Source organism: Pongo abelii, chromosome X, assembly GCF_028885655.2.
Source record: "Pongo abelii isolate AG06213 chromosome X, NHGRI_mPonAbe1-v2.0_pri, whole genome shotgun sequence".
Classification (NCBI taxonomy): domain Eukaryota; kingdom Metazoa; phylum Chordata; class Mammalia; order Primates; family Hominidae; genus Pongo; species Pongo abelii.
Genome location: NC_072008.2, coordinates 137,241,864 through 137,386,042, shown reverse-complemented (window position 1 = coordinate 137,386,042; position 144,179 = coordinate 137,241,864). Strand labels below are relative to the sequence as shown.

Here is a 144,179-nt window from a genome sequence, read left to right as displayed (position 1 = left end):
CAGAGATAATCTATCACTATAGGAGAGAGGAACAGTGACCATGCACTTAGCCCCAGTGGCACCTAACGCCAACCATTGTGCAATCTGGTCCTTTGCTCAGACATGTCTGCTCAATAAGTCCTTGTAGAATTCACAGTCAGTTTTGCAGCTGCATTACCTTTGCCCCAAGCATGGTTAGAGGAATCAGCAGGTGACGATCAGCCAGGAGCTACATAATTTCTGAGGGATTTGGTCATTCTTTGGTTTCTCTTTCACAGGATACAAGTGATGCCTTCAAATTTGAGCTCAGTTTCTTATGGTCGTTTAGGAGCATGAGGGTTGCTGCAATAACCTACCAGTGAAATGATGATCAAGATCTTGGAAAGTGCTCTACTGGTCAAGCAGAATAGTGAGTATTGGTGACTTCTGCTGTCTCAGAAATAATGTCACAAATACTGAAAGGGGGGGAACTGTCTGTGAAGATGGAATGAGTTAACGTTTTTGCCCTATTGTTACCTCATTTTCAATAATTCCTTGGGCATGATTTGGAAAAAGGGGAGAGAGTGATATATAATTCCATAGTATGGATTTTTTTTTCTAAGAGTTTGTAGTCCTGTTTCAGTAAAGAGCATCTCTTGACGACACCCATTTTCTTTCTCCCTCACTTATTCATTCCTTCAATAAATATTCTCAAGCACCTTTTGCAGACTAGACTTTTACTTTTTTCCCTTTGTTCCTTTTATTTCTGAATTTTTTTTACCTTCTTTCCCCACCCTCCCCTTTTCCTTCAGCATTTACGTTTTCAATGTTGTACCTGGAAAATGGTGATAATATTTGAGAAGTTATTTAAAGTAAGAATGTAGATGAGAGGAGAATTTTGTGGATTTGTGTGTTTTGTGTGGTATTATTTTATCCATATCATCCAGTTTTCTCTTATTTTCTTGCTTAAAGCATGTCTAAAGAACTTTTAACTACTTAAGGATAATTCTCAGCTTGTGCCAGTGGAAAATTCACCCATGGTGACTGACTTCATCCTTCTCGGCATGACAGATAACTCTCAGCTTGAAGTCCTGCTATTTGGAGTCTTTCTTATTGCTTATATCATCACTGTGTTGGAGAATCTAGGCCTCGTGGTTCTGATCAGAGTCAGCTCCCGCCTCCACACCCCATGTACTTTTTCCTCTCTAATCAGTCCTTCCTTGATGTCTGTTTCTCTTCCATTACAATTCCACAGAATTTAGCAAATTTGTTTTCTAAGCTGCAGTATGTTTCTTTCCTTTTCCCGTATAACTTAAATGAGCTTGTTTGTAATCTTTGCCTCTGCTGAATGCAATTTTTTAACTTCCATGGCCTATGACTGCTTTACTGCCATCTGTCACCCACTGTTCTACCACATTACCATGTCAAGAGGCCATTGTCTTTTCTTGGTAGCAGGATGCTACCTTGGTGGGTTAGTTAAGATGGTCACTGTGACAACTTCCATCACACAACTATCGTTTTGTCAACGATGTGTCCTCCCTGCCTTCTTCTGTGACATTCCCTCATTGTTGGTACTGGTTTGCTCAGATCCTTGGATCACCTCCCGATCTTGGTGGTTGGCTGTGGGGGATTCACCTTGGTCACCTCCGTTGTGGTGATCCTTGTCTCGTACATGTCTTCCCTCATGACTACCCTAGGAATTCCCTTAGCTTCTGGAAAACAGAGAGCCTTCTCCACCTGTGCCTCCCACTTGACTGCTGTTAGCCTGTACTATGAAACAACTGTGTACACTTACTTGCCCACCTCGCGGCATGGATCCGGCGCAGGAAATCAGATTGTCTCAGTATTTTATACAATGGTGAGCCCCATGTTAAATCCTCTCATCTATAGTTTGAGAAATGAGGAAGTGAAAGTTGCCCTATGAAAAACATTGAGACACAGTCCTTAATCTTCCATTGAGTGTCTCAAAAATGCAAAATATTCTGTGAAGACTTGCTCACAGTTTTATTCACAGTGTTTTCCTTGCCTGCAAATGAAGTCTTCTTAAGAAAAACTGAATTACTCTAACTAATTGTTTAAAAGTAGTTGTCTAGATAAACAGCAACACAGTAGGCGGGAATTATATAAACAAAATAATATATATTTTATAAAACAATTGTCTGATAAGAAATATTTAGGAGGGAAATATGTATGTGGGTATAAATATGTCAGTTTGAGTGGTAAGCCTGTGTGATAACCCTCGTCATGAGTTAAAATAATTCCAAGATAACAAGGTTAGGAAACTATATAATTTGACTATAAGTTATAGAAGAGAACATGGATGACAACTGGGATGCAAATAACTTTGCTGTACCATGTATGTCCTTATATTGAGGATTTACTTAGTGCTCCAAAGACTGAATTAAGTTCAGTACATATCTGTCATAAAGATTCAGGACACGTCTAAATGTTTCTATTCCAAATGCTCTACTACCACTGCACTGTGAGACTGAAAAATGTAAGCATATACGTGAATTCTCGTGTGCAATTATTGAGATTTGTAGGGGTAAATCTTAAATAGGGTGATAGCTAAATAATAGATTGGGCTCACTAATTAGAGTTTGCAAATCCTTTGTAAAGAACAATGAATCATTGGTTTGTAGGAACTCCAGGCCGGAATTGCAGCTATAATTTTTCTATATGCAAATTCTGAGTGGACCAGGGCCAAGTCCGTTGCTATTCTTAAATATACTTCTAACATACAATGCAAGTGTAAATAAAACCTCAATTAATTCATTAGTCCATGGCTAACTCACTCTCAGAATGTGTAAGGTTGCATGAAATTCCTGGATATTGCTATTTTGTGTAAATATATTGAACAACAAGATATTCTTAAAAGCTTACAGTCCTATATATGAATAATACAAAACCTTAAGCTCTTTTATAAATGAGAAAACTAATGCCTAAAGAAGAGAAGGTGACCAAAATCAAACAACTAGTTGGAGAGAAATAATCAAATTGGTCAAGCTACAAGGAAAAGCAGAAAGTAGCATTTATCTGTATCTAAGTTAGTGCCTAATCTTTATCTAGGGATCTTTGAGTCCTAAGAATAGTTTCTCTTCTGCCTCTACTACTCCCAGAAACTGTATAGCCTTCGTAGCCATCTTCCAAAAAACGCTAAACCCTAGTTTTGAGTGTGGCAGTGCGGTTTACTTGGTAGCCATGTGAAACCCAGTTCCCTTAGAGCTTCAGATCCTTATATCCAACTACCAGTTGGAACCTGCAATTGGTAGTTTCTCAGGCACTTCAAATTTAATATCTCAAAAATTGAACCCTTCTAAACCTGATGTTCTTCTTTCCTTGTCCCCTACCTAAGTGAATGGCACCATCCAATTTTTTGAGCCCTAAACCTGAGTCAATCCTTAACACTTCCTTTCCCTCCACTCGCTACATTCAGTCAATCACCAAATCCTGTCAATTCTCTCTCGCAAATGCCTCCACCATCACTGGCACACTCTTTTTTTTTTTTTTTTTTTTTTTTTTTTTTTTTACCAGGATTAGCTAAATGGTCCTTTAACCCTTCTCCTTGAATCCATCCCGGATTTTGTGAAATCTACTTTCACACAACAACCACAGAGGTTTAAATGTAAATCCGACCACATCAGCCTTCTTCTATCCTCCAAATTGCTTAAAATTTCCACGTCTCTCTTTGCCTATAAGATAAATTTGAAACTCGTAAATCTGACATGTAAATCTCTCCATGCCCTGTTTGTCTAAGTTCTATTCATTTTCTAAATCCAAATTTAAATCCTATCTTCGTTTCTAGGTAGCTTTTCCTGACATTTCAGAGGAAAGTGAGTGTGCATATTCTGTTCTCCCATTGCACTTTGCATGCCTTTGTAGCATTATGACGCTTGCCCTTCTTATGAAATTCTTTGTGAAATTTTCTGATATTCTGTTTTGACTGCCTAGATTGAAACCCTTTAAGTGGATAGAGCCATTTTGTTTTTGTTTTTGTTTTTTTGGCTCCCACCTAGGTCCCACACAGGGCCTGGTTATCTGGTAATGGTTCAAAAAAATTAGCAGAATTGAAATCCACTCACAGCTAACCGTCCTTATTCATCCATTTTCTCCACCAGGCATGGTTATAGCTTGTTGTGCAATGGAGGAAAGGTAGAAAATCTTACCTCCTGGGACACCAGCTTCTAGTTGGTCCTCATAGTTTGGCAGATGTTTCTTGCTGACACTGTCACTCCAAAATAAGGAGCCTGAACCTCTTTTTGTTCATTGCTTTTACCTTCCAGCTCAATACTACCCAAGTCAATCCCTTGTCCTCCCTGGATTTCTGCTCTTCTCTGGTCACTGTCTTAAGGACGTGGCAGATTTTTTCCTGGAATAAAAGTGCATTCGTTTCCTTTATGAGGTTCATGATTAGAAACTCTCAGAATCTGAAGTCAGAGGTGAAAGGGCCCATAGTGAGAATTTAGACTGATGGATTTTAATTTTTTAAGCATTGGAATGATTTTTTAAAAAGAATTTTAAATACAGAATAAAAATTTACAAAACATGAAAGTGGAAGATGTTTGGCTGAAGAAAGTATGGGTCACCCATAGCCTAGTACTCACTTCTCTATCCCTGATGCACCTCTACAGTAACTCAAGGACAGTTTGAAAACACTAGAGTAGTCAAATCTGCTTTTTTTCACAAATGAGAAAACAGCATCCCCAAGGAAAGGCACCATTCTGGAGATCACTCAGCTAGTCAGTGGCAGAGGCAGAATTAGCATTCAGATTTCCTGATTCACGACCTTAGAATACTGTCTACTACACCCCTTTCATGTTGTGTGATCCTTAACATGCTGGGAGGGTGAACAAAATGGGCCTTATCAGATTGAATTGCAGACACTGATTTAGCATCTATCTCTTTGGCTAGTAGAAGTGTCCCCCACCCTCCAAACAGCCCTAGAAATACCAGAGACAACTACAGCCTCATCAGCCTTCACCATTTCTATATGGGAATTGGTAGATCTCAGAGGATAGCAAAATTCTTTAGTAATAGAGTGTCCTTATAGGCAGGACTAGCTACATAATTTGTAGGCCCAATGCAAAATGTAAATGTGAAGCTCCATGTTCAAAAAAACAGGAAGAAGTGCCATTAAAGGTGCTCAAATATAAAGCTTTGTTTTTCTCTCTTCTGAAGTCTCTCTCTCAACCTGCCATGCTGTTTTTGTTATTTAGTGTCACACCTGCACAGGCACAGGGATATTTGTGGAGCAAGTGCATAACTTCATAAGTGGGCAGTGACTCTGCCCAGTGACTCGCAGCCCATGTGCATGACTCACTCGTTACTGGATTCTTCCTTACATCAGCTTCTGCACAGATAGGTGCATCGTGCTCTGTTCAGCATGGAGGAAGTGAAACCAGGTATATCCAATTCCCATGGGCAGGCTGCCCCAACCCACTGTGGTCAGGCAACCACGAAGAGTACTACAACTTCTGCACAGTATGCACTAGGTGTCTGGATTGGAGTGGGCAATAGGCTCTGCTGGATAACCTGCCAAATGCACCATGGCACTGCTCACTTGGGGCCAGATTGCTGTTATCATGTCCAACTGTGAGATTTTGCAGGGTATGTGTGTATGACCCCAGTCCTCCTTGTGCCCTGGCTCAGTTCCCTTGTGTGGAGGGTTATAGCTATTACTGGGCAGGATAGAGAAGGGGAGGCTGGATGGGGTCCTGGGTACTAAGGAAGAAGCGAGTGACAGCTAAAAACCTACCCCAGGGAAGTGGAGAGGTGGTGAAAAGTGGGACTGTGTGTTATCAGATATTCCAAACTCCCAGAGAATACTCGATTGTCCCATTGGATTTTGCATTTCACTTACACTAATATTCAAATTATTTAAAATTTCAAGACAGTGACATTAAACTTTAAGTGCAGAGCACTCCTAAGCTCAAGGTCTTGTACAATCACATGCTCATGAAGCCAGCCCTGCTCACAGAGAGGGGTTTCTTTTATCTTTGTCAGGCAGTATAGTGTAGTGGTTAGGAGTACAAGCTCTAGAATCAGACTGCCAGACTTTGAAACCCATTTCCCTTACTTCCAAATTCTGTGATGTTAGACAAGTTACTTAACCTTTTTATCTCTCAGTTTTCTTGTTTGTAAAATAAGAATAATAAGATTACTCACTTCTTAAATTTGCTGCGAGGTTTAAATGCGATGATGCATTCACATTGGTCAGAATAGTACCCAGACATTGCACACACTCAATAACTGTTTCATGTTATCATTTATAGCTTGCCAGATTCAACATTTTTTAGATGTCCAATGCAGGTATCAGGTTTTATTTACTCTGGATCTCCTGAAGACCTGTGTTCCAAATGGTATTTACCCAGCTTCTACAGCGTATAACCAGACTTGGTCTCCAGTGGCCTCTCAGGCTCCAGTGGCCTCTCAGGCTTAAGGGGAACTCCACTAGATCTGTACAAACAAAGCAAACCCAGTCAGGTTTCTCTGGTAGAGTTTTTTCCTTCACAGGCTCAGCACTCATCCAAGTCAGTGTTTGGCCTCACTATGCTAGGTCTCAAGACCACCAAATTCAGCCTCAGGGACAACACACTCACTTCTGCTGCTTGACCAACTGGTTCTTAGGAGAGCGATATCCTATTGTCTCATAAATAGTGGTCCCTGGTCATTTGGCTACTGGAAACAGCTATGTAGGTGAATCTCTGGGGTCTCTACCTCAGTCCTGCTGCACCAGTGCCAGCTCTTAAAGGCATAGACATTCTAGGGGACTTGGAGTCAGAACAAGATTTTTAACGAGCGGAGCCTAATCTAGGCCTTTAGGAGGGTAACAAGGCCTCTTGAAGTGAGAGGATGAGGGAGTGTGGGCAATGGGTGAGGGAGGTGAGGGACGAGGACTCTATGAGACATGTCAGCAACTCTGTCCCCTCAGGTGTTACAAGAGGATAAATACTGACCCCTCTCTCCATCTGCTGGTGACAGTAGCAGGAGAAGCTGAGCTTTGCTTTCCAGGGAGCTCTCAGCACATCTGCATGGTCTCCTCTGTCCCCCAGCACACACTCAGGGTGAGCTCAGTCAGCTTCCCTAGTTGGCAGGGGGCGGGGGCGGGGGGGCTGCTCCAGCAATTCTGGGCTGGGCATCCCTCCCTGGTGCTGCTCTGGGTGGTGGTGCTCAGAGCAGCATCTGGTCCTGGGCTCTCTGATAGAAGGACCCTGCCGAGACAGTCCCTAGGCTGGATCCGGGGACCTGAGCAAATGAGCAGGTATTGGGGGAAAGGATAGTTTGGGGGGCCCAGTGGCAAGATGCTATAACCCCAAAGGCAGGGCAGCAGAGTCAACTGGCTGTGTGGTCCCCAGCTTCTGTCCAAGGCAAGGACATCCCAGAGACTCTTTGGCCTAAAGCTGACACTTCTGTCAACCCATTGGGATTCTTGGAGGTATCCAGTCAGCAGCATCTGATTCAGGGAGGAATGTTCGAGACTGGCCTCCTGGGTAGTGACTGGCCTGCTGGCCAAGCCCCCATGAGTCAGGGAAATTGGCTGGCGTAAACCTGGCATCCTTGCAAGGGCCCTGGAGCTCGGAACTGGCTGAGGTCTACCTCACACTGCAAGAGTGAAGATCTAAGGGTAGAGTTCTGGGACCCAGGGCACTAAGCAAGAGCAGTAGGGAGAGATATCAGGCTTCTGAGGAGTAAGGAGCCATGTTCTATGATTCTGAAAACATGACGAGGATGAGATTTAGTAGAAAACGGAAATAACCAAGTCCATCAACAAACATTTTCTGCGTGCACATCGTGTGCACTGATTTATTCTTGGGTGTATAGCAGTACAGGAAAGAGAGTGGGGAGGGGGTGGGAGATGCCAAAGGAAATAGGAGACATGGCTCTTTGTCTTGGGGAGCATAAAATAAGGGCCCCAGAAGAGAAAATGTTTAAGCACTTGAAGAAAAAGCAAAATAGAAGTTGGTTTTACTTGAAAAGTGATATGTAAAATGATTCTTTCAAACTCAGTAAGTTTCCACTTCCATTTTAATTTTAGAGATAGGTTCCTACTTTAAAAAGTAACCTCAATTCATAACAATAAAGGTGTTAATTTCTCTTCAGTAAGAATTGTCACCTTTTCCACACATGCTGGTTGACCTTGATAACTAATTGAATTATCTAAAATTACCTTTTCCTGACTATAAAAGAATTACACACTCATTATTGAGAAATTGGAAAATATGGAGAAGGAAGGGGAACATATAAATTGATCAATCTTGGCACCTAGAGACAATCACTGTTAGCACTTTGGTGTCTTTTTAATCTTCCTTTTAAAATATATTCATGGGGTGTGTGTAAATGTGTCTGTAACAGAATAATAATGTAATACTGTTTTTTTCCCTGCTCTTTTCACTTAAAATATATCTGAAAAAATATGCACATCAATAAGCATTTTTCCCCTTGAGTTTAATGATTGTGTAATACAACAATGTATGGATGAACCCTGATGACTAATTGTTAACAAAGAACTTTGAAAAGACTGATAGGAAGAACACATAGCTGACAACAGCTTCTATCAATATGCTCAAGCAAGAGTGAAATACACAATTTGGAATTTGACTGCATTTTATTAAACACAGAAATAAAAACATAGGCTAAATGACATTACTGGGAAGATTTGCCTTCTATGATCAAACCTCTTGTAAACACAAAGGCTTTAAATGAAACTTCAGTTTGAACAGGCGGACAAGAGAAATGACTGGAATTCTGAAAGATTTTACCAGACATTTGTCCTCAGATTATGCAGTGGAACATGCAGACTACCTTGGCATGGGCACTGAAACCAGCCTATCTCAACCCAGTAAGTGTGTACCCTAAGGATGGGAGTCAAGGGGAATCAGGCAAACACCCTGAGTCTATAGCACAGGCTGAGAGCACTCAGGTGGGAGGTGAGGGGTAGAAGGACATGTACATGATCTGGAGCAGAGGGCCAACTGACAATGTTAAGAATAATGAATCTTTATGGATATGGTACCGTGGGAACTAAAGGCTTCCAAGTCACAGAGGAGAAGAAAGCAGACCAACTTGACCAAAGGAAGAATATCACAGAAGAAGTGATCAGTAGTGGAAGTTGCAGAACAGATTTGTAAAGACACTGGAACTGATGACCCTTTTGATGCTTGGAAAATAGGTTAGACAGGACCCTGGCCATGGGAACTGAAAGTGGGAGAAATCTAAGCAGGACAGAGAGGTAAATGGGGAGTGAACTTAATAAGCATGGTGGTCCAGTTGCCTTACTATAGTGATAGCATAAAGGAGAAGGAGCAGCCCAAAAGAAAAAGATAAAAAGAAAGGTAAATCTGAGGAGGATTATTCATCTCTAGAATGAACTTTACCATAACACTGGAATTCCCTCCCACAGTTACCAAATGACAACTAAGGCAAAACTTCTAAGATGCAAACTCAGGGACCTGATAGATATTCTGGCTCAGTCCCCTCTTTCAAGGTGCTGAAGATTTTAGTTCCTAATACTCTGAGTTGTCACAAAATCAGGATAGGCACTTTGCAGTTATCCCAAGGGCAAAACCAATTCACATCATCTAAAATTCATTTAAAGCCATGTTTAATTAACATAACATTTAATTCTACTTTAATTACTTTTAAGAACCCACATATTGCTTCAGGGAATTAATAAAATTGACAAAATTAGCATGTCACAACATGAAGCATGTTGGGAATCATTAGTCTAAACCATCTGGATAGATAACTGTCTCCTTTGTACTTGATTATTGTCCACATTGAAAACCCTAATTATACCCACCTTCTCTTCCACCTACCTCCAGTAGATATTCTTTTGAGAGCTGGGAGGTCTTTTGTTTGTCCATCAATGTTCACTTATCTTTAAATTCAGCCTCTGATCAATCCAAAGGCAAGAGAGTCTCAGTTTCCTCATATAAAACCTAAAGGTAATCATAGTTTCTTTCTCTCTAGGTTATTGTGGAAACTCAATAATATTATTTATGCAATTGGTATTAATGAAAAAATTGTCATTACTAGTAGAACTTATGCCTGGGGGAGATGCCGGGCAGTATGTCTTCATTTAAATAATGGAAAAAACAGAATGCGATAAGGATAATGACCACTAACAGGAGACAGCTTTGGGAGGCTTTGCAACTCCATTTTATGAAAAAGACTAGTGGATAGTAGAATTAGAATTATTCTTAACTAAAGGGTATGATCTCCACATCCATACTCACAAGACACAAACATCACCTGTAATTCCTTACAACATCCATTGAGCGTGTGGTGTCCTGGTCCCAGGCTGCAGAAAAACCAACAAGACATCTTCAAAACCATAGAGCCCATGTGGGTGGGAAAGGCTAAACAGGGGGATGCAGAACCTTGGGAATGAGATATCGCTACTTCTTTGAATGTGATTGGAAGTGATAAATGGCATGGTGGTGGCAGATGAACATAGACTCAATTCGGGGTAAAGGAAGAGCCATCCTCTTCAAGGATCAGATATGACTTCCAATGTTCAGTGCCTGAAGTTGGGACTTTGTTATTTCTGCTTCAACAGAGAAAGGATAATTTTGGTAGCTTTCAGTCTCATTAAGTGCTTTCCTATCCTCTTCCTCTAACTCACTTTTCCCTCATTTCCATTTTTAAAATTTCTCATAGAGAAATATAATATAGTGGGAAGAGCAGGGGCTCTAAATCTAGGCAGGCTTAATATCTAAACTACTTGAAGTTTCGGTTGCTATGAATCCATGAGCCTTCCAATCCTTTGTCCGTTTCCTTGTCTCTGACCTGGTTCCCTAATTACTTCTCTTTCTCATGATCCTCTTTGGTTTCTAGGTTCCTGTCATCTCCATTAAGAATCAGCTTATTGGCCGGGCGCAGTGGCTCACGCCTGTAATCCCAGCACTTTGGGAGGCCAAGGCGGGCAGATCACGAGGTCAGGAGATCGAGACCATCCTGGCTAACACAGTGAAACCCCGTCTCTACTAAAAATACAAAAAATTAGCTGGACGAGGTGGCGGGTGCCTGTAGTCCCAGCTATGCGGGAGGCTGAGGCAGGAGAATGGCGTGAACCCTGGGGGGCGGAGCCTGCAGTGAGCCGAGATCACGCCACTGCACTCCAGCCTGGGTGAAAGAGTGAGACTCCGTCTCAAAAAAAAAAAAAAAGAATCAGCTTATTAGCAAGAATGTGGAGAAACTGGAAAGTTCAATTTCCCATTGTGGAAGTGCAAAATGGTATATCCACTGTATAAAACAGACAGTCCCTCAAAAGGTTAAACATGGTTAAAATGTGACCTAGCATTTCCTTTCTGGTGTATATAGCAAAGAAAAAATGGAAATATATGTCCACACAAAAATTTGTACAATAATTTTCACAGAAACATTATTTACAATAGCCCAAAGTTGAAAAGAACCCAACATGTTTATCCATGTCCATCAATGGATGAATGGATAAACACACTGTGGTACATCCATACAATGGAATATTATTCAATCATGTAAAGGAATGACATACTGATACATGCTGCATGTATGAGTCCATTCTTGCATTGCTATAAAGAACTACCTGAGACTGGGTAATTTATAAAGAAAAGATGTTTAATTGACTCACAGTTCTGCAGGCTGTACAGGAAACATGGCTGGGGTGGCCTCAGGAAATTTACAATCATGGTGCAAAGTGAAGGGGAAGCAGGCACATCCTACACGGCAGAAGCAGGAAGAAGAGAGAGCCAAGGGGGAGGTGCTACACACCATTAAACAACCAGATCTCATGAGAACTCACTCACTATCACAAGAACAGCAAGGAGGAAATCCACCCTCATAATCCAATTATATCCCACCAGGCCCCTCCTCCAACATTGGAGATTATAATTCAACATGAGATTTGGGTGAGGATACAAATCCAAACCATATCTAGGAATGAAGTACTGATACGTCCTGCAACATAGATGAATCCTGAAAATACCATACCAAATTGAAAAAGCCATATAGAAAAGGCTGCATATTGTATAACTCTATACTTACGTGAAATGTCCAGAATAGGTAAATCTATAAAGACAGAAAGTAGATTAGTGCCTGCCAGGTGCTAGGGCAGGGAGAGAATTGGAAGTGACTGATTATGGATACAGGGCTTGCCTTTGGGATGGTGAAAATGTTCTAAAACTAAATTGTGGTGATGGTTGCACAGTTCTGTAAATACATTAAAAATCTATATGTTAAATGGGTGTTATGTTAAATAGGTAAAATCTATACGTTAAATGGCTGTATACGCTACATGGGTGAATTTTATGGCATGTGAATTTTATCTCAATAAATCTATTAAAGGAAAAAGAATTGTCACATCATCACTGTTAGCAATCAATGGCAATGTGAATTGAGTCACTATGACTGCATTAATATTTAAGGTTTCCCTTAAGAGTATGGTTGGACAAACATGCCAGAAGAATGGCTACCTAAACAAAATTACTTTCGTGATTTTAAGCAGGAAAAAGTCTGTTAAGTTTGGACGTCCAGATATATATGAATTCAGAGGCTGCACTCCTAACTCGTTATGCTCTCACTTCTAACTTTTATATGCACAATTATCAAATAAATAATTAGATTTCCTTAAAAAGCAATCTATATAATTTGCTACAAAACAGAAAATGAAAAAAAAAAAAACAACTCACAGAATGGGAGAAAAAACTTGAATATCATATGTCTGATAAGGCTCTTATAAATATCCAAAATATATAAAGGTATATGAGGTATATTACTTCACACTCACTAGAATGGTTATAATCAGACATACAATAACAAGTGCTGGCAAGGAGTTGGAGGAAACAGAACTCTCACACATTACTGGTGAGCATGTAAAATGGTTCAACCACTTCGGAAAATAGCCTGACTGTCCCTCAAAAGGTTCAACAGAATTTCCATGTGGACCAGCAATTCTCCTCCTAGGTATATATCTAAAATAATTCAGTACATAGATATACACATAAACGTGTACATAAATGCTCATAGCAGCATTATTCATAGTAACCAAAAGGCAAAAATGACTCAAATGTCCATCAACTGATGAATGGATAACCAAAATATGGCATATCCATACAATGGAATATTATTTGGCAATAAAAAATGAAGTACTGCTACGTGCTACAACATGAATAAACCTTGAATCATTATGCTATGTAAAAGAAGCCAGACACAAAAGACCACATGTTGTATCAATCCACTTATATGAAATGTTCAGAATAGGTAAATCCATAGAGAGAGAAGGTATATTAGTGGTTGCCATGGGCTAGGGAAGAAGGGATTAGGAGTGACTGCTAAAGGATGTAAGATTTGGGGAAGGATGTTAAAAAATCTTAAAATTGATTGTGGTAATGGTTGCACAACTGTGTTAATATACTAAAAACCATTAACTTGCACAATATAAACAGCCAGGTTTGATCGAAATATGTAATCTTTCTCAAAAAGGCTGTTATCTAAGAAAATAATCAATCAATCTAGCTCTGACTAAGTGTCATTATAAGTAGTGTTATTTTAGGAGCCATAGAATCGTTCTCTGGGACTGATACTTCTAACCAGAAGGAAATAATGGAATATTTGCTTCATAGAAGCAAGATCTACCCCTAAACAAACTCTCTCTGCTTCTTAAGTGATACAAGGTAAAATTCTAAATTATGTTTAAATACCACATTCATGTAAGAAAACGTTTTAAAATGGCAGTAAACAGTCAGACTCCACATCTTGATTGGAGTGGCAAGGATTTGTGAACATGTTTTCAATCCACCACGTCAAATATTTTTTGTTTAATGACTGCATGATATTTCATAGCATAAATGCACAATAATTGAATCAGTCTCCTATTGATGGACATTTAGGTTATAGTCCATCTTTTGCTACTACAACAATGTACAATAAATATCCTTTTGTATAAGTATTTTAAAATATGTGTAGGTATATCTGTAGTGTAAATTCATCAAACTGGAGTTGCTGGACCAAATAAAATGTGATTTCAGAGAGTTTACAGCTCCATCAACAATATATGAGGGTATTTTCTCATATTTTTATTATATTATCATAAATTAATATATTATCAAACCTCTTAATCTTAACATTTGGAGTATTTAAAGACATGTTCAGTGTTCTGTGAACTATTGCTCATTTTCTTTTGCCCATTTTTTGAATAGGCTGTTGGTCATTTTTCCTGTTGACTGCTAGGGACTTTCCATATGTTAAGAAATTTAGTCTTTGTAATAGGTGTTGCAGATATTCCCCCCCACCAAAGTTTTATATTTTAAACATTGATTATAGTAGAGTTTCTTTTTCTATGAAGAGTCTTCAAAGTTTTCGAAGAATAAATTTTTGTTTATTGATTTTCTGTATTGTTTTTCTGTTGTCAACCCTATTGACTTCTGCTCTTACCTTTATTATTTCCATCCTCATGCTTGCTTTGGATTTATTTTGCTCTTCTTTTTCTTGTTTCTTGAGGTGGGAGTTTAAGTTATTGATTGGAGACTATTTCCTCTTGGCTAAAATAAAAAATTACTACTGTAAATTTCCTGCTTATCACTGCATTAGCTGCATCCCAAAAATTTTGATACATTGTATTTTCATTTCATTTACTTCAATGCATTTATTTACTTCCCTTGAGGCTTTCTTTTGGCTGATGAATTACTTAGAAAGATGTTGTTTAGTTTCCAATCTGTTTTGAAAATTTGCTGTTATTTTTTCTGTATTCCATTGTGGTAAGAGAGCATATACTGTATGGTTTCAGTTTTTAAAAATTTGTTGATATTTGTTTTATGGTCCAGGAGATGGTCTATCTTGGTGAATGTTCCATGAGTGCTTGAAAAGAATGTGTATTCTGCTGTTGTTAGGTGGAATACTCTATAAATATCAATTAGATAAAATTGATAGTACCATTCAGATCATCTATATTTTTACTGATTTTCTGCCTGCTTGCTCTATCAGTTACTGGCAGGGGTGTTGAAATCTCCAGATACAATTGTGGACTTGACTATTTCTCCTTTCTATTCTATAGTTTTTGCTGCACACATTTTGTATCTCTGTTATTTGGTGTATGTAGATGTAATATTGTTACATTTTTCTTGTGAATTGACTGTTTTATCATTATGCAATGTCCCTCTCTGTCACTGGTAATTTTCTTTGCTCTGAGGCTATATTAACATAGCTTTTCCTGATTTCTTTTGATTAATCTTTGCATGGTTTAATATTTTCTGTCCTTTTGCGTGCAACCTACCTATACTACTACAAGAGAAGTGAGTGTCTTTTAAACAGCATGTAACTGAGGATTTAAAAAAACCTGCTAGTACTTTGGGAGGCTGAGGAAGGCGGATAACTCAAGGCTAGGAGCTCAAGACCAGCCTGGCCAACACGGTGAAACCCCGTCTCTACAAAAAAAAAAAAAAAAAAAAAAAAAAAATTAGCCAGGTGTGGTGGCATGTACCTGTAATCCCAGCTGCTCAGGAGGATGAGGCAGCAGAATCACTTGAACCCAGGAGGCAGAGGTTGCAGTGAGCTGAGATCAGGCCACCACACTCCAGCCTGGGTGACAGAGTGAGACTCCATCTCAATAAAATAAAATAAAATAAAATAAAATAAAATAAAATAAAATAAAATAAAAATCCACTAGCAAATCTCTTTAAATTAGTGTATTTATACAATTTATGTTGAATGTAATTATTGCTGTGTTAGGGCTTAATTACGCTATTTTACTGTTGGTTTTCTGTTTGTTCTCTCTGTGTTTTGTTTCTCTATGTTCTTTTTCCTGACTTCCTTTGTGTTTATTTAACTTTTTACTCTTTTTTTAGAATTCAATTTTTATTTATCTGTAGTATTTTTATCCCTTCTTGGCCTTTTGGCTAAGATCAAGTGTAGTATGTGTAGTGTTTCTAAGTATATCTCTTTGTATAACTTCCTCACTAGTTGCATTAGTTATTACATTATATATACATAACTTATGTAATTATACTTGTGCCAGTATTTTACCTGTTCAAGTGATGTATAGAAAATTTACCTCTCTTCACATATTTTATCCTCCTTCATATAATATATAATTGTATTAAATATTTTCTCCACCACAAACACATTAGAGAGTGTTCAATTATATTTATCCATATATTCCCTCTTTTTGTTCTTTCTTCCTTCCTGATAGTCCAAGATTTAAAAAAATTCATTCTATTGTTTTTAGAGAACTTCTTTAGCCATTCTTTAGGGTAGGTCTGGTAAAAAAAAAATCTCTTAGGTTTTCTTCATTTGAGAAGGTATTGATTTCTCTTTCTTTCTTGATGTTTTTACTATATATAGATTATTGAGCTGACAGTTCTTTTCTCTCAGCACTTGAAAAATATTGTGCCACTTTCTTGCACCTTCCGTGGTTTCTAATGAGGAACTCACTTTAGTTCTAATTGGTATTCCCCTATAGATAAGGTGTCATTTTTCTCTAGTGGCTTTTTAACTTTTTTCTTTGACTTTGGTTTCCTGAAGTTTAATTATGATGTGCACCTTTGAATTTATCTTTTTTCGGGTGTGCTCAACTTCTTGAATCTGTTGGTTTGTGTCTTCTGCCACATTTGGGAAATTCTTTTAAAATTTTTATTATATATTATATAATTTACAGAAAGGGATGGGGTCTTGCTATGTTGATCAGGCTCATCTCAAACTCCAGGCCTCAACTGATCTTCCTGCAAAGTCTCCCAATGTGCAGGAATTACAGGTATCAGCCACTACATTGGGCCCAAATTTGGGAAATTCTTGGCCATTATATATTCAATCTTTTTCCTTTTTACCTAAAACTTCAAACTTTTTAAGTTTTCCCCACTCTTCTGAGATTCTAATGACCAGAATGCTAGTTTTTTTTTTTTTTTATAGTGCCGTATGTCCCTGGACTCTTTTCATTTTTCCCCTGTTATTCAAAGTGAGTAAATTCTATTGTTCTATATTCAAGTTTAATGATTTCTTCCTCAGTCCTGTCTATTCTGCTGCGAGCCCATTAATTCATTTTTTAAAATCAGCTATTGTATTGTTCAGTTCTAATATGTCCATGAGCTGTTTCTTATATCTTTAATTTTTGCTGAGAATTTCTATTCCTTTGATGAGACTTTCTACTTTTTTATTTGTTTCGTGTGTTTGTAATTTTCTGTTGAAACATTATTATAATGTATGATGATGATAAGTCCCTATAAGATAATTATATATCTGTCGACATTGGGTTGGTATTGTTGATTTGATTGTCTTACTTTTTGCAAGTTGAGATTTTTCTAGTTCTTGGTATAATTTTTTGTTGAAATCTGGATATTTCAGTTGTTATGATATTCTTGATTTTATTTAAATTTTATGTTTTAACTGACTTCCTCTGACATCTGCTAGGTTAGGGTGGAAGTTCAGGTTTTCATTTGGTCTTTATTGACATAGGGTAGTATGTAGAAGAGATCCTCATTACTGCTCCCTATGTGGCCAATATTATCATTACGTCTCATTATTGCCAACAGTGGTGGAAGTCTCTACTTCCCACTGGCCTATGACATCACCCTGACAAGGATGTCAGGGCACCTTGTTTTAGTGCGGGGAAGGTGCAAGTCTAAGTTCTTCATTTGGTCTTTGCTCCAGGAGCGGGAATGGGTCAAACATTTTCTGTGGTATGTGGTCAGAGAGTGCTTATTGTCTAAAAGTTTTCTTTTTTAGCTAGAGAGAATAGGCTTTACTTACCACTTCTTTTTTTGGTAGTGGCCTTTGATGATTTTATATTTACAATGTCTTTGTTACCTGTATTGGAAATAAGAAGCAAAAAGAATACCCAAGGAACTCACCACAATGCCATTCCTTGGTCCTGAGGTCTCTTATCTTGTCTGCCTTTTTCTTTTTACCTTTCTGTCTTCTTGTGGTTGTTTCATATATATTCTCCAGGGATTTTATCTGTACTTTGCAGGAGAAATAGGAAACAATACATACATTCCATTTTTCCAGAAGAAGTATATACATATTTGAATAATTAATTTATCTGTCTTTTCTTCTATGGCTTCTGGGTTTGTGTCATACTTAGAAAGTTCTCCACTCTGGAATTGAAGACAAGATACCCCATGCTGGCTTTTAATACTTTGTTTTCATTTTTAACTCACACCTTTGATCCACTTCAAATTTATTTTGGCGTATGGAGTGAGATTGGGAGCCAACTTTATTTTTTCCATTGGAAAATCCATTTGTCTCGGCAATGTTTGTTGATAAAGCCATCTATTATTTTTCTTACTTATTTTAAGTGCCATCTTTTTCATATACCGAATTCTAACATGACTTGGGTCTCTTTTTGGCTCTCTATTTTGTCTCATTGATCTCATGAAACAGTGTCATTGAGATTTGTTTTACCTTTACCTTATTATACATGAAATGTTGTATTTCATTATTGTTTCATTATTTTTTTTTGTAGAAAGGCCTTGGTTGTGTTCTTCAGGTTTTTTCCAGAGAAATTTTTAAATAAGCTTGATTAATTTTTTAAAAATGTTACCTGTTTTATTTGGATCATATTAATATTATAATTAAATTTTAAGTATATCTTTCCATTTACTTAAATGTAGTTTTATGACACAACCTGATGTTTTAAATATTTTTCATGTGGGCCCTGTACATTTCTCAGTAGCTTTATTCCTAGAGTTCATTTTTTTGGTGTTTGCTGTTACAGTTGCAACTGTAAATGTAATGTCTTTTTTCATGACATCTAAAAGATGTATTTATGTAGCAACACATGCATTTTTAAATTTTTATCTTTATGTCATCCATCTTACTAATTTCTGCTATCCTTTAAAGAACTAAATATACCAGCCTGGGCAACATAGCAAGACCCTATCTCCACAAAAAAATTAAAAAATTAGCCAATTGTAGTGGTATGCGCCTGTGGTCCCAGCTACTCGGGAGGCTGAGGTGGGAGAATCACTTGAGCCTGGGGGGTCAAGGCTGCAATGAGCTGTGATTGCACCACTGCACTCCAGCTTGATTGACAGAGTGAGATCCTGTCTAAAAAAAAGGAAGAATTAAATATATATGTAAGCCTATATCTTACACAAATAAACTATACATTTTGATTAATTTCTTATTTTTTTTGTTCTTTAGAGACAAGGTTTCATTCTGTCACCCAGGCTGGAGTGCAGTGGCACGGTCATGTCTCACTGAAGCCTTGAACTCTTAAGCTCCAGTGATCCTTCAGCCTCAGCCTCCAAAGTAGCTGCAACTACAGGCACCCAACTAATTTTTAATATTTTTTAAGAGATGGGGTCCTGAGTTTCTGGTATTTCAAGCATTAGCCACTGCATTCAGCTTATTTGGATTAATTTTGAATGATATTAAAATCTTAATATTAAAATGATAATCACCTTTTGTGCTAGGAAAATATTTATAGTAATCATTTTTTCTACTTACAGTATATTTATTTCAATGATTTTCTTAGGTCTAAATTACAACATTGTGTGGTGAGGCTTTTTATATAATTTATTTTGAAATATTGCAACCTTATTAAAAATTGAAAAAACAATAAAAAATTCACATATTATTTTACTCATATTAGACAATTGCTAGCATTTTAGCATATTTGCTCTCTCTTTTCCTCCCTCTCTCTCCACACCCACCCACACACACACACAACTCTTTTAAAATGAGTACTACTGCTCTTTAAAAAACAAACAAACAAACAAAACCACTACTCGCTTAAAAATATTCTTTTTAAAAACTAATTGAATTGAGAGCAAGGTTCAGACATTATGCCCAACCGCCCCAAAATATGCCACTGTGTGCTTCCCAAAAGCAAGGACATTATCTTTCATAGTCACAAATAGAAATATCCAAATCAGCAAATAAACATTGATACAGCACTATGACCCAACCCAAAGACTTTATTCAAATTTTTCCAAGTATCCCAACCATGTCTCTTTCTATTCTGTGGTCCAGGATCCAATCCAGAGTCACGTGTTGCATTTAATTTTCATGTATTTTTAGTCTCCTAAAGTCTAGAACATTTCCTCAGTCTTTCCTTGACTTTCATGATCTTGACAGTATATCGCTTCTCGGCCTTTTGGCTAAGATCAAGTGTAGTATCATGATCTTGACAGTATAAAGAGTACACGTCTTTCATTTTGTATGATGTCCCTCAACCCTTGTTTATTTGGTAACTACTCCTGTCCAAACTCAGGTCATGTATTCCTGGCAAGAAGACTGTAGTAATGATGCCGTACTGTAAGCAGAGTAATGCGTCAAGGGGGGTATTATGACAACTCTGTTCCACCAGTGATGATGATAATGTTCATTACCTGAGCAAGGTGGTGTCTGCCATGTTTCCCCAACAAGGAGTCACATTTTTTCTCCTTGTAATTGTTATGTATTTTGTAAGGAGATCCTCTGAGTCTATTCTACTATTCTGTTCTTCAAACACCCACTCACCTGCCTTAGCATTCATTGATGATCGCTGCTTAAATCAACCACTACTATGGTCATTCTTAAGTGGTGATGTTTATCTTTATATCATTCCTTCTACATTCATTAATTAACATTCTACTCTAAAGAAGTTTCACGTCCTCATTTTCTTTTTATTTCTTTCATTTTGAAATTTCGGTATGGACTCATGGATGGATTCCTGTATTATTCACTTGATTGTTATCCTTTACTAACATTATTTATTTTGACACTAAAATTATCCTATATTTGGATATAGGAGCTAGTGAGAGACCTTTCAGACCTGCTCCAGTGTTCTTTACACACATCTGTATCATTCTTTGATTTCCTCCTTACTTTCAAAAACAACAACATTTTCCAGGATCATGTACTTTCCCTGCTCCAGTTCTAGAATCAATCATTTTACAAGGATCCCTGAGTCCTTTTAGAGGGGGTGATATTTAGAACCCAAGATCTGTTCACTTAGTGGCCTCTAACAGACATAGGAAATATGTGTTTGTATATGTGTGTGAGTACACAACACATTCACGCTGCACACATATCTATATTTCTGTGTGTGTGTGTGTATGTGTGTAAAGCATGAATACATATCGATAATTCCAATTAAAATCCCAAACACCAGGAATCTTTCTAGCCTTTTCCCTCCCCACGTTTGTAAATCACTTTCTGACAGCGAGAAAGCTAGCTCCTATTATTCTCAATATATTTAATAATATGTTCAATACTCTTGTATATAATCAATCTCCTGACTACATTAGTGACCTCCTCAGCTAATGGACCTATTGCCATTTCCTCAGCCCGTTGCCTCCTCACTTTGCCACCTTCTAAATCTATTACACCACCAACTCCAAGAGAAGAGGAAGGAAAAAGAAGAGAATTTTCTTACTGTTTTTAATAATTTACATATATTTCTTCTGTTGCTTTAAGGTAAACAATTATATCATCTATGAAAAATGAAAATTTTAACTACTTTCCAATGTTGATGGCGTTTTTTAAAATCCTTATCTATTTGTACTGGGAAATGCCCCCAAATAATGTTAAATAATAGAGATGATAGTGGATATCCTTGCCTTATTTCAGACTTTAATAGTAATACTTCTAGTATCTTGCCATTTAGCAGGATGCTAGTATTTTCCTTCCTCACTTTCTGTTTCTTTTTCAATCTTTCTCAGTTTATTTTGTCTTGTTAGTAATAGCTTCCATTTACTAATCAAGCATTACCATTTAATTTCATAAAATGAATACTGTTGTTTATGGAAATGATTATAAACTTTTTCCATGTTTAATTGTGTTAATGGATTTCCTAATATTGAAATCTCTTTGACTTTCTGGTATAAAACCCGCTTTCTTGGTGTATTTTTCTTTTAATTAGTTGATGAGTTCTGTTTGCTAACATCTAATTTGGTACTTTTGCATTAATGTTAATAATTGAGAATTGGGTATAGTTTTGTCAGTTTTTGGTATCTGTTTGGAAGCTTTTCTTCTTTCTCTATGCTCTGAAATAGATTAAATAGCATTAAAGTACTCTGTTCCTTTAAAATCTAATAGAATTGAAGACTTGTAGTTTCAGCTCCAATATTCAAAGAGCTTGAAAGTCATCACTTCCTAATAGACTTAAAATTGTTCCCAGTAATAACAGTAACAATGTATTGGGTGATTTTAGCATATTTCTATACACTAGTATTGAATTATTCAAAGAGGAAATTAAGAAAACAATTTCATTTACGATAGCATCAAAAAGAATAAAATACTTAGGAATCAATTTAACCAAGAAAACACAAGGCTTGCCTGCTGAAAACTACATAACACTGCTGAAATAAATTAAAGAAGACCAAATAAATGGGAGACACCTGGTTCAAGAATTGGCCGACTACATATTGTTAACAATACTACCTAAAAAAAATATAGTTTTAATGCTGTCTCAAACCTAATCTCAATGCCCTGTTATTGTTTTGTTTTATTTTTGCAGAAATGGAGAAGCTGATTCTAAAATTAATATGGGATTGCAAGGGTGACAAAATAGACAAAACAATCTTGAGAAAGAAAACAAAGTTGGAACATTCATACTACCTGATTTTACAACTTACTTAAAGTTACAGTAATCAAAAGAGTGTGATATTGGCCTAAGGACAGAAATATAGACCAATGGAAGAGAATTGAGAGCACAGAAATAAACACTCACATCTATATCAATTTATATTTGACAAGGGTTTCAAGACCATTGAATGGAAATAGAACAATTGTCTTCAACAAAAAGTGCTGGAAAACTGAAATATCCACATGCAAAAGAATGAGGTTTGACCCTTAACTTTAATCTCATACAAACATTAACTCAAAATGAACCAAAGACCTAAATTTAAGAGCTAAAACTATAAAACTTTTAGAAGCAAATGGGGAAATCTGCATGACCTGGGATTTGTCAATGGTTTCTTTTAGTATCCTCCAGTAGAAGGAATCAGGACTCCTTGAAGAAACTGCTGATTCTAGGACCAAGGCAGGAATTATATAAAATGAGACTGAAGCATCTTGCAGTGTCAGAAAATAGGAAAGTGCTTTTAAAAATCCCTACAAAAATGGGTATATGTCAAGGGGACATGGGAGCCAACTAAAAGAGCTCTGAATGGGTAAAGCCAGAATATTTTTTGCTGTTGTTGAATCAATAACCAATACCACATGTTAGTTTGTTAATGAAACATCCCCAAGGGTCTTTCATTGGAAGGGCTCTTCCTCCCTGTTTTAGGCCTTTGTACATTTTTAATTCCACATGTGTTACAGATTTATCAATTTCTGCCTTTCACTGTACTTACATAATTTATGTTTCCTTTTAAATTAATTAACTTTTAATTGACAAATAAAAACTGTACATATTTGTTATATACAACATTATGTTTTGAAATATGTATAAATTGTGGAATGACTAAATTGAACTAATTAACGTATATACTATCTCACATACTTATCATTATTTTGTGGTGAGAACACTCAAAATCTACTGTCCCAGTGACTTTCAAGAATCTGGTACTTGTTATTGACTATAGTTAACATGCTGTACAATAGATCTCTTGAACTAACTCCTCCTGTTAACTGGAATTTTGTATCATTTTACCAACATTTCTCTAACCCACTCCTTCCTCAAGAAACAATTTGGGCCTGGTGCTTTCAGAGGAGAATTTGTCTTCAACAATTTTCTCAATTTCTTATTTGGTAATTGGTTTGATTATATTGTCTATGTGTTCTGGGAGTCAGTTTGGTACTTTCTATTGTCAAAAAGTTGAAAATTCCAGGTTTTCAAGCTTGTTTGTAAGAAGTACAATAGGATTTTGAGACATGCAAGCAGCACCAGTCCCATAAGCTCCCAACTCAGTACCTGTACCTTTTCCTGCTCCTCCAGCTAGGACAACTAAATCCCCCATCTGCAAGCTCTGCCTCAGTTTCTCCACTCCAGACTTGCTTCTCTCTCTAGTCCCCTCATTATAAGTTGGTCTTACTGTATGGGGTCCCCAAGTCCCTATATTAACTTCCTATCAACATCCCCTCCTTCCTTAGCAATATATCAGTACCCGGGATTAAGCTGGATTTTTCTGTCTTCTGCTGGATTTGCTTTCCTGGACCTTGCAGAACTGGAGCTTCAAACAGACACCCGCATCCTCAATGCTAACTAATTTTATTATCCAGAGCAAATTCATGCCCTACTCTGGTTTCAACCTGTTTGCTAGACCTCCTCTTTGCCACCTGTTTTATTTGCTACCAGGGAATCATCCTTTGGAGTCTTCTCCATGTCCCTCCAATTGTAAGTGGCACCCAGTGGAATTATGAAACATGGCAGTCACCATCCCTTTCCTTTTCAGGAATCCTTTCTGGCACTCAAGAGTTTTCAATTCAATCCTGATGAATGAATCATTATTTGATACCAGCCTAAGTGAAGACTCTGCCTGGTGACTTTTGCAAGGTAAAAGGGAGAATTATTTTCATCCACAAATTTCTCCCCTTTCTATTTCCGCCTTTGAAATGAATTTTTGATTCCAGGGTTCCATACTAGGTAGGGGTTTCTTGGGGCTTACATGCACAAATTTTCCCTTCAACAGAAGGTGCCTTAAAGCAACTAGCAACAGAGAAGAGCAATTTAAAAAAATACTGCTAAAGCACAGAAGCTAAAGCAGATTGATTTCAGTTTCCAAGCTGCCCTCTGCAGCTGACCACCAATATATCTGCCTGTTCAGGGATGCTTGAAGGGATTTAGCATTTTGTTTGGGCTTTTGTAGCAAGAATTCTGAGATCATTGCCTTAATAGAAGACACACACCCAGGGGAGCAACTACAAACTGCTTTAGCAAAAGAATCTCTATGAACTGTTTTCTGAAAGAGAGAGCATCACTTTCAAAGCACAGTACTTTTACAACAGAAAACTTTGCAAATGTTTTAAACAGTTCTTTTTTAAATGTTACCAATCCCCCAGGTGGTTTCTGGCTGCAACATGGGAATATTTGGGATCAGTGAGATGGAAGAGATTTTTCTGGCTACTAGGGTTCCTGAGAAAGGTGATGGGGGTTGAAATAGCTGCCTGGTGGGTGGTGGTTTCTATATTCTATAAAGAGTGGGGAGGGCTGGCCAGGCAGGTATTAGATAAGCACGTACTGGGGTTTTGTGAAGGGGATTCCTGCTCCAGGTAACCATTTGTATTGATTGATTTTTGGGAGCCCTTTAAAAGCACACAATTCTTTTTTTTTTTTTTTTTTTTTTTGAGATGGAATCTCAGTCTGTCTCCCAGGCTGCTGGGCTTGCTGCAAACTTTGCCTCCTGGGTTCAAGCAATTCTCCTGCCTCAGCCTCCCGAGTAGCTGGGATTACAGGCATGCGCCACCATGCCCAGCTAATTTTTGTATTTTTAGTAGAGACGAGGTTTTGCCATGTTGGCCAGGCTGGCCTCGAATCCCTGACCTCAGGTGGTCCACCCGCCTCAGCCTCCCAAACAATTTTTGCTTTTATGTTACATGAATTCAAAAGGAGGAGAAAATCAATGAGGGCTGACAACACTGGGAAACTTCTTAGAGGAGGTGGAAATGGAAGTGCTGGGACAAAATCCAGTCTGGGGTCTTGTCTGCCGATTTGCTGAATCAAAACAAACTGTAGGGATTTCATTAAGATACAGATTCCCAAGCCTTACTCCTTCATTCTCTAACCTTTGTAATCTAGGAGGAACCTAAAAGATTCACTTTGAAATCTGTGTAGTCACTAGGAGCTTGGTTCCTTGACAGAAAACCTGGGACACAGCACGAAGGCCCCAGGTGCTCATTGGCTATCCCAGAGATGAGTTAGAGGTGGAGTCTTGGCATTAGCAGGAAACTGTGGGGCAAAGGAGAGTGATGTGGAGGTGGGGAATAATGGGTGGGTAAACATCTGTGCCTCAAGTGGAGCTGCATCTATCCATGATAGAATAAAAGGCTTGTGAATTTTGGGGAGTATTTTTAGGGTCTTGTTACCCAAATATCGGTGCAACAGCCCCAAATGCATGCCAGTGAGCTTGGTGAAACCTGCCCACAAGATGTGCTATCAAACTTGCTTTTATCTGAATCACAGATGGCTTGATTCACCAGAACATTTTAGGCTCAGCACTTGCCGCCATATCTCTGGCATTGATGGGTGTCGTTGCTGTACTAATTCCTAGGGCAGGGCAGCGCTGATTAGGGTTTGCCAGACTTGTAGACCTGTATTTTGGCCTACCTGTTGCTTTCATAGCTTTGGATGCTCAGAGTGGAAGGTACTTAACCAAGTAGGCATTTGGATATATGAGTCTAAAGCCAAGATTTCAGTGTCGCTATGGTGAAGTTGGGTAATCTCCTTATAGAATTACTGCATGAAAAGACAAGGGTACCAGGTTGCTGCTGAATTTTATTGTGTCCTCTTGTCCTTCTGGTCAGAACCTCCTTGGGATTTTCTTCCTCACCCTTTCATGGCCCTCTGTCATGCAGAAGGGAGGTTTTGAGTTCGTATACAGCTCTTTCAACAGCATGAGTCAGTAGGGACAGAGTTAATCCCACCTGCCCTGGTCTCTAAATATTATTTTATATGCTTCCTGTAGGCTTGGTGCTCTCACCTCCCGCTGTTAATCAGAAGTTTTATTATTGCCTCGCTTAGCCAATCTGCAAAGCACTCACTCCCTCTTCCCCAGACACGCATCAGTGTCTCTAGCCCAGGGCTTCTCACGAAGCTGGTGCTCAGCTGTTGAATAATGTCATGACTTCAGTGCTGCAGTGACCACTTGTAAAGGCCGTGTTTTCATTTTCTCAGAAAAACAAACTGCAATTTAGGTACACTATCACTAGGTGGAACTAGTCTGTTAGAGCAACTTAAGTCCAAGTTTGAGCTCTGGCTATGTTGCAGATAAATAAGTGCACTGTTCAGACTTTTTCTAGAATCATAAATAAATCCCTTTATTAAAACTGTTGAACTCCAATTTAGACAGCAGAGTAGATAATTCTTTTAAATGCAACGAGCACCCCAGGTAGAGTCTGTTACCTTTCTTTATTGATCTCTTCATTTCCCTTCATCATTTCAACTGGAATCTTAACTTAGCATCAAGAGTCTCTTCAGTACTTTTCATTCAGCCTTGGAGCTACTTTGACGTCAAAGCCCCTCAGATGCGTATCTCTCAATGCTAGCAAAGCCTGAAGTGTAGGTCTCAGCCACAGGCAGTCTATTCACCTTGCCTCGACTGTTTGAGCTAATTATAGAGAACAACCTCTTTGCCCACTAAGGAAGAGAAATAGGCTTCACAGAAGTGTGATGGTGCTGAAAGTGTACAAGCTACTCCCTCCCTTAGTCACTTTTCTTCAAATCAGAAAATATACTTTCTTACTTGACACCTTCTAGATTCCCTCCTCCCATCAGCTCTCTGAACTCGCTGGGGGCTGCTGGCTTAATTTCCACAATAGCTGCAGTTAATTAGTATCCCAGGGTAACTGACTTCCCTTAGCAACAGAAGTAACAATGGCTTCGGCTCACAAATTACCTTAGCTATGGTTTTCTTCCTCTGGTAAAACATATTTAATACTCAAACACAGGTTTTGAACAGCAAATTAATCTGATGTCTACTCATCAGCAAATATTTATTAAGCTCCTACTGTGTGCAAGTCAGAGAACTAACCACTGAGTATAGAGAGTTGAATTTGCTATGGTCCTTTCTCGTGAGGAACCAAAAAATGAATTGGGAAAAGAAGATATGAAATCAAGTAAGTCTACATGATAGCATTAAATGCAGGGCTTGGTTTGAAGACTTGGAAGTTGTCTGAGGAGAGTGAAGGTCTTTGGGGCTGGGTGAGGTGAGTCTTGAACTTGACAGCCCAACTCTGGAGTCTGACAGATTTTAATTCAAATCCTAACTTTGGCACTAGCTGTGTGATCTTCAGCAAGTTACTTAAACTTTATGAGCTTCAGTTTCCTTTCCTATAAACAGGGAAGACTAAAGTTCATTTCAAAAGGCTTATGTGAGGGTTAAAAATTACATAAAACACCTAGCATATTGCTGTGTCAGTAATTACCCCTTTCATCATTGGTAACTCAGTGTCAAAGAAGGCTCGATAGGCTTTATCTAGCTGAAGGAGAAGGGAATAGAGTTTGCATTTGGAAGGTAGTGCCAAGGGAAACTGAGACAGGCTAGGAAGGAAAGGCAGAAAAATCAACTTACACTGAGAGGCTGGGAATAGTGGGGACATTGTATTGGAAAGGTAGCTGAGATTTTTGTCATAGGAACTCTCAGTTAAAATGTCATGGCTGGAAGGGACCTTTAAAAATAATCTGGTGGTCCAAGCTTTTCATTTGACTGATGACACGACTTTTCTTTCATGGATCCTAAGTTTCCTCCTAAGATTTCTCTTCTAATTGTGAAGTAGAGTTTTACTTTTAAATCAAATGTAAAAGTTAATATTCATCTTCTCCATATTATTCATGGTTTTAAACTTCCCTCACGTTTCCTCTCAACAGAGCTTTAGTGTATATCCAGCTATTGGTATGCAGACAACTATACCCTTTTGAGAAACATTAGCAGAGAAAAAGAGTTCTTGACTGGGTCTGGGCCATGAAACTGACTGGATAAAAGTGGGAGAAGAAGAGATGTTGAAGGAGGAGTTTGCTGTTTTCTCAGTCTCCTGAGAAATTCCGGGTTTGGATGCTTCCTAAGGCCATTCCCACTCTCCCCTATCTAAACCAGAGAGAATGATTGCTTGTCCTTATCACATAATCCTTGCTTTCACTGTAAATGATGATAAATAATAATCTCTACACTTGCATTTGCATACAGCACTGCTTGCTTTTTCAAAGAACACTCAAGTCTGTTCTCACATTTGCTTCTCACACCAGGCTTGGAGATATTTGAGGCATCTCCTCCCCCCAAACTCTGTTGGACAGATCAGGAAAATGAGGTCCAGCAAACTGAAATGACTTGCTCCAGAACTCACAGACAATTAATGACTAGAACCCAGGTCTTCTAACTTCCTACCAATTATTGGGAGGAGAGCCCATAGAGGAGAAAAGGACAAGGGATGATCTATGGAACATTCAAACTCCTGTCTCTAGTTGCCTTTTTCTGGTTGTTTCTTGGATATCACGCACTCTCACCAGCAGCCCTCCTACTCTTACAGATTATCAACACCTGTCCCAAAATCCTGGGGCCAGCCATGGTGCTTGGGCTTTTTTTCCCCACATCTAACCATTCCACAGCATATAACAAATCCTTGACAAATTTCCAGTGGAAAAAAATAGCAGAAACCATACACCCTCCATCTGTGAATTGATGTGACCAAGAACAGGCTTATTTCAAAGGGTGCACCATAGAATAGTCATAAGACTCAACCCTACCAAGACTAGCTGGTGTTTATCCCGCCCATAGGCAGTTAAAAGGATTTTATTTGCTTCTTACTGTTTCCAACAAGAAGGCAAACATTATTATTACAATTCAGTAAATTTCCATAAGGAACCCCATTGATACATGTTGTATATTTTGGGTTCTTTTGTTTCATACTGAGCATACTAACATTATATCAATATTATATTTATCTAGCATTCTCCCATATTCATAGAAATAGAGAACTCATCAGCCTTTAAAAAGAACTCAGATGCACACAAAATTTCACCCTCTAGAAAAGCATCAATGAAAATGATTTTGCAAATATATGTACTTTTCAATATGTAAGTATCTACAAAAAAATGATAATAATTAAATACCTGTAAAGTGCCATGCACTTTACCTGTATATCTCATTTAATTCTCACAACAACCCTATGAAGTAAGAATTACTATGCCCATTTTATAGATGAACTAACTAGGAGTCAAAGACATTGAGCCACTTACCACACATTTACAGCACAGAGCTACAAAGATCTGTGACTTGAATCCAGGTTTTCTAACTCCAGAGCCAAAGCTTTTCTTAATATGCCGCAGGAGCAAGCACAGGAACTTGCTCCAAAAGTCAAGTTAATTTTTAGGAAAGAATTAGGTAAGCAAATATTCATGAATTAGAGAACGTCTTTAATTTCGGATCCAAATCACTTGGTCACTTAAAAATAAAAGACAATAAATCATAAGGGATTCTACTTGACTTATTATCTAAAGTGATTAATAAGAATGACATTTCCCCACCAATCCCAAATGAAAAAATCAATTTGGGAAGTTTCCCAATAATTTAAACTTGAAACACTAATCTGAAAAAGAAAATCTATATATCAAGTCTTCATAGTATGGCACAAATAAAACAGAATCTTAATTTCCAATTTCTATTAAACTGATTTTTCTTTTAAACTGGAGCCAGAAAGCCAAAAAGCCTTCAAATCAATTGAGCCTCTTGCATTTTATTTAAGAGGTTTCATTTTTCAAACCAAAGCTGGGAAGACAAAACAAGCTCATTTAATTCACACCCCAGAATTGTAATTTCTCTGTTCAAGTCAATGTCTAAGTGCCTGTATTAAGGGCTTCCCACTGACCATAATGTGTTAATTCATCATTGCACACAATTTTCCTTTGTACTTTTAAGCTACTCTTCATTTTCCCCTTGGTTAGGGTTGCCTATACAACAGAGGACACCCAGTAAAACATAAATTTCAGATAAACAACAAATAGTCTTTACATAAGCATGCCCCCTGCAATAATTGAGACATACTTATACTCCCAAAATTATTTATCTGAAATTCACATTTAACTAGACATCTTGTATTTTTATTTGCTAAATCTGGCAATCCTATTCTTGATTCATTGTGGGTATTCGCAGGATTTCACCTCTGAAGTATTATATTTTTCAAATACATTATTTGTATGTTTTGTGGTGTGTGTGTGTGTGTGTGTGCGCGCGCATGCCTTTCAGAATGGAGGTTCTGGAGCATCTCTCACTCTTGAGACCACAGCTATCTATCACTTTGGTTATCAATGTGTCCTCTATCATATATATAATTATGTATTATGTTATATATATATACATAATTTAGTGTGAGACTAGCCAGGACCATTTTGAAAACGAAAAGTCAGTGGTGGGAGGTGGGACGGAGTGTGTTGGGAGAAACTTTACCCACCACGTATTAAAAGGTATTATAAATCTATACTGATTTAAAAAGTTTGGTTTTAGTATGGTGAGTAGATAAATTAACACCATAGAATAGAGATTACCCAATTCTTTACCCCAAAATAAGTTCTAGAAATATAAAGAAGTCAAATGGAAAATGCAATTGTAAAGACACCAAGGGAAAGCATGGAATAATTATATGTAGTCTTGAAGTGAAAATGATTTTTTCTAAGGAAGATGCAAAATCCAGGAAGTAAAAAGAAAAATTCCATAAATCTAGCTACATATAATTTTCAAAACTTTTTTCATGTAGAAAATATAATAAATGCAGTCAAAAAGCAATTTAGGGGAACATCTTCAATTTATCTCACTCAGGGTGGACTAAGTTATTTAATATATAAAAATCTCTTGCAAATCAATAGAAAAAAAGCAAAATCATGAATAGAAAAATGAGTAAAGGCTATAAATGGACATTTCACTGAAAAACAGCCATACAAGTTAATAAACACACAGAAAAAGAGGCTTAACCTCACTGATGATTAAAGCAATGCAAATTAAAGCAATAATGAAACATCATTTCCCTTCATTATATTGAAAAAGATTAAAAGCTAGTATTGATGGGGATAGAGAGATGGGCATTTCATAACTTGTAGATGGGATTATAAATTGGTGCAACCTCTTTGGAGGGCACGATTTTGCACTATCTTTTAATATGAAAAATGTATTTATCCTTGACTAAGTAATTCTCATTCTAGAAATGTATATTATGAAAATACTTGCACAGTATGCAAATATATACAAGTATAAGGGTGTCCATTGCAGTATTATTTGTGTTAATGAAAAATGGGACTAAGGTAAATGTCTATTATAAGAGATAGGATAAAAAATTTAGTGCATATTCATATATTGAAATAATATTAAGTCAATTAAAAAATAAAACTGATCTACATGTGTGGAAATAAAATTATTTCCCAATTTAATTTGTTGAAATTTTTAAAAGACTCACAATGGTGTGCAGGTGTATGCCCTTTTTTTAATAAGGAAAGATGCATATATGTACATATGTTTGTATGTGCGGAAGTAGACTGGCTTTTTTATACCCTTTTGTACTCTGAAGTTTTCTGTATGAATTGCATGTATTACTTTTTCAATAAAAAACCTAATCTATAAAAGATACCTATTTTGGGTCTTTTTTAAAGCTTGCTAAACTCATCTCTCATTTCTTCTCTTGTTCTTATCTCTAGATCTATTTCCCAGTTATCACTGTTGTGACAGTGGGGCCCCGCAGGGAGCTGATGTTAACTGGTGGCTTGCTCCCTTTCATAACACATCCCGGCAATCAGCAATTCAATTTCCTTGTACCAGAAAGGCCCTCAGTTGATGTTCGCATCCAAGAATGTAACTTCCTCCAACCCGAACATCTTAGGGGGAAGAATATATCCCTCCAACAGTGAAGTTTAGGACATTTTGCACTTCTTCGATGGTAGCAAACTCCCACACCCACAGTTCATGGGTTCTTTTCTGACTTTCCAGCAGATGCCACTCTCCTCAGTGCCTTTCTCCAAGTTCTTATCCCTTTCTAGAATGCCCTTCCTTGCCTAGTTGGTGCTTCAAATTTTACCCATCTCTTAAGACTCAAGTCAAGTCTCACTTTTCTTCCAAGTTGACTTTCATGATTACTTCAACCTTATTCAGAACACCGTTTTTTTCTTTCTCTTTCTGTCTTACTTTCATAAAAATATATTAGACATTCTAAATAATACTTTCATTACAACATTTTTCTTACATGTAACTAACACAACACAGGAATTAAGCATATGATGTTATACAAATAACACTGGTTTTAGAGTCAAACAGAACAGGTTGCAAATTTTTTTCCAACTCTTACAGACCTTTAGGCAAATTGATTAAATCTTCTGCATCTCAATTTCTACATGTTGAAACTGGATAACAGCGTCTACCATATAGGGCTATTATTGATACTAAATGTAAAGTGACTTGCACCATACCTCATACATTATAGATGAACAACTCTTAACCTAGGAGTGCCCCCTTCTCTGATCCAACCCCTTTACTATTATTGAGAAAAGAACAACAAAAACTTCTAGTTAATAAAGCCCAGAATGAAATATAATGTGCGTATTGTAGATATTTTTCTTTATTTTTGCCCACTTTTTTGTGGCTTTCTTATTCCTTCTCCTTTTCTTATCTCAAAATCTATTCATTCTCTGCCTCTGCCACTTATCATCTGTGTGATCTTGGGTTAATTAATGAAATTTTTAGAGCCTCAGTTTTCTATCCTAAAATTGGGTTGATAATGTTGTTCTTGTAACAGGTGTTGGGAAGTTTACATGGGATTATGTATGTGAATGTGTAAAGTGTAAAGTAGTAAAGTGCTATAACAATTTGAAGTGTTCTTATTAAATGCTCATGTAGAATGAGATTTTAAAGTGAACAAAAGCCTTTGGAGTCCCAATGATTTATTTTGCAGCTCAGATTGATGTGTCATTTTTAGTTGGTTCACAAGCCATACTTCCAGCTGTCATCCATCAACACTTTGGCCACAGCCTGTTCTTGGCTGCCTGTCTGTATAGAATTAGTTATTCTTCTTAGCACAGCCTAGTTTTCTCTAGACAAAATCCCTTCTTCCCAAGGACAGATATCTCACCGAGTATTCAACTGACAGACCTCTTCTTTTGAATCTGCCTTGCTCTTTCTTGCCCATTTTTTGGTCTTAGAGATGCTAAAACATTTTTAAAAAATTCATTAATCTACTTAGTCCACAAATATGTATTGGGCACCTACTGTTTGCCGGTTCTGTTGGCTAAGTTTTGGGGATACAGAGGTAAATAATGTACATTCCCAGCCCTCAGACTTCACAGTTGAGTAGGGGAGAGATGCATAAACAGATGTTTATGATTCATTTTGTGTGATAAGGATAATAATAAAAATGTTGACAAGCTAAGGAAACAGTAAGTTCAGGAAAACTTCCTGAAGGAGGTGTCATTCAAATTTTAAAGGATGTGTAATATTTTGATAGGCAGATAAGGAAGATAAGGATATTCCATACAGAAAATACAAGATATGAAAAGGTACAAAGTTGTGAAGCAGCACTGGGTGTAGCAAGATTATGAAGAGTTATGGAAGGAGTGTTAGGAGATGAAGTCCAGGCCAGTTTATGGAAGTCACTGTAGCTATGCTAATAGGTGTGGGTACAGGGAATGACAAGAGAGTAAGTGTTTCAAAAAAGAGAGAGGTGTAATCAGTCCATGGCAGTGGTTGTCAACCCTCACCATGCATAAGAATTACCTGGGGATCCTCAGAAATATGATGTTCAGGGCCTACCCATGAGACTCTTACATAACCAATTTGTGTTAAAGCAAATACTTTGGCTTTTTAAAATTGTCCTATGGCATTCTTAAGGTGAATCCAGGGTTAAGAAAATGAGGCGCTGTGGCTCACACCTGTAATCCCAGCACCTTGGGAGGCCAAGGCGGGTGGATCACCTGAGGTCAGGAATTCGAGACCAGCCTGGTCAACACGGTGAAACCCCATCTCTACTAAAAGTACAAAAATTAGTCGGGCGTGGTGATGTGTGCCTGGACTCCCAGCTACTTGGGAGGCTGAGGTGGGAGGATTGCTTGAACTCAGTAGGCGGAGTTTGTAATGAGCCAGGAATGCGCCGCTGCACTCCAGCCTGGGCGACAGAGTAAGACTCCATCTCAAAGAAAAAAAAAAGAAAAAGAAAATGAGTGTAGAGTTTCCAACAGATAACTTTGATGATACTATGAATGATGCATTGAAGTTCCAGAAAGGGCAAGGCTAGAGGTAAGCAGACAAAAAGGTGGTGACATGTTAAAAAAATCAACTGTTACCTTCCCCAAACACATCATTAGCTTCATAAAGACTGGGACTATATTTCATAATTTTTCAGTGTTGGGCTTATAACTGTAGTAGGTACTCAATAAAAACTTTCTACTAGATTGATAACCAATAAACACTAACCACTTACCACTGGTATGTTTTTTTGCTCTGTTTCCCTTGCTCCACTCACTTGGATACTGCTAAGCGTGATTTCATGTCTCCTTCCTAGAATCCATTGGTGTATACAAGAGCCATAGTATATTTTTAAATGTCACACCTCCAGTAAATAGGAATATATATATATTCCTATATATATAAATTATATATAATATAATATAATATATAATATAATATATAATCTATATAATATATAAATATATATATCTATATATCTATATATATATCTACATATATCTATATATAGATATATATATAGAGAGAGAGAGGTGAGGGAAGAGAAAGCAAGAAAGCAACATGGTAAAATGTTTATAAAGAGTGACTCTAGGTAGAGGGTATATGGGCATTATTGCACTTCTCCATAGGTTTGAAAATTTTTAACATAAAATGTTGATAATGCCACTGAACTGTATAATTTAAAATGGTAAATTTTAAGTTATACGTATTTTCCCACAATAAAAAATTTGGAAATACAGATTATGTGGATGACATGGACAAATGAGCAAATGGGCTGATGACCCAAAGCTGGGTATGAAAAGAGAGGAACACATGGATGGGAAAGGAAAAGGTGGATAATAGAATCATCATTCTAAAGAATATCAGCATAATAGAATGATCATTCTAAAGAATATCAGCATACTGGTATGATGAGTGGAAATGAACAATTTCTTAGTCTTGCTTAAAGGCTTAGAACATCAACTGCACATGTAGAGGTTGGTTTGTCATGCCAGCAATCGGTGTGAAAATGCCCTGGGGTTTTTCACTTACTCTGAGCCTGGTGTAAGGCAAGGGCGTGACACAGTTGCTAAATAAAGCTATACAAGTTGAGCTATCAGCAATAGACTCTGAATGTCCAAAACAATAGACATTTGGGTCTAACAGTTTGTCGTGCAGGTCAAGCCATACTTGGAACACTGCATTCACCGAAAGAGGAGAACTTACTGACAACTGAGTCAACAAGATGGGGAAAGTTTAAGAAGTCATCCAATTTTAGACATGGGAGAGAATGTTGTGTCTAATTACTTGTCTGCATGAGAAGGATTGCTCAGAAAGTGAGAAGCAGGTGCATAGGTAAATAATCTGTCTGTTACCCAGAAAACAAGAAGCTGAGTTAAAGGCTGAATAATCCATAGGGTTCTCAAGAACTAGACCCAAAGGGTTAACAGTGCAAAATTCCCAAAATCCCAAAAGCCTGGCCAGCAGCTGTGAGGCAGGCCCACTGCAGCTGCTGCTCAGAGCTTGGCCCCACAGCCCTCTTCTCACTCCTTTTGCCACTGTCTGCCAAAGTCAGGGTAGGGCCCTGAGAAGCTTGAGAAGACAAGACAGAAAAGGAACATGAAAATTCCCTTCAAAATCTATAGGGCTAAGTGGCAATTATTGCTAGGCCCAGTTTACAGATGGGGAAACTAAGGCTTAGAACTGGACAAAAGTCACATTGCTAAGGAATGGCAGAAATGAAATTGAAACAGTATGTAAATCTGTTATGTGTCAATAAAAATATGTAAGAATATAAAACTATGAATCCAGGTCATCATTCCTTTATGAGTTTATGTAATATTTATTGAGATCTACTTATGGTAAGCACCAGAGCTACAAAGATGAATAATACACAGTCCTTGCCCTAAAGATGCTTATAAATACCTTGAAACAGTGCAGTCAGGGTTAAAATAGGGGTCTTCACATTATGTTACATACTTATGTGGTAAAGAACTGTATTTTAACTGGCGCTGAAGTATAGGACATATGGAGAGAATGATGGGAAGTACATCTGGAAAATTGATTTGGGCCCAGATTTTGTTGGTCTGACTGTGCTATGCCAAATTGGGTGGACTTTGTGCTGTATACAGTGGAGAATTATAAACATTTCTAAAGCAGAGGAATGGCATGGTCAAATCTTCTTAACAAGATAACTCTAGAAGCAGGTGGAAGATCAACTGGGGAGAACTGGGAAGAAAGATCACTAAAGTGGGGATTGTAGTAGCTCATATGAGAGAAAATGAAGGCCAGAAGTAAGGCAATAACAGTAGAAATATGCAAGCATGGGTATAAACAAACATGAGAACTTTTTGGAAGGCTGAGTAAATAACATTTTGTAACCGATTAGACATATAGGTTAAACATAAGGAAGTCAATGGTGATGTCAGATTGGTAAAACATTTGACAGTTAATGAAAGTGGAGATCCAGAAGGAAGACCAGGCTGAAGGAGGTAGATGCTATTTGGCTTGGGATACACTGATCTTGAGATGATTCTATAATATCCAAGAAAGAAAGTCCAGTACAGCTAGAAATGGTACTGAAGTTGAAAAGGAACATTTCGTAAAAGTAAGAGTTTTGAAATGATAAGCTCTTGGTTGAAACTAAAAGAGAATACTGAGTCTGTTTTAGGAAGCATAGAGAAGAGAGAAGAGATGAGGGGAGAAGAGAAGACGGGAGAAAAACAAAGGGGAGAAAAGGGGATTGGAAGGGAAAAGCAGGGAAGGGAAGGGAAAGCAGTCATGGACAACATGCATAGACTGCGTTATGACACGTAGTAGGTATACAACAAATGCATTTGTAAATTAAATTAATGTACAAATGAGTGAATAAAAGAACCCCAACAATTGAAGACTGAGTAGAAGAGGAGCCAGAAAAAGACTGAGAAAGGGCAATGAAAGAAGTAGATCCTCCTACAGGAAATGGAGTTGTGTATGCCAAGGGAGAATAAAATTTTGAGACTAGAACTGGATGAAGAGAAGAATAAAACAGCAATGAACAATTGCCTTAAGAGGCTTGGGATCTAGTTAAGGGCCTGAATTCAGTCATTCATGATAGCAGCATACATGATTAACATGATACAATTAACATGATCCTTAATAAACTCCAGAAACAATAAGGAAAGGAGAGAAGGGATACTGAGACAGCATCAAGCAGAGAAGCTTCCTCTGAAGGAGAGCATTCTGACTGTAACTTAAAGGAGGAGAAGCTTGAACTGCTGAGAGGAAAGAAAAGGAAAACACAGATGAGTGAATTGGTACGCATAAAGGCACAGAGGCTGGAATTGACTCAAGAGAGTAAGAAGTTGGAACTTCCTTAATATTTGGATTAGGAAAACCTCACGTACAACCAGGCACACCCATTGTGGCACCATCATTGGCCTAATGTCCCAGTCTGATCAACAGAAGATTATAATATTGGTTAGAATCCTGTTCTTCTCTTCTCACACCAGGCTCTGCTCCCCAACATTTACCCCAGGGATAGGTACACAGAGTAAGGATGGTGGAGTTTCTTACCCCTCAGGCCTTAATTATTGCACTCCCTCAGCCAAAGCGAATACAATTCTTACACTTGAAATCCCCACTCTAGGTTTCTAAATATGGGCAGTAAGTGTCAAGGCTGGAAATAATTTGGAAAGGGTTGTGGAAGGAGAGCCTTGAATGTCAGGCTGTGAAATTGGTACTTGATCCTGTAAGAGTGGGGAGACATTGAATTCTATTGAGAAGGAAATGGCACAGCGAGAACTGTGATTTAGAACTGGGAAACTTTGGTTTTGAGGGTCCTTAACTTTTAGGTTTGGATTATTACATGAAAGCCACAGCGAGATTGGGCCCCAGATCTGACCCCTTTCCTGCTATCTATGTCAAGACAGATGTTACAGCAAGGAAGAAAGGCAAGAGTGAGGATGCAGTATATTTGGTATCTTTATAGCCTCCTGGGCTCTGCAGTCTTCTCCCAGCTTCACTCAATTTCACTGTCATCTCCCATAATTTTATGGCCTGCCCTTCCCAGAAGGAATTAAAAATAAACCATAAATATAAATAAATGTGGAGTTCAAAACATTCTTATGCCATAAGAGATCACTGAGGTTGAACAGAGATTGCCGCATTATTCACAATAGCAAAGACTTGGAACCAACCCAAATGTCCAACAATGATAGACTGGATTAAGAAAATATGGCACATATACACCATGGAATACTATGCAGCCATAAAAAATGATGAGTTCATGTCCTTTGTAGGGACATGGATGAAATTGGAAATCATCATTCTCAGTAAACTATTGCAAGAACAAAAAACCAAACACCGCATATTCTCACTCATAGGTGGGAATTGAACAATGAGAACACATGGACACAGGAAGGGGAACATCACACTTCGGGGACTGTTGTGGGTTGGGGGGAGGGGGGAGGGATAGCATTGGGAGATATACCTAATGCTAGATGACGAGTTGGTGGGTGCAGCGCACCAGCATGGCACATGTATACATATGTAACTTACCTGCACATGGGGCACATGTACCATAAAACCTAAAGTATAATAATAATAATAATAATAATAAAAGAAAAAAAAGAATAAATACATACATTTGCTTGTTTCTGCAATAATACAGGAAGTATAAGCCTTAATCAAGAAAATAATAATGTATATTGTGTGGGGGTGAATGAATAAAAGGGATGGGGATGGAAGAAAAAAAAAGAATTAGGATTGACAATCATAAATTGAGACCCTCACCAATCTAGAGACAAGAAGATCTCTCATATTATATTTCTACCTGGATCTCTGAGTCTGTGACTTGGGAGTTCTCTCCCAGATGCCTTTTGGAAATCATGGGAGAGAAATCCCAGTGTAGCAGAAAAGTGCCTTCAAGGGATGACTGATTCCTCTCACCATTATCTTTAGCTTAACTCCCTCTCTTCAGGCTGTTAATCCTCTTGTATACTATCATTACGATAGGGAATTTGGGCATGGTCATTCTCATTGGGATCAGTCTCAGTTTATCTGTCTGTCTCGTCTAGATTTCTGCTATTCACTTTTTCCATGCTCAGAGTCCTAGTAAACTGTTTTTGAAGTACAGTGCTGCCCATCTCTTTCTGGAGTCTTGAAGCACAGATTAACTTCTTCAGCATCTTGTGTATCACAGAGTTCTTTTCCTTGGCCACAATGGCCTATGATGACAATGTTGCCACTTGTGACCCTTTATTCCACCCTTTCAGCAGTTTAAGAGACTCAACTGGCATTTGTTTGAGAAAACTGTATCTTAGAGCCTTCACCTCAGCCTTCCCCCCAGCTCTTCTGTTCCACCTCCCCTTCTTCAATTCCCACTTGTGCTCACTTCAGTGACATTACTTTCTGGGTCAAGTTGTCCTTCTCTGAAACATGACTCCCAACTTTAAACTCCCTGATTTCTCTAACTCCAATGTGAATTTAGTAAGCCTGTGCTGTGCAACCATCTGCTGCCACCCCATCATTTTAAGGTCATTATCATCCCATAACTAATCTGAAAAACAAATTATTGATAATCTTTTTTTTTCAGAATTCCACTCATTGCTCTTTATTTTCTGTTCAGATGAAAATGTTTATTAAACCATTTGAGGTATCACTGACTAGTTCATTAAAAGTAAACATTGTGTACATATTCCCTTAATGCAGATTCTTTATGCATTTTATAAGCATTAAATTTAATACACTACTAGCAATGGAAGGCTCACTTGATAATAAGAGGCATGTTCAAATCTTGGTTATTAAAATGTCAATATGCAAATTGGGCCTACTTTATTGATTTTGCTGAATCTCAGAAATCTCTGCATGACTTGCATAGGTACAAACTTGTACCATTTTCTTCAGTGACATAGCTGATTTCTTATATATCATGATACCATGAAACAAAGTCCATCGTACAGCAAACTGAGGCTCAGAGAGGTTAAATCTCAAGGTCACACAAATGGTATGATGGTGGAGCTACAGTACCACTGGGATCCTATGTATATTTCCAGAGTGTGTGCCTTTTCCACTATATATTTGTGACCTGAGATCAGAGAGATTCCTATTAAATGAGAATTAGCTTGGCGGTATATCATCCTATGGTGCTTTAAAAGAACTTGAAATTTAAAGTGGCTTGATTGACCATTTGACTTGCTTCTGATAGAGATTATGAGAGACTTAAACCTTATGTGTAGCAACAAAGTCAGCATGTTTTTTGAATCAATTTGCAGCCTGGAATGTGACGTTTATGTTAGCTGGAGTGAAATAAAAACCCTACCTCTCTCCAGTCGTAATGGCAGTCAGTCAGAAAATATGATTTTATATATGGCAGGCTATTTTCTTTACACCCAACTTGTTATGAATGCACTTTATCTATAAGCCCTGCATGACTGGGACCTGATTTCCTATTGCAATTACTTACACATTTCCTTGTTGTATAATAAATCTTAAGCGTACTAGTCCCCATTGCTGTGTTAGTGCACTTCATAGCTCAGAAGGCACTCAATAAATGTCCAATGACTGCCTCCCTGAATCTTGTTTCTCTATTTCCCAAGCCCTTCCATTCCACCACTAGAAGTCCTCATCCACAACATGGCAGTAGAATCACCTTGACTTTCCTTGAATTAGTCAAATACCTTTATTTTGTTATCTGTATACCTTTTACATTTATGTGCATTTGTCTGAGGCTTTAAGAGCCTCCAAGGCATAAACGTTTTTTTGCTGAGTATTTTCCAATGTATGGTTGTACCACAGTGTGTTTAACCACTCACCCTTTGAAGGACATTTAGATTGTTTCCAGTTTTTCACTGTTATGAACAAAGCTGCTATTAACAATTATGTCCAGGTTATTCTCTGAATACATGTTTTTATTGCTCTAGGAAAAATGACTGAGAATTCAATGACTTGGTCATACGGTTAAGTGCATGTTTAACATAACAAGGAACTACCAATCTATTTTCTAGAGTGGCTGTACCATTTTGTATTCCCAGCAGCAATGTACAAGAATTCCAGTTGCTCCACATCCTCACCAGCACTTGTATTCCAGTATTTTTAAGACATTCTAATAGTTGCATAATGTTACCTTATCTTGGTTTTAATTTGCATTCACCTAATGGCTAATGATGTTGAACATCCTTTCCTGCATGTATTTGCCATCTGTATACCCTCTTCAGTGAAATGTCTGTTCATGCCTTTTGCCCATTCTCTAATTTGATGTTTTTACTGTTGAGTTTTCATAGTTATCTGTATACTCTAAATAAAAATCCTTTGTTAGATATATGAATGGCAAATATTTTTTCTCAGGCTTTAGCTTGCCTTTTTATTTTCATGACAGTGCCCTTGAGAGAGAAAAAGGTTTTAATTTTAATAAAGAATTATTTATCTACTTTTTTGGTTTTAGGTATTGTGTTTTGATTTTCTAAGAATTTTTCATCTAAATGTAGGTTATATGGGTTTTTACCTATGTTGTCCAAAAGTTTTAAAGATTTAGGTTTGATTTTTATATATATCCGCTATTTTCAATTAATCTTTGTGTAAGTGTGAGGTTAAAGTCTAGGTTCATTTTTGATTTTTTGCGTATGAATGACTACTTGTTCTATTTGTTGAAAAGACTACTCTTTCCCCAATGAATTGCTTTTACACCTTTTTCAAAGATTAAATGTCCATATTTGTGTGGGTCTATTTCTGAACTCTCCATTCTTTTCCATTGATGTGTTTATTTCTTTGTCAGTGCACACTGTATTCATTACTGTACCTTTATAGTAAGTCTTAAAAATGAGTAGTACAAGTCCTTCAACTTTGTTCTTTTTTTCAAAATTGTTTTAGCTATTTTATTTTTCTTGTCCTTTCATGCAAATTTTATAATTTAGAGTTTTATAAATTCCTGTTGTCTACAGCAACAATAGCAACAAAAAACCTGCTGAGACTTTTATTACTATTGCACCAAATCTATAGATCACTTTAGAGATAATTGATAACTTTATTACATTGAATCCTCCAAACCATACTCATGGTATGTCCCACCATTTATTTAGGTCTTTTTTGATATCTTTCATCAGCATTATATAGTGTTCAGCATATAGATCTTGCACAAATTATGTTACATTAATACTTAACTATTTCATTGTTAGAGCCATTTTAAAAGGTGATGCATATATATTTTTATACTTTTGATTCTCAATTGTTCATTGCTTGTATTTAGAAATACAATTAAATTTTGTGTTGACCTTGCATCCTATGACACTGCAAACTCATTTATTAGTTCTAGGAAGTCTTCTTTTTACATTCCCTGAGATTTTCTACATAAACAACCATGTTGTTTGTAAATAGAGACAGTTTCTTCCTTTTCTATCAATATGTCCTTCCTTCCCTCTTTCTTCCTTCCTTTATTACCTTCCCTCTTTTTTCTTTTATTCTGTTCTATTAATTTTATTTTATTTTTAAAAATTTTATCATTTAACAGCTGTATTGAAGTACAATTTACATACAAAGAACTGCACATATTTAATGTGCATAATTTGATTAATGTAGACATATGCAAACACCAATGATACCATCACCACAATCAAGGTATTAGACATATCCACCGCTTCCCAAAGTTTCTTTGTGTCCCTTTGTTTTTGCTTTTGTTGTTATGATAAGAACACTCAACATGAGATCTACCCTCTTAACAAATTTTGAAGTGCACAATATTGTATTGTTAACTATAGGCACTATGTTGTACAGCAAATCTCTAGAACTTTCTCACTTTATATAAATAAAATTTTAAACCCATTAAACAATTCCCCATTTTTCTCCCCTCCCAGCCCCCGGCAGCTACTATTGTGTTCTCTGCTTCTATCAGTTTGACTATTTTCGATACCTCATATAAGTGGAATCATGCTTATTTGTCCTTTTGTGACTGGCTTATCTCACGAAATATGCCACTTAACTTATTGGTGTACTTCATTATGCCAAAATACTCCAGGTTCATCCATGTTGTCACAAATGGCAAGATTTCCTTCCTTTTTAAGGCTCAGTGATATCCCATTGCATAGATATACTACTACATTTCATTATCTACTCATCTGTCAATGGACACTAAGGTTTTGTCTATATCTTAGCTACTACAAATAGTGCTGCAATGAACATGACAGGGCAGATATTTCTTGGACATATTGATTTCATTTCCTTTGGATATGTACCCAGAAGTGGGATTGCTAGATCACATAGTAGTTATATTTTTAATTCTTTGAAAAACCCCCATACTGTTTTTTATAGTGGCTGCACCATTTTGCATCCACAGCAGCAGTGTACAAGAGTTTCAGTTTCACCATATCTTTGCCACTGCTTGTTATCTTTTGTTTCTTGATATGGTATATTTTCTTTTTTACTCAATTCCAAATATTTTCTAATTCCCTTTGAGATTGCCTGTTTGATTCATGGATTGTTTAAGAGGATGTTGCTTAATTTCCAGGTGATTAAAGATTTTTTTGCTATCTTTCTCTTATTGCTTTTTAGTTTAAATCAATTATGGTCAGAGACTATGTGTAATTTCAATTATTTTCAAGTGTGTTATGGTTTGGTGTATGATCTCAGATATAGCCTATTTTGGTAAATGTATCCCTCTATTGTTGGATGGAGTGCTCTACAAATATCAATTAGTTCCACTTAGCTGATGATGTTATTCAGTCAAATACATTTTATTATATTATGATCTTAACAGAAAATGTTGTTTACTGAGTACTTTCTATGTTACCAGTGCTGTACTAGATAATTACATGCATTATTTGTAATACTTATTTAAATGCTACAAGGTAAATATTTCGTTTTACAGATTAGAAAACTGCCACTCAGAGATGTTGAGTACCATGCCTAAGTTAGGACAAAAATAAAACTTTGAGACCAATATTTGATCTAAGTTCTGTTGGACTCTGAATATTATGTTATTTTCATTATGCCACCCACTTTTGGCTTGGTATATGTACTAGTTGGCATGTTGTTTGGGGAATCTTCTCCATCTTATTCATAAGTGTATATTTTGTCTTGCCACTTAGATTGTAAGCTCTCTGAAGTTAAAGAAAGACTGTCTTTTTTTTTTTTTCCTTTTACATAGTGCCTGTTAAGGCTTCAATGTACAGTAAGAACATGATAGTTGCTGACTGAAAAACTGACTGAAAAGTCCTTCCAAAAGCCTCAGTAGGAGTAGGATGATGGTGACTGTAGCCACTGTCCTTGAAGGGGCAACATGTTGAACTCCAGATCCAGATTATCTATTATTGTTTCTCAATAAAGGTGTTATTGGCATGCGGAGTGAGATGATTCTTATTATAAGAATTGCTCAAGACAGTCCTGAGCACTATGGAACATTTAGCATCCCTGGACAGCTGTGGTTTAATAATAATTCTTCTTATCATTTTGTCAATCAAAAAAAATTCGACAAAATTCCAAACATCCTTTATAAGGGGAATATCACCTCAGCCAAGAACAACTAACAGTGCCTGGTACATATACATTTGATAAAAGTTTGTTACATAAAAGAAGCAGAAAGTACCGCTCAATGAAGGTACCACATATCTTTGAAAATTATGATAGAGCATATATCTCTCCTAACCTCTGTGGGGAAGGGATGAAGATGGTGCCTACAGTCACTCCTGAAATGCCTTTTACTTCATAAGATTCCATGAGTTTGTCCTGTGTTGCAGGTCACTGTTTCAATCCATTTCAATGATGGCCAAGATTCTATAGATAAGGAGGCACTTGTGAGAATGCAAAGACAACAGTCCCTAGCCATTGTGAAAAGACCACTCCCTGACTGTCATATTGAGTAAAAGCTACAAATTCTTGCTCAGATCCTGTGAGGAATTAAGCAACTAGGGCTAAATATGCTCCTTCTGAACAGGAAACAGGAAAAGGAACTCATTACCCCAAACTCTAAATTCAGTTTTCAATTTGGTAATTTATTAGAGTCACTTGGGAAACTTTTTACAAATATGGATGCCCATGCCCCACACCAGACAGCAGAATCTGAAAATGGAACCTGTGTACAGTATGTTCTTAAGCTCTTAGGTGAGTTTAATGTGCACCCAGTGTTGAGAACTATTCATTTTAAAGAAAAATGCTGAGTAGATTGGCAAATACATTTTCTTAAAAGATGATTTCAGTGTGCTATGGCAGAAATAGCATACGTTGTACAGTCAGAAGGACTTCAATAATCATTCCTGGCTTAGTTACATACTACCCATTTGATCCTGGGAAAATTATTTACTTTATCTGGTTCACTTTCTTCATCTGTAAAATAGAAATAAAATTGTACGTATCTCATAGGGTTGTTGTAAGAATAACATGAAATTTTGTGATTAAATTTAGTACAATTCCTTCTACTGACTGGCTCAATAAATCTTTTAAAAATATGTAACATGAAATTGTAACCTCCAAGCTACACAAAACACATTCAGGAGCCAGGGAAGAGTAGGAGAAAATTTAATTTGGGACAGCAAATGGCCAGATGACATCATAACTAAGAGAGGACATTCATTTCAAGGAGGACAGTAAAATCTTCCATGTTCCAGGCTCCATGAAGATGAATTTTCTGGCCTCATTCAATGCACACTGGTGAAAGGACATCTCCAGGATCTGTTCCCAGTATAGGGGATCCTCCTTCAAGCCATCAGCACAGCAATACAAAATAGGGGGAAATGCATTTGGGTATCATCAAGCCTATTCCTCACGTCCTCTCAAAATGCATGGCACAGATGGAGAAACAAATTAACGTCAGAAAGGTCACCCACTTAGACATTGCTAGAACGGAAATGGTTTCAACTATGCATAAATCCACAGGCTTCACAATTTGGACGACTAATTTACTCCACTACCCCCACCACATAGTTAAGAATGGTGCAGTACTCAGTAGAAAACACCTATCAGAAAAAAGCAGGGACTGCACTGATGCCGTGGTTTGAATCTTTATAAATTAGGCACTTTATGGCACTATCAGAATTTTGCTTCTATCCACTGAGAGACCTTTGGAGTTTGAAAAATTGATAGTGCCCAGGCCTGAGTGCCCAGAAGGTATTACTTCTACGTTATTCAAATGTCTACAGGCAGCAACAACGGATCAAGACATCCCCATTAATATATCACAATGCGGGAAAGAGATACGGGCCTCTAGATGAAAACATTTGGGCACCAATTTGGTCTGCTGACACATTACCTCATTCATTCCTGAGCATTAATGAGTTAGCCTTTAAGTTGTTATCCCATAACCTCCATTTCAGCAAAGGCTGCAGATGCAATGAACAATATGGCTCATTTTATCCTATGTGGTGGTGATGTCTCAAGATAATTAAATTTGGGGACAGAGTTCTTCAATACATAAAGTCAGCTCATCATGCCACAGCAGAAGCCCATAAACTGGTTCAAATATCACCTAATGTACTACATTTAACTTGAGAAAAAGAATAATTTCTCTACTTAAAATGGCTGCAAAATTCTGCATAGCCAAGCAATAGAATTAAATGAATCGGTCCACAAGAGAGATGTTTATAAAGTCCACTTTTTAAGCAATTTTCTTGCCTTAAAATCAATAGCTCGAGACCTTAAAATGCATAATAACTTGATATTTTCTACAAAATCTGCTAATGACCTAGCATTAGAGTGAGGCTGCTTTTGCCTTTCAAAAAACAAAAGACTTTGTGTGTATATGTTGTGTGTGTGCGTGCGTGTGTGTGTGTGTACTTATGCACGCGTGTGTGCATGCAGGCATGTACTGAGGAGTGGAAATGGAGTGTATATAGGAGATACAAATTAATTTACTTTTGATTTTGTATCCCTGGCTCCTAGAATAATAACAAGTACATGAGAGATGCTTAATAAACATATATTGAATTGACAAAATAAAGCAAATGCATGGAAATAAGTCTTGCACAACTCAAATCTGATTTGAGAAAAATGGAAAAGGATGGTATAAGGCAACTGGCAGCCACATACACCTGAAGTACAAGAATATTTATTAAAACACTGAGTGGCACTGAGGAACTTTACTGAACTCATAAAAACTGATTAAATAATTCTTTGATGCTTAAAAGTAATTTATAGTTTATAAAGAGTTGCATAAACAAGGTGATATGAGAGGTCATAAAATGAAGTATATTCTTAGTAGATCTTCTGTATTGGCCATTTTTCACATAAATCCTAGAATCCCTATGTTTGGGAAGAGAGCTGGTATTTTAATTGTGGCTGAGACTTTTTAATATGACTAAGAAGGCATTTTAGATAAAAAGTTTATATCACAATATATTTCATACTCAATTTTATTCTTCCAACTGTTCCTAAAACATCTCAGTGGTGACTACAGTTCCCCACAATCTCAGTATGAGTCAGTGCAAACACCCCATTGGGGATGGCTCTGCTTAATGCTCCAGCCATGTTGGACGTCACAGCTGCTCAGCCCCTGGGCTTACTTTTCTGGGCATCCCAGTAGACCAGTCAAGAAGGCAGAAACTTTGCTATATTAATGATTCTGCCAGTTACAGGGAAATGGCCAAGACTGGAGGAGGAAATGGGGAAGGATTATACGTTGGAGCTTAGTTCCAGACGCTTTACTGTTGTGGCACATGAACTTTTCTGTGCCTGCCAAGGGAACATCTGGAAAAAGCCCAACTACAGAAGCTGGCCTGAAGCATTTTGGATGAGTACAGAAACAAGAAAGTGGCTAGTGAATACTCATAACTTCTAGAGACATTCAAAGAAGGAAGGTGGGTGATAAAGGAAAGGAATGCTTGTAGACAAGAGTTTGAACGTCACACATATTCCATATCCCTAGTCAACCTCTGCTTTGGCCACACTTCCAATTGGGAGCAGTGGCCTTGTGTAGAATTTAGGAGACCTGGGCTCTATCCTTGACTTTGTCACTAAGCATTTGTGTGCACTCTGGATCTTTTTATGGCTAGTTCCTCACCATTCAGATTTCAGCTTTTAATGTCACCTCCTCAGAGATTCTTTCCCTCCCACTCTACCTAATGTTGCTCTTGAAACCCTGAGCTCTCTCTAGTTTGTTAGCTTGTTTTACTTTCTTTGCAATTTTATTGAGATGTAAAAGCATTTCTTTATTTGTTTGTTGTCTATCTCTTCCTTTAGATTGTAAAGTCCAAAAGAATAGAGACTTCATCAGTCTTGTTTACCCCTTTACTCCTAGTGCCCATTGTACTGCCTGGCACACACCAAGGACCCAATGAATATTTGTTGAACGAGTGAATGTATGTATGCCCATGGACAATGCATTTAACTTTCTGTAGCTTAGATTGATCATCTGTAAAATTAATAGAAACCACTTGATTATTTCCAAGATTAGCATGATAAAAAGAAAGGATAAATTTGTAAATCTCTTGAAAAAAACCTCCATAATCCTTAAGTGTATGACACTGTGTTCAGAAAAGTCAACATGGGTAAAACAATAGTATTCAAATGTTGCAGACGTCTGCTTGAATGTCAGTTCTGTCATGCACCCAGCTATGAGCCCTTGAGTAAGGCACTGGAATTTTCTAAGTCTCAGTTGCCTGGTTTGAAAGATGGTAGTGATAATAGTAATTACTTCTTAAGGTTGTTAGGATTATTAAATAAAATGATTTATGGCAATTGCCCAATATAATGTGTGGCACCTATTAGGTACTTTATTAATGGTAGCAATTTCAACATTCAGGATAAAATGTAAATCTTTAACAACCAGTATTATTATACTCTGTGGAAACTTCACTTTCCAAAGGCAGCCATAAAGGTCACTGTAATAGAACACCAACCAAAAACAGGCAATCACAGACTCAGAGGGACAGGGGCACCCAAAATTTCCAGAGAAAAATCTAACTTTGTCTTCTATAGTCTGACCAGGAGCCCAGAAGAAGATGGAGGCCAGTGTTATGAAATCCAAAGTGGGCTGGCAGTTACCAGGGAAGCAGCCAGGAAGGAGAGGGCTCAAGAGCAGTAATTTAACAATTGTCATCAAAAGTTTTCTAAAGGTGATTTGGTTCTCAGTAATACTCTCTGAGTATCTGCTCTGACTATATTTATAGTTTACAAAGCATTTTTCTAGAGACTTTCATTGGATCTTTGCAGCAAACCTGTGAGATTAGAGGGCAAGTGTTATTATTCTCATTTTACAGATGAAGGTCCTATGACTCAGATAGAATTTACTAAGCACTATAGAGCTCAAATAGTATATATTGGAACTCAAACTTAGGTGTTCTGACTCTAAATCCAATGATATAAAACCTTTTTGCAGTGCTATAGTGTGTCCTTCACTATCCCACGTTCTAACAGAAAAAAAACATTAAGATAAAGTACAGTCCTCACTCATAGGTGAGAACTGAACGATGAGAACACTTGGACACAGGAAGGGGAACATCACACACTGGGCCTGTCATGGAGTGGTGGGAGCGGGGAGGGAGAGCATTAGGAGATATACCTAATGTAAATGACGAGTTAATGGGTGCAGCACGCCAACATGGCGCATGTGTACATATGTAACAAACCTGAATGTTGTGCACATGTACCCTAGAACTTTAAGTATAATAAAAAAATAAAAAAATTATAAAGTACTGTCAGACATTGGCATTCTCCCTGATTAAGAGAAAGGGTAGACATGACCTTAAGCAGAATTCATGATTGCTATTTCTTAGGAAACCATGGGTGAAACAGTCCCCTGTGTTCTAGTAAGGACAAAGGTTCCATATTTCTAAAACAAGAGAAGTCGGAGGCTGTGATCCCTAGTGGGAAGAATACTGTAGTCAGGGCACCTGGGTTGCAGTTTCTGGCACTCCACAAACCCCCCTGGGCAACTGTGGGCAATTTTTTTCCAGATACTTTGCTAAGTGCTTTACACAAATTATCTCGTTTCATCTTCACAGTAAATTAATGAAATAGGAAATACTTGGTACTCTCATCTTACAGATGAGGAAACTGAAACTCACACAGGTTGTCATTTGCTCAAGGTCACACAGCTAGCAAGTTAGAAACGGATTCTAACCCACACATGGCTGACCTTCGAGCTTGTCCTTTGACTTCTGTACTATAGTATTTGATATTGCCCCTCAACCTACCCCCTGCTCCCTGCCAACCAATATGAAATATGATAATGAAAAGACTAAGAAGTTTCTAGGGTCCTTCCTATGTGTAATATTTGTGTCCTTGACTGTATGTTTAGGCTGGGCATTACCTGAGGACAGGTTCAATGTTGGGAAGAAGGAGAGTGTGGAAAGAAAAAGATAATTAGAACTCATTGAGTAACCTGCTCTTCTCATGCCATGCTAGACATTTTACATACACTCACCACCACCTTCAGTCCTCACAACCAGTCTTACAAAATAGGTGTTTTATCCCTGTTTACAGAGAAGATTCAGAGAGGTTAAGATAGCAGCCCTAGGTTGCAGATAGTAAGTGGCAAAAGTGAGATTTTGATCCATTCTTCTGACTCCAAAGTTCATCCTCATGCTTTTAAACCTTGTAGCCAATAGGCTGGAGGGTGGCAAGAGAAGAGTGAGCCAGATGCAGCACTTGCCATAGTAAACACATAGGACATGTCATGGCCTGGAAAGCAAGGCGCAGCCCCCATAGGTCTCTCTTTAAAGACTTGAGCTCTATGTGTCTCACCATTGTGATACATTGTGAATTCTTCCTCATGGACTTGACTGATGATCCTCAGCTTCATCCCACCTTCTCTGCCCTCCTCCTCCCCATCTATGTAGTCATGGTGATGGAAACCTGGGCCTCCTTGCCTTCATTGTGGTCAGTCCCCAATTCCTCACCCCCATGTATTTCTTCCTCAGCAACTGGTCCTCTGTTGACTTCTGTTATTCTTCAGTAACAGTCCCAAAAATATCAATGGGGTTCTTTTCTGATTGCCAAGTCTCCTTCTCTCGTTGTGTGGCCCAGTTAAGCTGCTTTTAAAATCTTTGCTGACACTGAGTTCTTCCTCCTGGCCTCCATGGTCTATTACCTCTAAAAGGCCATCTGCAATCCTCTGCTCTACCATATCACCATGTCCCCAAAGCTCTGCTTGCAGCTGGTGGCCACCAGCTATGAACATGGTGCTCCCTAGTAGCACAATCTTTCATCTGATCTTCTGTAAGTCTGTGCCATCATTCATTACTTCTGTGATTTCCTCCCCCACCGAGGCTTTAAAAACTCTCCTGCTCTGACATGCAAGGCCTTCAACTTCTTACCTTTGCCTCTAGTAGCTTTAATGTATCGGTGTTCTGGACAATCTTCCTTGTCTCCATTTAATTATGAGAATGCCCTCGGTTTGAGGCAAACACTTGTGCATCCCACCTGACAGCAGTCAGCCTGTGCTATGGAACCACAGTGTTCCTTCACCTGCACCTATCCTCGAAGTGCTCACCAGACAGAGATATGCTGGTCTCTGTTTTACACAGTGGCTATTCCCATGCTCAACCCCATGGTCCAAAGTCTGAGGAACAAGGATGTGGAGAAAACATTTGCGACTTCCTCATGAAGGTTTACAATTCCTCTCCTTCCCCACGCCCAGGTCCCCACGCTGTCCAAAACAGTAAAGGAGGGTGAGGGAAGGAAAAGAGATGGAGGTGGTATATTTTGGTAGCCAAATGTGTCTCAGACATTATTCTAGGAATTTAAAACAGGTCATGCATTGAATTTTCTTCACAACTCTAGAAGTCAAGAGTTATTATCTTCACATTAGAGATGGGGAAACTGAGACTTTGAAAGATTTGGTGATTTGCCCAAGGCCGCGCAACTTCTCTGCAGTAGAATTTGGATTTCAAATCAGGACTATTTGACTCTGTAACTCCCTTTATATTACATATCCGTGTTTCAGTATAAGGAAAGATGCCACCCTCTCTCCATACTCTTAGAGTCCATGATTTCCACATTTTTTCCCTCTGAGAAATTTGCCTATAGTAGGTTTCATGTATCTGTATCCCTGACAATCATCCTGGTTTCTTTTTAATCATGAGAATTAACAGTCCAGACTCTCAAATTATAATAAATTCAGCCTCCTAAGACCCACTCCCTTTCCCATAGTTGGTTCCTACATGTGGCTTTAGATCATGCCCAACCAGGCCACAAAATAAATTAAACACTTATTGTATACAAAACCGTACACCAGATGCAAAGTTGAAGAGGGATCAGGAAGAAGAAAGCTGTGGTCACTACCTTTTGTCAACTTCCAACCCATTTACGGAAGAGTGAAGATCCCACCCATAAGCAAGCTGGACTATGACCTTTTATTTAATTTAACATGGATTTAATGCTTTTTATGTGCTAAATGCTAAATCAGTTATCTCATTTAATCCTCCCAGGAACTCTGTGAGGTAGTTGCTATTATTTCTTCCATTTTTGCCAGTGAGAATGCTATAGTTAGGTAGGGTTAAGTAGCTCACTCAAGGTCACACAGCTAGTGAATGGTGAATACAGGATTTGAATCCAGATCTGTTTGTCTAAAGTGCTCATGTTCTTTCCACTCTGGTGTATCACCTCCTGGATTATTGAAGTGCCAACCAACAAGCACCTCCTAGATTTAAACTGTGAGGCTGGGACACATGAGAAGGGACGTAAGGTAGATTGGGTTCATATGAAGAGGTTGGTGGCTTGAATAAAATCTAGAAAAAGTGAGGAGGGATCAGCTTGGAGATGAGTAGTGAAGAGAAAACGGGGAAATAGGGATCATAGGCTGAGGTAGAAGGATTTAGATGCATAGAGGCCTGGTTTGTCTAGAGCAGGGCGGAAGGCATAGTTAGAAGTAAAAGATACTGAGGAAATGAGGAGATGGTTGTCTAGGGCTGATAGCTACAGTAACTTTCTTTATAGACCTCACTATTTACCACCATTTGTGAAAAAGATCTTAACTGGTTCCTGGTTTCCCTAATTTGACCCAAGATGGCTTTGAGTATATGGCTGCTTAGAGTTGTGGTAAGAGTAAGGTGTTTTGCAGACCAAGACCCATGGCTTTACTCTGTTCTCTGTCTGGAGTCCAGACTTTTCAGATTGACCAGATGACCAGCAAATTTGAGCCCTTGGTCACAGAGGCCATCAGGAAATTACTTCCTGACTCAAAACTCATGCCAGGATACATTTGGGTAGAATCTAAGCAAGTGTGTCTAAGTGAAGTAGCTTCAAGTCTAAAGGCAGCCAGACTTAGGTGGGTAGGGTACATCTAGCCCCACTACTGGAGGATCTTGCTTCCTGCTGCTGGCTTCCTTGTTAGAGATTCCTCTGTCCGAGAGGAGGCTTTTCTCTATTTTGTCACTTGCCTGGACTACGCAGTAGCCTCCTAACTAGTCTCACTACCTCCAAACTTGTCCCTTATTTATTTATCCTCGACACTGCTGCCTTATGAACATTCTAAACACTCTTTTCTTGGAACTTTAGGACCAATGATTACAGCATGCAATCATTCTATACTCCTATTGTGCTTTATTCTATTTTACTTTTCTTATATCCTTATTTTGCCTCCTTTACTAGATTTTATGCCTTGAGTGAAGGACCAACATGTCTCAGACCTGTGTAACCACCTTAGTTGCCTGGAAACAAGTTGATATTCAATATATGCTGTTCATAATAAGAATGATGACTTTGCAAGTACTGTGAATATGTACTTGAAGCTACTTCACTATTAATAACATTTTAATCAAACTTTGATAAGATAGAAAGAAATTAATGAAAATATCAAAAATAATTTTTAATCTAAGAAACTTCCATAAATTTGGACAAAAACTCTTCTAAACAAAATAGAAAAGATAATGGAAATTATAAACAAGTATTACTTAATGACATATACTGCATTGTAGGGTGCAACTAATGTCATATTTATAAGAAAATACGATCCACGAAATATGAAACAACATAACTGAATATTCATATGCTGAACATTCAACTCAAGAAGTTAGAGTAATAACCAGGAAGCCAACCAGAAGAAAGTTAAAGAAAGGAAATAGATACCAACACAGAAGTTAATAAAATAAGAAACAATAACAAAAATAAAAATGCTTTATGAAGCCAAAGCATATTTTTTTTCTTTTTCTTAAATTTAATTTTTTTAAAAAAAGTTTACGTTCAGAGGGTACATGTGCAGGTTTGTTACATGGGTATATTAAACATGATGCTGAGGTTTGAACTTCTATTGATCTCATCACCCAAGTAGTGAACATAGTACCCATTAGGTAGTTTTTCAACCCTTCCCTTCCTTCCTCCCTCCCAACTTTTGGAATCCCCAGTGTCTCTTGTTTCCATCTTTATGTCTGTGTCTACCCAGTGTTTAGCTCCCACTTATAAGTGAGAACACGCAGAATTTAATTTTCCCTTTCTGTGTTAATTCTCTTAGGATAATAGCCTCTAGCTGCATCCATGTTGCTGCAAGGGACATGATTTCATTCTTTTTTAGTGGCCACATAGTATTCCACGGTGTATAGGTACTGCATTTTCTTTATTCGATCCATCAGTGATGGGCACCTAGGTTGATTCCATGTCTTTGCTATTGTGAATACTACTGTGATAAATGTGAATGCAGGTGTATTTTGGGTAGAATAATTTATTTTCTTTTGGGAATATACCCAGTAGTTGGATTACTATGTTGAAGGGTAATTCTATTTTTGGTTCTTTGAGAAATCTCCAGACTGCTTTCTACAGGGGCTGAACTAATTTACATTCCTATAAGCATTCCCTTTTCTCTGCAACCACACCAAAATCTGTAATTTTTGACTTTTTAATAATAACCATTCTGACTGGTGTGAGAACAGACAAAAAAGGAAAAGGTGCCCAGCCCATTTTATGAGGCTAGTGAAATCTTGATACCAAAACCAGATAAACTTGTTAGAAAGATGAAAAATTATACACCAATATCATTCTTCATAAAAAGTCTTAAAAAGTCCTAATTAAAATATTACTGAATGGAACTCAGCAAATCTACAAAAAAAATACAGTGTGACCAAACGAGCTTGATTCCAGGAATTAAAGGATAGTCTAACATTAGAAAATTTATTACAAGTCACTACTTAAGCTAATTAAAGAGAAAGCAATGCATACTAACCTCAATAGATACAGAAAAAATAAATAAAATTCAACACTTCTGTATTGTAAAAAGGTGTAAACAAATCAAGAATCGAGGGAAGTATTTAATCTGACAAAGGATATATATGAAATACCTACAATTAACATTATAATTAACGTAGAAACTTAAAAAGCATTCTTATTAGAGTCATGAGACCAGATATCTACTCTTAAAACTAGTATCTAACATTGTTTCCATGCAATCATTGTCATTTCATTAAGACAAGAAACTGAAATAGATTTAAGCACTGGAAAGGACAAGAGTGTCATTATTCATGAATAATTTGGTTGACTACATAGAAAGCTAAAAAGAGTTTTCAGAAAAACTATTTTAACTGTTAAGAAAGTCCATCAATATTGATGCATGGGAGATATGTTTTAAAAATCAATAATATTCTTAAACAGTAGAAAAGCAATTAGAAAATATAACTTTTTAGAAAGTTACTATTCACTAGCTAAAAATAAAATAAATAGCCTATAATATCAAGTGTCATTCAGGATAAAGGAAAACTGCAAGAATTTGCATACCCTGCTGTGGGAATGCAAAATGGTGCAGTCATTTTGTAAAAGCGATTGACAATTTCTTATAAAGTTAAACATACACTTACTATATAATCCAGCAATCCCACTCTCAGGAATTTACCCAAGAGATACGAAAGCATGTCCACTCACAGACTTGGTATGTGAATGTTCATAGTAACTTTATTCATTATAGCCAAAATCTGCAAACAACCATGAACTAGTGAATGGATCAACAAGCTTGGGTACATCCATACAATAGAATGCTACTCAGCAATACAAAAAGAAACTGCTGATACAAACAAAAAGATAGACTAGTCTCAAAAACATTGTGCTGCACCAAAAACAACAGGCACAAAGGATTATATGCCATATAGCTTAATTTATATGAAATTCTAGAAAAGGGCAAAGTATTGTGACAGGAAACATAAAAGTGATCGCCAAGGACTCAATGGGAAATGAGACTAACTTCAAGGAGAATGGGGGAACTTTTTGGAGTGGTGGAAATGTTCTGCATCTTGATCGTAATGACTATTACACAATTGCATACATTTGCCAAAACTCATAAAATCAATTGTTTGTAAAGTATACCTCAATAAAGCTAATTAAAATAAAGCTCCCATTCACAATAACAAGCAGCACTATTAAGTACATAAGTCTAACAAATGATGCCCATAGTATTTATGGAAAATATTGTATGTATTACTGAAGGACATTAAAGAAGACCTTAATTAAGGGAGATATATACCATTTTCTTTTCTTTTCTTTTTTCCTCCTTTCCTTTCCTTTCTTTCCTTTCCTTTCCTTTTCCTTTCTTTTCTTTTCCCTCCCTTCCTTCCTTCCTTCCTTCCTTCCTTCCTTCCTTCCTTCCTTTCTTTCTTTCTTTCCTTTCCTTTCCTTTCCTTTTCCTTTCTTTTCTTTTCTTTTCTTTTCCCTCCCTCCCTTCCTTCCTTCCTTCCTTCCTTCCTTCCTTCCTTCCTTCCTTCCTTCCTTTCTTTCTTTCTTTCTTTCTTTCTTTTTGACAGAGTTTCGCTCTTGTTGCCCAGGCTGGAGTGCAATGGCACAACATCAGCTCACCGCAACCTCCGCCTCCCGGGTTCAAGCAATTCTCCTGCCTCAGCCTCCCAAGTAGCTGGGATTACAGGCATGTGCCACCATGCCCGACTAATTTTGTATTTTTAGCAGAGACAGGGTTTCTTCATGTTGGTCAGGCTGGTCTCAAATTCCCGACCTCAGGTGATCCATCTGCCTCAGGTTCCCAAAGTACTGGGATTACAGGTGTGAGCCACTGTGCCCAGCCTACCATTTTCAAATATAGGAATATTCAACTTAAAGATGTCCAATGTCCCAAAAACTAATCTATAAATTTAATGCAATTCCAGACATAATTTCAAATGAGATTTAACAAGCTGATCCTAAAATTCATATGAGTAATTGAAGGACCAAGAATATTCAAGACAATTATGAAGAAGAAGAAGTAGGAACGACTTGTCCTACAGCTATCAAGACTTAGAAAACTATAATAATTGAAACAGTATAGTACTTTGCAGAGAGACACAAACAGATCAGTGGGAGAAAGGAAAGACCTAGACACAAATCAGAGAATATAAGGAGCCTTGGTATATGACAGAACTGGCATTGCAAATCATGGGAGAAAAGGATGGATTATTCAATAAATGGGGTAAGAATGATTGTTTATTCAAATCAGAAAAAATACAATTAGATTTCTATACTATATCACATATAGAAATCAATTTCGGATGGATTTAAAAACTAAATCTTAAAAACAACTTTTAAAATTTAAAAGATACTTAGAATAATATGATCTCAGTGTAGGAAAGGATTTCTTGAATAAGACACAAAAAACACAAATTGTAAATTAGAGATTAATTAGAGCATGTTGATAGGGAAATAAAGCCTCTGTCTTTCTGTATTATAAGATAAAGATAATAGACAAGTGACAGACTTAGAGAAGAGATTTGTAACAATAATATAACAAATCAATATGGACGACATAAAGTACTCCATTTAGTTAAAAAACAACCAACCTAAATTAACAGTGGGCAATATATTAACGAACAATGCGCAGAAGAGAAAATCTGAATGGCTAGTAAGATAAAAACATACTTATCTTCACAAATAATCAAGGAAATGCAAATTAAACTAGCATAGTGATACTATTCCATAGCTATCAGATTGCCCCAAATAAAAACATCTGCTAATACCGCATGCCAACAAGAATGTGAGGAAACAGAAATTGTTATACACTGCTTGTGGGAATGTGAGTTTATACATCCACTTTAGAGAATTTGGCAGTACTTAGTGAAACTGAAAATATGTGTATACTCTGAGCCAGCAATTTAACTCTTAGGTACCTTAAAGAAATACTGGAAACAAGTTCAAGGACATTCCTTACAACACTTGTATTGGCTAAAATATGTTAACATAAAAAAGTCTATAATTTTCTACCACCAAAATTTTTTCATGTTTTCAATTTATTTTCTCTTTCAATTTATAAGAATCTCCCACACTTCTATAATGTATCCAGTGCAACCTCAAAGCAAAGATCTGAGAAAAATAATTACACTTGTAAAACTCTTATTTTTAGCAAGAATGCTATAAGGAAAAACAAACAAACCACCAGTATTCAGTATAATAAGGAGCAAGGTAAATCAACAATGAATGAATGAGAACTGTATGTATCAACAGGGCTAGGTCTAAAAACAAAATGTGAAATAGAAAAACAAAGCAAGTTGCGAAAAACTACTATTTCATTTGTGCAAAATTTAAAACAGATGTAATATTACCACATATTGTTTATGGATACAGTCATATGTAATAGAAGGATAAAAAACATGAACATAGAGGACACATATCGTCTTTTAAGGTAGTGGTTGCCCCCGGAGCTCAGAAGATATGGGACTGGGGATGAAAGGAAATTTTACTGTACCTATAATGTTTTATTTCTCAGAAAACAAGCTCTGAACTAAAAATAAATAAATAATGGCCCATCCATATGCTAGAACACTATGCAATTGTTAAAATGTATGAGGTTGATCTCTATGTGCAGATACAGAAAAATCACCAAGATATATTAAATGAAAAACCTCCACAAAATATATTAAGTGAAAAAGTATGATCACTTTTGTGTAAATATGGAAAAATATAAGTGTATATAAACGTTGGTACAAGCATACAAAATTTCTTAAAGCATCCACAACAAACTGTTTTTAGTACTTGCCTCTAGAGAGAGACTGGAGGTCTGGGATTGGAGGGAGGCTTAGTTATATTGTTTTAATTATTCACCATGTGCAAATTATGCATTCAACTTAGTTTTTTAAAAATTCATGAGCTTAAAATCAAAGACGACACCTTGTGTGATCTTTAGGTTAGTATTATTTGCATATGGAACATTACATGACACTTATTGGATTTTCTTTTAATCAAAGTTAATTTTGAAGCTTAAAGACCAGCAAGCTGACAATTAGGCAGGAGATGTCACTTTGAGGGGTTGACGAGCTGAAAGATTTTCTCATTTCCTTCAAGGTTAAGAGTTATATCTGAGACATCCTTGCATCTCCCACTGTATCTAGTACAGAGCCTTGCCTGTGCTAGTAAACTATTCTCATGTGTTTATTCCTTAATTTGTTCACCTATGCATTCAGGCAACAAATGTTACTACAGAACAACTATATTTTACTGCAAACTCAACCATTTTTCAAGCACCTTGTGCTTTCTATGGGTTTCTCTGAGATGGCCAGGGATTTGGGATTGCTGTTATTTCTATGGGAAATGTGAGTTGACATAGAATAACCAAATCGCACACTAATTTCAGGGTTACGATCCGTCCGTATATTAGGGGATACTCAGTAAAACTATTTTCTTCCAGAAATTGCATTTGATAAAGTTGATTGTAATGAAAGGAGAAGATGGTCTTAGTGACAATGACAGTGATATAACTACTATCTGAAGCTGTTTCCTCCTCTCCCTTCCCAATAGCCACCATTCTTTCTTAGATTGAAGCCACAACCTTCTCACTGAACTGCCTGCCTCAAATCTTTCCTTTACTTATAACTTATTTGCATAGCCACCAAAAGTATATAGCTTTCTAAAACAAAACATACCCAGCAGTGGGCTTGCTGGATAATATAGTAGCTCTATTTTTAGTTTTTTGAGGAATTTCCAAAAGAAAGGAAATCAGGGTGTCAAAGAAATATCTGCATGCCTATGTTTGTTGCAGCACTGTTTATAATAGCCAAGATTCTGAAGTAACCTAAGTGTCCATCAACACATGAATAAAGAAAACGTGGTGCATATACACAATGGAGTAGTATTCAGCCAGAAAAAAGAATGAAATCCTGTCATTTGCAACAACACAGATGGAACCGGAGATCATTATGTTAAGTGAAATAAGCCAGGCACAGAAAGACAAACATCACATGTTCTCACTTTTTTGTGGGATCTAAAAATCAAAACAATGGAACTCATGGACATAGGAGTAGAAGGATGGTTAGCAGAGGCTGAGAAGGGTAGTGGGGGGCTGGGGAGAGGTGGGGATGGTTAATGGGTACAAAAAGTAGAAAGAATAAGACCTATTACTTGATAGCCTAATGGGGTGACTATAGTCAATAATAACCTAATTGTACATTTAAAAATAACTAAAAGAGTGTAATTGGATAATTTGTAACACAAAGGATAAATGTTTGAGGGGATGGATACCCCATTCCCCATGATGTGATTATTTTACATTGCATGCCTGTATCAAAACATCTCAGGTACCCCATAAATGTATACACTTACTGTGTACCCACAAAAATTTTTAAATTAAAAATTAAAGTAAAAAATAAAACGCAAACATAACTATTCCACTTCCCGATTTGAAACTCTTTAATGGCTCTTCACTGACCTCACGATAAAGTCCACACTCCTTAGGATGGTGTACACAGCTCCTAATCATCTGGTGCCTGCCTATTTCTCTAGTTTTCTCTCCTGCCTCTTAGTAGCACATGCTATTCTTTCTGACCGAAACTCTTTCCGTCTCTAGTTGATTTAACATACCTCTATTCATCCTTCAAAACCCAAGGCATCATAAAGATTAATAAAATAATAAATGGGAAATTGTTTGGGGAAATAAACAAGAACAATGCCAATGGCAGGTCCTCTCCAATAGGTCTTCACTGGCACTACCTCCCTGCAAACTGATCCGGAAATTCCTTTCTCTGTGCTACATCTACATGTTATAAAGAGTCCTGTTGTTGCACTTGTGATGTTGCAATTTAATTGTTCATTTACATGTCTGTCATTTCCGCTAGACATTGAGCCTGACCTAGTGGAGTGACCTGATATTGTGTGTGAATGCTATAACTGAATGGCGACAATGGTGATGTTCTGAGATAACAGAGATAACAGTCATATCTGTGCAAATACTCTGTTTTACAGGATGCTCACACAGCCATCAAAGAAAGAGAAGCCTCACTAAGAGCTCTAAGGAAAGGTTCCACTCCCCAACCAACTCTTTCTGTACAGCCTGGAAAGTAGTAAAAGCATATAAAACCAGCACTGAGGAAACTTACCCAGGAGGCCAGATGCAATCTGTCTACCAAGGATGGAAAAATGACAAGGTAACTGTTCGGAAAACTGCCTATGACTGCTTGTGTAAGAAGACTTTTAATTTGATTATAAAAACCAAACTATAACAGTTGTGCTTTTAATTAGATGTGGAATTCACTTAAGGTTGACTGAAGGCTTTGAGGGAAGGGGATTTGGATGTTTTAGGGTATATTTAATGATGTAAAAAAGTGAGAGCTCTACTTCCAGTTCTAGGAGTCCAGGCCTCTTTGAACCCTAAGACAAAACTATCCTCAACTTCTGTGGATGTCAGCAACATAATTCTCATGTTCATCAAATATGTTCCTAGCATGGAGCATGAAGCTTTGTAGTTAATAAAGTGGTTTCCCATACAGCATCTCATTTGAGTCCTACAATAAACTTGTGAGGTCAGCAAGGCAGGAGTTATTGCCCCATTCACAGCAAGAAAAACTGGGACTAAGTGAAGATATGTGACAACAAATTGCACAGGCAGTGGGAGATCTAGGTCTAGAACCTAGATTCTTTTGTCACTAGTTTCAGTACTTCTCACATTGTACCCTTCCCAAACTATAGCTCTGAGCTTTCGGCAGCCTCTGGAGGCCCTGGCCTAGAGAGATCGTGGCTCTGACCCATTTGACATGTCAGATACTCCAATATCCAATTTCACACCATTAGTCAGCAGTCACTGAATGGACGTTCAGGATGTCATGAGAACCTGACATCGATCTCTCAATTAAAAAGCAAAGCTCCCCTGGGAGACAAACTTAAAGATAATTGGATTTCTTGTTTGAACTGTATGTGCCAGTCCCTGCTTGCAGAAGGTTGTTGGAGTGCTTAAAAGATAAATAAGGTGGCAAGCATTATGCTCCTTCTAAACCCAAAGGAGGCGCTGTGGGGGCTGAAATTGCTTCGGCCACTACCATGTGAAAACTAAACGTGCCTTTGGGTGACATACTCTCTTAGTTCTTCTTTGTAGAAGCCTTTTGAGCTCCAGGGAAGTCAGAGAGAAAATAATAATTGTGCAGGTATGAAAAGAAAGATTGGGAAGCTATGATTGTTAAGGTCATGAGTGATCTTTGTAAAGAATATATAATAAGATAATCTGTCATGCTGTTGCTGGATCTACTTCAGGTCAAACAACACAGTAGTGGTATAGCAAACCAGCTACTTGTCTTAGCAACTCACTTTGGACTCCACTAGAAAACCAATTATCTTTAAGTTTGGCTCCCAGGGGAGCTTTGCTTTTTAAGTGAGAGATCGATGTTGGGTTCTCATGACATCCTGAACGTCCACTCAGTGACTGCTGACTAATGGTGTGAAATTGGACACTGGAGTATCTGACATGTCACGTGGGTCAGAGCCACGATCCATCTAGGTCAGGGCCTCCAGAGGCTGCTGAAAGCTCCAAGCAATAGTTTGGGGAGGCTAAGTATTTGGGGCTTCACACATATCAATGGAATAAGAAGCCAGGCTCTAAGGAAGGAAAGTGAACATCTCTACCATGGGCTCATTAAGTCTCCAAACTCAAGTGGAAGGAAAATGATGAGGTAATTATCTTCATAATCAATCCCCACATCCATGTTTACTCTCTTTCCTTTTTCCTAAATGATGACCATTCTTTTTTGCCTGAAGATAACGCCTCCACTTCTGTATTTCTCCATCCCGTCTCCTCCAACCTCCTCAGAGACCCCCTTTGCTTCATCACTCATCCTCTTGCATGTATTTCATATTTCCTTCTCTCTGGACCTAGATTCTTTGCATAGCATCTTGGCCAAGTTTCTTCTTCACTAAGACCCAAAACGCAAGAATAAAAATACCCTCTGTCCTCTCTTCCACCCTTAGCTTTTTGGTGCTTTCTCTGCCTCCTTTACTTCATCAACAATCTTCTTGAAATTATAACCCACATTTGTTGTTTTTCCCTTTATCCCCCCACCACCAACCTCACTTCAGTTGGGATTCTTGCCCCAGCTCTCCAATATTCATGGCACCTTCTTTCTTAACAATTCTGATGGCTCCACTTCTCCTTTGGACTCTATGACATCACTCTGTTTCTCCCACTTCTATGACACAATTTTGGAAAATTTTTCTGGTCTTTTTTTCTCCAAAAGAATATGAGTTTCCCTGCCTTTCCTGTCCTCTGCCCCCTACTCATTTTGTCCGAACACTCCAAAATCAATGGCTGACGTGGTCCTCAAGTTACTGGACCTTTTTGACCGTTATTCCCTCTTCACGGAATATTCTCTGTCTTCTTCTCCTAAGAAGGTTCTGCTTTTGCTAGATACCCACCATGGCTCTGAAACAGTTTATTTCATTCTGCCCTCCAAACCCCTTTTTCCTAAAGCAAGTTTTTTTTGTTACATCTCCATCATGGAAACTACCTCAATTTCTTTCATTTGTTGTTCAGTTCAGATGATGGTAATCTCCATATGGCTCCTATTATCCAGTTACCTGACAAAAACTCCTGGCTCGTAATATAATTAGCATTGTAAATTCAAAATTACATCAACATGCATAAGATTAACTTTTTATCTTCAGGAGAAAAAATTATAATTGAAATACAAGTACAATGTGCTGCCGTAGTAATCATCGTTATCAGATTTCTCATCTGTAAATTCAGTGAGACAAATCAAAGACCTACTCTCAAATACCTCACAAGATAGTTTGGAAGATTAAAAATAATAATGGATCTGAAAGTTATTTGAAAAGTATTATGCTCCAGACATGTAAATTACTAAAAGAAGGGTAAGTCTTCCTTCACAGACTTATGTAGTATACATTAAGATCCTTGTTCAGGGCACTGAAAGGAGATGAAAAGTGAATAAAAAATATAACAGCATGTTATAATGGAAGGAGCAAGAACTGGAAAATGAGACTTGGGTGTCAGTTCTTGCTATTACTGGCTGGATCTGAGATTCTAAGAAAGACACTTTACCTCTTTGAATCTTCTTTTTCAGTTATAAAACTTAAGCGTTTATCAAATGAAACTTTAAAAGTCCTTTCCGTCTTTAATATCCTATGACTTCATAATCAGTGGAAGTGGGAAAGACCTCATATTTATCATGTAGTCTTTCATTATTACTTTTTTTGTGCAAATATCTCTCAATTTTCTTGTCCTCCTTTTCTTCCATTGTTTTAACTTGGCAAATCCCAAACTTGATTTTAAACCAACTATATCTGCTTACTCTACCCTGTTAGCTAAACATTGCCAAAGAAGACCACTCAAGAAAGCAATCTGGTTTCACCTTCTTAAATTCATGATTTCAGTGATCAAATTTCCTCTCAATATTACCTGGAAATCACAGTATTTGTTCTAAGTAGTAAAGCCTTCTCACTTCCAGATATGACTATTTTAGTTTTCCCTCTGCCCTCAAACTCCCAACATGCCCTCCCCACCCCTCACTCTTATATCGTGACCTTTTTTCGTACTTCATTGAGGAAACAGAAGCCATAGAGGCAAACTCAGTCATCTTCCTAAGATTAAATGTGGCAACTTATCTACAATGGCATCTGTTTTCTCTGGCTTTCCTCCTGTTAAAAGGATGAAGTGTCTCTGCTTTTACCAAAGGTGAATGCCTTGACTTGTGTTCTATATCCCATCCTCTCTCACTTTCTAAAAGATTTTGCTCCAAAAATTTATTTCTTATTTTCATATGCATCATCAATATCCCCTCTATGCTGGATCATTCTCATCAGCATACAAAAGGTAGGATTAATGCTCATCTCCCTATAGTTACCACCCAATTTCTCTGCTCCCCTTCAGTCCCCATCACTCATCACTCTACTAAATCTATTATTCTTGTAACTAAATGTAAGAGACTGTTTTTTGTCTTCATCTTAATCTCACAACAGCTTTTATTAACACAGTCAACAATTCTCTTGAAACATGGATTCTATTATTTGATTTCTTCCTGGTTTTCATCCTATCTCACTGAATCCTCCTTTTTTAATCTCCTTTCCTGCCTTCTCCTATTCTGTTAGACCTAAGGGAGAGAGACTCTTAAAGCTTAGTGCAGCACATACTTCTTTATCTATAATATCTCCATTCCCATGGATTTCAATGTTATCTATATTCAGATACCTCCTAAACTTATACCCTAGCCCAGCCCTCTCTTCTGGGCTACATACTTTCAAATCTAGCTATCTGTTTCTTCCCTTTACCCAGAATTCTCATGGACACCTCAAACTTAATACAAATTGAATTTGTTTCCCCTAAATTTTCTTTTTATATAATCTCACCATCCAAGTAAATGGCACCACTTACTCAAACCAGAAACCCATGAGTCATCTCTGATAGTCAGTTTTCATTACTCTTCATATCTGATATGTCAGTAAGTCTTGACATTTTTACCTCCCAAATATGTCTTGAATCTCTCTTTTTTCTGCAACAACATTATTCAGGTTTACTATTACCTCTTACCTGGTCCACTGAAGTAGTCTTTTAATTGTCTTACTCTACCCATGAAGTTCTCTCTCTAATTCATTTATCAGACAGCAGGAAATATGATTTTCAGCTGTAAATTTCATCACTACTGCTTAACACCCTCCAGCGGATTCCTACAGTCTTTAAAAACATCTAAATTCTTTAGCACGATCTGCAAGAACCTGAATGATCTGGCCCTTCCTATTTTTTCTGTCTTCTCTCATTCTTCTCTCTCTCTCTCTCTCTCTCTCTTCTCTGTCTCTCCACAATATGCTGGTCTTTTTTAGTTTATATTAGTTTTTCTAACACTCAGTGTTTGCATGCTCATGGCTTATACCCTCTGCCTAGAATGTTCTCCCTCACCCCCACTTCTAACTCTTGCATTATTATCTCCTTCCCATTTTTTTAGGTCTCAAATTTTTAGGCTTTTCTTGGCCACTCTGACCAAAATACCCCTCTCCCAAACACACACACACACACACACACACAGAGAGAGAGAGAGAGAGAGAGAGAGAGAGCATATTTTCTATTTTGGGTCCTTGTTTGTTTACATTCATAGTAAACAATTCACAATTCTTTATGGGTCTCTTTCCTTGTTTTTAGTCTTTCTTCTTTCTCTCTCACTGAAATGCTAACTCCATGAAATGTAGAGGGTATTCCTGATGTGTTAAAAAAGTATTGACTTTTTTTACTATTTTATTCTAAGCACCTATCTAAGAGTTGGCACAGAGTAAGCATTTAGTAAATATTTGTTGAATGTATGAATGAATGTATTAAGTACCTAATATGGACCAGTAATTGTGCAAAATGTGTTACATCGAATTAATATACTATTCTATAGATGAGGATACCAACTTTCAGAGAAGTGATGTGACTTGCTCCAGGGTACACAGCCAGTAAGTGGCAAAGCTGGGATTTGAATTTAGGCATGTCTTTTTCCGCTATGCTATACCATCTCCCCACCATCAGTAGTTCACCCTTGCTCTTCTGTGCCTCCTCTACTAATGTTTAACGAATTTTCTATCAAACAAGTTTAAGGATTAGACATCCTTTGTTATGATGAAATGCAGCACTATAATTTTACCACAAATAAAAATATAATTCAATTGGTATAGAATTTCTAAAACAAGAAACAGATTTAATCATTGCTCTTATGAAATTTACACACAGGTAATTAGGAATATTTATTGTTGATGATAACACCAGCACAGCAGTAGGAACAACCAGTTAAGATCTGAAAGGATCGAGCATTTTCCAAAATACGTGTTGGAAAAAATGTACATATTTATGTGTCACAGTTACAGTTTTAAGAGTCTACATTCTAAATATGATGGGATAATTGAAGTCATGGATTAACTTTCCAAATGGCCCCTGGAGGACTGGGGTCAAATTTATTAATTAAGTGTAATAATCCTGAACTTCCAGAAAGAAGCCAATTATGCTTGGTATGTGTGACACTTTTAAGCAGTTTGATGTTTTTCTAAAAAAAGTATCAGATCAATGGTTATTCTTCAAATATTTATTTTTTTTTAGACCCAAATCATGGCTGGAACTGAAGAAGAAAATACGATTCAAATTTCAGAAATTATCTTTTTGGGTTTTGGGGATCTCCATGGCCTTCAGTTTCTTCTTTTTGGGATATTTCTGGCCATCTATGTGGTGACTCTAATGGGCAACATTGCGATCCTAACTGGTGTCAGCTAATCATTTCCTTCACACGCCCATGTTTTTCTTTCTTGGTCACTTCTTCCTAGAGATTGGCTGCACCAGTACCATTGAGCCCATGAGGCTGAGGACTGCCATCAGCTCATATGCCTTTTTCTTTTCCAGCCTGTGTTTCCCAGTTTTACTTTTTGCCTTGGTGGCTACAGAATGCTTCTTCCTGGCTGTAATGTCTTATGATTGCTATATAGCCACCTGTAACCCACTGCAATACTTCAGCATCGTGGACCACTGGAGTTGCTTATGGCTAGCTAGTGCCTCATGGGTGGCTGGATTTCTGGCATTCACTCTCCTCATGGTCCTCATTTTTCACTTAACATTCTGTTCCACCAATGTAATCGATCGCTTCCATGATTTGAAGCCTATGATGAAACTGGCTTGCACTGACACTGAAGTAGCTGAGATGACCTCTTTTATGTGCACCTCTTTATTTGCCCTTGGCCCCTTCCTGCTGACCCTGGCTTCTTATGATCACATCATCACTGCCGTTCTGAGGATTCCTTCTGCCACAGGAAAGCAGAGGGCTTTCTCCACCTGTTCCTCCCATCAGACTGTGGTTAGTCTCTATTATGGGGCACTGAGCATTGTTTATGGCTTCCCATCAAGACCTCAGTATGAAGACTTATTGAAGTTACTTTCTATTCTGTATACAGTGCTTACCCCTGCCCTCAACCGTATCATTTACACCTTAAGGAACAAGGATGGGAAGGTAGCTCTAAGAAAATTGGTGCAATAAGGAACATATAACTGGTCCAAAAAGAGTTTGAAATTTTTAGTGGCTTCTGGCACCTTCTGAAAAACCTCAAAAAAGTGGAAATGTTTCTATAGTGTCAAGAATCGTTACTGTGAAATTGATGAGTTTTCCTTTGTTCTATCAACTTTCTCCACATTAGTGAATAAGAAGTGTGTTAAATGTTCATTTGTCGAACATTTCATAGGTGACAGGCACTATGCTAAGTCCTTTGCATGGATTGTCATGCTAAATCCCCACAGCAACACCATGAGGTAGCTACAGTTATTATCCCCATTTTACAGATGTTATAACTGAGATGCAAAGATTAACTCACTTGTTAAAGACCATCCAGCTAGAAAGTAGTGAAACCAGAATTTGAATTTGATCCCAAGGTTTGCCTAACATCAAACCCATGATCTTTCCACTAAATGGGGGGAGCCCACAATCTTGGATTGCCCAAAATGGCTTTCTTGGATCATAGAAAACATTACTGCAGATAACTTTCCATAGGGGAACATGGGTTAATGTGAGGTGAGAAGAAGGGAAAAAAAGTAATACAATAAAATAATGCAATTTAAATCCTAGTCTCTCTCCTTTCTTCACCTAAAGTCTTGATGAAAATGCATGAGCTAAAAAAGTCCTAAGATTAAAATTAGTTTTTTAAAGATTATTTGTAAGAACAAAAGATTAAAAGCAACCTAACTAGTTCAATAAATTAAAGCACATTCACACAATGGAATATAATACATCCATAAACAAACAAACAAACAAAAAAGAACAAATCAACTCTTCATGTGTTGATATGGAAAGATCTCCATAATCTATTGTAAGTGCAAAAAACAAGGTTAGTGCAATGTGCACAGTGTGGCACCAGTCGTGCAAAAACAGTAAAAGAAAAATATTTAAAACTTAATTATAGATTAATAGACTGTTCTAGAAAGAAATATATGAATTTGGTGATATTGGGTGCCTTTTGGTAGAGAAACTAAATAGAGGGGTGATGTACCTTTTGAGGTGGAAATTATGTAAATAAATTACCTATTGAAAAGTAATCAAAGTTTAACAAATTATTGCAAATTGTACAAAAAGCAGAAATGTTCAACAACCCACATTTATATACCAGTGTGGAAGCACTTCTAGATACTGGGGAAGCTTCTTTTCTCTCACAGGCAAGTTGTCAGCTCTGAGGGCAAGGGTCTTGTCACTTACTGCTTCTATACTCCCCTCATAGTGCCCTAAATGCCAAAAAAAAAGTGTATAGCATAGATGTTTGACTTAACACTTGTGCTATCATCCAACACAGCATAGCTCAACATCCACTGAGCATAACAATTTCCAACAACTTGGTGTGTTTCCATTTCTAGAGTGAAAAACCCAAGGGGGAAAAGTGCTAGCTGTATCTCTGATGCTTTTCCATCCATAGCAATCATAAAGGCTAGCAAGGGGCTGGCATGAACTAAGAATGGCTTTCTGGGCTCTTCCTTACATTATCACCATAGTGAACTTCCTATCAGGAAAACATGACTGCATCCCTCTGGCGTTTAATCAACCTCTGCCACAATGACTCACAATTAGGAACAGAATAAGGGTCTCATATTCTTTGTGACTCCGTGACTTTACACATGCTGTTTCTACTTTTGCCTCTGCCTCATTTTCTCACGTTAACTCCTTTTCATCCTTAAAATACCAAACGTCAAATATCAAAGTGTCACACACTCAGTGAAGCACTCCGTGATCCTTCAACATCCCTCTAAAGTTAGGCCCTATTTTTTCCTATGCTATTAAAGCACTTTGTACATATTTATATTTTATGCCAATTACATTGTACTGTAAGTTTTTGAATTTATGCCTGCCTCTTCACCTAATAATGAATTCATGCTGACGTTTATCCTACATGTAGAGTAGTTGTTCACCTGCCTGAAGCAGAGGCTGAACTACTTAATGTCTTAAGGATAGTTCCAGTTCTAGAAGTTTGATATTTGGCTTGGAGCAAATTTTATAGCAGAATTTGTAGTGACGGGTGGAGAATCTTGAGAATTTCCTCTTAGTGTCAGGAAGCAGCATTATCTTGAACCCTTGGAAAGGGGACCTAAAGCATTCATTCATTCATTTGAAATATTCATTAAATATAAATGTAACATAGTATGTTAAATATCAATTTAAGCAAAAACACTGACTGGTTAGTACTCTTCTGGGCACAAAAAGAATAACAATCATGTAAATTTAACTTCAAATCTCTCCTGTCTAACCGCTGGAACACCAACATGGTCTCAGATACAGAGCCTGCACCCAATAAATATTTGTTCAACTAAGCCAAACCAAGGTATTATCAAGTGGTCTGGGAATACAACTGGCCTCTGTTGAGGAGATCATCAATTTCTAATACTCATATTTTAAACTCTGGAGTTATAGGTCTTGGAGATATGTGGATTGTATGAAGTACTGGGGGAAAAAAGAAGTGTCATGAAGAAGAAGAGGGAGGGCTGTCTCCACCTGGAAAATTTAAGAGTCATTGCTTCCTTCACAACACCAGCTGCCATCTGCCAATGAGAAGGCAACACATCCATGGAGAGCAACAACTAGAACTAATTGGGTTTCTCCTGTTTAATACCTAAGACAGGGCCCCATTGAAATCAGGTAAGGAGATCTATTAAAGGCAAGCTGTTCCCTGCATATCACTTAATTCAAAGTACTTAATGAAGCTGATTAAATGCCATGCTCTCCAAGGATACTGTAGATCAAAGTGGTAGTTTGTGTAAGTTTAAGGACTTGATTCTTAAACCAGAATGCAAATAAAAACTCATTTGAGAAAAAACTAAATTAGAGTATGAAAGCAATGCCTTGAGAAGGGGTAGATATTTTTGTACAAGCCACAGTTCAGTTTGGCCTAGATAAAGCCAAGCATCAGGATACAGGTGAAAAATTCAGGCAAATATTCACCTTTAGGGGCGCTGCATATGCCAAATTTCTAGGTACCTGACTGTATATTTCACTATCTGGAAGAGTTACAATATTCAATAGTACTTAAAAATGGGGGTTCACCACTCAGACAGAGTTTGTGAGTCTTCACTCTGTAACCTTAGGCAAATAACTTAGCCTCCCTGACCTTCAAATTTCTTATGTGTAAAATGGAAATACTAGTACTATATTACCTCACAAGGACGTTAAATGAAGATTAAAAGAGATAACGCATGTAAAACTCTTAGCACTCAGGAGATACTTGATACACGTTAATTATTATTTTAGTGGTTATCATCATTATCATAATTGGATGTCATTGGGTCCTTTCTTGTTCTGATATAGTAAAGAAGTATGGACCAGGGAGGTATCTGAATAACTGTGAAGTGATCTGAAAGTAGAGGCTAGAAAAATGGAGGCGGGGCTTCTGAGACTTCTTGGTTTTGCCAGGGTATCAGTTTACTTTCATCTTTGGCAAGCAAGACACAAGCTGGGCATCAAGGTCTTTCATATGTTAGTTTACTGAGTAGCTCTGTGGAAACGTTGGACCCTTTGGTCTAATATCTGGCCTTTAATGGCAGCCCAAACAATATGACCAGACCAGATGCATCTTGCTCTTTCTGCAAGAGCCACATTTCCTTCTCTCTTTACTTAATTCTTATGCTTTTCGTACTGAAGTTCTTATAACAACAAGTCATGTGAAGGTAAATGAAGGGGTGCTTAATAGTAGTAAAAGGCAGGCTAAGGGGGAATGGACCTATTAAACTGCTAAGAGTTTGACCCCTGTATACCACTCCAACTTCATCATGTACAATTATTCTCTCTCTGTGTTTTGGCCACTTTGAGACCCTCCTTCACTTTCTTGAATTTGTAAATTCTTTTGTGCCTTAGAATGTTTGCATATACTATTCCCTCTGCTTAGCATGTTCTTCCTCAAAACTTGATGCAGTTGGCTCCTTCTTATACTTCTGCTCTCTCCTTAAATTTGACACCCGATAGAGATTTCCTGGTCACCTCCTCTAAATTTACTTCCCTGCCAACACCATCACCCCCACCTAGTTAGGCTCTATTTCAATATTTCATTATTCTTCTTAGCACCTAGCAAAGTAGTGATTATGTAATTATTTGTATATTTATGTTTTACATGTCTGTCTCCCAGAACATCTGTGCCTGTCCCACATAAGTACTCAACGCATACTTAATGAATAAATGAATGAACAAATGCCTTTGGCATTCTTACCTCCTGGTTAGTCAATGGGTGGATATTCAATGGTTGTGGTCTGATAAATGGGTGGCTAAGCAGAGTTTAATACATATCCACAAATTTTAAAATATTCCTCCCATCAATAGGTGGGATTAATATTCTTTCCTTTTGAATATCAAAGAGAGATGCTCTAGTGACTGCCTGAACCAATAGAGCATGACAAGAGTACCAACAAAGGGTCTCCTAGGCATAATGGTAGGACTCAGAATGGTGGGAGTGACTTCCAAGGCTGGGTCATACCAAATGAGGAAGCTTTTGCCTTGTCTGCTGTAAACTTGCTTTTGGAGCATCAAGGTACCACGTAAGAAGTCCAATTACCCTGAAGTCACCATGCTGTTAAGACTAAGTCACATGGACAAATTGTGTAGAGGTGTTCCAGTTGACAGTCTCTAAGGAGACAGAAGTGATATCCATCTAAGGCCCACAGGGCCTATATCATATCTTCAAATCCTTTGATATTCTTCCCATTGAGAAGTGGAATCTATGTGCCCTCCTTTTTAATATAGAAGGATTGTGGTGCTTTGACCAGTAGAACATGACCAGGACAGTAACAGAGGGCAACAGCAACAACCTGCATCAGCTGCCCGATATGTGAGCACAGATGCCTCTAGATGATCCCACTTCCTGGCTGTCAAGTCCCCTCCAGTCACAAAATTTTCCAAGTTGTGGTCCCCGACATTGTGAGATAGAGATAAGCCATTCTCACTATGACCTGACCAAATTCCTGAGCCATAGAACCCATGAGCATAATTCAATTGTTTTATTCCACTAATTTTTGGGCTTGTTATGGAGGAGTGGTAAGTGGGATAGTGGCCATGAAATCCATGTCATTTGAGGAGGCACAAGGTAAGTTCAGAAAATTCAGCTGTATGAGAAAATGCCTCTTGACAAACACTGGCTTAAAAAAAATTATACAATTTAGTGTATTTGTATACTCACTTCAAAACTTGCTTCTCTAAAGAAAAGCTTCCCTGAACCACCCAAGCAGAAGGGAGTACTTCCTCCATCCTGGGTGTTACCACTGTATTGAGGATATTCCTCCATTAGTGCCCTTGTCATGCTGTTGCACATGTTAACTCACATGTGCTCTCTTCCCTTCTAAAATATCTTGCCTAAATCACTTATATCGGTAAGGCACCGAGGTTCTGCTAATACATTTTTGGTGATGAAATGAATGTTTCTAATGATCATTTTCATCTGGCCTGGCTTCTGTTTCCTCTTAATGCCAGGTCTTGCCATGTTCCAGGTCAGCACCAACCTTCCTCTAACAAATACGAATATAGATGAGAGTCTGAGCCATCTGTGCTGTTCTGTTTGATTTAAGGTCATTGGTGGCTTCACCATCCAGATTTCACCACTAGCATTTCATACATTTCCTGCAGTTCTGCTTCCTACAGAAGAAAACAAATGAAGGGACGGTCAAGATAATGAGGAAGCTAAGACTACAGGTAAAAGCAACAATTGCCACAATAGTAATAAATGCATCCAACAGTTAATGAAATTTTACTATGCTCCAGGCTGTGTGCTAATGTTTTATATATGTGATCCTATGAAATCTTCACAATGGCTGTATGGGATAGACACTATGATTATCACCATTTTACAGATGAGGAAATTGAGGTTTAGAAAGGGTAAATACCAAAATTGTACTGCTAGCAAGTTGTGGCATCTAGATCTATCTGACTCTAAAGTTTAGGTATGTATTCCTATTGATATGCTGGCTCCCTTGGGATTTTAAAAATTATTTATTTTTAATGGCAAAGTAAAAGCAACACCTATCTGGAGTTTAAAGGCATTTCAGGAAACAGCCTCATTGGAATGGAGGGACGGATGTTTTGAGGGTTAGGATGAAATGGCACTTTCTTTTAAGTGAGAATGTATCCCTTTAAAGACATTCATGAAGATGACGGTATTAGTCATTTCATAGGATCAGGAACAGGGGGAAGGGGATTATATGCTGAATTCGGTCATTTTCTTGCCCTGTGATCCACCTGCCCCCTAAAATTCAGAGCTAATTTTCTCCCCTATGTTGCCATCACTAGCCAGAGTTTTCCTCATTGTCCCCACCTGAAATCCCTCTGGAGAGGACAGGCAGCACCCCCTGAGTTGGCACAGGATACCACGAGAGAGAGCTGGCTTTTCATGGGCACTTAAGGTGAGAGGGCCCTGTGAGTAGCAGCCAGAGGAAACTGTTGAGCAAAAAGACCCCAGATTTTATTCTCTAATGGTAACAAATGCTTGAAGAAGGCGATGATTCACACCAACTCAGTATCTGCACTGCTGACGTAGATGCAGATGAGGGATATACAAGGGCTGACAAACTCAGGAAAGAAACTAAGAATTTGGTTTAACTGTGTGGAAGTAATTCTAATTACAGGCATTTATGTGAACTGTTTACAATTTATGCCTAATTGCCACCCAGTACAATAACAATTATGCATATCATTAAATATGTGTCAGATTAATTTTGTTGTAAATTTTAATTATAACAGCAAACCCTATGTGTGTATGCTCTGTCTTTATAATTTGTTGCTTAGATTGCTCATAAGTTAGAAATAAATGAGACAGAACATTGGCTAGCAGGCCAAGAGTGGGAAAGGTGCAGAGGCGACTGCCTGGGGTTGAATATTTACTATGGGTGGCGCACAAAGTGGATAATCAACCAATGCATAAATCCCAGCAGCTTAACTTCCCCAGAGCCCTGCAGGCAGCTCCACAATCTTTTATTCATTTATTGTTGATTCTTTGGTTGTATTCATGCCCACAGCATGTCCCAAACCTTTTCTGGTCTCCTTGGCCTCTCAACTTGCCTCCTCCGCTCCCTACTCTTACTCAATGGAAAAGAATAACCTCATCCTGGCTTTTGCACAGCACGTCTGGCTAATGTCTCCCTAGCTGGCCTCTCAAATTTCTTTCATGTTGTAGGCCCCTTCTCCTGTGGGCCCTGGCCTCTGACAAGCAGATATGTCCTTTCCTCTTTGCCCTGGTCTCTTCCCCTCCCACCATCCCAAAGACTGGTTTGATGTCCCAGCATTTCACCATGCGTTCAATTTCTTTCTCTGCTTTTTGCCATGCACATGGTAGGCACTCAGTAAATATTTGTGGAGGTTTCCTTTAGACATACATGAGACACAATGGAACACACACACACACACACACACACACACACACACACACACAATTTCCTTGCTGTTTCTTCAGCTATCACCATTTTCTCTTCATCCTCTAAGTTAACACTATACTTATACATCTTACATATCCAGTTAGACAAGAAATTCATTGCGGGCAAGGGACTTCTATGTTATTTTTTTTCTGATTTCCTAGCACAGCTTGAAGCACTCCATACATGCTGAAAGATTAGTACTCATGGATCCTCACAGGCTGCTGCTTCTGTAGAGGGAAGGGAACATCTGGCACTTTCTTCCCTAGCTTGCTTTTGTAGAGGCTGAGTAGGATAATAGAAAGCATGGGGCTTTGGTATCAGACAGACTTGAGTTCCACTCTAGGCTCTGCCACTCAGCGACTAAGAGAACTTAGGAAACTGATTTCATCTTTCTGAGGTCCAATTATCATCTGAAAAATGGGGATAATAATAGAACATATATTACAGGATTGTTGTGAAGATAAAATGACACACTGATGAAAAGGGCCTGACACACACTGGTAATGATTTTTCTCAGGCAGAAACTTTCTGCTCCAGTGGCTCACTCATACTGAATATTTGTTCCTCCTACTATGGTAATAATGAGTCAGGATTTCAACAACCTAAAGCCTCACTTATTATCCGTGTTTATCTTTCATTCTTAGCTCTTGATCAGTAGTTCTCATTCCTGTGAGACCTAATACTCCCTCTTAATAACAAATATTTTGTGACTCCCTCTTCACTATCCTTAAATGAAGTACATAGATAGTATAACTTACCTACATACATAATTTCAAAAAAATCAATACAGTGACCTAACTGAAATATAAATGAGGAATGAAAGGAAAGTAATTTACAATAAAATGATATGTATTTCAATATATAAATGCAAGGGCACAACTCCATCAGGCAACATAACGAAATACATGATTGCACCAACTTATACTGAATAAGTTCATATTTAAGAAAAGTAAAAGGATTGGGAGGCATCACATAAAAGATGGGAAAACATAAAAGGCCGAGAGAGATACAGGAAACAGTTGGATAAAAGCTACTGTTAAGACAAAATTCGATAACTATAAACCGTTTTCTCACTTACATTATTAAAGCTCACTGGAATATTTGAAAGCTGTGTAGGAGAACAGCTCTTCATTATATGCGATTATCCCAGACATTCAGGACAGCTAGCATCACTGGTCTCCATCCACTTAGTGTCAATAGCACCTCCCAAGCATTGTGACAACCAAAATATACCCCAGTGCTTCTGATGGCCTTCTTAGGACTCTGAGACACAATGTAGAGATGCTGATGGTGATAGCAACCAACTACAGCCTTTTCTGTCTTGTTTGCTCCTCTAGTCCTACTCCTGCCTCTTGAATATCTGTTGCTAGTTCAGCACTCTCATTGATCCTACCCATTCAGTTTTTAGCCCAAGAAGGCATTTCTTCCTCAAGATAGGTCAACTGGCCTGTACATAGCAGTAGCTTGGTAACAATTGAATGTTGTCTAATAGCCATAATGCCTACAGCTACTATTTAAGTTTCTACCACCTTTAAGCCCTCTCCCCACCAGTCACTCCACCACCAAGGCTTTGGCACCCAGCTAGCAGATACATCATGGCTTATCTGTTTTCTTGATTCCATCTTGATCAGCTTTTAAGTGCCACATTTTAATTTTATTCTGTTTTGATGCAAATTTTTCCAAAACACTCTGCTTTTTAAAAAATCGTTCTTTCATACTCCATGGATATGGTTCAATTAAAATGGTTAATTTATAAGTATGTTATTTCCAATTTTTAAACAAAGATCTTAATAACTTTCACAAAAAAGTTGAAAATAACTTAAACAACTATAAGTATACAACCTCAATTCTACCATTAACATTTTACTGCAGTTATTTTATCAATTATTTATCAGTCCAACCATCCTTCTCTCCATCCATGAATCCATTTTATTTTTTGGTGCATTTCAAAGTGAATTGCAAACAGCAATATACTCCTCACTAAATCTTTGAGAATTCGTATAATTAACTAAAGTTACATTGTTGTTTATAGATTTTCTTTTGATGTAAAATTTATCTATAGTAAAATGCAAAAGCATTAAATCCACATTTGCAGAGTTTAGACAAATGCATATATGTGTGTCCTAAATACCTTTCAAAATATAGACTGCTACTATCATCCCAGAGTCCTCTCCTTCCCCAACCCAGTCAATTCTTCCCCATACCCCCAGAGGCAAACATGTTCTGATTTTTTTCCCACAGTACATCAGTCTTATCTGTTCTGAAACCTCATATGATAATAAGACAGTAAGTATGTTTATATATGAGGTTTCTTTCACATAAAATAATGTTTTTGAGATTCATCCATAATATTCCAAGTAGTCTTAATTTGTTCCTTAATATTGTGCATAGTATTCAATTATTTTATGAATATACCAAAATTTGTTTATCTATTCTCATATTGATAGACATTTAGGCTGCTTTCCAGTTTTTGCCATTATGATGAAATCCTCTGTGAATGTTTCTGTGCAACTTTTTGTTTTGACTTTTTTTATTTACTAAATATAAAGGCACGTAATTACTTGGTCATAATTTGGTATTATAAGAAATGCCAGAACGTTTTTCAAAGTTGTTGTGCCATTTTATACTCCCACAGTGTAGGAAAATTTTGATCACTCCACATCCTTGCCCACACTTAGTGTTGATAGTTTTCTTTATTTTCAGTGCTCAGGTGGGTGTGTATTGATATCTTGTTGTGGTTTTAATTTGCTTTTCTCTGATAAAAATGATATTGAGTACTTTTTTGTGTGTACTGGCCGTTCATGTATTTGCCTTTGTGAAAATGTCTGTTCACGTTTTTCCCCCTTAAAAAGATTAGAGATAAGTTTAGACTTACAAAAGAATTGTAAGAATACTACAGAGAGTTTCAGTCTAATTTCGCCCAGTTTCCCCTACTGTTAACATGTTACATAACCATAACGTAACATTTACCAAAAATTAACCTTGGCACATGACTCTTTACTAAACTACAGACTTTATTAGGATTCTACCAGTTTTTCCACTAATGGATTTTTTTTTGTCCCAGTATCAAATCCAGGATGCCACATTCTTTTTATCATTGCTCCTTAGTCTCCGCCAATCTGTGACTGTCCTCAGTCTTTCCTTTTCTTTCACAAATTTGACTCTTTTGAAGAGTATTGGTCAATAATTTTATGGAATGTCCCTCAATTTAACTTTTATGTTTTCTCCAGATTAGACCAGGGTCGTATGTTAAGAAGAAGAATATCACAGAAGTGGAAGTGCCCTTCTCAGCATATAATATCAGGAAATAAGATTTTTTACTCGTGATGTTAACCTTGGCCACTTGGTCAAGGTCGTGTTTTATAGGTGTTTTTACTTGAAACTACTCTTCACAGTAATATATACATGCATACATACATACAGATATATGTATATATATATATATATATGCTCAGTACATACATAATACATACTCAGTAACAGTTCATAGTCTTTCCATTAGAAGCAAGTCACTAAGTCTAGCCTACGCTTATACAGAGAAGAATTTAACTCCACCTCCTAGAAGAAGTACAAAAGAGTTTATTAACATATCTTTTAAAACCACAGAAATACATAATATTTGGGAGGGAGATGGAAATATCCTACGTCTCCTTAAAATTTCACCTACTAATTTTAGCATTTATTAACAGAGCTTGCCTGCAGATTATTATGTTGCTATTCTAATTATGATTTTCTATTTCTCTCATTTCTCCTACCATTATTATCTGGAATTCTTCTATAAGTGAGAATCATTTTTTATTCCCCCATTCATTTATTCAATTATTTATGTATATCAGTATGGACTCATTTATCCTTTGGTTTAAAATACAATACTATCATCATTTAATTTGTTGTTCCAATTTGTTCAGGTTTGACCATTGAGGATTCTTTCAACTTGGGTACTATAACCTTTTGACATCATCTTATCCTTTTGATTGTGGTTGTCATTTTTGAGCACTTTCAGCCACTGTAAGTTAATCCATGTCTGTTTTGTATTAGCCCTAAAATCATCCATTTCTCCAAGAAACCCTAACTGCTTTTATTAGAGGATAGTATTTAGAAACCAAGATCTGGAACTAAGTTTGCTTGTTACTACTGAGGTGTTACTACTTCTATGTGCTAAGAGCTAGGAAATCTATGTATATATATACACTTATCTATACTTTATTTTGTATCTACTTGTGTATATATTAAAACAAACTTGAGTTTACACTGCTATCTCTGACTTTAATCCAATAATACAGGGTTTATTCTATTATTCCTGCAGTAGTAGGCAGAATAATGGTCCTCAAAAGATGTTCACATCCTAATCCCTGAAACCTGTGAATGTGTTACCTTACCTGGCAAAAAGAAATTAAGATTGCAGGTGGAATTGTTTCCTTTTTTTTTTCTTTTCTTTTTGTTTAAAAAAAAATTTTTTTTTTGGAATTGTTTCTAATCAGCTGACCATAAAATATGGAGATTATTCTGGGTTGTCTGGATGGACCCAATGTATCACAAGGGTGTCCTTAATGGTAGAAGACGAGGGCCAAAGAGGGAGTCAGCTACTATGCAAGAAAGACACAGAGAGATAAAACATTGCTGGCTTTGAAGAGAAAGAAAGGGTGCCATAAGCCAATGAATATGAGCGGTCTCTAAAATCGGGGAAAGGCATGGAAACAGATTATCCCTTAAAGCGGCCAGAATGGAATGCAATGTGCTGACACTTTAATTTTAGCCCATTGAGGACCATGTTGGAATTCTAGCCCTATAGAACTATAAAACAAAATGCATTATTTGAAGCCACTAAGTTTATGTAATTTGTTGTAGCAGCAATAAAAGGCTAATACACTTTCACTGCTTATTTGTTACTTCATTCTCTGATAAAGGAACTTGGCTCTTACCATTTATAATATACTTGCTTATTTTTTCAACCCTAGTACACATATAGTGTAGTTTCAGAATTGCTAAATCATACCAATAAAAGAAATATGTTTATTAACTAGATTACAGTGTTTAGGTAGTTACTTTTGTTTTTATCTTTAAAATAGTGCAAGACAAACCAGTTTCCCAAAGTTATTGTCAGCTTCTTCCCTCTCCACCTTCTCCAATTAAGGTATATCATATTTCTAATAGAGTTATATACGTTTGCCATAGTCTTTATTCCATTCTGGGTTCTCCAGTCATCTTGGATGACTTTTTTTTTTTTTTTTTTTTTTTTTTTGATGGAGTCTCGCTGTCGTTGGCCCAGGCTGGAGTGCAATGGTGCAATCTCGGCTCACTGCAAACTCCACTTCCTGGATTCAAGCAATTCTCCTGCCTCAGCCTCCCCAGTAGCTGGGATTACAGGTGCCCACCACCACGTCTGGCTAATTTTTGTATCTTTAGTAGAGACAGGGTTTCACCATGTTGGCCAGACTGGTCTCGAACTCGTTTTTCTCATATCTTTTCATCTTTAGTTAGTTTTTGGTATGTTCTATTTTGAGGGAATCTGCTGAATTTGTTGGCATAAATTTATTCATAATATGCTCTTTTTAGCTTTCTTTTTACAGTTTTATTGAGATTTAATTTACAAACTATAAAATTCACCCATTGTAATGTAACAATTCAATTATTTTATTAGATTTACAGAGTTATCCTGCCATCTCTACTGTTCAGTTTTAAAGTATTTTCATTTCTCTAAGACGTTCTCTTGTGTTTGTTTAATGTTAATCTTAGCGCTTACCCAAAGCTCTAGACAGCCACTGATCAGCCTTCTGTTCGTAAAAATTTTACCTTTTTATTAAATATTCTAGTTGAATGGAATAATACATCTGCAGCTTTTGTGTCTTGCTTCTTTCATTTAGCATAATGTTATTGAGGTTTATCCTTATTGTAGTACACATCAGTGGCTTGTTTTTAAGTTGCCAAAAAGCATTTTCATGTATGGATAACCTACATTGCTTTTGTCCATTCATCAGTTGATAGGCACTTGCCATGTTGCCAATTTGGAGCTATTATGAACAATGTTATGAACATTGTTGTATATATCTTTGTCTGAACATATGTTTTTATTTTGCTTGGGTAGATTTTTGTGAGTGGAATTGTTCAGTCACATGATAACTTTACAGTAAACTTTACAGAAACTTCCATACTGTCTTCCACATCTATGCCAACAATTGGTATAGTCTGGGATTTTTGATGGTAGACATTCCAGAGGGTGTATATTGGTATTTTATCACGGTTTTAATTTGCATTTCCATAATGATTAGTTATATTTAGTATCTTTTTATGTGCTTACTAGCCATTTGGTTATTTTCTTTAGTGAATTTTCTATTTAAATCTTTAAGTGGTCAATTGTGTTGTTTGTATTCTTATTACTGAGATATTGTAGTTTTAATAAATTCTGGATAAAAAGATTTAGTGGATGTACGATTTGCAAATATTTTCCACTAGTTCTGGTTTGTTTTTTCATTTTCTTAATAATGTTTTTTGGTGTTCAAATGCCGATTTTGATAAAATGCAAATTCACAAATTATTTTTTCCATGTCTTTGGCGTTGTATCAAAGAAATCATTGCCTTATCCCAAAATAGAAAGATTTTCTCTTATGTTTCATTCTAAAAATGTTGTAGTTTTAGCTCTTAAATTTAGGTCTAGTATGCCTTTGAGTTAATTTTTTTGTATAATGTGAGGTAAGTATGTAAGGTTTTTTTTTCATTTTGTTTGTATTGGGGTATAAAATTGTCACAATATCTGTTATTGAAAAAGCTACCCTTTCCTTGTCAAATTGTCTTGGGATCTTTGTTGAAGAGGTAAATGTGAGAATTTGTTTCTGAGAATTTAATTTGCTTCCATTGGTCTAAATGCCTGTCCTTGTGCCAACAACACACTCTCTTGATTACTATGGCTTAGTAGTAAGTTTCAATATTGGGTTATGTAAGTCCCCTGACTTTGTTCTTTTCTTGAAATCCCTTTGAATTTTCTAGGTCCTTTCATTTCCATATAAATTTTACCATCAATTAGACAATATCTACGAAACGTTCTATTGCATATGGATATCCAGTTGTCCCAGCATCATTTGTTGATGAAACTACTCTTTCCGTCATTCAATAGTCTTGGCACACCTGCTGAAAATCAATTGGCCATAAGTGTATGCATATAGTTTTGGAGCCTCAATTCTATTCTATTAATCTATGTATCTGTCCTTAGAATTATGTTATTTTGATTACTATAGCTTTGAAGAGGGTTTTAAAACCAAAAAGTGTGAGCTAACTTTTTTTCTTCTATTTTAAAATTCTTTAGGCTGTTCAGTATTCCTTGAGATTTTACATCAATTTTAGGATGCATTTTTCATTTTCTGTAAGAAAAAAAAGTCATTGGGATTGTGATAGGGATTGTGTTGTGTCTGTTGATCACTTTGAATAGTATTTTCATTGTTTTAGTCCATTTTTTGTTACTATGACAGAATACTTGAGAGGGGGTTATTATTTTTTAAAAAGAATTTTATTTTGGCTCATGGTTCTGAAAGGTAGGAAGTCTGACATCAAGTGACCATATCTGGTTGGTTTTTGGTGAGGGCATTCTACTGCATCATAACATGACAGAGAACTGAAAGGGGAAATGGGTGCCTGCAAAAGAAACAAAACACAAGAGACAGACTCACTTTATAACAACCTGCTCTTGCTGTAACTAATCCAATCCTGTGAGAGCAGGAACTCACTGATTCCTGTGAGAATTAAACCACTCCCATGAGAGCAACATTACTCCCTCTTTACAAACTAATCACCCCTTAAATTAAAGGCTCAACCTTCCAACATCATCACACTGGGGACCAAATTTCCAACACATGAATTCTGGGGGACACACAAAAACCATAGCAGTCATCTTTAAATATTGCTTCCCAATCTATGAACACAGGATGTCTTTCCATGTATTTAAAAGTTTTCTTTAATTTTTTTAACAGTGTTTTGTAGTTCTCACTGTATAAATCTTGTACTTTCTTAGCACAAGACTTTATAAATTACCCAGTTTATTACATCCTTTATAAATTACCCAGTTAAATTTACTTCAAAGTATTTTATTCTTTTTGTTGTATTGTAAATAGAAAGTTTCCTTAATTTATTTTTCATAGTGTTCGATGAAAGCATATAGAAATACAGCAAATTTTATGTGTTGAACTTGCATGTGTTAATCTTAATTTGTTCATTAGCTCTAATAGCTTTTAGTAGATTTTTAATATTTCCTTTTTATATTTTCTGTATATGAGATTACATTTTCTGTGGCTAGAGATAGTTTTACTTTTTCCTTTCAAATTTGGGTGCTTTTTATGAAGAAATATTTTGAAAGTCATCAGAGAAAAATGACAGTTTACATACAGATGAACAACAATTCAAATGTCCATGCACTTCTAATCAGAAGCTATGGAGACCAGAAAACAGTGGAATGAATGACATCTTAAAGAACTAAAACACAGAAGCAAACACTCATCCAAGAATTCTACATTGAGCAAAAATAGTTCTCAAGAATGAAGGGAAAATAGAAAATATTTCCATCCATCGGTACCGTAATAACATTAGTCATCAGCAGACCTATGCTATAATAACTACTGAGGGAATTTCTTTGGGCAGAATAGAAATAATACCAGTTAGAAACTCAGATATTTTGGAATAAATGAACATTATTGAAAAGGGTAGAGATCTTAGCAAATACAAAAAACTTTTTTCTCTTAATTAAAAAAACAAAGGGGACTTCCACTTTCACCCCTAACATGTAAGGAGCTTGAAAGTTGCCATTCGCATCCTTACAATAAAAAAATGCTGGACAGCTTTCCGTGCTATCTGCAGAGGGGTCCATAAGGCGTTGTTCTGGATTCCCGTCGTAACTTAAAGGGAAACTTTCACAATGTCCGGAGCCCTTGATGTCCTGCAAATGAAGGAGGAGGATGTCCTTAAGTTCCTTGCAGCAGGAACCCACTTAGGTGGCACCAATCTTGTCTTCTAGATGGAACAGTACATCTATAAAAGGAAAAGTGATGGCTTCTATATCATAAATCTGAAGAGGACCTGGAAGAAGCTTCTGCTGGCAGCTCGTGCTATTGTTGCCATTGAAAACTCTGCTGATGTCAGTGTTATATCCTCCAGGAATACTGGCCAGAGGGCTGTGCTGAAGTTTGCTGCTGCCACTGGAGCCACTCCAATTGCTGGCCACTTCACCCCTGGAACCTTCACTAACCAGATCCAGGCAGCCTTCCGGGAGCCACAGCTTCTTGTGGTTACTGACCCCAGGGCTGGCCACCAGCCTCTCACGGAGGCATCTTATGTTAACCTACCTACCATTGCGCTGTGTAACACAGATTCTCCTCTGCACTATGTGGACATTGCCATCCCATGCAACAACAAGGGAGCTCACTCAGTGGGTTTGATGTGGTGGATGCTGGCTCGGGAAGTTCTGCGCATGCGTGGCACCATTTCCCATGAACACCCATGGGAGGTCATGCCTGATCTGTACTTCTACAGAGATCCTGAAGAGATTGAAAAAGAAGAGCAGGCTGCTGCTGAAAAGGCAGTGACCAAGGAGGAATTTCAGGGTGAATGGACTGCTCTAGCTCCTGAGTTCACTGCTACTCAGCCTGAGGTTGCAGACTGGTCTGAAGGTGTACAGGTGCCCTCTGTGCCTATTCAGCAGTTCCCTGCTGAAGACTGAAGCACTCAGCCTGCCACGGAAGACTGGTCTGCAGCTTCCACTGCTCAGGCCACTGAATGGGTAGGAGCAACCACTGACTTGTCTTAAGCTGTTCTTGCATAGGCTCTTAAGCAACATGGAAAAATGGTTGATGGAAAATAAACATCAGTTTCTAAAAAAAAAAAAAATGCTGGACAATAAATAGAAAACTGATGACTTTTCTTAGCCTCAGAGAATTGAGATGGCAGAACAACCCAACATGTCAAAAGCTGGAGAGATAGGCGCATTCATATCTGCTTATCTAATGAAGACCTGCTGGAAGCCATAAGCAGTATTACTATTTAATTAATTATCTAGTAATTATGAAAAATTACTGGAGATTAAATGTGAACTAGTGTGAGAGTGAGAAGTTTATGAGGGGGAAAATCATAGAGGGGCTCTCCACACTTTTGTGGGCTTTTCCTCCAGGAACTGCACAATATTCTCATAATGAGAATTAGGAAAATCCTTTCAGTGGCTCTGACAGGAGGAGGGGAGAAAAAGAACAAAATATACAATAACTATAAGATAATATCAAAGGAGGTAACAAATATCTGGTTAGAATCCCAGAAAGAGAAGAAAGAGAGAAGATAGCATAAGACATTTTTGAAGCATTAAATGGCCAAGAACATCACAAATTAGTGACAGATACCAAACTACAAATCCAGTAAGTTAAGAGAACACCAAGAAAGGTAAGTACCGAACACACACACACACACACCCCTGGGCATTTTGATTCAGACTGCAAAAATCAAATGCAAAGAGAAAATCTTGAGTGAAGACAAAGTGCAGGGAGGCAAAACACCTTATCTATAGAGGAAGAAAATGTAAGGCTTATAGTAGACTTGTCAGAATTCATATAAGTGAGAAGAGAGTGAAGTGAAATCTTTATACTGTTTAAAGAAATTTCTACCAATATATAATTTTATATCCAGTGAAATTGTCCTTCAAAGGTGAAGCAAGGCAGTCAGTGATCTTTTGGGTGTGATTTCAGGATCCCAAACTGGCTTTCATATGACCAATAATAGGGCCCCATATTACTGCAGATGCCAAAAGTCAAGGTGTGATAAGTATGAGTAAAGTAATTTTCACTTTTTACTGTTTGTAGACAATGTCCATCTTTCAATTAAATAGCCAGACTTCCATTAAACTCTGATAACATGTCAAGCCCTGTGCTAAGCTGGTGCTCTGTATTCATCTGCTCAGGCTGCCATAACTAAATACCACAGACTAGATGGCTTAAACAACAGGAATTTGTTTTCTCACAATTCTGGAGGCTAGAAGTCTAAGATCAAGGTGCTGGCATGGTCAGTTTCTGGCAAGGGCTCTCTTCCTGGCTTGCAGACAGCTGCCTTTTCACTATTACGTTGCAGGGTGAGTGTGTCTCTTCGTATAAGAATGCAAATCTTATTGGATCAGGACCCCACTCTTATGATCTCATTTAACCTTAATTACCTCCCATAATGGCCCTATCTCAAAATACAGTCACATTGGGGGCTTCAACCTATGAATTTTAGTGGGACAAAAATTTTCACTCCATAGCAAGCTCCAAGATAAATATGATATAAGAATCACTGTTACATAAAACCTTCATGTACCCAACAGAAAAAGACAAATAAACCTCAGTGAGGAGAGATGTAATCTATTAATTTTCACTTTAAAATTTGATAAGATAAATGGGAAGAGAGGGAACTTAAACTGCACTTTGAGATTTTTACTTGGTTCCCACAGATCATAGCTTAGCAGCAGTGTATGTAAAAGACAGTTTGAAGTTAACACTCATTCAATAGGTATCCACAATTAGCCATAGATAAAAAAGCTGCTATCTGTTTAGATTATATTTACAGGAGAAAAATTTCCAAAATGAGGGAAGCAATAACCCTGCTGCTCTCTGTCCTTGCAAGATGACACCTGGAATACAGTACTTTGCTCATTTCTGGGGCCAGAATACATGAAAGTTATAAATAAACTGCCACATACCCGGATGTGTGACCAGGGTGGGTAAGGAATGCAAAACCATACCATATAAGGAATAGTTGAAGAAACTAGTAAGAGCTGACCTAAAGAATGGAAAACTAAAAGGGCTATAAGCTCTGCATTGAAACATGTGAATAATACATAAATGAAACACTTTCATTTTGGAGACATAATTAGGTTAATTATAAACAAGAACACTCAGTCAGAGCTATCTGAAGATGGAATGGGTTGAGTTTGAACATAATGAGTTCTCTTTCGTTAATGGTATATAAGTACCAGCTAGATGACCACAGGCGAGGATATTATAGAAGGAATTGTAGTAACAACTGGGGGTTGGACTAGTAAACCTTGCAGAATTCTTCCAACTTGAAGATTCTCAAAGGGTATGATTCTTAAGATCACCAGAGGATTGTCTCTTTTAAAAAATGATCTATCAACAGTTCTTATTTAAATATTAAGTAATTCTGTTGGATTTAATATGAAATTGTTTTCTAATTGGGTAAACTGAGGCACTTCTTAAAACTTCCCTGCTATGTTTCTTTGTTTTTTGTACTGAAACTCTTTTTTATCACTAACCATTTTCAGTAGTGGGTATGACACAAGCCCACCTGCACATCACATTTTATTGCCCCGTGACAGGGCTCAATTGATTAGTAAGTGTTTTTGACAACTCATTCTATGCTTAGCACTGGACAGGGCCTGTGAGGTGATAGAAGTCTCAGACAGAAACCCTGTCCCCGAGGATTTCCATTCTCCTTCAGGAGTCTGTACAAACACAAAGGCTCAAGGGAACAGACCAGGCTCTAGGATTTCCCATAGGGGAGGTTGATGTGAACAAGAGTGGTCAAGGGTGAAAAACATGAGCTGATATGTCCAAGAGTGAATTTATATTTATCATCTGCTTCTCTTTCTTATGTCCCCATCTTAGTGAATGGTACCACTACGCATCAAGTTTCCAAACAGAAACTTGAGAGTCATCCTTGATACCACCTTATTTCTTCTACTGAAACTATCAAATCTATGGATAGATAATGCCAATTTTACTCCCATCTCTTAAATATATATTTTCTATTACAACTGCCACCACTGTAGTCAATGTTGCTTAGAAAAATGCCTCATCTACTAATTTGTCTCCCTGCCTCTCCTTATTCTATTCATTCTCCACACTGTAGATTGAATAATCTTTCTCAACTCCAACATGAGGATACCACTCTTCCATTTCACATTCCTTGATATGATGTTAAAAGCCATTTGTAACCTGGCTCAAGCATCTCTATCCACCATCATTCTCTTGTTTGTTTTATCTTCCATGTTCCTGATGTACTTAAATTATTTTAAATGCTGAAATTTCTTCCCATACTCTCACTTACCTTCAGACCTTTCTGCCTTGTAGCTCTTTCTACATGGAGTACTCTCCTGATTGTGCCCAGAGCATCCCAAAGTATCTTTCAAGTCTCTTCTTAGATGTTATTTCCTTTGAGAATCAAGTCCTGATTATCTTTCCAAGTCTGCATGGCTTCCTTTTGTCCATAGTATTAATATCCTGTATTTTCTGCTATCGTATGGCCCTTTCCAAACTACAGTGTAATGACCTGCTTAATTGCCTGTGAGTTGTGTGAAGGCAGAGACTTTAGCGGATTTGTTTAGACAGACTTTTTAATGTATATTCAGTTACTAGCACTTTACTTAGCACATAGCAGGCATTCAATAAATTGTTGAATAAACAAGGGTAAGACGTGCCAGAACATGGAGGGAAACCAGCATCAACCAAGGCAAATTGATTGAAATAAACATAGTATGTGTATTATAGGAAAGTACGCAGGAAGGGCATGTTGTATGAAATGAGCAGAACTGCCTGATAATAGTCAAGAAGATGTGTGTAAGAATGTTGGTAGTCAAGGTTGGAGAGGCAGAGTGGGGTAGATTATGGAGGACCTGAATGTTAGAGTAAGAAATCTCAACTTGATTAATAAGACAATGAAGAATTCTGTGAACAAGCATCCTTAAATCTCTAATCTCTGTTTTGGGCCCCTAGATATCTTCTTTCTACACACATCCTGGAGAGGGGAAAGAAGTAAGGGCAACACCACTAGTAGCATATTGACCTAGGACATTTGTTTTTGCTTGTTTATTTGTTTTTATTGGCATTATTGATGTATAATTTAGAATTCACCAATTGTAAGCATACAGTTCTGAGCTGTGACAAACACACATAGACATATAACCACTACCACAATCAAGAAAAATAATATTTCCTTTTCCTCCAAAAGTTCCCTCATTTCCCTTTGCAGAAATTGTGTACTTCTAACCCCGACCAGTGGCAATCACCAGTGTGTTCTCCTACCTATAGTTTCCCGCTTTTTTAAAATGCCATATAAATGGAATTATACAATATATAAGCTTTTGGATCTGGCTCCCTTCACTTAACATAGTATTTCTTTCAGATTCATTGAAGTCCTTGTATGTATCAGTAGTTTGTTCTCTCTCTCTCTCTCTCTCTCCTTTTTCTCTCTTGCTAAGTAGTATTCTGTAGTTTGAATGTAATACAATTTATTCTTTCCTCAGTTGATGGGCATTTGAGACGTTTCCAGTTTAAGGCTATTGTAATAAAGTTGCTGTGAGCATTTGAATAGCAGTGCTGGTGTACTTGCCTAGCCCCTCTACTCAGAGCAAGTGTGCCTGGCAAGAGATGAACGGGTCCTGGAAGAGACGACTGGACCAAGAACTCATCAGGACTCACACTTCTCTCCCTTTTCACCCAGTCTAATTCATCAGCACTATTACAAGGATTTGTTGTGATCAAAATTCGAAAAACGACCCTGTAGTTTCTCACTTCTTTGATGAGTTTTATGAAAATGGAGACGTAGTCACTCAAATATTTGCGTCTTATCTCCCTCTCTCCTGTTTTCTTATTTTCCCAATTAAATTTATTTTTACTCTATTTTTGTACCTCCTTTCCCTTCTTCTTTTTCTTTTGTCCCCTTCTCCCCTCCCTCTCTTTTCCATCTGTCCTTCCCTTTCCTTTTTACCTGCCCTTTGTATTTTATTGTTTCATCTTCCCTTCCATCTGTAACTTTCTAGCATAGAAATTTATGTTTACAAGAATGTTTAAATCAAGGATGTAGCCAATTTACATGAACTGTTACACACCATAAGCGTTTTATGCACTGCCAACTCATTTTATTTACTTGTTTTAACTGTGAGGATACTGAGCACTCAGTCCTATTTCTATTACATGATATCACATCAGTCAATTACACCTAATTTCCCATAGTGATTCTGAGAATTTCAGCCAGATAGAGCTTTTATGTTTTGTTTTAAAGTACGCAGTTGTTGATTCCTACGTTGCATACCACCGCCTACCCTTCCTGCTCCCCATTAAAACTCTTATGTTTTGACAAATTGGTGTCATTAGGATTTCAGCCCTCTGAAATAGGTTTAATCATTCAGGCGGTGATGTTCTATGTTCAAGCTTTTGTATTAACAAACTCCCCCCTCCTTTTTTCTTGGTAAATGGGAACCTGATAGTTAAGCATCCTAGATTAGTGTTACAGGTGCACTTTCGGCCCACCCATGAGGAGCTGTGCTCAAATTCCCGTGTCTAATGCCAATGAGTATTAGTGGGACTAAAGAATTTCATTTTATTGCTTTATTAGAATTGCTTCTTTTGTACCTAGGCCATTTTTTACAAGGCCTCAGCTTAAGGGTCTGTGTTAGTTAATTCATATTCTATTTCCTTTCCCAGGGATATGAAGCCCTTTCTAAAAAGAGGGGTTGAGGAGGGGGAAGGGACTTACTGTGGTTCAGTCCTGATGGCTGTGATTGAGGAGGCAGAACAACCAGGGAGAAAGAAAAAAGGGCTGCAGGAAGTGTGGTGTTTAGGGTATGCATGGAAATAATACCAGTTTCAAAAAGCCAAATTTGGTAAATAGCTTTAGAGAGGGAACTATTTAGGGAGGAAGGATAGGAGAAAGAAATGGAGAAGATGGGAAATAGGGGCAAGAGAGAAAAGAAAAGGTTAGGGAGTGGAGAGGTTTCCAGGGTAAATAAGCCCAAGTCTCTCAGCAGCCCCTCACCAGCATGATTTCCAGACTCTTAGGCAACCTGCTCTCTCCCTTCTAGATGCCTTGTAGCTTCTGGCTGCTACCCATATGCTCCCCCCATCCTGCTATTTTCATTGAATACTTCAAGTACAGGTCTGCCAAGCACAGAGCTGGGATGCACTATCACTCCCTTGTTTCCGACTCTATCTTTCTACTAATGCAGATGAAGATGGATTTAGTTTTCTATGCAGCCACAACACACAACTGAATAATATTAAGCTTACAGTCCCTAAAAACCCCTAAATCTTTTTTACGCATGTTGCTACTTAGTCACATCTCATCCTCTGCTTGTGCATCTGGTGATTTTGGGACCCAAATGCAGGATTTTGCATTTATGTTCTGTATTTGTGAACATTTAAACATTATTTTTGATGCATTATTAAGCTTATTTCAGAGATTTTTGAAAATAACTCTCATCAGTTTTGTAGTCATGTAAATGTACCGTTTTGTTCTGTTTTCATTTTGATAATTAATTTTTTCAGGATGAAGGCACAGATAATTAAGCATTCAAGGACATTTAGATTTTCATAATTCATCTTTAAAATGTAAATGTTCTCAAATTTAACCTGTTGATAAATAATACACTAAATTTTTTCATTTTGCTGTTTGTTTCAGGCAAGGTGGAAAAAAAGTGGCATATGCCTAGACTGTCCCCAGCCTCCTAAAATGGTGCAATGCTGCAAAAACAACCATAATCCCTCGTTGCTGGGCAATGGACAGCATCACAAATCAAACTCTCTTCATTTTTGCATCTACTTATCTAGCTTAATGTTGAGACGGTCACAAACAAAGAAGACATTCGTTATATAAATGGGGTGGCTAATGTACTTCAGGAAATTTTTAGATCTTACTTGGTGTTTGTGTGTACTTTTTGTGTTTTTAATGTTGAAAAAGATACAAATTGTTTAGAGCTGAAATTAAAATTACATTAAAAAATTCAATCTAACCTTATTACCTTGTGATAAACATGAGTCTTAGAAAAACCTCTCTGTTGATGTTTTCCATATGAATGATTTCTAGCAGATGACCTCAAGTTATAAGGTGACAGATTTATAAAATCACAGAATGGTCTTCTCATTTTAAGAGAAAATTTAGATTGTTGTTTGCTTTTATTACTCTCCCTAAACTCTGAGGGAACACAAATTTAAAGAAAACTTTCTCAATCCAGATACATAATTAGTATATTTCCAGTTCTCCTCAATGTATGCCTAGTCCTTTATAGCTGCTAAGAATACTATTCATAGCATCTTTCAAAAGCATCATAAGGCTGTTATGTCCATTACCAATTATAATGGCTATATTATATATGACGTATCAACATTCAGTCCAAAAGCGCTATTACCTCTGAACAGATTGTTTTTCTGCAATTAGGTGCTGTACACTAAGCTAGCTAAGAAAATAAGCATTGGCCCCATGTACCCAGGCTCTATATAATAGCATTGTTGTGAAGGTAAATGAGCAAAATGGATCTATGAGCACTTTGGGGGAAAAGAAACAATGGTGCTATACATAGACAAAGAATTATAATAAAAATAATAACAGCCATCAGATCTGACCTAATGAAAATTGGACAGCAGAACTAAAAGCAATTTCAAAAACGCCTCATAACTATCTTCTTCTTCTTCTTTTTCCTTGGTTCCCATGGCAATCTGTATTTTCATATGAGGCCCACAATTTGGGCCTTTTTTGGGCAATTAGCCTCCCATTTGTCCAATTCTCTTTACCTGACTCTTCAAAAGTCCCCTGCCAACTTTCCATTTAACCAAATATCCAAGTCAATTCAACTAAACAGCTAGTTAGCTCAGTAAAAATAGTGTAATTACATTAAGATGTGATCATTTCAAGATGATATTTAAGAAGTTGGGCAGAAGCGAACTCTTCAAATGATATTATCAGTAATATGGTCAGTTATGTAAACTAGGAATAGGTTTCTTTTGGTGCAAATGGCAACTTTAGGAAAGACAGGTAGGCAGCATTGGTGCTAAAAGAAGGAAAATCAACAGAAATAAGTGCTACAGGAAGAGTAAAGACTTTATTATTCTGGTGATTTTAAAGAATTATTTCTAAAATTATAATATGTATATATGAAATGTAACTCATTATATGAACTATAAACTATTCACTTACACACACTGTATAGATATACATTTTCTTTCTGCTGCTTTGCTTTACCTATTCAAACCAGTGTATTTTTTCTCATTTTAACATAAATTTCGAAATATTTATATGTGTATTTCTTTTTTGTTGTTTGTTGTTTGTTTTTGTTTTGTTTTTCCGTTTTTGAGACAGAGCCTCTCTCTGTCACCCAGGCTGGAATGCACTGGTGCCATCTCCACTCACTGCAGCTTCAACTTCCTGGGTTCAAGTGATCCTCCTGCCTCAGCCTTCCGAGTAGCTGGGACTACAGGTGCATGCCATCACACCAGGCTAATTATTGTATTTTTAGTACACGCAGGATTTCGTCATATTGGCCAGGCTGGTCTTGAACTCCTGGACCCAAGAGATCTGCCCGCCTCAGCCTCCCAAAGTGTTGAGATTACAGGCATGAGCCACTGTGCTGGCCTATTGTGTATTTCTTAACAACAAATAATTTTGATTATTTAAAAATTCTGCCCTAAATTGTTACCCAACTTCTCAAATTTTGTTTTTTTAATCATAAATTATTTGTTGTAGCAATATAAAATACAGGGATGAAGAAAAAAGAGCATCTCCAATAACTCTTCACTACATAGAAAATAACCAACATGTACATTTTGTGTGTCTTCTTTGAAGTTTTTTCTAGGTAACCTTTATGGGATATTACTCTAGATATTTTTTAAAATCTTAACATTTCTCAAATACTTTATAAAATAATTTTAAAAATCCAGTATATGAGAGCTTATCTTTTACAGGAGAAAAATCTTTACATTTCTTAGCTTAGACTGAAAATATAGTGACAGCTTCTCGCTCTCTCTCTCTTTCAGTCTTGCTCTTGGTCTTACTCTTTCTCCCCCAACAGTTTGCAGATTCAGTGGTTTCTATCTTCACAATATCTCTTTTTCTTCCTCTTTTCATTTTCATTTACTTCTTCTAAGCAACAGGTATTGAGCCACAATAACATCGGTTTTAGAATCAGATGACCTGGGCTCAAAGTACAGCTCCACCTCCGACTAATGTTTTCTTTTTTTTTTGAGACAGGCTCTTGCTCTGTCTCTCACGCTGGGGTGCAGTAGCGTGAACATGGCTCACTGCAGTCTTGACCTCCCAGGCTCAAGCCTTCCTCCTACCTCAGCCTCATGAGTAGCTGGGACTATAGGCACATGCCACCACGCCCAGCTCATTTTGGTATTTTTTGTAGAGACAGGGTTTCGCTATGTTGCCCAAGCTGGTCTTGAACTCCTAGACTGAAGTAATTCTCCTGCCTTGGCCTCCCAAACTGCTGGGATTACAGTCGTGAGCCACTGCCCCCGGTCTACCTCTGACTAGCTTGTATTATCTTGGGCAAGTTGCTTAACCTCTTTGAGCCTCAGTTATCTCATCTGTAAGAAATGGATGCTAATAGCTATAGGAAGTTCTTAAACTGGTGCCTGGCTCATAGCTAGCATTCAACAAATATTGTTTGCTCTTGTTGCTGCTGCTGCCCCTGCTGCTGCTACTGCTATTGTTATAAGCACTGCTCCGGAGTGTTGTGAAAGAAAATGTGACAATGTTTGTAAGATGCTTAACATGATGCCTTGCAAATAGTGAGCACTTAATAAGTACTAACTATTGTTAGCATTATTTCTGTATTAGGCACAGGAGATACACAGATGAATAAGTCTCTACTGTCAGAGAAGTAACCTTGTAGTATTTATAGCTGCCAGATGAATCCAATCATACTTCAGTTCATATGTGACATTACCCACAAGGCTTTCGCTGATCCCCTCAGATGAGAATATTGCTCTTTGCTAAACTTCCATGACCACTTTCTCTCCACTTTTCTTATCAAACTTTAGCACATTTTTATTTTTATCTGCTTACATGTCTTTGCTCCCCTTCTAGTCTTTTAGTTACTAGAAGGGCAGTGAAAATATTTTGTTAATCTTTTAGCTGCTAATGTATGCCTAGAGGGTTTTGCATTCTTTCATCCATTCTTCCATCCATTCTTTGCCCATCTTATTCCACCAAATATTTAAGTGTTCCTTGTTTATAATGGGCATTTAATAAAGGTTGGCTAAATAAATGAGCATTTGAAATTCAAGAAAGCATATGGGATTAAGTCTCCCATATATTTTGCAAAGCATATAAAATATAAACTACTTTTTAGTTTAGATAGAAGTCATAAAAATAAATTTCCACCTCATTTTAAGTCTATGCTAAGTTCCACTTGGTAATTTTTTGGTGCCATCTTACAGCTATTTCAAGTGGGATTCTTTCATGGTGTACATATTTTTAAAATATTGTCATACTGTGCCCAGGATAGTCACAGAACTTCCACAGCAAGTGCTCCTCGTTGAAATCCAGGGTTATTAATAATGAAAAGTCATTTGGATACTTTAATTAGTGTCCAGCACTATTTCCATTAGTTAATATGTATTTTTAACATCGTGGTGCCTAACAACGATTGTAGAGTAGATTTCCTTGGCTCTGCAATTCCTCAACTGGATTATGCCATCCTAAGTTTCTGAATATCTTGGTAAAAACACTAAGAAGAAATTTTCTGTAGGTAAAGGTCACATAGTTAATCAAAAGGATATTTAATGCCAAATGGCCTTTTCCTCTACCCCCTTTTAAACAAGCTAAGGGCTTTCTTCTACACTTCTACCATTCCTGCCTTACTTTCTCATTCGGTTCTGAATAAACGGCTTAAGGGAAAGAAAATTGGATAGGGCCATTCAAAAATCTCTTTAGAGTCATCTACACCCAAACCAATCCCAGACATTGCTAAATGACGTCCAAGAATTTTGTTGTTATAGTTTGGAGCAAAAGTCAGTTCTGTATCTTTAGTAACAGTGGAGTTATAAAAATAGCCCCTTGTATTCAAACACTAGAAAATGTATTTACTCAGATACCTACGACAAATATTTATAGACAGATATATGGTTTTTTTTTCTGTTTTCTTTGTTGATATATCTCCAGAACTAGAGAACAAAGTAGGTGTGCAATTAATATTTTTGAATAAATGCAGGAATACATAAATCCCATTTTCCCAAGATCTCACAGTTCCTAAGCACTCCGAGCACTAAAGACTATTTTTCGGTTGTTTTGAATATAGAAATACCAAGCACCTGTTCTAATTTTTATTAGGTTAATCCTATTAGGTGCTTATACTAATTTTCCATACGAATTCTGAGTATTTCTGAGAACTCAGATGAGAATCAGATTAAATCACCTTTTGCATTTGAATTTACCAGACCTAATTTCGATTTTCTTTTCCCTACACACCATCTCCTCTTCTAAAATGTTCTCCTACAAACCCCATTAAACGTTATCTGCTTGGATACATTGAAGTCTAAGACAGAGCCTGATTTAAAAATTATTAGAGCTTTGAAAAGGGTCAACATCTTCAAACATGGGTGTCTAATACTTGTGACTCCAATTGTAAACTGTCCCATCTCCAGTTTTTGTTTTCTTTTGAAACAGAAACCTGAACTACTAGGAGACTGAATTAGAGGAACAGGTGGACTGTCAGCTCAGAAAGTGGCCTCTGAGTCCTGTCCCTGAGGATCTGTGCCCAGGATAGCATAACTAACATCAGGGAGAGCATTAGGAGCTAAAGAAGGTCATTTTCTGCTTGGTTAAAAGCCCTCTGTTTGGACCTAGATCATGACCTGGCCTTTCATTTGGCACAAATATGAAATTGTACTAAAAAGTGTTATTAGGGCACACATGGTTTGTAATGATCTGGCTCCTGTCCAGGTCTCCAACCTTATTTTCTGCCACTATCTCCACACACCATGCACTACAATACTTTGTGATTCTTTGCCCTGTATTCCCAAATATGTGAATCATATGGTGGGATGCCAGGAAGACATCAGGTGGGTGAAGCAGATGGTTTGGAGCAGGAGGTCATAAAGGTGACCTCACCATGCTCAATGATAGAGATGCTTGAGTCTGGGGACTTGAATGAAGAACTTCTAAGCATGGCAAATTGGAATTAAATGCTCTCCTCTATGTTATGACAATGCTTTGTTTCACGCTTCATACTGTGTTCTGCATTATATCATCCTTAGCTGTGAACATGAATATATCTCCCACGAATTCATAACCTTGAAGATAGAGTGTATTTTTCCATCTTTCTATAATATTTTGGGTATAGTCAAATGGAATATTTACTCTTTAATTGTTCAAAAAGAATCTGGGAACTGAGATGGTATCCATTTGGGACCTTTTCAGGTTCCCCCTCCCTATCAAGTCCTATTTCCACTCCCACCAATCAAAATCCCAGATATTCACTGTAAAAAGATATATTTAAAAAGTAATGATTAGGATGAGGCAAACAGAAAGTTCTATATTCAGATTTAGCTCACAGTTATTGAATACTCATTTGACTGATGAGGAGATGGAGACTCAAATAACTTTCAGTAGCTTGCCAAATGTCACACTATTACCCAGCTAGTAAGTGGCTCTGCCAGGACTGAAATTCGACCCCCCGACACTAAGTCAAAATCCCTTTCCACAAACACTGAAACATGTAGGTAAACTCCTCTCATTCCCTGCTTTATAATTCTGATGTACTTAGTTGCTTAATCACAAACATATTCTGTGAACTCTCAGCCAGGCAGAAGCTAAATATTATGAACATATGAGACTCATTTTACGTTCATATTTATTTCTATGTCTATGCACTTGCATGTTCATTTATATTACTTTTGTGTGTTTGTATATTTATGTATTCAGGTAGTTAGTGTACTTACATATTTATATGTGTGTGTTTATTTTTATTTATGCACTTATGTACTTCTTTATCTTATCTGTAAGGTTATGAAGCTCTTACTTCTAATCCTGTGAGATGAGAACATCAGTTGATGATATCTTAATTTCCTATAGCATTTCTGAGGATTTCAGCTTAAAATAGGTCTTGCATTTCAATAAAAAGACCTCAGCTCCTGAGCTTCTCAGGGAGAGGATAGAAGGAGCAGCTGTGCTCCGAACCAAATTGCTGGGCTTCGGGAACACTGACAAAGCCAATGGAAGCTTCAGCTATGAGAGTAGCACAAAAAGAAAATGAAACCTACCTGATCTAGAATGAGAAAAATGATAAAAACAAGCTTAGTAGCAACCAATAAGTACTGTGATGCTGAGGAGGAACCAGAAAGCCCAGAGAATTCAAGAGATATGGCTGTCCTGGAGGAGAAGCAGGCAGAACCCAGAGAAAGGGCCAAGGTGAGGGCGTTGATGCAAGACCATGTGGACATTTTAAAAAGCACACGGGAAAAGCTCAGCAAAGGCTGTGGGGCACTACTAGTGAGGTCAAAGAATTGAAAGAAACCCTAAGAAAGAAATATTGCTGAATAAATATCATGGAAGAGAGAATCATTACAAATGAGGACAAAATTGAGCTTCAGTCTTAAAAGATAAAACATCCAAGAAAACAGTTCTTCATGGTGCAAGAAAACATGATAGATCTCAAAAACACATCAAGGTGGTACAATATTTATGTTTCTGGCATCCTTGAAGGTGCAGAAAATAGAGAGATTAGCCTTGAAACCATTATTAAGGAAACTGTTGATAAAAATTTCCCAGAGCTAAACATAGATCTCGACTTATATACAGAGAAAATTTATAAGTTCCCACTCAAATGTATCTCTCATACTAAAAGTCCAAACCATATTATTGTACAATTCTTAAACTTGAAAGATAAAGAAATTGTCTCAGAAGCTGCTCAAAAAAGAAGTGATTTTCAACAAGATAAATATAGGACTGACACCTGAGTATACCTTAGTAACAGTGGATGAGAGACCAATTTGGAGCAAAATCTGCTAGTTGAAGTTCCTGGGCTTGAAGCCCCATGTGAACCATTCAGCTAAGCTATCTTTCTTATTTCAAGATGAGAGGAAAATCTTTGGCAGTCAAGATGACTTCAAGGCATTTGTCAGTAAAACTCCCAAACTATTGGTTTTGCTGAAAACAGCTGCAGCCCAGGGAGAAGATAGTCGCGGAGATAAGTGACTAAATTCACTTTCAAAGCCACATTTCTTAAGAGAGTGTAGATCTTATTTTTATAATTAATTGCGTTTTTGCCAGGGTGATTAGCGGAAAAGGAAGTAAAAATTTACAGTTGTACCAAGTTGTTATTATGTGTGTATATCTATAGCTACACACACACACACACACACACACACACACACACACAGAATGCATGGGAAAGGATGATAAGGAAATTACAAAAAGGAAAATGGGGAAGAATGAAGGAAGGATAAACGGGAGGGAGAAAATGAAAACAGCAAGATAATAATTAAGCGTGAGTTGGATAGGGAGACATTGAAATATGATAGATTAAATAAGAAAAAAAATAATTTGTATTGTCGACCTGAAAGCAGTCAATTATATGAAATTAACAGACTTTTATGGAGAAAGTATTTCCTCATCTTCTGTCAAGGGTACATGAATCTTTGAGAAAGTTTGACCATATCCTAGATCACAAAACAAGTAGAATTGGAAGAGACACATGTATATTTAAATAATTGCCTGTAAATTGACGTTTTTAGGAACAGATTATAAGCAATTGGTAATATTGCAATGATGAGTTTTTAAATTGCTAATTTGTGTTGCTCTTGCAGTTTAGCCATCTTTACTTAATTTTAATTATATAATTATTTAATCATACAATACATAGGAATAAAATAACCAAATTATTGACTTCTATAGTTTCCTTTGGACAAGTGATTACGAGTAAATAAATATTAGAGAGACCAGTTGTGCCTTCCCAAGTGGCATTCCCCCCTCCCCCCCGCCCCCCCTCTGCCACAACACACCCATTCCCACCCCTGCCTCACCATGCAAATGCCTACAATTTGGACACACTGGGGGCAAGTCAGACTCTGAGACAGAAAAAGGCTTTCCTGGCACTGGTATCTGGAAGCATCCTTCCTGGATCAGGCCTAAACTGCTTATAGAACCTGTGCTTGCCTGCTCTAGGCAGTGAGGCTGAGCCCACCTCCTTTCATTCTGGAGCCACCAACTTCATCCAACACAGGAAAAGGGAATACTGAAACACTTTGCAGCCCATTTTTGGAGCTCTCCTGCATTTTGGATATCTGTCTCTGAACACCCTCCCCCACCATGTACTCAGATACACACTGTTCCTCCTATAAACAAAAGCCATATTGTGATGCTAAGAGAATTGTCACTTGGGGACAGTGGACTAGTAGATTACCTTTTTTGGTAAATGGTACATAAACCAAAAAGAACTTTGTGATTCTGCTAACACTGAAACACACACACACAAATCCTCATTTTCTCTCTCCACCCATTAAACTTGTTAAATTCACCTAGGTATTCACACTGTTGATTTGCTTTGTGACAAGCACCCAGAAGTCTGATCATCCAGGCCTCTATCTAATGTCTTATGCCCCACTATGAGTGTTTTGATTAAATAAGTTTTAGTTCTAATTCATCACTTGAATTTGATTTATTCTAGGAAGCTGCCTGCACACTCCTGAAAATGCCCTCAGTTATAGCTTCTGGAAATGACTTAGTGCCCCAAACTCTGCCCTTAATAATTAAAGTGCTTGACAAAAGATAAGTTGAAATTCAAGCTCTGTGAGTTGGCCCCAGCTTTCATTTGCAGCTTTGTCCTCCCCACCTCCAAAGCCTAACCCCCTCCTCATCAGGTCTTGCCGTTGGAACCTAATCTGTCTGGTTGGGCCTCCTCCCTGCCCCAGAACGCCACTTGCTTAGTCCCAGCTGAGTTCCTCACTGGTCTACTCCACACTGCTTCTCCATTGCAGCAAGGGATGGGGCCTGGGACTGGCTGAGGAGTGGGGTGGGATGCTAAAACACACAGTCAAACTTTGAATGCACAGACCTCTCCAGAGATCTGACACAGTCCTCAGATGGCTTACTAGAGTAGTGAGGTTGGGGGCAGGGGAATGGAGCACAATGCTCATAACTTTCTTGAGAGTGTATGAAACTTAACAGGATCCTTGAGTAGTTTGGAAACCTTCCTGTTTCCCAGTAAAAATCACTGTCCTAAAACATAAAACTGGAAAAAAAGTGGTTTGCTAGTAAATGTTTGAAAACAGCTCCAGAGATGTGAAGGTTGCTGGGAGAAACTTGATTTGTAGCATTTGCTTCTTCGGTTGTGAAAATTCTCTGACTGTGGTGAAAATTCTCTGACCATGGCCACTTTCAAGCTACTACCATTATGTCATCGAATGCTGGGATGAGATAAGATGTGCACATTGGGTTCTTCTGAACCATACAGAGCTAGCCAACATCAGTAAAACACTGGGAAGGGGTCAGGTTTGCCCTGGGCTTCTCCTGTTTGGGATATATAAAACAGAGTTAGGTTTAAAAAATATCATCATCTTACATTAGACTCGCTTATGGAGAAAGGCTTTCCACAACGCCCTGTGAACCTTGGTGCTTCACCTCTATCCTTCAAGCTCCACTTTCTTGAAGCTCTTCTACACTGTAAATGTTTTGAAAATTGGCATGGATGTTTTCACCCTGACGGATAATAACTATTACTGTTGTCTTCCAAACAACCATCAAGTTTGTCTAATGTTGCCTTCTCAATGTTTCGGGAACTCTGACCCTCCCCTCCTTCTCTGCTACTGCTCCCTAGTTTAGGCACACAGTACAAGCAAAGTGCTTGCAATTATCCAAACACATACTATCATGACTTACTTCATGATCTTTTCTATTGCAATCCTCTTTGATTCTCAAGGTTTCTCCTTCTCTGGCTGCCTCCTACTTCTTCTCTAGTATGATTTATCCTTAGACTACAAACTCCTTAAGAAGAGAAACTGTCATCCTTTCTGAATTGTCAGCATCCAGAACAATCCCTGCCACAAAGAAAGTACTTAACATTTGTGTTGAATCAATGGCTGCTTGCTGTGTCTGAGGTGCTATATGGTGGCTTACAGGAAGGTTTCCATTCAATCCTACCCCAAACCCTTCATTGTAGTAAGTGCAATTATTATCTCCATTTTACAAATAAGAAAACTGAGGCTTGGAGGCTAAATAACTTGCCCAGAAACACATCTTTTTATTCATATGCCTATTCTATTCATTACGCAATAATCTATAGTTTATAATGGAAGCCACAATTGATATCACCTGATGCATGAAGATATGATAATCAATTCGGCCAGTAAAAGAGCTGTTACTTTATTTTTACATAGTTTGTTATTGAATTAAAGTGCTTTTCATTAGATAATTTGAAATCTTGTATGCAGGTAGAAAATGTACATAAAAGGCTGGGCATGGTGGCTCACGCCTGTAATCCCAGCAGTTTAGGAGGCCGAGGCCTCCAGACCAGCTTGGCCAACATGGTGGGACCCCGTCTCTACTAAAAAACACAAAAATTAGCTGGGTGTGGTGGTGCGTGCCTATAATCCTAGCTACTCGGGAGGCTGAAGCAGGAGAATTGCTTGAATCTGGGAGGTGGAGGTTGCAGTGAGCCAAGATCGCGCCACTGCACGCCAGCCTGGGCGACAGAGTGAGACTCTGTCTTAAAAAAAAAGAAATGTACATAAAGAAAAATTTGGCTATTTTTTAGCCAATTAGTCCATCATGTTGATATTTCTTATCAATTAGTCTGTGAGCCCATTGGATGCTATACTTTAATCTCATCACATGTTATATATCAGGAGCTTTGATTAGTGTCTTATTCATACATTATCATTATAAAAAGTCTTTCATAATCAACATTTGTGAAAGGTTGCTCTGTATTATTAAAATCATGTTACTCTAAGACATTTGGGGAAGGGCTTACAGATTAATAGTAGTAGTAGTAGTGGTAGCAGCAGCAACCACTACCATTTATTGAGCACCTACTATATGCTAGGCCTATTGTGCTGTGAGTTTACTTACAATCATCCCATTGAGGCCTTGTGAAATAGGTTCTGCTGTTTTTTATTTGTTTGTTTGTTTGTTTTTTACTTTACTATTGGGGAACCTGGGACTCAGAGAGTTTACTCAACTTGCTTGAGGCCACACAACTATTGAATGTAAAATGTGGACTAAAATATACATTTGTATGTCTCTAAAGCCTGGGCTTTTACCCCAAGATGGACTTTGAAGGCTGTCCAAGTTACTTAACCCTCTCTGAGTTTCAGTTTCCTCATCTGTAAAACTGAGGGGAGTAACACTTATTTTGCAGAGTTGCTCTGAAGATGAGAAATAATGGATCCCAGGGCCCAGGGGCACATAGTAGGCACTTAAACTGTGGTGATGTTTATGCATAAATGGGGCGTTAAAATGGCAGGGGAAGATCTGAGATCCCGATAAAGGTATTGGGGAGCTGGAGAGAAGGATCTACAAATCTTCTTGAGAGCTGGCCTTCTGCCCCCCAGAATACAGTGACCCAATGAAACTCTGAGAGACAGGCGAGGGGGTAGGGGCCTGAATTTGGCTCCAGCAACCTCTGCAGGGAGTCCGGAGAGAGGCGGGGAGCTGGGAGGGGCGTAGAAATCCCCGTCGTCAGAGGACTGCAGGTGCCAGGCAGAGTTGGTGTAGGTGGGCTCCCAGAGCCCGGCGCAGGGAGGGGAGGAGGTTGGGGCGGGCCGGCAGGCGGGCGGGGGAGAGAGGAAGGCGGGGCTCAGAGCCGAAGAGGCTGTCCTTAGACAGCTCTTCTCATGCCGGGCAGTTTGCTGCATCTGGAGGAGCTCACTGGAGAATCTCCAACATCGGAGCGGGCCTTCAACTACCGTAAGTACCTACAAATGAGCGCATAGTTCAGTGGCTGAAGATTAAATACTGGCTACCGGATTCTAAACAAAACCCCGAAAGAGTCTCCTTGCTGTAATTAATTGCCGTAAATCAAACTGCTCCCCAGTCTGTCCCCCCACCCCCTTCATTCCTGCCTTTCTCTTTTCCTCCCCGGATCCCAGACCTGCTCGGTGAGAATCTCTGGGCACTGTAGATATCTCCCCTTTTCCTTCTCAGTCTTCCCTCCAAACCCTCAGCGGAGCATGTACCCGGCACCCCGCCGAGCCCAACCCCTTTGATTCCTGGAGCCCTCAAAGCTATGCAGGGGGCGAGCCATTAGACATTTCAGATATGACACCCTCAAAATCACTGCGGCGCTGCCTAAGGGTGGGGAAAGTGCTTGGGGTGGAGTAGGAGGGAAGGGTAAAATGGCTAGGCAGCCAAAGTTGGGGGTGGGGGTGGGGTGAAAGGCCAAAATGGGCGTGGCCAACTAACCCGAGGCTTGGGGCTGTTCTCATGTTCCCCCGGTATAAGATTCATCATTTGGGCTGAATATAAATGGTACAATTTCCTTAGCGATTGAGGAGGGGTCAGCCATGCCAAAAAGCCCAGCTTCCCTGACTCCCCTCAATCCCCCAGTAGGCAAAGATCCTGGTTTAGGGGTCCAAGTGGCAAGGCTGAAACCTCAGATGGCATTTCCTGGGTGTAATCCCAGGTTGAACCTCTCCCTTGGCAGTGGAACCTGGCTTCCCCCAAAAACTCCTGGCCCAAAGCCCCAGGATAACAAAGCAACAGGGTAGCATCCAAGCTTTGGCCTGGCCCTGAAAGGAGTGGGAGCAAGGGACTGTAGGAACTGAGATGGAAAGGGCATCTTTAGGGTCCTACACCAGTTTGATGCCCCCTTTGAAAATAAGAAAAAATAAGCATCTTTTTAAAATGTAATGTTCACTATGTGCCTGGCACTGTACATGTATTATCTCTAACCCAACACAACAATAATGTTAGCTGGATATTACTCCCCCACTTTACAGATAAGGAAAATTCAGAGTGGGTAATCTGAAAATCCTTCGATACAAAGTGAAAAATGTACAACGGACCTATGCTTCCTTGGATTTCTTACTGTCCACTTGTTCCCTACAGTCCAGATATTTTGAACACGAAATATCCTCCTCTTCCTGCTCCTCCATCCTACCCAGTGTTAGCACTGGGGCAAGTTAGAGGCTGAGGTCCAAGGTCAGTCTGGAAAAGCAAAATCAGTTCCTTTCTCTATTCTGGGAGCTGCCTCTTCCCCACTCTTCTGAGCTAAGATTTAATAACAGCTGGAGTCAGCCAGGACTTCAGACTCCCAGTAGAAAGTTGGTGGAAGAGAATTAGCTTGAGTTTGAGTGGCTGGGACATACCTTCCCTTGGTGAAAGGTTACTGTGGGGGGAGGTGGAGAGAGGCATGAAAGCTCAAGAGTCTACCTTGTGTATATGCAAGGCCTATGGTAAATAATGACTTTGGTCGGGGAGAATGGAAAGCCTCCCTGAACTCAAATATCTTTGCTGTATTTCCTGAGATTCAAACAATTCCATTTCCCTTAGAGGCAATCAACAAAACTGTTTAGAAGTTAAGGGCAACGAAAGAATCATTTAGACCTTATGTAAATTAACTCAAGCAGCTTGATTTTCTAACACATGCTTGACACTGGGGTATTGAGCTTTTAGGGGTAGGAGACAAGAATGAGAGTAATATTGGATCTAAAGCATTCTATGGAAGGGAAGGATATCCAAGGGATCAAGTGAGAGGGGTAAGGGAGGGTGAAGAGGGAGTGAAGGGTACCTCTGGGAGTTTAAATCATTATTTTAGATCCATAGGCCTTGGAGTTAAATATGGATTCTAATTTGGGCTCTAATATTTAATATCTTTTGACTTTGGGCAAATTATATATCCTCTCTAAGCCTCAGTTTGTTCATCAGTAAAATGGGGATGGTAGTAATGCCCCTCTCTTAAGTTGTTGGAGGACTCTCTCTCTCTCTCTCTCTCTATATATATATATATACACACACATACATATGTAGATATACATATATATACACATATATATGTATATACGTGTATATATATATGGATCTCTGAAAAGGTGACTCTGCACCTCCCATCTCCCCCATCCTGTGGAGCTTCTGCAGGCTATTCTGGGCTTCTGAGATCCCAGAGACAAATCCATATTTCAACAAATCTGACATCTTCGATACCAACAAAGACCTTGAGCAGGAGGATAGGGAAGTGAGGGAAAGGAGCAAGGAGAGGAAGCAGCAGGTGACCTTGTAGTACCCTGCATGCCTGTGAGGAAGTACAGTGTAGGGTTGTCAAGTGCAATTTAGCCATCTAAACTAAACTTTAAGGAGCAGGACAAGTCCTCTGAGTAAAAACAATTCTGTTTTTAGATCCCACCACCTGCTGAGGAGAAAAATTCTTCAAGACTCAGAGCACACAGCCAGCACCAGAGGCCCCATGACCCTGGACAGACCAGGGGAGGGGGCCACCATGCTGAAGACATTCACTGTTTTGCTCTTTTGCATTCGTGAGTACACGGGAGGGGTGAGGGGCAAGTGACCCTGTCATAGGTACCCACTCATTAGGTGTGGGAGAGGAAAGTATTGAGGTTTGAGCACAGGGTGGAGACAACAAGGGAGCTCTCCCTTACCATAATCTCTCTTTTCAGGGATGAGTCTGGGTATGACATCGATAGGTAAGTGAGTCCTGCCCTCTCAGGCACCTCCTTCCTAAAGGATCCAAGATGCTGGCGTGTCTCCATGACCTTGGACATAATGCCTTGAGATTCCAGAGATAGATTGGGCTGATTGGGAATCAGAGGACTTGGTTTCCTATAGCATGGTGAAAAAGCTTTATCTCAGATGGAAAAGAAACCATCAGACTTTATTCTCCGACTCGTTTGGACCCCTTGACAAAATATCTTGGGGTTCTTATATGATGCCCCACAGGAGCACACTCCTGTCCCCAAGGGAAGACAAAATGAGGGATCTGGGTCGGGGCTAATTTTAAGGGACATTGTGGGACATGTTATGGGAGGGAGAGGGTTGGACTGCTCATATCTTTTTGATATTTGGGAATAACAGTGATGGACCCTCAACCGGAGCTGTGGATAGAGTCCAACTACCCCCAGGCCCCTTGGGAGAACATCACGCTTTGGTGCCGAAGCCCCTCTCGGATATCAAGCAAGTTCCTGCTGCTGAAGGATAAGACACAGATGACCTGGATCCGCCCTTCCCACAAGACCTTCCAAGTTTCATTCCTTATAGGTGCCCTTACTGAGTCCAATGCAGGTCTTTACCGGTGCTGCTACTGGAAGGAGACAGGCTGGTCAAAGCCCAGTAAAGTTCTAGAGTTGGAGGCACCAGGTAAGAAGATAGTGATACTCAAGAATCAACTCCAGCTCCTGAGATTCAAACTTGCCATCCAGGGGAGAGTTTGTTTCTCAAATGCATGCAAGCACACATCCCAAGTGCAATTTGGGATGTTAGTAAATAAGGGCCTACTTTGTACTGGGCAATGCAGAGGGGGGATGCAGACTCTGGAGCAGAGATGGGAGAAGGAGGGGTGGCAAATAAGGATCATACAGGGAAACCTCAATTAAAGTAGAGCTCTCCTCTGCCGCTCCCTAGACAGTACTATCCTTGCTTTACCTAATTCCAGTTCATTCTGTCCTTCCAGGCCAACTGCCCAAGCCCATCTTCTGGATTCAGGCTGAGACCCCCCCTCTTCCTGGATGTAATGTTAACATCCTCTGCCATGGCTGGCTGCAGGATTTGGTATTCATGCTGTTTAAAGAGGGATATGCAGAGCCTGTGGACTACCAAGTCCCAACTGGGACAATGGCCATATTCTCCATTGACAACCTGACACCTGAGGATGAAGGGGTTTACATCTGCCGCACTCATATCCAGATGCTCCCCACCCTGTGGTCAGAGCCCAGCAACCCCCTGAAGCTGGTTGTAGCAGGTGGGTGTGGCTATGGCTGCTGGCATCTGGCAATTGTTGTCCCAGGTATCATGGCTGGTTGAGCTAGGGTTTCTGATTTTACTTTCCTCAGCCAGTTTCTAGGCCCTGCAAGGCCCCATGAGCTAGAGTCTTTTGAAGTTTTACTGAGATATAAATTAGAATCGCATGTGCTGCAAGGCAGATGTATGGGAGCCAATCATTTGGCTAGTAAAGGAGCCTAGCCAACTAGCCAGCAGCTTCAGCTCATCACAGCTTTGTTGTTCTCAACTTGTTGAATATCATGCATTCATTCATTAATTCAACCAGTATTTATTGAGCACCTAATATGTGCCAGGCACTGCCACTGCAATCTTATAAATGGAGTTTTAAGTTTGCAAATGTATTTTATTTGTAATTGTTATTTTTATATGTGGAAAACAGAATGGATTGCTAGTGTTGGTGAGTAAAAACAAACAAAAAAAAAATGACAAAGAATGTGATAGCTCATATTTTAGAAATGGCTTTATAAATCATCTTGGTTCCCTATCAGTAGAGCTAGTAAGGCAGCACCAATCTCTAAATATAGAAGAAATTTCCCCAAAATATAAAATGCCAGACATGTCCCAGCCCCAACTCCCCCACCCCATGGCCTGGAGGTTTCTAGATGAAATTGGCCACATTTGCTTTAGTCTCTCCATCCAGCTAAATAGGCTTGGGGAAAGCTGTGGTGCTACAGAAAGTACCCTAAACTTAGAAGCAGTAATACTGGTTTCTAGTTCCATTTCTGACACTGCCTCCCTGTGTGGTCTTGAGCAAGTCACTTCACTTTTCTGTGCTTTGGCTTCCTCTACTCTAAAAATGGGATAACAGTATCTATCTGATCTACTGTGTAATGCTTCTCTCTGTGCCTCAGTTTCCTGATCTGCAAAATTGGTTTAATAATAATGCCTACCTCACAGGGTTGTTGTGAGGATTTGCCCAAATATATATGTACAGTGCCTGGCATATAAGTTCTCAATAAATGGTAGATATTAATTTTGTTAGTATAGCTTTTTATTGAGGATCAAAGAACAAAAAACTGCCTGTTTGAACTGAATGTATGAATGTTTGTTGTACTCATGCCCTTTCAGCATAGATTCCACTAACATACACTTCCATAGTTACCTGTTCACCAATATCCCCCACCAACCAGTTCATGAGCTTTTTGCTAGCAGAGACTGTGTCTTCTTTACTCATACACACCTAGACCTACATGATGCTTGATGCATACTAAATGCTCAGTGAGCATATGACAGAGCTGATCCTTCCTTAATGAATAGATAAGTGTGCCTGGCATTGGGGTGGGGGTAGGAAGGAGTGGTAAGAGGTGAGGTTTGCCCTCACTTTCATGTAAAATCTCCTTGGAGAAACAATTCATGGAAAGGAATGTGTGGCCCCATAACAGAGATTTCTCTGGGTTGCAGACTTACTGGCCAAACCCTCTTTATTGGCTTCTTTCAGTCTTGTTGTAGAAGTAGGGTCTTAAATGAGCTTAATGTATTCAAAAGCTCTCCTTAATACTTCAGTGGCATTCATGCTCTGCAAAGATGAAAACAAAGTTATTTTCAGAGGTTTGGTTTTTCTGGTGGTTGAAAGAACTACATTTGGCATTTCAGGGGCCTAAAGATACAGGGAATTATGGATGTAGATCTTCCACTGAGATACACCCCTACACATGGTTAGAGCTCAGTGAAGCTGACAGATTCTTGAGAGAGAACAGGGGCATAAGTGAATCTACCCTTGATTATGTTATAGAGGCAGAGATCCAAGGAAGGGATAGAAAGAGAAGGTAAACTTCAGCTACCACTTCTTGTTCAAAGAAATTAAGAAAGAGAAAACAAGACAAAAGGAAAGAATCATCTTGCCTCTAACTTTAGGGTCTCTTCCGTTTGTAGGACTCTACCCCAAACCAACTTTGACAGCCCATCCTGGGCCCATCATGGCACCTGGAGAAAGCCTGAATCTCAGGTGCCAAGGGCCAATCTATGGAATGACCTTTGCTCTAATGAGGGTTGAAGACTTGGAGAAATCCTTTTACCACAAGAAGACAATAAAAAATGAGGCAAATTTCTTCTTCCAGACTTTGAAGATCCAAGATACTGGACATTACCTCTGTTTTTACTATGATGCGTCATATAGAGGTTCACTCCTTAGTGATGTCCTGAAAATCTGGGTAACTGGTAAGAGACGGGTATGCCACGAAACTTAGGTTAATGGCTAAGGATATAAATCTCCCTCTGTGCTCCCTGGAGAACCTAATCCTGTGGCCAGGGTTAACAGTAGAGAAGGGAGAAGAATTTGTAAAACTGGGTGTAGGCAGGTTTTTCCAAGGGTGGTTTGGAGGAAGAGAAGGAAAAAAATCTTAAGGAGTGGGAGCAGGAAGTGAAATCACCAGTGCTTTTTATTCTGGGTCTCGTCCTAGACACTTTCCCCAAGACCTGGCTGTTTGCTTGGCCCAGTGCTGTGGTCCAAATGGGTCAGAATGTGAGCCTATGGTGTCGAGGACCAGTGGATGGAGTGGGTCTTGCACTCTATAAGAAAGGAGAAGACAAACCACTTCAGTTTTTGGATGCCACCAGCATCGATGACAACACATCATTCTTCCTCAACAATGTAACCTACAGTGATACTGGCATCTATAGCTGCCACTATCTTTTCACCTGGAAGACCTCCATTAGGATGCCATCACACAACACTGTGGAGCTTACGGTTGTAGGCAAGTGTTAACAACTGTTTTTATTATCAACCTGTTTGTTTTTATCATCATTGTGGTGTTGTAAGAAGGAGCTAGTAGCCTCATATCCTCTGAGAGCTATGAGCAAAACACACACACACATACACACACACACACACACACCAGGAAGGTGGTGTAGAACTTTCTTCCAAAACTTTAGGGACCTTGTCTCCCAGGATTGTTCCTCAAGCTCCACCTCTCAGTATGGCACAGTCCCATTGTAACCCCTAGGAAAATTATTTTTCTTTAGGCCAGGGGAAGCTTACAGGTATGAGGTCTTCCTGATTGAAGGTAAGGAACCAGGAATCTTTAGATCACCAAGGGGTGGGCAAAGGAATTCTAGTGCACAGTCAAATCTTGAAGCCACTGACCAAGTGGAAGTGGAAAGGAAGAGAAGATCAAATGGGGAACTCAGAAACATTTTCTGGGGGAGAGGGTACTGGGTTTGGGGTCACTTCTCACTCTGGTCTCTGGATTGGTTTCAGATAAGCCCCCCAAACCCTCCCTGTCAGCTTGGCCAAGCACTGTGTTCAAGCTAGGAAAGGCCATCACCCTTCAGTGCCGAGTATCTCATCCAGTACTGGAATTTTCTCTGGAATGGGAAGAAAGAGAAACATTCCAAAAATTCTCAGTAAACGGAGACTTCATCATCAGTAATGTTGATGGGAAAGGCACAGGGACCTACAGTTGCAGCTATCGCGTAGAGACACATCCTAACATCTGGTCACATCGCAGTGAGCCCCTGAAGCTGATGGGACCAGCAGGTGAGAGGATAGTTCTTCAGAGGAATGCTCCTCCATACCCCAGGGATCCCAGATCAGTGCCCAGAAAGATATGGGAAAGGGAGTCAGAGGCCTGAAAATCAGAGCCCAAGGGTTTCAGCACCCTTCCCCTGGGGTGGTCTCACAATTCCTCAAAGGCAGTTAGCAGGATAATTTCAAGGCTCCCATTCTCCATGAAAAGGAAGGCCACTTCTGCCTCACCTTCCCAATATAAGCACTCTCAGTAACCAGATTGTCCTCACCCCATGAATGTATTCACCTGCGCCTGTCCCCATCAAGGCCTCTGATTCTGGTCTTCTCTGGCCACAGGCTATCTCACCTGGAATTACATTCTGAATGAAGCTATCAGGTTGTCTCTAATCATGCAGCTTGTTGCCTTGCTGTTGGTAGTGCTGTGGATAAGGTGGAAGTGTCGGAGACTCAGAATCAGGTAACTGTCTTGTCCCAGCCCCCTGTTCCCCAACCTAACAGAGTCTGAAGAATGAGTCATGCCCTAGTTGAGACCAGCCACAGAGGCAAACCCTATAGAACCCCCATCTTCTGGGCTTAGGGAACAAGACTTTCTCACCCCAGCTGTTTCTTTCGTCTCACAGAGGGGTCAGCACTCAAGCCAGCGGGTGGAGAAATGCATAGTTCTCAGAGGCAGGAGGAGTAATCAGAACTACATTCACTGACATCCCCCCCAGAGGGTGCCCAAATCTCCCCTACAAACCATCCTGCCCTCAGAGATGATTGATGTCTCCTTCATTAACTTGTTCTGGATTTTTCCTCTTGTAAGAAGCCATGCTGTCCTGTCTCCCAGACTGTTATCCAACTCCTATCCCAACTTTTCACCCTTATCCCTAGCTCTCAGGAGCTATTAAGCTTTGTGACGTATCCTAGTTGCCTTAGTAACCAGTCTCTGACACTGTGGCCTCCAACCACCTGTGCAGAGCATTCTGGGAATATAGACTTGACCTGGATGGCCATCTGATGTGATATTGGACGGGGCAACAGAATCAGACTGTTTCCTCTGACTCACAAACTCACAGGCCAAACAGATTCTCTGGCCATTTCCTTTGATTCTGTGGTGTGCTCTGGGCCATCTGCCTCTCTCATCCCCATGGCTTGTGCTCAGGCTACTCTACTGGGAACAAGGAGAGAAATGACCACTTCTGACCTAGTAGGGATGTTAGCTCCTGAATACCTTGTCTACTTCCCCCTACTCCCTGCTTCTGGCTGTAGCCCCCGCCCTGCAACTGTGGTCAGTGTGTCTGGGAGTATTCAATGCACAATGGATTATGATTATGATTATGATTATATGTGTCTGTGTTTTCCACTGGAATCTGAGGGACAGAATACTTGGGCAACCAGAAGGGAGCCACCTAAGCCTTCTGCAAAAACCACCACCCTTTGAGTTTTCAAAAAGTTTCAGCAGGGGTCAAGTTCTACTTCTTTCCGGAACCTGACCTGAGTCCTGTACTCATTAGAGTAATCTCCAAGCCAGTGGTTAGAAAAAAAAAAAAAATGTAGCTTTCTGTGCCCCACCCCAGCCCAGCAACACTGCATCAAAGAATAAGATCAGGAACCAGATTTCAGAGAAAGCAGCTTGAAAATCATGTTTTCCTCACCAGGAAGGATGGTCAGTGTTTTCTAAGTAAAAATTGTCCAATGGATTTTGGGTTAATATCATCTAATACTACAAGACCCATGATCCAAAGCTGCTGCACATTTCTAGTTACAATCTGGGTGAGGGGAGAGTTTCTACTCTCTGAAAAGCTTAGCTCAGCACTGACAATCTTCTAGTAATTCACCACAGCTGCCTAGGCAACCCTTCCATAACAAAGGCAGGTGAGGCAGGTGGGTCTGAGGACCAATACTGCCACAACAACTGCTTCCAAACTTAAACTTGATGACTGAGAAATACTCACAGTTTCTCCCTCCACCCCCACACACACCACCCAGAGCTGCCGATCACAATGAGCTCCAGGGGTTCTGAGAGCTCCAAATAATATAAAAGCATTTTCACATCCGACATCTCAATTCCAGCAACAGCCTAATCAGGGGCCATGGGGAGCTGACATATGATATAGGCTGGGGAGTGGGGAGGGGGCAGGGGGGACACGTGGGTCATGAAAGAGCAAGAGGTTTGTAGGTGGTAAGGCCCTCAAAAAGAAAAGTCATTGATGTCAAATAAGATTATATCCCATTATCTTGGCCATATCCAGTCCCCATTGGGTATCGAGTAAGCCAATGACATAAATTGCCGCCCCCTTTCCTCCACCCTCCCCCTCATCCCAGCAACTCCTCTCATCTCTTTTCTGGTCTCACTAGAGAAGCCTGGTTGCTGGGAACAGCTCAAGGGGTCACCATGCTCTTCATAGTCACGGCCCTTCTCTGCTGTGGTGAGTACAAGTGGGGGAAGGGGCCCGGGCAGAAGGCCGGGGTGAAGTCCCGGTGAGGGAGGGGGCCGAGTCCTGGCAGCAATTTCTTTTGCAGGACTGTGCAATGGGGTATTGATAGAAGAGACTGGTGAGTTTTTCCTGCTCCAGACTGGGACATTCCTCCCTAGAGATCCGAAATAACTACAGAGCGTCAGTGTCATTGGCCAGGGAGTGACTGGTTGGGAGGGAAGGACAGCCAGGAAGGGGCACTTGCTAAAGCTGCTGGCAAAATTCAGCCTCCAACTTTGCCTTTCTGCCTGCAAAATTTCCTCCAAGCTTCTGCACTTTTCTGAGGCTCAGCTATAAGACACCAGCTTCCCCTTTCCCCAGCACCTGAGGAAGGAAGGAAAGAAGGAAAGGGTTTGGATTTGGGTTGCAAGGGGAGGTGGGCAGTGTGATCTGGGTAGGGGGTTCAAGGGCAAGGAGGAGGGAGGAGAAGGGAGGCGGGAGGATGGCTTCATTAATTCTGCTGTTTCTAGAAATAGTCATGCCAACCCCTAAGCCTGAGCTGTGGGCAGAGACCAACTTTCCTCTGGCCCCGTGGAAGAACTTAACCCTCTGGTGCAGAAGCCCTTCTGGCTCAACTAAGGAGTTTGTGTTGCTGAAGGACGGGACTGGGTGGATCGCCACTCGCCCGGCCTCAGAGCAGGTCCGGGCTGCCTTCCCCCTTGGCGCCCTGACCCAGAGTCACACCGGGAGCTACCACTGCCATTCATGGGAGGAGATGGCTGTATCGGAGCCCAGTGAGGCACTTGAGCTGGTGGGGACAGGTAAGAAAAGGTAGAGGGTCTCCGGGAGTTATCCCCAGTGCCCCTGGGACTGCAACACTGCTCCTGGGAGTGAGAGAATGAACTCACAGGGACCCTGGAGCCCAAGGGGCTTGTGCTGCATGTAGGAGAGGAGGGGCACTGAAATGGTAGGGGGTTATGGGGTAGGGGGAGGGGCAGAATGGGAAAGAGAGTGTGAGGAGACTGACTGGAAGAGCCTAGGGCCAGCCCAGAATGAACGTCTTTATTTGCTGACAAAGTGACCCTGAGTATCCCATCTGGGCAACTGCAAACTTCTGACTCCTTTTTCACCCCATTCTGTTTTCCAGACATCCTCCCCAAACCTGTCATTTCTGCTTCCCCCCCAATCCGGGGCCAGGAACTACAACTCCGGTGCAAAGGATGGCTGGCAGGCATGGGGTTTGCTCTGTATAAGGAGGGAGAGCAAGAACCTGTCCAGCAACTTGGTGCCGTTGGAAGAGAAGCCTTCTTTACAATCCAGAGAATGGAGGATAAAGACGAAGGCAATTACAGCTGCCGCACTCACACTGAAAAACGCCCCTTCAAGTGGTCTGAGCCCAGTGAGCCGCTGGAGCTTGTCATAAAAGGTAGAGCTGAAAAGGCTGTGTGACGAAAGGGGGCAGGGTGGAGGGAAAGGCAAAGCCCTGGGTCAGACACTCCTCTCCCTGCAGCAAACTTTGCTGCTGGTCCTGAGAGCCTGTGTCCAATCTTAGAGCCAGGCAGGCGTGGCGCTGGGAGTGCCAGGGCCTCTGGCTGCACGATATTAATAGCCATAATCGTTATTAATAGCTTTGGTTCGTGGAGGGTGATTTAATTTTTCGAATTATTTTCACATCAATTATCTCACTTCACCATAGAGCAACTCTTCAAGGTGGGTGAAGCAGGTACCATTTTCCCCTTGTCCAAATGGGCAAACTGAGGCTCAGAGAATCAGCAGAGCCCCAAGAAAAATTCTACCTTTTTATTAGCCTCCATTGCCTGCCCTGATCACACTGAGGACTCATCTGGAGGTAGTGAGGGGTGGGGTTGAAGGGTCCCTGTGTGAGAAGTCCATCTGCAAAGTGGATTTACCTTACTTTTTAAATGCGCTTACTTAAAAGCAGAGAAGCCTCCTAGAACCAATATTTGCTATATTTGCTTTCTCTCTTTCTTGATCTTAATTTGGTTTTGTGTTGTATTTTGTTTTTTGTTTTTGTTTTTGTTTTTTGCCTTCTAGAAATGTACCCTAAGCCCTTCTTCAAGACATGGGCCAGCCCTGTGGTCACCCCTGGTGCCCGAGTGACGTTCAATTGCTCCACTCCCCACCAGCATATGAGCTTTATTCTTTACAAAGATGGAAGTGAAATAGCGTCCAGTGACAGGTCCTGGGCAAGTCCGGGGGCCAGTGCAGCTCACTTTCTAATCATTTCGGTGGGCATTGGTGATGGAGGGAATTACAGCTGCCGATATTATGACTTTTCTATCTGGTCTGAGCCCAGCAACCCTGTGGAGCTCGTGGTGACAGGTTAGGAGGGGGGACTCCAGGTAGAGGTGGTGCCAACCCTGGGATGGTGGGTGGAAGGCTGTCAGTGGGAGAGGAAGAAATGTTTCTTCTAAAACACACTGAGAAAGTGCTTAGGACAGCGGCTGGCCCATAGTGACCAGTCCACGATGCACAGCTGCTCATGTTATTATTACAGGAACAAGAAACAAAAGCAGTGGGGAGGCAAGCAATTCACTTCTGGGGAAATAAATGAGGCAGATGGGGGTGTCTAATTCCAAGAGCTCGGTTCAAGTTGCCCTATTTCTGCACATTTTTATGGCTTGGCGTTGAGCTTTAGGCTCAATGTCCACTTTTTCTCTAGCTGGGCTGTCAGAGACCAGTGGGCTGGATGGTTCTCAGAGAAAGGGAGAAGACCTTGAGATGTCAGCTGCATACTACACAACTACACAACTGTGCATAAGTGGAGTCCCAATTATGTAAACAGTTATAGCTACATGGACATGGGAATATATAGAAAGAATAAATGGCAATGAAATATTAAAAATACTTATCTTTGAGTGGTAGAATTGTGTTTCCTTCATTAGTTTTTTTTTTCTATATTTTCTAATTTTTGACAACAAACATATATTGTGTCTTACAATAACACTTTAAAAGGCTATTTGCAGAATGTGAGGGCTGGGTTTATCTCATGCTGCGATCTCTTTAATTTCAGAATTCTACCCCAAACCCACTCTCCTGGCACAGCCAGGTCCCGTGGTATTTCCTGGGAAGAGTGTGACCCTGCGCTGCCAAGGGACTTTCCAGGGCATGAGGTTCGCCCTCTTGCAGGAGGGAGCCCATGTTCCCTTACAGTTTCGGAGTGTCTCAGGGAACTCAGCTGACTTCCTTCTCCACACTGTTGGAGCAGAGGACTCTGGGAACTATAGCTGTATCTACTATGAGACAACCATGTCAAACAGGGGGTCATATCTCAGTATGCCCCTTATGATCTGGGTGACTGGTAAGGACAGACTGGACATGGGACTGGGATGGAGATCATTGGAGTAGGGGTTAGGGAGGGTAATTCCTCCTGGAAGGCTAGGCTGGGCCACAGAGGGGAACTATTGTGTCCAAGAGGAGAAAGATAGAGGGTTAATTTAAGCAGGAACTGATAAGTTTCTATAGTTACCAGTTTACAACCTTGGTCTCTTTCTAGACACATTCCCTAAGCCATGGTTGTTTGCTGAGCCCAGTTCTGTGGTTCCCATGGGGCAGAATGTTACTCTCTGGTGCCGAGGGCCAGTCCATGGAGTAGGATACATTCTGCACAAAGAAGGAGAAGCCACTTCAATGCAGCTCTGGGGATCCACCAGTAATGATGGGGCATTCCCCATCACCAATATATCTGGTGCTAGCATGGGGCGTTACAGCTGCTGCTACCACCCTGACTGGACCAGTTCTATCAAGATACAACCTAGCAACACCCTGGAACTCATAGTCACAGGTAAGGGGAAGAGGCTGTCGAGTGGGCATGGAAGTGTAGAAAGGAGGGAATAGACTGGTTCATGGGAGATAGTTTTCAGAGAGCTCGAGGAGAGGCAACCAATTGCCTTTCCTCTTTATTGAGCAGAGACCCCAGGGGTGATGCACTGGAAAAGGACCTCTTCTCTTTGACCAGGAGTTCATTTCTTCCAGGCCTACTCCCCAAACCCAGCCTATTAGCCCAGCCTGGTCCCATGGTGGCCCCTGGTGAAAATATGACTCTTCAGTGTCAAGGGGAACTGCCAGACTCAACATTTGTCCTGTTGAAGGAGGGGGCTCAGGAGCCTTTAGAGCAACAGAGGCCAAGTGGGTACAGGGCTGACTTCTGGATGCCAGCAGTGAGAGGTGAAGACTCTGGGATCTATAGCTGTGTTTATTATTTGGACTCTGCTCCCTTTGCAGCTTCAAATCACAGTGACTCCCTGGAGATCTGGGTGACTGGTAAGGTCCTGGAGACTTCAGTACGAGTCACGATTTTGTAGTTTTTAGCAGTACGCAATAAGGGGGTAAAGGGCTAAGTTCAGGATCATTTCTTTTAACTCTGTGTCCCTGTTGGTTGCAGATAAGCCCCCTAAACCCTCTCTGTCAGCCTGGCCCAGCACCATGTTCAAGCTAGGGAAGGACATCACCCTTCAGTGCCGAGGACCCCTGCCAGGTGTTGAATTTGTCCTAGAACATGATGGAGAAGAAGCACCTCAGCAGTTTTCAGAGGATGGAGACTTTGTCATCAACAACGTAGAAGGAAAAGGCATTGGAAACTACAGCTGCAGCTACCGCCTCCAGGCCTACCCTGATATCTGGTCAGAGCCTAGTGATCCCCTGGAGCTGGTGGGGGCAGCAGGTAAGAGGATAATCTCTCCATGGTCCTGGTGTGACACACCTGGGATCCCAGTGACAGTCCCCATGGAGACATCCCAAATCAGGAGAATGGAGGGGCTTTGGAGCCAGGGACCTGAAGTGTGTCATCTTTCTCCTAAGCATGGTGAGGAGGTGGGACTTTAAATGTATTTGAAGATAGTGAGTGGGTTTCTTTCCAGGCCTCTTTTCCCCAAGGAAAGGAGGGCTGCTTCTGCTTCAGCATAAACTCTGCCACTGCCCACCCCCTCTGTAGTCTGAACAGATGGCTCCCACATGAACCCTAAAGAAGTCCAGAGTGTGGGGCAATACCAGATCAAGGGGAACATACACACGCTAATCTCCATGGCCTTGGTTTCTCCTCTTTCATCACCACAGGGCCTGTTGCTCAGGAGTGCACTGTAGGGAACATTGTCCGAAGTAGCCTAATCGTGGTGGTTGTTGTAGCCTTGGGGGTAGTGCTAGCCATAGAGTGGAAGAAGTGGCCTCGACTGCGAACCAGGTAAATAAATGCCTCATTATGGCCCCCTTCTGTGAACCAGGTGGTGCTAGAAAAACAATCATACAAATGCTCCCTTAGTATCTGAGCCCCACCGTGCAATCTGTTTTCAGTTTCTGGGTCCTCCCTTACTCATGTCTTTTTCTTTACATAGAGGCTCAGAGACAGACGGAAGAGACCAGACTATTGCCCTTGAAGAGTGTAACCAAGAAGGAGAACCAGGCACCCCTGCCAATTCTCCTTCATCCACCTCTCAGAGAATCTCTGTGGAACTGCCCGTTCCAATATAATAATCTCCTCCTTTACGAGAGCTTTCCTCTCCTCTCTCTTGCTCTCAGAGACCTGTAAATCCAACTAGTTACCCTGCAAGTCAGCCCCATCTGCTGTTCCTTGGTCTCTAATCACCTGAGCTGGGTAAAGGGGATTCTGGGAGTTGAGAGCTCTGCCAGGGTGAGATGTTTCCTGAAGAGAGGTTCCCCACCCCTGTAACTCCTCACTGTACTGATTTACTGGCGCATGAAATTCTATTAAAAATGCATTCTTCTGAATAAAAAGAGTATTCACTATTTAACTGCAAAAACTATGGCTGTGGTCTTCTATTGCTCTGTTTTCCACTAACAATTTAGGAATGATGTATTGGAGCTGATCTCGATGGCAGAATAAGAGAGTGCAGGGCTACGAGAAAAGAGAAAGTTGTTCAAGGATGGGTGTGGGGAGGGAGCTCCAAAATAGCTACTTCCCAATTTGTTTTGACACATAGTCACTGACCAGAGTATTCTTTTGCCCTTCCATCGGATGGATGAATGAATGAATGGCAACATTCTCTCCAAGTTGAGCCTGAGGAGGGAAAACACAGACATTACATGCATTTCACCCTGTTAGTTTGGGTCCATAGTACATCCACTTTCAAACAGCGGGATTGGCCCTCAGCAGCACTTTGAAACTGGAAAAGCATGCTTTGTGACCCTTACCTAGCAATCACAGGGTGTAAATGAATTCACTCTTAAGTATGAACAATTAATCAAATCTGATACTTTGTCCCTCTCTAAAGAGAGTTCCATTTTCCCAAAGGAATGTGCGTGTAATGGTGGGATCTCAAGAAGCCAGTAAGCAGATGAGGTGGATGGTTTGGAACAGGGGACCTGCCAGTGTCGCCTCCCAGGATTCCAAATGGGGAAATGGTGGGGCAGGGAGCTAGCTCCCATTCTCAGCCACTGATCTTTCCCCCCGGATTAGAAGGCCACTTGCCCCATAAGTGGGAATTCAGTACACATTAGGCCATTAGGCCATTTGGAATGGGGTGGATGGCTTACCTAGTTCCTCAAAGCTTGTTAAAGACCTCAGAAAAATTGACCTACAGGTCTGAGAGGGGGTCATGACCCCTTCAAATCTGACCCTAAAGAAGTTAAACTTGCCTCCCAGCAGTGTTTAATTCTAAGCTAACACTGTTCAATAGAGCAATGTTCAAGGGTACAGCACCTGGTGAGTTATTTAACCCTGATTATAATAAAGTTTAGAAAGCAACTCCTCTATATGCTTGCATTAGGAAGCATATTTACCCAGCAAGTTAATGAAAAAAAAAAAAAGCATCCCATTTACCTTAATCCTTACAGCATGAAACACTCTGAGTATTATAGACTAATTTGTATTAAGCTCTTTGGAATGTTGAAGTACAAAGTCCCACTCTGATTTCCATTTGATGAGATTCTATTAGTCGCTTATACTAATTTATTATAGTATTTGTAAAAATTGCATTTCAAAATTACTTTTACATTTGAGTTTAGCCAAACTTAATTGTTGCTTGCTGCTGAACACCACTTTTTGCCCTCAAACTCTCCATCCCTAACCCTCAATCAAGCAGTATATTTTGAACACTGGAAAGAGTTGGTCCTCAGTTTTAGGATAAACATCCTTTGATCAGATCTGATTCTGTTTTCCAACCTTTGGGTGTTCCAAAGTGTATATTGTCAAGGCTAGTAAAATTGTGTAAGTTAGCAAGTGATAACGTGATTGCTTTAGCTTTCACCAAGGGAAAGAGAAATGGGAAGATAAGAGCAGAGGGCCAAGGACTGAAATTTTGAGATGCCTCTGAGTTAGAAAAGCAGGGTGACAGTGAGACAAACATGACAGGAAATGACTCTTGTGAAATCCAGACATTGAACCTGGGGTCTCCTGTGTCAAAAGGATTCAAAGAGAGATAGTCTTTCACTCAGGGAAAATTCTGAAAAATCTTTCAGTGAGAAACAAATAGTGAGAAATGTTGTGACATTGGACTATTAGTTGGCTTTCTAAAAACACTCACATATACCGTTCTCCCACTTAGCCAAGTTCTACATGTTTTAGAAGGAAAAAAATAGTTGTCAATTAACTCTGAAATACTTAAAGACAAAGAATGGCTTTGGGGTTTAACTTTCCTACTTGCTGTCAGAGCTATCTATATGAATTAAGTACCTATTTATAATGCAGAAGTCGTCACAAACTATCTCAATGAATTAAATATCTATTTATAATGCAAACGTAGCTCGTTGCTGACAATTCTCCACATGGTATGTTTTTTCAACCTGGTTGCCATGGGAATCAGTCCCTTTACCCCTGGCTGGCCACTAATCATCAGCCCAGCATCAGGTAATTTCTGGGAAATGGAATCGCAATTAGGATGGAATGAACTTTTGCAAGGAAAATTTGTCTCTGGGATTCCAGGAAGAAAGGCCAAAGACCTCTCTCAAGTTGTAAAAAACAAACGTATGTTACCCCTCATCCTTGGGCTCACACACTTTTGACTTTTGGCTGTAGCATCTCAGAGCTACAAAGATTGTCAAGGTGGTATGAACCAATCAATCCTCCAGCCAGTTCAGAAAATTTTTTATAGCAAGACTAACAGAGAGCTATACAGCTTCTTCTTGTACACTTCCAAAGCTAGAGAGCTCACCACTTCATCAGACAACCTGAGAATCTCAAATCATTCTATTGATTCCATATCTACCTGTGTGTATTCCCTTCATACTCACTGGCTCTAGTTCTGATTCAAGTTGCAACCCCGATGAAATCTACTTCTTATACATAATAATCCTCCAAAGTTTGGAAGATGGGAGTTGTCTCCCCCAGGTCCTGTAGTGCTCACTCAGTAGTGCTTCTAGAGTTTGGCCAGCATTCATGTGCAAATGTGTTCATGTAGTTAACTCTCAATTATTCAGATTCCAGAGATGGCACAGTTCATGCCTACCCTACCCCTATCAGATTTAAACAGAGCACCTCTTTGATATATTTTATATATCTGTTTATTCTACAAATATTTATTGGCTGCTGTCTGTATGCCAAACACTGTTGTGGGCATTGGATACAGTAGTGACAAAGACAAACAACAATCCCTGCCCTTCTAGTGTGGAAAACAAACAATTAATATAGTCAATAATAAAGTATATGGAATATTAGATGATGATAAGTGCTGTAATGAAAAATGAAGCAGAGAAAGGAGATACAGAGATGTGTTTTGTGGGGGAGATTGTGACAATTTATAAAGGGTGATCGAGAAGACCTCATTGAGAAGGTAATGCTTGAATTACAATTTGAAGGACGTGAAAGAGCAAGACACGCAAATATCTAGGCAAAGTGGGTTTTGGTCAGAAGGAACAGCAGATGCAAAAGCCCTGAGACAGGAGAATGCCTGGCTGGTTTGAGGAATGTGAGTAAAGGAGTGTGGCTGGAGCATAGCAAGCAAGGAAGAGAGTAAGAGTTGAAGTCACAGAGGTAATAGGAACCAGGCCCAGAAAGCCCTTGCAGGTTTTTATGAGGACTTTGATTTATGCTCCAAATGAAATAGGAAGCCACTGGAGATATATTTAAATAGGGCCCTCCAGCCTTCTGTTTGGAGAGCAGACAGAGGGGGCCAGAGTGACAGCAGAGAGATCTACTGGAAGACTATTGTAGTAATTTTGGCAAGACAGGCTGGCTTAGGTCAGGGATGGTAGCAGAAGAGGCAATGAGAAATGGTCAGAATATTGATATAATTTGAGGAAAGAGCCAACAGAATTTGCTGACAGATTGGATGTGGGGTGTGTTCTGTAAACATTTTCACTAGAAGAAAGAACTGTTTCAAATATTGCCTTAGTGTTTCCCTCCCCAGATTATTTTCATCTCATCCTCAAGAAAGAGTTTGCCAATTCCCCCCAACCCAGGTCACTACTTCTGGACAGTTTGTCAATGAGCTTGTCATTGTCCATCCAGGAATATTGTAAGTAGGATAAAGTCCTGTACATCTGCAGCAATCTGACCAGCACAGAGTAAAGAGGACAGGGAACCATCACTGGCCGGAATCTCAACTCACCATTTCTATTAATGCCATCTAAAATTACATTAGCCCTTGGGCAGCCAGATCACACTGTTGGCTCACAGGAAACTTGTGGTCAACTAAAATCCACAGCTCTTTTTCACACAAGCTCTTGCCAATTCAATCCTTTCTTGTCCTTTACTTGTGCAAGTGATGTGTTATTTTGAAATTGGGTTTTTAACTAAAATGTAGACTTGACATTTATTTTTGTTGGGTTTAATCTTATGGATCCCAGCTTACAGAAGTCATGTATTACCACCTAGTGAGCTCCTCTCTATGTGTCAGATCTATAGGCACTGTCTCATTTTCTCTTAACAACACTGTGTAAGATTCCTTGCTGTTATTATCCCCATATTACACATGAAAAAACAGAGGCTCAGGGAGATTAAGTACCATCCTCCCAGGTCACCAAGCTCATAGGCAAGGGCAGAGCTAGAATTAGAGTTCAAGTTTGCCTGCTTCTAAAGCCAGACTCTCTCATGCTAAACCTCAATGAGCAGAGTATCCGGAACATAGTAGATATTCAATAAATATTTTTACTAAATTGACCACCTTCTCAGCCTACTCTTTTATGTATATTATTGAACAAACACTCACATACACTTATGTTTGTTAGACCTTGTTCTAGTGCTTTACATTTATAATGCATCTTAATCCTCACAACAAATCTGTGAGGTAGGTACTATCACCATTCACATTCCTTACAAAAAAGGAAATGGAGGCACATAGAGGTTAAGTAGGCTGCCCAGGTCACACAGCTAGCAAGTGTTAGGGACAAGATTTGGACCCAGGCAGTCTGGCTTCAAAGATTGTGTTTACAACCACTAAGTTATGCTCTCTCAGGTTTCTCTGAGATCCTGACCTTGCAACTCTCAAGGGAAGGAGGTGCCTTGGCCTAACTCATCATCATTGTCCAACAAAACCTGCAGCCCTCCTGTGGAAATCTAGTCCAGGCCCCACTTATGCGTGGAAGCTGGCCTGTAGGATCATTGAGAAGGAAGACTCATGCATTTCCAAATTTAGACCCGATCTCTCCCCTTCCCTCCCAGAAGTCCAAGCCACTCTGCTCTGCTGTAGACCAAATTCTTTCAACTTCCCTCCCTGAGAGAGATACAGTGATTCCAAAGCTGAGGAGGGGGCCAATGTGATGAGATGGTCCCCATTTTGGGGAAATCCCTGAAAAGGAAACCACATGACTAGTGGCAACAGGTCTGGAGAAGAAAGATATTCCCTCAGGCCCCTCCCCACCCCAAACAATGGACCCTAAGCCAAAACTATCATATTATGTGGTAAATTAACTTTGCAAGATCCTGGCTAGAGTCATGCTTTCAACTGGGCGTGGTAAGAATTTGTGGAGAAATTCAAGCCATTCATGAGTTATTGGCCTACGAAGGATGGCTTTTGTGGTGAACTCCGTGGTTACTTTAGAAGGCCATCTTTGGTACCATATGCAAAAGGTCCAGGAACAATCTATGTGAAATCACAGGCTAGCAGAATGTACATCAGAGGCCAAAATTAATTCTGAGCTTGAGACAAATCCTGTAAAACGTGGCACTTGGCAAGAAACCTGTCAAAACTAGCCAATGATCCCTTAATTTGCAGAATCATTACTCAAGCCATTGCTCCATTTTGACCCAAACAGTCAGTCTTGGGGAATTCGTCAACTGATGACCCAAAGTTGGACTTGACCATATTTATCCAGACACAGTGAAGGAATTCTAGACTTGGAAAATGTTAGAATTGGAAGAGCCATCAGAGAAGATACAATGCACAAACTTTCTACAACATACCAAACAAGCGGCTGACCAGCCTCTGCTTGAACTCTTCTAGAGGGGGAGGGGGAGGGGCTTTACTAACTGTAAAGAATGGTTGTCCTTCAATTATCAGGTAACTATAATGGTCAGGAAATCTTTTAGTGTCCTGAGAGCTGCCTTATTCCAGCTTGTATACCCATTGACCCACAGAAAATGTGTAACACAAAATTCTTCCTTAAGTCTTCATTTTTCCAGATAAAACATCTTTTTTTTTTGGAAATGCAACAATCAGAGTAAAACAGTACCTTAGAGATGTTCTGATCAACTTTGGAAACAAAGAAACTATCACCTCCAATGTGATGGACATTGTACTTTCATTAATATACCCCTGAGATCTCAATAGCATATTTAGCAACCACTTAACACTGTGGGCTCATACTAAGTTTGAAGTTAACTAAAACTACCATACCCTTTATAGAATTACTGCTAAGCCTTGCCTTCATTCTGAGTTCATGCAGTTAGTTTTGAAGCTGAAACATACAACTTTATATTTGCCTCAAATATATGGGTTTTTTATGTTCATTTTTTAAAACTCTTTTTACATTTTTATTTTTAATTATTATGGGTACATAACAGTTGTATATATTTATGGGGTACATGTAATGTTTTGATACAGGCATACCATGTGTACTCATCAAATCCAGGTAATTGGGATATCCGTCACCTTAAGCACTTACTGTTTCTTTGTGTTAGGAACATTCCAATTTCATCCTTTTAGTTATTTTAAAACATACAGTAAATTATTGTTAATTATAGTCACCCTATTGTGCTACCAACTACTAGATCTTACTCCTTCTATCTAACTGTATTTCTGTACTCATTAGCTACCTCCACTTTATCCCCCCCACCCCCAACTACCCTCCCAGCCTCTGGTAACCATTATTCTACTGTCTATCTCCATGATTTCAATTTTTTTTAAGCACCAACATATGCCTGAGAACATGTGGTATCTTTATAGGTATTTGTCCACTTGGCAAATTACTGAATCTTTCAACTTCGGTTTTCCTATCTGTAAAATGGACATAATCACTATTCTAATTTTGCAGGGTTGTGGTGAAGATCAAATGAAACAACATATGTGAAAGTGCTCTGTAATTAGAAAAGTATTATGCCAGTGTAAGGCCTGAAGATGACAACAATGAACATTGTTATTTTCTGTTATACAATGTATACAAGTATCCCTCCAAGCTTGGTCTTAGTTCTAAATTTGGTCAACATCTCAACCTGATCCAAGTGACTTTCTAGGTTTACAATAATTCATTAAATCCATACGTTTTGTATATGATCATTTAACGAGTTGAACATTCAACTATCCATACTCTCAGCTAGTCCCCATTTCTCCACCTTGTCTGAAAGGACAGCACAGAAGTGTTTGTCAAGATCCTTGCTGAAGCCCAGGTAAATAATTTTTGCAGCTTCTTCTTGTAAGCCCATCCAAAAGGAAATGAGCTTAGTCTGGCATGACTTTTTCTTAATGAACCCATGCTGGTTTCTAGTGATTAGTAAGTCTCTTTCTAAGGGCTCAGAAATCATCTCCTTAATAATCTATTCTAGAAGTTTGCTGGGGACCAACGTCAAACTCACTAGGCTACCATTTGTAGATTCTCCTTGCTTTGGGGTGAAAATCATTGTTTTATTTAGTCTTTTGGCACCTTTCTCTGTATCCATGAGTCTTTGAAGACTACCAGCAGAAGAATCCAAGCTTACAAGATAGACCAGAAAGAAACAGTGCTACATGCTAAGTTGCCTACCTTTTCCTCTCATTTTTCTGTAGTGGGGGAGTTCATCTTTCTTAGACTGATGTAGATACTCCCTCTGCAACTGATGTCACAGGGTTTATTTGTCATATTTTCGAAAACCCAGAATGCCAGCGGGCATGTTGGTTGATTAGGCTAGTGTTCTTTCCAGAGTCTGCTTTTCAAGAGATGACACTTCTAGAGCAGTGTCTCTCAAACTTTAATGTGCATATGAATCACCAGGGCATTCTGTTAAAATGTAGATTCTGATTCAGTAGATCTGGGGCAGGGCCTGATCATCTGCATTTCTCACAAGTTCCTAGATAATGTTCATTCTATTGGCACACATATCATACTTTGTGCAACAAGGCTCTAGATTAATGGTTCTAGACCTTGGCTACATACTAGAATCACCGAAAGAGCTCTTTAAAATCCCTATGACCAGATTGCGCCCCACCCCCCGAGATTACCTAAATCAAAGTCTCTGGGGATGGGACCCAGGAATTAGTATGCCTGAAGTCCTCAGGATATTCCCATGCACAGCCAAGGTTGAGCACACTCTTCTAAAGCTAGACCTCAAAAATTATCCCCTGGCTCATACAACTGCTGAAGTGTAGGTTCCTACCTGCCTACTACAGGCCTATGCGTAAAGACAATCTTTTTTGTTAAAATGTTGACTAAAAGTATTGACTTAAGAGACTGTATTTCAATGTTGGTGATTTTAGGGTTAGTTTTGCTCTTCTACTGCTCCCTACTACCATAATTGAGGGGGCAGAAGGGTGAAATGTGTGGGAGGAAGGTTAGGTTAAAGTAGTTTTATAGCAATAAAAACTCACTTTCCCCTCAGTGTGTTATTTTATCTAACACTACCACTTGAACAACAATTTACAAAGTACTGTAGAAATGCCCAGGTTATGGTTTGGCTTAGACCTCCATAGAGAACTCCATTTATAAACATCTCTATTTTGATCAGAGTGAGTACACACATAAAACAGAATATGCCTTATTGTTAAGCAAACCCTGTGTTTATTGATAGCGGGTCAATGAGAGCAGAGGCAGACTAGCCCAGGCATCTAAAATAATTCGAGACACAGAATATTAAATCTGAGACTGAAAGACAAATCATTCAAAGGTAGACTCATCCACAAGGATTTCTCAACATAAAGGTTAAAGGTCAAGACTATGAAATGACAAAAATGTAACAGAAAGCAAGCATTGGAACTGTATGGAACTCGGCATTTCCCAGTTGAGCAATCTTGATATAAATCCTCTCCCTGGCAGCCAAGCAAAGGGAGCAAGCATATCGGTCTGCGGGCGGGGTGTGTGAAGGGCAACAGCTTGGCTGGCACTCTAGCTAGGGGCATACCAGAGGGAGAACAGCCAAATGAGGCCAGGCTCAAAGGGGAACAAAGAGCAGACTGGATGGTGGCAGGTCTCAAAAAAGTTCTAGGCAAGATTCCTCCCTCAGTAGCAATTCTTGCTGGCGCCAGGCCTGACAATCCTTTGGGACAACATGGAAAAGGGCCACTTTGTCTGCTAATAGGGTCACCATTATTACACTACTGACCATTTTACAACATCAGAGAGTCAACTTGGGGCAAATCCCTTTGCTTTACACACTGGTCACACATTAGGGGACTTAATAAGGGAAGACCTGGTAGGGAGCATTAGAAGTTCCTGAGTAGGTTTCATTAAAGGCTCTGTCAAAAGATTTTCCAGTGACTCATCCCCCGCCGGAGACCTCCTGAAGACAAAGAAAACATGAGATTTCATTTACCTTCCCCTCCTTCAGAAATGAGCTTGTCCCTACTCCTCACACCCTTCAAACCTCGCAAAATGGTTCCAACATTTTATTCTAAACCTTCTGTCAGCCTAGTTGTGTCAGAGAGAGAGGGGAAGTAACCCATCTGGTATCACATCTTAGTTCCAGATGCCACTCAGTGGTTCAAGGGTCACACTACTGAAGGCACAACTTCGGGGTGAGGGGTTTGTTGACACAAATTCCTGGGGATGCTTCTTACTCTGCCAACAGCTCACCATTCTCCTCTTTCTTCCACAGGCCCTGGGCATTGTTCTGTGCTCTCCGTTAAACAGCTCCCACTCATCCTCCTCCCAAGGCTAACACACAGTGATTCTTTTCTTTTTTCCTTGTCTGACCAAATGCAAGCCATAAACCCTTTTGAGGTAGCGTGGTACACAGTCAGTTTTATCGTGTGGGGAAGAACATGAGCTTTGGAGCGAAAGAGCCCAGGGTTTGAATCGTCCACTTAGCCACTTACCAACTGCATGTCCTTGGACAAGCCATGAAAACTTTCTGAGTCTCAGCCTCTCTTTTTGTAAAGTTGAAGTGAATAATAATATACCTAATCCTGAGAGTTGTTAGAGGATTCGCTATGATGTCTGTAAATTGCCTAGCATGGAAAAGATAATCCATAAATGGTAGCTGTAATTATTTTTTTCTGCAGATTTTTCTCTTAGAAATCATAGAGAAAACACATAATAAAGTTCAAAGGATACTAACTGCAAACAAAAGTTAAAGGCTACAAAGCCATAACAAATTTAAAAGGAAAATACAAGAGAAAAATTCTAAAAATCACAACCTGAGGTTATCATTGAAATATGAAGAGAAATAACCTTGAGCTGTCTCTGCCCTAGGCTTGCTCAACTTCAAGTTTGTTTTCTTTTTCTTTCTCTTTAAACTGCAGCTTAAGGTAGAGATTAAAGTCCCTAGCCCAGGAGGCAGACAAGCCTGTGACCTTAGACAAGTCCCTTAATTTCTCTCGCCTCGGCATCCTCATCTGCAGGAGAATAATGAGTGTCAAACTCTTATGAGTGCAATAAGGATGTTATGTGCTTAGCACAGTGTAAGAGCTCAGGAAAAAGAAGTAACTTTCATTATCTCACATTCATATCTTCTTAGAAATTCTGGGTCTGCGGTTCATAGACTCCATCCACATCTGAATAATTCTTTCATCTTCTCTTGATACCTAGGTCCTCCTACGCTTTCTGGTGAAACTCAGGCTGACTTGTTTCCACCTATTGGTTGAACTTATTTATTTCAATCACTCCAACAAGGAAGAAAAGATGAGAGAACACAAACCCCAAACTGTAGAAGACGCTGGGACCTTGGCGAGCATAGGAGGAAAGGTAGGAAAGGAGGCAGAGCTTGGAAACCCATTCATTTCTGCCTTGTTGGCCCTCTTCTCCACATGCTAAAAGCAAGCAGGGCGGCTCTGGAAGGCAGGAACAGCGCTTCAGCTCTGTTGCTCCCTCCAGTGGTGGGGCCTGGAGAAGTCATGAGGTGGAGTCAGGAGTCATAAGGTGGAGTCACGAGGCTCACAGGGAAGGAGAGATAATATCATCAGTGACTTTCATAATAATGACAACAGGAACAATAATCGACAATGGGCTCATAGGGAAGAAGGAATAATAATAATAATAATATTTGGTGGACTTTTGGAGAAAGAGGACAAAAGTTCTTGGAAGACTCATGGGTAAGAATGGATAATGATAATTTAATAAATATGGCAAAGACTATAGCAATCCTTAGTGGGTTCATGCGGAAGGGGGAATAATCATGATTACAAAAGCTAACACTCATCAATTTCTTCCTACACATCAGGCACTGTGCTAAGTGCTTAAAATACATTATTTCACACAACCCTACAAGAGACTTGCAATTCTGAAAGATTAAGTAACTTGCCCAGAGTCACAGAGCTAGTGAGTGACAAAGCCAGTATGAAAACCCAGGTTTGTCTTACTCCAGAATCTGTGCACTTTCCCCTGTACCATGTGGTACCAATGGAAAGAAACCGGCAGACCTAGCTGGTTAGAACACCTGTTTGCCTCCCAGTCCCTCTCAGCTATAAGTGTTTACAGGGCTGTGGGCACTGGTTGCCATGGGAGCCACCCTCTATCCCTAGTTTCTTATTACCAGTGATGGACTGGGGGTTTCTGGAAAATAGAATCCTCCCCCACCTCCAGAAGGGTGGCAAGTTCCCTACTGAGTAGAACAGTCTGGTACGCAGACAACCAGGTGTGTCATCCTCTCATAAATGTGTGAACTGAGAGACATGAGGGAGATTCCTCTTCCCTAATTACCAATGCTTGAAATTGGACCTGTGGAACATTCTGTGCTTTATTAAAATGCAAATACCTGTTTTTATTTACTTACACCACAGTGTGAATCTTTTAGTTCATCATTTTCAAGAAAACTAGTCCCTGAGACTTTAGTCTAATGTAGTTAGCATGGCAGGCAAAGCTCTTCAAAATCTCTAGTCCCTGTCTCTATCTCCAACTTCAACTGCTCCCACTCTCCAACCTAACATCCCCTACCATACTGCAGCTCCCAATCAATAATTTCTTTATGTTACTGTTCTCTACAATAACATATAGAATATAGAATAATATGTATTTTCTTGGAGTAACCCCTACAACTCTCTTCTTCACCTAGTTCTTAGTCATCAGTCAAAATACAGTGCGGATATCAGCTTCTTTCAGTAAGCCTTCCCTTACCCCCAACCATGACAGTGACATTATTTGGCTTAGGTGACCATCTCCTATGCTGTTAGAGTAGCCTGTGTAGTAGTCTAGCTTTCTGTCTATATATTTATACATATTATGTATGTTATAATTGGAGTTGGTGTGTATTATATTTCCCTTACATACAAAATAGTATTTATTTAGTGATAACAAAGAACGGTAAGAATAATAAATGCACATGGTTAAAATATGCAAACAGTACAGTAGATTATGAATTGAAAAGTAGAATATGTCGATATCAGAGCCTCCCACCACGGTCTTAATCTCCAGAGGTAAGCTCTCTGTTAACAGTTTCTTGTGTATTTTTCCAGAATTGTTTAATGCATATGCAAGAATATCTGCATATGCTTTGTTGTCACATAGATCAGATCATACTGTTCTGTACCTTGCTTTTTTCATTCAATATATCTAGGAGCGCTTCCCATATCAGAGGATATATATATATATATATATATTTTTTTTTTTTTTTAATCTGCTACATAATATTCAAAGGATGGATGTACCGTGCTTCACTTACCTATTGAGGAGACTGTCTTTTTTTTCTATTGTTGTTTTGGTTTGGTACTGCTGTGCTTGTTTTGTTTTGCTCTGGTTTGCTATTAGAAAGAATGTTATAATGAACATCCTTTTATAAATGTATATTTGCTTGTTTATGTAAATGTGCCCTAGGGATAAATTCTTAAAACTAGAGTTGCTGGGTTAAAGATTATGGCCTTTTACAACCTTGATAAATATGTCAAATTGCCCTCCAAATATATAGCTCCAAGTTTTACTTTGTCTGTGCATGAGAATTACTGCATCCCTACAGCCACAGAAACATTGTTCTATAAAACTTCATCATATTTTAAATGTGATAGGGGAAAATTATAGCTCATTGTTTTGATTTGTCTTTAAACAATTATAAGCAAGTTTGAGCAGAATTTTTATATCCATTGGGTATTTATATTTCTTTTTCTGTTAAGATTCCTTATCCAATTTCTAGAGTCTTTTACCTTCATGAACTGTAAATGCTTCAGGTATATTTTTTAAAGTAGTCTGCTGTCATTTTTGTAATACATATATTTTTTTCTTAGTTTGTCATTTGCCTTTTGACTTGCTTAATTATTTATTACTGCCATACAGAAATGATAGTATTTATGTAGTCAACTGTATCAAATTTTTCCTATATATATATATATTCAGTTTTTGTAGCATGCTTACTTAGAAAAGTTTCTTTCATTGCAAGATTATAAAAGAAATCACCATGTTTTCATTTAGTACCTTATGGTTTTTCCATCTTTTAATATTGAAATTGTTGATCAATCCAGAATTTATTTCAGTGAACAGTCACTTGCGATCCAGATATTTTATTCAAGTAGCTAGCCAGTTGTCCAAACACTTTGTATTTTTTAATGTTTACTTGTCTTTCCCACTGGACTCTCAGTTCTTCCAAGAAAATAACCATGTCTTATTAATGATTGGAGCTCAACATTTAACACTGTGCTTGATACATGATAGCACTTGCTATTATAGAATGCCAGAATGTGGAATGAATGCCAGATACTGTTTCAACTTCCTCTGTTGGTGAACAAAGACTATTTAAATAAAATTAATAGCCTATATATGCCACATTTTGCTAAGTCTACTGCTAACCCAGTGGGGCCTCTTCACATCAGCTACTGCCTGCTACCTATAACCTCTTATGCAAGCCAGATGATTAAAAAGGCCAGATAGATGTGAGTAGAGCCTAATTAAATATTGCAGGCACATGGTAAAAAGAAACATAATAAAGCTCCATCTGGCCAAGAAACCCCCTACTCCATAATTACTAGTGCCTGAAATTCTATCTTTAGGACTTTATATTCTTTATTAAAATGCAAATATCTTGTCGAGCTGGGGTTTTTTATTCGTTCACATCACAGTGGGAATTTTTGTTGTCTGATTCAATGCAAATGCAAGCGCGCGCGCGCACACACACACACACACGCATCTATAAAAACAAGTTTTGAGAAGAAGGCCAGAAAGAAGTAAAGACCATCCAGGGGCACAAGAGGGATCACTGGGGAACAAGGAGTGAGAGGGGCGCATGGAGAAGAGCACTTACAATTCATGTTCTAACAATGACACTTTAATATACCAAGCTGCTTAATCACAAAATACATCATCCCACTCACCTCTTCTCAGCCTCAGCAGTCTAAACTTTCTGGACCTATTGGATATATTTGTAGATAACTACTTAGAGAAGATCACATGAGCCAATTAAGCACTAATTTCTTTGGAGTATCTCAGAGAATTGTAGCTTGAAAGAGCATTTGGATGTTATGTTTTCCTTTTAAAAAAAATCTAATAGTTGATTCTGGTGCCCAACATGCCTTCTCATCCTCTACTGACCCCAAACTTAACATTCACCCAATTAAAAGTACTTTGGGGAAGCAAATGGTAAAATAAAAATGCCAAGATGAATCTCAGCATCCTTCCGATTTGATGTTTTAAAATATATATTGTAAAATTCCCTCTCCTCTATTTTGCCTGGCTAAAAAGAAACCCAAATGTCAAGGGTCTTAAATTCGTTTGACAAGTAAACTTGCAAGCCTGCTCAGCGCCCAGGCTTGTGCATTTTGGACTTGACTTCAATGAACAATGGGGGTTAAGAAAGTCATTTTCCTGGTTTATTAGAATCTCTCTCTCTGGGCCCAAGTCATTCCTCACATGCCCTGGTCAAGTTGGTCTGAGCTTCTTCCATCACAAGCTGTTTTTCATTTACTAGTTTGTATAAAAAATTGACCATAAAAGTCTGTACATGAGCCACTTGTTTATTGCTAATCTATCCCTGGAGTTGAAGGGAATAAAATAACTAATGGTCTCTGAAATTAAGAGACTGCCTTTATTAAAAGTGTAAATTCAATGGAAGGTGCAGGATTTGAGTTAACACCCATTCATATATTAGCAAGAATTCGTGTTGGAGTCTTCCCTCCAGAAACTCTGAGGGCAGAGTTTATGAAAAGGCAAATAATAGAAAGGGAAATAAGACACTGAACCCTTGAGGGTGGGGGGCTGCCACCAGGCCTAAAAAGACTCTGAAATAAGAAGTAGGGTAACACTAGAAAAAAATCTTTAGTTTTCTCCCAAATCCATCTGAAATCTGGTCCTAGGACTAAGTGCTCTGGAACTTACAAATATTTTATTAACTCTGGAAGATAAAATAATAGTAATAGTAGAGTTACTGGTGATACTAATGACAAGTTATATTTACTGAACATTTACTTTGTGCCAGCCACTGTATGCATAGTAACACATTTAAGCCTAACAATAACTCTAAGGAAAGCACTATTATACTCTTAATTTTACAGAGGAGGTAATTGAGGCTCAGCCAAATTAGTAACTTGCCCAGTGTCATATAAATGATAAGCAGAGTTCTTCTCCACTATGTTGAGAAAGAACCAAGGCTGAGTCACAAAGCCCTCTTTTGAACCATCATGCTAGTGCTACTTAACAGCAGGCTTGAACTGCTACTGCATGTTATTTCAGCACTTTGACCCACAGAAATTCCAACCCTGGACATAATTCTGAGTCAGAGTTGGCCTTTCTGTATTTTGCTTTTCCTGCCTGGGCCTACTCCTCTAGATTCTTTGGGACCCACTTCTACACTCCATTTTGCCACCTCCCCCCTCAGTTGACTGATACAGATCAAGTGACAGAAGGTAAGGACACATCTGATGCATGTCAGGCACTTTCTTGGGTACTTTCATGTTTGCTTTTCATTTAACAAAACAACCTTTGAGGTAGAGATTATCATCTCCATTTGGCAGATGGTTTAGCTGAGGCTAAGACAGATTACGAATTTACCTAAGATAAGTGACAATTGGGGGCATGAGTCTTATTTGACTCCAGCGCTTGAGAGGACTTGTGAAACAAGAACAATTTATACCTCCTGAGAGAGCTTGCATGTTAAAAGGAGACTTCTATTTTTTCAAGAGACTGAATGACTAACTAATGTTGGAAACCTATGGTGAAAGGGGCAGGCAGGTGAGGTATATCTTTTGGGATAAGAGACCTTTGTCCCAGGGTTCTTTTCACATCAACCCAAGCAGATGCCTTCTCGTTAGCCCTCTCTGCTCCTTCCAACACACACAAAGATAACACTAGCTAGGCTGACCCTGCCCCGAGTCACTTCTTTCCCTTGCTGGGATTACTCTGTAAAACATGACAGAAATACAAAGGTCAGGCTCTAGCTTAGCTCCTTTTTCCTGGCTCAGTCTGCCCCTTACATAAAGGCAGAGAGTTCAACGCACAGTAGAAGATTTAAATGAGGGTAGTATGGAGTTTGTCTAGCCCCTAAAATTGGGACAAAACTGTCTGGAAAGAATAAATGAGTCCCGGAAGAGTCCTGTTGGTTCAAGCCCAATAAAAATTCATACTACCCCTCTTCTAGTCACAGGGGCCACCATAAAACGGTGCCCTCTCCTTTGTCTTCCCAACACTGATGAGTCATTAAGTAAGTTCTTTATTTCTAATTTCAATAAATTAGAATAAGGACTCAGACTTTCTAACACAGAGAATTATATTTACCCAGTCACTTAATGAAAAATGCATCATTGAAGCCTTGCAGTACCTAAGCACTAGGAGCACGATAGATTAATTTTATTAGGTTGTTTTGCCTTTAGGATACCAAGCACTCTCTCTCAGTTTTATTAGATGAGAACCCATCGGGCACGTATGTTAATTTTACGGTGAATCTGAAATTTCCAGCTGCAAATCACTTCTCCCTTTGTGTTTAATGAAGCCACTCTGACACTGCAAAACACTCTCTCTCCATCTCCACCAAACTATCTGACCAGTGCTACTTCCAATATGATCTAAATTCATGAATTTTTAAGATTCGGATGTTTATGACTTTCCATTTTAAAATTACCTTTTTCTTTATTCTTTTAAGCAGAAGCTTTAAACATTTATTTATTTATTTATGTACTTGTGTATATATTTATTTATTTTTAATGGAGATGGGGTCTTGGTATATTGCCCAAGCTGTAGTTCAGTGACTATTCACAGGCATGATCACAATGTCCTATAGCCTCAAACTCCTGGCCTCAAGTGATCCTCCCTCTTCAGGCACCCAAGTAGCTGGGACTACAGGCATGTGTCACCATGCCCAGCTTGAAACTTAGGTATCTTAAGTCAATGTTCTATGAAAACAATCAGCCTACAATGTTGTTCAAGAATTTAGTACATTCTGCACTGTATGTGGATTCATGGTTTAACATTAGCAAACTTTAAAAGTGATTGTAGTTCTTTTTTTGTGGCCTATTAGGATCACTCCCTTTGGGCCCAGGGCATTCCTCAGAAACCATCATCTTATGGGATGTTAGACTTTGCTCACAATTTCATAGTTTGTATGAAGTACTTCCCATAAAGTTGCTTCTGTATTGGAGGTGTTTTTTGTTTGTTTGTTTGTTTGTTTTTTGAGACAGAGTCTCGCTCTGTCACCCAGGCTGGAGTGCAGTGGCACGATCTTGGCTCACTGCAACCTCTGCCTCCTGGGTTCAAGCGATTCTCCTGCCTCAGCCTCCTGAGTAGCTGGGATTACAGGCATGCACCACCACACCCGGCTAATTTTTTTTGTATTTTTAGTAGAGATGGGTTTCACCATGTTGGTCAGGCTGGTCTCGAACTCCTGACCTCCTGATCCGCCCACCTCGGCCTCCCAAAGTGCTGGGATTACAGACGTGAGCCACCACGCCCGGCGTGTATTCCAGATTTTTCCCTAATTAAGGAGAAAGAAAGCATGACTATAGCAGGCCTATCCCTGTAGAAAGTAACTAAAGGTAGACTAGGCTCACATGGCTGCTTTCCTCTCCAGCCCCTAATCTCTATAAATGACAGAAAATATATATTCAAAATTAATATATTCACAACAGAAATTAAAAATAAGAAATATATTTGCCTGTCATACATTTTGAGGAATCCTTTTGAGTCAAAAGGTAAAGGGAACAAAATTAATGGAGAAAAGCACAGCCTAAAACATACATAGTAGAGGATGACTGAATAAGGAGGCTATGACTCCATATGATCTCCCAGCCCAGAGACAGGAGAAACAGGTGGTATATGGAAGCCACAGGAAAATCATTATTTGTTAGGGTACCCCATTTTGAGCAGCCGACTGATTTTATTCATTCTCCGCTGCCTAACTGTGTCAGGTAGTTGGCAGCATAGATGGTTTCTCAGGCTAGGAAAAGTATTTTGGATGCTTGGGCTGGAAAAGCAAGGCAGGTTGCAGAAGCAAGACCAAGTGGTTGGCCACACCTAGGAGAAACAGGAAGCCTTCATACCCAGAAGATGAACTACTTATACACTCCACTCAGCAGCATGGCCTGTCCTTTCTCAAAATCTTGATGAGTGTGCAGGCTGTGAGAAACAAAAATGTCATCTAGAAGCAAACAGAGGTTCTCAAAACCCATGATGAGCACTAACATAAAATTCACAAACATTTGGGGAAAACCAGCACCATAAAATGGAGTCACCAAACTCACGGATCAGGACTAATGCCCAAGGAAGCAGAGTAACTAGGAGTTAAAGAAGAACAAAGAAAAATTGAAAGGGAAATTGACCTAAATCATCGATAATAGTACACGATTTCTCAAAGTTAAAGAAAGACAAAAGTCTTCAAATAAAAATCACATACCAGTCACTGAAAAAGATAGTTTAATACAAAGATATCTGTACCTAAGACACATAATCGTGAAATATGAGAACTCTAAGGATAAAGAAAACAAAATTTGTGAAAGTTTCCAAAGCAACGAGCAGGCTACCTGCACAGGAAAGAGAACCAGGCTAGTATCAGACTGCTCATTAGCAATACTCATGTTCAGAAATAGTAATGGATTCGCTTCAAATTTATGAGAAAAATAATTTGGAAGCAAGAATATTATACTAAGAAAGACTAAAATTTAAGTTGGAAGGCTGAGGGTTGTTGCAAAAGGAAAATACTTTTCAGACATGCAAGAACAAATATTTCACCAACCATTATTCATCTTTGAGTGAATTATTAGAGGATGTACTCTAGCAAAATAAAAACTGAATCTGAAGGGATTGTGTGGAGTAAAAGAAACAACGGCGAACAGTGAAACCAGTAAAAAACTGTAACTAAATCTAAATAATTATTATTGTAAAAAAATAGTAGCAATATGGACTAAATCCTAGATGATCTCAGCATGAAAACTTGTGAGGTTTAAGAGAAAAGAAAAAAGGAAGGTAAAATATTGCAGTGGTTGTTGTCTTTTTCAGATAAGTATATAAATAATCATAAATTCTAGAAATGTATGGAGAATATATCTTTGAGTAAATTTGAAGAAATTAAGCATTGCCACTGGAATACGAAATATAACATAAACCTTCCAAAAAACTACTAGAGAACAAAAAATAAAATACAGAAACACCACCAATCCCATAAATTACTGGAAAGAGAAAACCAACAAGAATCATGATAATAGAAAAGATAAAATAAGATGGCAGGGATAATCATAAGTATTAACAATAATATTAAACCAGAATGTGTTGAATCCCCTTACTAAAAGATAATCTCAGATTGAACAAATAACGAGATTGAAACACATCCTGTTTAAAAGAGACACACTTTAAACAAAATGACACGTGAAACTTGAAAATAAATGAACTGAGAAAAACAAATGACAATGCCAACAAAAATAAAGTAGATGTAGCGATATTAATGTGGGGCAAAATTAAACAAGACAAAAATTTAAAGCGACAAGAGGGATATTTCATATTGGTACAATCCATTAGGAAGATACACCAATCATTAGACTATTTATAAGAACACAGTTTTGAAATAAAGAAAATAAATATGAACAAGAAAACAAGAAGAAATGGCAACCCACAACATTAATGAAAAATTTTCCACACCTCTCGCTCAGAAACCTGACAACAGGTCAAGTAGAAACAAGAATAAAGGTGAAGAGAATTTGGAGAACAAAATTCATGGGTTTCATACAATAGCAATGTACATGAATGCATCCAACAAGCAGAGAATAATTAGTCTATAAACATATATGGGACATGCACAGAATTTGACTCTATATAACTAGGTATAAAATTACAAAGGAAATCTCAGCAACTTCAGAAAAGCATAAAACATTAAGGCTGCATACACTGAACACATATTAACACAACTAGAAATTAGCAATAACGGTTAACCAAAACATTATAAAGAATTTCTACATAATTATTAAAAGATTCCTTCTCAATGGCTCCAGGTCAAAGAAAAACATTAAAGTTAACATTGCAAACTATTTAGAAATGAGCAAGAGTGATAGCACTGTATAGCAAAACTTATGGAGCATGGCCAAAATGGCACTCAAAGAATACATAGCCTAAATAAATTTATGAGAAACTCAAGATGTTAGAAAAAGAACAAGGTTAACTCAGAGAAAGTAAAAGTGAACATAAATATAAAAGCATGAATTAAACAAATATTGACAAGTACAAAACCAAACAAACAACAAAGGGTAGTGCTGATGGATAAAACCTGAAACAATTGATTTGAAAAGACTACTAAAATAGCTAAACCTCTGGGGATGTCTGATCAAGGAAAACAGATAGAAGATATAAGTCAACAATGCTTAGAACAGTAGTTAAAATAACTACATATGTGGAAGATATTTAATGTTCCATTAAATGTAATTATGTATAATTTTATGACAATAAAATTTTGAAAATCAATACTTAATGAATTCCTTTATAGGAGAGCATGAATTGCTAAAATTGACTCAAGAAGGGGTAGAACATCTGAACTGACCAATAATCAGAAAAGTAGTCATAGATTTACCCCTAAAACAAGGCATGGGGCCCAAAAATTGAAATAGACAAATTCTATCAAATCCTCAAGGAACAAATCACTCTTATGCTCTCAGAAGTATTCTGGAGCATAGAAAAACAACGAAATATTTTCAACTCATTTTGCAAGTCTAGCATAATTGTGATGCCAAAAATTTGGGCAAACAGCAGAAAAAAGAAAACTATGGGCCCAATCTCACTTATGAAGATAGATTCAGAATGCTAAATAGAATATTAGCAATTCGAACCCAGCAGTATATTAAAAAATACATCATGAGCCATGACCAATGAGGCTTTTTCCATGAAATAAATATGACCTAATATGAGAGGATTTATTAATGTAATTCACTACATTAACATACTAAAATATAGAAATTATATAATCACCTAAATAGATGCCTCAAATTATTTCATGAAACTAGCTATTCTCAACATAACATACACCATTCTAGCAGATCTTATTTTAGTATTGATAAAACATTACTGTTTTCAGTCAGCAGACTGAGCTTACAGTTGTAACACATTTTTCCCAGGTTACGCGCTTTGTTGTTGATTACAGCTCGCTGACAAATTTGAATCTGATACTTCCCGTTAATTAATCTTAAGGATTTTCACTCTTTCATTTTTCCAATGTTTTTTTTTATTGATTTGAAGTTTAGTTTCTATATTTTAGTTTATTTGATCTTGCCACTAAAGTTTTATTAACATTTATTCTGTGGTTCCTCAGAGTTCATATATACAATTCGAGCATGTTTTCATTCTTAGAACTTTTGAATCTTTGATTAACAAATGCATATAATCATGAACGAGTAGAATCATGCTAAAAATCACTTCTTAAAAACAGTTTGCATAAATGTTAATATAATCACAATCACTGAATGATTGGAAATTCATTGGCTAGAGTGATCCCATGAAACTTTAGATTCAGCTGAATCTTCAGGAACATACATGAGTGTTTTACACAGACCTAATTAACAGCATCTTCCTAATGTTAGGTAAAGTTGGAAAAGAATAACATATTCTTAATTTGTGAAAGATATCTACTATAAATCTAGAGCAAAAAAATCACATTTAATGGTGGAACAGAAAAATTCCCCTAAACTACGGGAACAAAATATTCCCACTATCTTTGTTTTTATTCAGCATTATATTGGAGGTCCAAGCCAATTCAGTGAGACAAAAAGTAAGAAATACGAATATTGGGAAGGAAGAGACAATATAACTGTTTACCTTGAAAAGGCCAAATAAATAAATAAATAAAAGACTCACTAGAAATTTTAAAAAGTCTGTTTTGTTCCATTTTAATCCCCAGGGCCAAACACAATGTCTGGCATATTGTGGGCACCCAAGTAATATTTCTTGAAAAAATAAAATAAATGAAGCAACAGATTTGAAAATGTAACAGGAAAAAAAATCACAGTAGGAAAAATGTAATGAAATACTTAGGAAGAAATGTAATAAAACACATTCAAGCCTGAATAAACCTAAGAAGACATATTCAAGACCTATCTAAGGAAATTCTAAACTTTACTGAAGGTCTTAAAAGAAGAACTTAATAAATCAAGAGACTTATAATGTTCCTGGATGGGATGAATCACTGTTATAGAAATGTCATTTCTATCCAAATTATTCTTTATATTAAATTCAATTACAATCAAAACCTAGGTAGGAATATTTATAGAATTTGAAGCTGATTCTAAAATTCACCAAGAAAAGAAATTGTATGAAAATAGTCAAGACAATTTTGGAAAAGGAAACCAAAAAATGATTTATTCTATCAGACATCAAAATATGTTAGAAACTTACAGTTTATTCAGACAATATAGTATTGACACAGGAACAGCCAAAGAGGTCAGTGAAACAGAACATAGGATCCTAAACCAGATCCATGTAAATAAAAGGAAATTCATTATATGATTAATAAAGAAATGTCTCTAATTAGTGGGGAGATGATGTACTCTTCATTAAATGTTAGGACATTTCATGATTGGTAAGAATATGTGTGAATAAATATGTATTACATGTAAATATAGATGTATATATAAAACATATATATGTATATACACACACGTAAAGACACATAGACTCAGCTGGAGATGAAGATCCCTTCCTCACAACGTAAACAAAAATAAATTCCCAATGGATTAAGGAGTTCTATAAAAAAGCAAAACTATAAGTTATTAGAAGAAAATATAGTAGAAATAATTTCAGAGAGGAAAAAGTTTTTAAGCAAGACTCAAAATGCAGAAATCATATAAAATAGATAAATTTGACAGAATTAAGAATTTTTAAGTTCTGTTTGGTATTCGCCACAAGCAAAGTTAAATGAAATTGTATTCTATAACATAATTATAATTTGTATATGATTTTATAGTTATTGACATATGCATTTATATGAATATAAAAAGTATAATCCTTCATATCAATACCAAAAATATAAACAATCCATTCTAATGAATGGACAAGGGATATGAATGAGCAACTGACCAGCAAACAGGAAATGCAAATGGATAAGAAACATAGGAAAACACGTTTAACCTTCCAAGTAACCAGAGATAACTTTCTTCATCCATAAGACTGGCAAATGAAAATGTCTGACCATATCAACTGTTGATCAACTTGTAATGAAACTGCCAGCAGGTGTGTAAATTGGCACTAGTAGTTTAGAGAGCAATTTGACAGTGTGGAATAAAACTGAAATGTTTAAGCCTAGCAATTCCACATCAAATAATATACCTTAAAGAAACACTTGCACATGCATACAAGGAGACGCCCAAGGCTGTCCACTGCAGAACTGTGCTATGATTATCTGTAAACAAATACTTATCAGTGAAAAATAGCTAAACAAATGATGGTACTGTGTATGCATACTATGTGGCAGTTAAAAAGAATGAAATAGATTTATATGTACTGACATGAAAATATCCCCAAGACATGCTGTTCAATGGAAACAAAAATTGACTTGTGGAACAATACACACAGTTTGATATAATATATTTTTAAAATAACCCCAGAAACTACACGTATCTATACGACTACAGATACAT

The 144,179-nt window shown here is 38.7% G+C and overlaps 2 protein-coding genes and 4 pseudogenes across 7 annotated transcripts; 5 read left to right on the top strand and 1 right to left on the bottom strand.

Moving 5' to 3' along the window:
• The first annotated feature begins 15,810 nt into the window (after positions 1-15,810).
• LOC112131223 (U2 spliceosomal RNA) lies at positions 15,811-15,888 on the top strand (annotated as a pseudogene).
• Positions 15,889-20,010: 4,122 nt separating this feature from the next.
• Positions 20,011-20,110, top strand: LOC112131220 (U2 spliceosomal RNA; annotated as a pseudogene).
• A 47,738-nt stretch (positions 20,111-67,848) lies between these two features.
• On the top strand, positions 67,849-76,124 carry LOC100441312 (olfactory receptor 6B3-like; annotated as a pseudogene).
• Positions 76,125-84,982: 8,858 nt separating this feature from the next.
• On the top strand, positions 84,983-86,013 carry LOC100436772 (small ribosomal subunit protein uS2-like; annotated as a pseudogene).
• A 17,295-nt stretch (positions 86,014-103,308) lies between these two features.
• On the bottom strand, positions 103,309-113,177 carry LOC129053050 (uncharacterized). 4 transcript variants are annotated; one of them, XR_008518183.1, is made up of 6 exons: positions 113,031-113,177; positions 112,578-112,710; positions 111,195-111,333; positions 110,233-110,341; positions 107,469-107,649; positions 103,309-104,789 (listed from the first exon to the last, which is right to left on the bottom strand). XR_008518183.1 is itself a non-coding variant. In XM_054545066.1 (2 exons), the coding sequence occupies exons 1-2, from the start codon at positions 107,589-107,591 to the stop codon at positions 104,292-104,294; spliced, it is 621 nt and encodes a 206-aa protein (XP_054401041.1). In that variant the 5' UTR covers positions 107,592-107,661; the 3' UTR covers positions 103,309-104,291. The 4 variants fall into 4 exon arrangements, 1 of the variants encoding a protein (XP_054401041.1); XR_008518181.1 differs by having other exon boundaries at positions 112,638-112,710; XR_008518182.1 differs by lacking the exon at positions 107,469-107,649 and having other exon boundaries at positions 112,638-112,710.
• IGSF1 (immunoglobulin superfamily member 1) lies at positions 104,565-120,460 on the top strand. 3 transcript variants are annotated; one of them, XM_024241075.3, is made up of 21 exons: positions 104,565-104,585; positions 104,720-104,781; positions 107,209-107,345; positions 107,487-107,513; positions 107,902-108,183; positions 108,497-108,784; positions 110,698-110,982; positions 111,225-111,518; positions 112,022-112,300; positions 112,628-112,748; positions 114,632-114,702; positions 114,782-114,829; positions 115,221-115,511; positions 115,838-116,116; positions 116,746-117,033; positions 117,725-118,012; positions 118,208-118,495; positions 118,687-118,974; positions 119,096-119,374; positions 119,767-119,890; positions 120,042-120,458. In XM_024241075.3, the coding sequence occupies exons 3-21, from the start codon at positions 107,276-107,278 to the stop codon at positions 120,175-120,177; spliced, it is 4,026 nt and encodes a 1,341-aa protein (XP_024096843.1). In that variant the 5' UTR covers positions 104,565-104,585; positions 104,720-104,781; positions 107,209-107,275; the 3' UTR covers positions 120,178-120,458. The 3 variants fall into 3 exon arrangements, with proteins under 3 accessions (XP_024096843.1, XP_024096844.1, XP_054401040.1); XM_024241076.3 differs by lacking the exon at positions 104,565-104,585 and having other exon boundaries at positions 104,660-104,781; positions 114,797-114,829; XM_054545065.2 differs by lacking the exon at positions 104,565-104,585 and having other exon boundaries at positions 104,667-104,781; positions 120,042-120,460.
• Positions 120,461-144,179: the final 23,719 nt, after the last annotated feature.

Excerpts from the sequence above, each read along its gene's own strand:
- IGSF1 (XM_054545065.2), top strand. The coding sequence starts at position 107,276 with ATGACCCTGGACAGACCAGGGGAGGGGGCCACCATGCTGAAGACATTC. Across the intron at positions 117,034-117,724 it reads TGTGGAGCTCGTGGTGACAG|AATTCTACCCCAAACCCACT; the intron begins GTTAGGAGGGGG and ends CTTTAATTTCAG. Across the intron at positions 118,496-118,686 it reads CCTGGAACTCATAGTCACAG|GCCTACTCCCCAAACCCAGC; the intron begins GTAAGGGGAAGA and ends CATTTCTTCCAG.
- LOC129053050 (XM_054545066.1), bottom strand. The coding sequence starts at position 107,591 with ATGTCCAAGGTCATGGAGACACGCCAGCATCTTGGATCCTTTAGGAAG. Across the intron at positions 104,790-107,468 it reads CCCTGAAAAGAGAGATTATG|GTACTTACGGTAGTTGAAGG; the intron begins GTAAGGGAGAGC and ends GCTCATTTGTAG.